The sequence below is a fragment of the Bos mutus genome, chromosome 15 (assembly GCF_027580195.1).
Source record: "Bos mutus isolate GX-2022 chromosome 15, NWIPB_WYAK_1.1, whole genome shotgun sequence".
Classification (NCBI taxonomy): domain Eukaryota; kingdom Metazoa; phylum Chordata; class Mammalia; order Artiodactyla; family Bovidae; genus Bos; species Bos mutus.
Genome location: NC_091631.1, coordinates 46,214,839 through 46,336,734, shown reverse-complemented (window position 1 = coordinate 46,336,734; position 121,896 = coordinate 46,214,839). Strand labels below are relative to the sequence as shown.

General features: G+C 41.6%; 3 protein-coding genes and 1 pseudogene across 3 annotated transcripts; 2 read left to right on the top strand and 2 right to left on the bottom strand.

Moving 5' to 3' along the window:
• The first annotated feature begins 10,892 nt into the window (after nt 1–10,892).
• Nucleotides 10,893–92,719, top strand: JHY (junctional cadherin complex regulator). The gene is given in 10 exon segments (XM_070383201.1): nt 10,893–11,022; nt 13,517–13,935; nt 38,676–39,174; nt 39,176–39,193; nt 59,608–59,721; nt 68,777–69,438; nt 74,826–75,120; nt 88,054–88,134; nt 88,903–89,031; nt 91,191–92,719. Coding segments are annotated over 9 exon segments (2,322 nt in total). The 5' UTR covers nt 10,893–11,022; nt 13,517–13,609; the 3' UTR covers nt 91,389–92,719.
• Nucleotides 58,522–59,428, bottom strand: LOC102275517 (AN1-type zinc finger protein 6 pseudogene; annotated as a pseudogene).
• Nucleotides 92,720–94,141: 1,422 nt separating the features above from the next.
• Nucleotides 94,142–94,978, top strand: LOC102276080 (small ribosomal subunit protein uS3). The gene has a single exon (XM_070383200.1). It carries the CDS (start codon nt 94,175–94,177, stop codon nt 94,904–94,906), a length of 732 nt encoding a protein of 243 aa, XP_070239301.1. The 5' UTR covers nt 94,142–94,174; the 3' UTR covers nt 94,907–94,978.
• An 11,594-nt stretch (nt 94,979–106,572) lies between these two features.
• On the bottom strand, nt 106,573–110,384 carry BSX (brain specific homeobox). The gene is made up of 3 exons (XM_070383199.1): nt 109,990–110,384; nt 107,834–108,030; nt 106,573–106,812 (listed from the first exon to the last, which is right to left on the bottom strand). Exons 1-3 carry the CDS (start codon nt 110,249–110,251, stop codon nt 106,573–106,575), a joined length of 699 nt encoding a protein of 232 aa, XP_070239300.1. The 5' UTR covers nt 110,252–110,384.
• Nucleotides 110,385–121,896: the final 11,512 nt, after the last annotated feature.

Below are 121,896 nucleotides of genomic sequence, written 5' to 3'. Positions count from 1 at the left end.
AGCGCTATAGGGATGTAACGTACAACTTGATAAATATAACTAACACTGCTATATGAAAAGTTCTAAATCCTAAGAGGTCTTATCACAGCGGAAAAATATTTTTGTTTCTTTAACTGTATATCTATATGAGATGATGGATGTTCACTAAACTCATCATGATAATCATTTCATGGTACATGTAAGTCAAATCATTAAGCGATACACCTTAAATTCATACACTGCTATATGTCAGTTATATCTCAATAAAGCTAGAAGGATCAAAACTGCCTAAGAGAATAGGGGAAAAAGAAAGAAAACATATGTCCACATAAAAACTTGTACCTGAACACTGCTATATCTAAAATGGATAATCAACAAGGACCTACTGTATAGCACAGGGAGCTATTCAGACCTACTGTGTAGCTCTCTCCCAGCCTGGATGGGAGGGGAGTTCAGGGCAGAATGAACACATGTACAGTGTGTGGCTGAGTCCCTTTGCTGTTCACCTGAAACTATCACAACATTGTTAACAGGCTATCCCAATACAAAATTAAAAGTTTAAAAAAAAACAAAACTTGTACCCGAATGTTCATAGCAGCATTATTCATAATCGTGAAAAGGTGGGAACAACCCAATGACTATCAACTGATTAATGAATGAGTAAGACATAGTATATTTATACAGTGGCAATAAAAAGGAATGAAGTACTGATACGTGCTACAATATGGGTGAACCTTGAAAATATTATGCAATAAAAAAAGCCAAGCACACAAACACAAATTCTATGATTCCATTTACATGAAATGTCCAGAAAAGGCAAACCCATAGAGACAGAAAGCAGTTAGTGGTTGGCAATGGCTGACACGAGGGCAGGGAATGAGGAACGGCTGCTTTGGGAGAGGTATTCTGGAATTAAACAGTTGTGATGATCGCCCAGCTTTATGAATACACTAAAAACTACTGAACTGTGTGCTTTAAAGGGGTGAATTGTGCAATGTGTGAATTATATCTCAATAAAGCTGTCATTTTAAAAAATCACTTTGTAGAACTTGTTTGGATCCTGATTTTACCGATTAAAGAAAGACACATGGAAGACAGTCTGGAAATTCTGAACACGACTTAGTGTAAAATGATATGAAAGAGTTGGTAATTTTATTTCAGATGTGACAGTGCCACTGTGGTAGTTTAAAAATTGTCTCATATGCATTCTAAGTACTTATGGATAAAACTGTATAGCAGCTTGGATTTACTTTTAAACAATGCATTGGGAGTACAGAACAGTATGCGTAGAAACAAGATCACTCACAGACTGATCTTTGTTGAAGCTGAATGAAGGTTACTTATGAGTTCATTATACCTTTCTCTCTACTGTTGTATGTTCTTAAACTGCCATAATAAAAATGCCTTAAAATTATTTTTAGACAAGCAAACCAAGGAAACAAAACAGAAGAAGAAAAGCAATCATCACTTGTTAATCTGTATTCCTAAAAACCGTTCTATGGGATCATCTTGTTCCTAAAGCTTTTGATGCCAGCAGGCAGAATTCACCCCCACACACACCCTCGGGCTTGCCCAGCTCTAACTAGTTCTCCTAGAACATTGTTAGCATTCTCTGCACATCTGCCTGTTGAATTGCATTGTCTGTATAAACATATATTTATCACAACTTCACTCCTCTAGAATTCTCAAGACGGGTTATTCTAAACAAGCAAGTTTTTCTGGATGATTGAGAGTTTATCCCTTGAAATTTAAAACATTCTAATATTTTTAGATAAAAATCTTTGTAAAATATATTGCATGACTTTTACCTTTCTAGTAGTAAACTGGCCTGTTCTTTACGGGTTTTTTAAATTAATCATTATGAAAATTAATCATGCTTACTGTAGTACTGGGATTCCACAGAGGGTTTTCAGCTATACAGTGGCTTGTTGCCTACACCAAAGGACCCCCAGGTGGCTCTGGGTCTTTCTGAACATCTCTTATGTCACTCATGTTCCTTCACTTCCTGGTATTGTCCTTTCTGTCCTCAGAGTGCCGTCTCTCCCCATTCGTAATTTATTACTTTGAATTTAACATGTAAGTGAAGGAACAAGACACTTTGATTTGTTAGAATTACAGAGTAACCACACTTTCCAGCTATGTGCTCAGTTGACTCAATGGACATGAATTTGAGCAGACTCTGGACAGGGAAGCCTGGCATCCTGCAGTCTGTGGGGTTGCAAACAGTCCAACCCGACTTAGTGACTGAACAACAACAACAATCTATTTTAATAATTTTTTGACCTGTTTTTCTCATTCTTCTTTTTCAGTTAGTTCAGCATCAGATTGCCAGCTTAATTCTGAACAGATGATACATGCAAAAGCACTTTGCAAATCCTGGGAAATTGCTAATCATACATAAATTATCATCGTTATTTCCATGAAAGTCGCTCAGTTGTGTCTGACTCCTTGCGACCCCATGGGCTGTAGACTGCCAGGCTCCTCTGTCCATAGAATTCTCCAGGCAAGAATACTGGAGTGGGTAGCCGTTCCCTTCTCCAGGGGATCTTCCTGACCCAGGAGTCAAACCGGAATCTCCTCCATTGTTGATGGATTCTTTACCATCTGAGCTACCAGGGAAGCAGGAGATAAAAACGATACACTCTACGGCTTTATTTTGTTCATATGCTTCCACCTTATAATCCTTAAGAATTCTGAAGAACACTGTATCACTGTTCTGCTTATTAATTCACTGTCTCTCAGCTTCAAACATACTCATGTACTTGGCTGTCATGCTGGGTTAGCCTCTGCAAACCTTTTACCTTGGCCAGTCGCTCCTTGTTAGGCTCTGCCAGTAGAGGGCAGTAGAGAGACACTACACTTCCCCAGCGTCCTCTACCTCTCAGAATCATCCCGAGGTTTCTTCACCCACACAGCTCAGCCTGTTTCAGTAGCCGCAGCTGGTGCAAGTTTTCCCACTGCTCCCAGAACCAGCTTCAAACGCCTCTTAAAGACACCAACACTCATCAGCTTGGGATCTCCTCCTTCTCCCAGCTCTGGCCCCTTCCTTCCAGCTTCCAGGCGATCATTACAAATTCTTCCCTGTGTTCTCACAGAAATAGGGGTGGTGGTTGATTCCTGTACCTACTGTTCCAAGGACACCTGGGTTCCTTTTTGCTACTTTTCAGTTAATAAATCTTCATGTTAAATTATTTCCATTAAAATTACTGCTGTTGGGCTTCCCTGGTGGCTCAGTGGTAAAGAATCCACCTGCTAATGCAAGAGATCTGCATATCTGAGGTTATTGCTATTTTTCCCGGCACTCTTGATTCCAGCTTGGCTTCTTCCAGCCCAGCATTTCTCATGATGTACTCTGCATAGAAGTTAAATAAGCAGGGTGACAATATACAGCCTTGGCGTACTCCTTTTCCTATTTGGAACCAGTCTGTTGTTCCATGTCCAGTTTTAACTGTTACTTCCTGACCTGCATATAGCTTTCTCAAGAGGCAGATCAGGTGGTCTGGTATTCCCATCTCTTTCAGAATTTTCCACAGTTTATTGTGATCCACACAGTCAAAGGCTTTGGCATAGTCAATAAAGCAGAAATAGATGTTTTTCTGGAACTCTCTTGCTTTTCACATGATCCAGCGGATGTTGGCAATTTGATCTCTGGTTCTTCTGCCTTTTCTAAAACCAGCTTGAACATCTGGAAGTTCACGGTTCACATACTGCTGAAGCCTGGCTTGAAGAATTTTGAGCATTACTTTACTAGCGTGTGAGATGAGTACAATTGTGCGGTAGTTTGAGCATTCTTTGGCATTGCCTTTCTTTGGGATTAGAATGAAGACTGACCTTTTCCACTCCTGTGGCCGCTGCTGAGTTTTCCAAATTTGCTGGCATACTGACTGCAGCACTTTCAAAGCATCATCTTTCAGGACCTGGAACAGCTCAACTGGGATTCCATCACCTCCACTAGCTTTGTTCGTAATGATGATTTCTAAGGCCCACTTGACTTCACATTCCAGGATGTCTGGCTCTAGGTCAGTGATCACACCATCATGATTATCTGGGTCGTGAAGATCTTTTTTGTACAGTTCTTCTGTGTATTCTTGCCACCTCTTCTTAATATCTTCTGCTTCTGTTAGGTCCATACCATTTCTGTCCTTTATCAAGCCCATCTTTGCATGAAATGTTCCCTTGGTATCTCTAATTTTCTTGAAGAGATCTCTAGTTTTTCCCATTCTGTTGTTTTCCTCTATTTCTTTCCGTTGATCGCTGAGGGAGGCTTTCTTATCTCTCCTTGCTATTCTTTGGAACTCTGCATTCAGATGCTTATATCTTTCCTTTTCTCCTTTGCCTTTCACTTCTCTTCTTTTCAAAGCTATTTGTAAGGCCTCCTCAGACAGCCATTTGCTTTTTTACATTTCTTTTCCATGGGGATGGTCTTGATCCCTGTCTCCTGTACAATGTTACGAACCTCCATCCATAGTTCATCAGGCACTCTATCTATCAGATCTAGGCCCTTAAATCTATTTCTCACTTCCACTGTATAATCATAAGGGATTTGATTTAGGTCATACCTGAATGGTCTAGTGGTTTTCCTTACTTTCTTCAATTTAAGTCTGAATTTGGTAATAAGGAGTTCATCATCTGAGCCACAATCAGTTCCTGGTCTTGTTTTTGCTGACTGTATAGAGCTTCTCCATCTTTGGCTGCAAAGAATACAATCAATCTGGTTTTGGTGTTGACCATCTGGTGATGTCCATGTATAGAGTCTTCTCTTGTGTTGTTGGAAGAGGGTGTTTGCTATGACCAGTGCGTTCTCTTGGCAAAACTCTATTAGTCTTTGCCCTGCTTCATTCCATATTCCAAGGCCAAATTTGCCTGTTACTCCAGGTGTGTCTTGACTTCCTACTTTTGCATTCCAGTCCCCTATAATGAAAAGGACATCTTTTTTGGGTGTTAGTTCTAAAAGCTCTTGTAGGTCTTCTAGAACCATTCAACTTCAGCTTCTTCAGCATTTGTGGTTGGGGCATAGGCTTGGATCACTGTGATATTGAATGGTTTGCCTTGGAAACGAACAGAGATCATTCTGTCATTTTTGAGATTGCATCCAAGTACTTCATTTCAGACTCTTTTGTTGACCATGATGGCTGCTCCATTTCTCCTAAGGGATTCCTGCCCACAGTAGTAGATATAATGGTCATCTGAGTTAAGTTCACCCATTCCAGTCCCATTTTAGTTCGCTGATTCCTAGAATGTTGACATTCACTCTTGCCATCTCTTGTTTGACCACTTCCAATTTGCCTTGATTCATGGACCTAACATTCCAGGTCCCATTACTTCATGGGAAATAGATGGGGAAACAGTGGAAACAGTGTCAGACTTTATTTTTTTTGAGCTCCAAAATCACTGCAGATGGTGACTGCAGCCATGAAATTAAAAGACGCTTACTCCTTGGAAGGAAATTTATGGTCAACCTAGATAGCATATTCAAAAGCAGAGACATTACTTTGCCAACAAAGGTCTGCCTAGTCAAGGCTATGGTTTTTCCAGTGGTCATGTATGGATATGAGAGTTGGACTGTGAAGAAAGCTGAGTGCTGAAAAATTGATGCTTTTGAATGGTGGTGTTGGAGAAGACTCTTGAGAGTCCCTTGGACTGCAAGGAGATCCAACCAGTCCATTCTAAAGGAGATCAGTCCTTGGTGTTCATTGGAAGGACTGATGCTAAAGCTGAAACTCCAGTACGTTGGCCACCTCATGCAAAGAGTTGACTCACTGGAAAAGACCCTGATGCTGGGAGGGATTGGGGGCAGGAGGAGAAGGGGACGACAGAGGATGAGATGGCTGGATGGCATCACCGACTCGATGGACATGAGTTTGAGTAAACTCCGGGAGATGATGATGGACAGGGAGGCATGGCGTGCTGCGATTCATGGGGTCACAAAGAGTCGGACACGACTGAGCAACTGAACTGAACTGAATGGAAGAGATGCAAGTTTGACCCTTGGGTCAGGAAGATCCCCTGGAGGAGGAAATAGCAACCCACTCCAGTATTCTTGCCTGGCAAATCCCATGGACAGAGGAGCCTGGCGGGCTACAGCTACACAACTTAGCAACTAAATCACCACCGATATCAACTCTATAATATGCTGGACAGGACTATCCTTGTGGTCCAGTGGTTAAGAATACTCCTACCACTGCAGGGGACACAGGTTCAATCCCTGGTCTGGGAAGATCCCACATGCTGTGAGGCAACTAAACCCCTGCGCTACAACTGCTGAGCCCATGCTCTAGAGCCTGTGCTCATGAACAAGAGAAGCCACCACATCAAAACCAAGAGTAGTGCCCACCGACTGCAACCAGAGAAAGCTTGCACACAACAACAAAGACCCAGCACGACCAAAAATAAAACTAAAAGTTTTAAATGCTGGACAGAATAACACCAATGCTTTCAGCAACCTTGCTTTCATTTCTTCAAGTAACATTGAGGTCCTATTGTATACTCATTCCCTGCTGTCAAAAACATTTTGTTTTTAATCTAACTCTAATACAAAGCTGGATGGCATCACTGACTCAATGGACGTGAATCTGAGTGAGCTCCAGAAGTTGGTGATGGACAGGGAGGCCTGGCGTGCTGTGATTCATGGGGTCGCAAAGAGTCGGACACGACTGAGCAACTGAACTGAACTGAATATAAAGCAGAATAAAAAGCAGCAAAATTGAGTACTCAAGATATTTTCCAACACTCTGTGTTTGCTATCATTAATGACACCACTGTAGAAGAATTTTCACATCTTTGAAGATAGTTAATCAAATCTCTTTTTGGGTTTAACACTATTTTAATATGAATACAATCCCCAATCCTTCTTTACTCTTCTTCAAAAATTTTTAATAGTGAAACATTCTACATACACATAAATGTACAGCTTAATAAATTGCTATAAAATGAACATCTATGTAGCTAGCATTAAGTAAGGAAATATAATCTCAAATTGGCAAAATGGTTGTCTGAGGAGACCTTATAAATAGCTGAGAAAAGAGGAGAAGCAAAAGGTAAAGGAGAAAAGGAAAGATATGCCCATCTGAATGCAGAGTTCTGAAGAACAGCAAGGAGAGGTAAGAAAACCTTTTTAAGTGAACAATGCAAAGAAATAGAGAAACCATACTTAATATTTTGTAATAACCTATAATGGAAAATAATCTAAAAGAGAATATAAATATCTAGACATATGGAGATGTATAGATGTATACAAATATATATGATATATATATAACTGAATCACTTTGCTGTACACTTGAAAGTAACACAATATTGTAAATCAACTAAACTTCAAACTAATTCATTAAAAAAATGCCCCTGTGGAGGGGTTCTCTAGTGGTCCAATAGTTAAGAATCCACCTTGCAATGCAAGGGACACAGGTTCGATCCCTGGGCTGAGACGATCCCACGTGCTGCAGAACAACTAGGCCCGTGTGCCATAACTACTGAGCTGGCAGCACTCTAGAGCCTGAGAGCCGAGACTTCTAAAGCCTGTGCGTCTAGAGCCTGTGCTCTACCAAGAGAAGCCTGCACACCAACAGAGTAGCCCCCACTCGCAGCAACTAGAGAATGCCCGTGTGCAGCAACGAAGACCCACCACAGCCAAAAAGTAAATAAACAAATCTTTTTTAAATGCTACTGTTAAAAATATATATATTTCCAAATCAGTCAGGGGCCTCTTTGTCAGCTCCATCTATATTTATCTCAATAAAATACAAGAAAGTGGGAGGAAGGAAAAAAGGAGTACATCAAGGCTGTATATTGTCACCCTGTTCATTTAACTTATATGCAGAGTACATCATGAGAAACGCTGGACTGGAAGAAACACAAGCTGGAATCAAGATTGCCGGGAGAAATATCAATAACCTCAAAATGCAGATGAGTGAAGAGGAACTAAAAAGCCTCTTGATGAAAGTGAAAGTGGAGAGTGAAAAAGTTGGCTTAAAGCTCAACATTCAGAAAACGAAGATCATGGCATCCGGTCCTGTCACTTCATGGCAAATAGATGGGGAAACAGTGGAAACAATGTCAGACTTTATTTTTTTGAGCTCCAAAATCACTGCAGATGTTGATTGCAGCCATGAAATTAAAAGACGCTTACTCCTTGGAAGGAAAGTTATGACCAACCTAGATAGCATGTTCAAAAGCAGAGACATTACTTTGCCAACAAAGATTCATCTAGTCAAGGCTATGGTTTTTCCTGTGGTCATGTATGGATGTGAGAGTTGGAATGTGAAGAAAGCTGAGCGCCGAAGAATTGATGCTTTTGAACTGTGGTGTTGGAGAAGACTCTTGAGAGTCCCTTGGACTGCAAGGAGATCCAGCCAGTCCATTCTGAAGGAGATCAGCCCTGGGATTTCTTTGGAAGGAATGATGCTAAAGCTGAAACTCCAGTACTTTGGCCACCTAATGAGAAGAGTTGACTCATTGGAAAAGACTCCGATGCTGGGAGGGATTGGGGGCAGGAGGAGAAGGGGACGACAGAGGATGAGATGGCTGGATGGCATCACTGACTCGATGGACGTGAGTCTGAGTGAACTCCGGGAGTTGGTAATGGACAGGGAAGCCTGGCGTGCTGCGTTTCATGGGGTCGCAAAGAGTTGGACACGACTGAGCGACTGATCTGATCTGATCTGATCTGAATGCAATTTGACGAGCAAATAATAAATCACTGTTGAACTAAAAGTCAAAGGTGACAGGAAATAGATATTTTTTAAAATAATAATAGCATCAACCACAAGCATATGAAACAAAATTAGGATGTAGCTTTTATCTTGTCAACCATACATTCCTAAGTCATAATCAAATCAAACAAATCAAGCAGTGTTGTAGGGTTCAATTATTTTACCATAATAAAGGTTATATTTCCCTTGTCAAAAAATCTAACTCTAATAAAAAGCAGAATAAAAATAGCAAAATTGAGTACTAATGATGTTTTCCAATTCTCTGTGTTTCCTATCATTAATGAGGCAACTGGTATTGAAGAACTGAAGAATTTTTGTATCTTTGAAGACAGTTATCCAAATCTATTTGAGGTTTTAATTCTGTGTTAATATGAATATAATTCCCACCACTTCCTTTCTTTACTCATCTTTGAAGATTTTTTAAATAGTGAAATATTCTATACACACATAAGTGTATAGCTTAATGAATTGTTCTAAAATGAATATCTACGTAACCAGCATTAAAAGTCAGAAAATACAATCTCAAAGGCACTCTATCCCCAAATCCCCACACTGCCCTGCCCACCAGAACTGACCACAATCCTAAATTTATGAGATTCACTTTTTTTATATAGTTTTCTCCACTAAGTATCCCTGGAGAAGGAAATGGCAATCCACTCCAGTATTCTTGCCTGGAAAATTCCATGAACGGAGGAGCCTCGTGGGCTACAGTCCATGGGGTCACAAAGAGTTGGACACTTTCTTTTTCCACTAAGTATGTATCCATAACCATAATGCAGTTCAATTTTGCCTTTTAAAACTATTTATGTGCAAAATCATACAATGTATTGGGGTGTTTTTTTAACTCAATATTGTATTTTAATATGCCTCTGTTTTATTGCATGCAGATGTATTTCATTAATTTTTGCTATTGTATAGTATGTCAGTATATGAAATCAGTTCAGTCGCTCAGTCATATCCAACTCTTTGTCACCCCATGGACTGCAGCACACCAGGCCTTCCTGTCCATCACCAACTCCCGGAGTTTACTCAAATTCATGTCCATTGAGTCGGTGATGCCATCCAACCATCTCATCCTCTGTTGTTCCCTTCTCCTCCCGCCTTCAATCTTTCCCAGAATCAGGGTCTTTTCAAATGAGTCAGTTTTTCACATCAGGTGGCCAAAGTATTGGAGTTTCAGCTTCAATATCAGTCCTTCCAATGAATATTCAAGACTGATTTCCTTTAGGATGGACTGCTTGGATCTCCTTGCTGTCCAAGGGACTCTCAAGAATCTTCATTAACACCACCGTTCAAAAGCATCAATTCTTTGGTGTTCAGCTTTCTTCACAATCCAACTCTCACATCATACATGACTCCTGGAAAAACCACAGCTTTGACTAGACAGACCTTTTTTTGGCAAAGTAATGTCTCTGCTTTTTAATATGCTGTCTAGGTTGGTCATAACTTTTCTTCCAAGGAGCAAGTATCTTTTAATTTCATGGCTGCAGTCACCATCTGCAGTGATTTGGGAAATACTACAATTAAATTAACTATTCTATTGTTGATGGATATTTCAGTTATTTCCAGTTTGGGTACACATAAGCATACGCAGGTGGGAGGTAAACACCTAAAATGTGAAATTGCTGAATCACAGGGTACACATCCAAGCTAATGTGTAGCCATTTTCCAAAGTATCTACACGAACTCACACTCCCGTCTGAAGTATATGTGGGATCTTTGCCAAATCATCCTCCCCAACCCTGGACGCTGTCAAGTATTAAAATGTTTGCCCACATGGTGAGTGTGGCCGGTATCCACAGTGGCTTTACTTTATCCTCTTCTGATTATTAACCTTTTCCATCCACAACATATAATTATTGGCCACTGGATTTCTTCTGTGAAATTTCTGTCCAAGTCATCTGCCCATTTTTAAATTGGATTCTTTGCTTTCTTAATTTGTAGTTCTTTACATACTCCCTTCCCACTCGGTGGCCTGTCTTTCCTTGATTTTCAACTTTGGAAAAGCCAGTATGGACTGCGAGCGGCTTCATTGGGAGTTTCCGGGATCCTGGGAGCTGTGCCCTAGACGCGGTCATCACAACCCGTCCCACCCTCTCCACCTGGACCGACTAGATCTGGCACTGTGTAACGGGGGATGCCGGGATGGATAGCACAGGCCCCGCCCTCTCGCTGAGGCTCCGCCCACAGCCGGGCGGCCAGAGTCGCGCGCGGGGCTGGCTCTGTTGGCCCCGGTCTCCAGGGCAGCACTGGGAGACGCAGGGCGGGACCGGGAGGCGCCAGCACTGAGGATGCGGGGCCTCCAGGGTCGCGGCAGCCAGGAACACCCGGCAAGGTGACAGGCGGTTGCCTCCCAAACAGGGTGTGCAGTGTGCCCGAGCAGGGATTGGGGGTGGACGGTGGGACCGGGGATGGGGATAGGAGAAAACCTCTCAAGGAAAGTGATCCAAGTGGGGAGAAAAGGGAGCCCACAGGCGGGAGCACTTGGGACCCAGACAGGAAGGACAGACGGTGGCCGAGCAGGGACGGAGCCCAGGGGCCGGTGGTCGGGATCTAGGAAGACTTTGGCGCCCAGACTCCCAGAACAGCCCTGACCTGGGTTGATCAGGCCGGTCCGGGCCATCAGACCCACCGGATAACCCATCACTTCCTGGGCCTTAAAACGCCGCTGGCTGCCGAGTCTTGTCCATCAGAGAATAGGTGGAGGGAGGAAATAAATGCCACGCCCCCTTGGGCAGCTTAGGACTTGTTCCAAAACAGGGTAACTTTTCCTCTGCACTCATCTTGGTGGATGAACCCTTGAAGGAGGGCTACATTTCACCTACAGAAGGAAGTGTGTTCCTCCCAATACTAATGTAATGGGCTGGGCCCAAGGATCTTGACGGGACCCCTTGGGAACGAGGGGTTTCTTGGTGCCTCTAGTCTTGTTTACTTAGGAGATACGTCAGCCGGTCTTTGTCTGAAATTTCAGTGAAAAACTTTGTCCAGTAGGGAGCCACATTCACTGCATTTAGAAGTCCCACTTTCTAATTTATTTCAGCCATCAGCTTTTCCTTTTTTAATCCCATGCTTTTATAAAATCACACCTCCACAGATGACCCAACTTGGATGGTATCTGGCTTTGCTCTCTTCATTATCTCCCAAACATCAACAACAAAAATCGTATCTTTTCCTATGAACATTTTTAATTAACTCTAAGAAACCCTAGTCTATGTCATTTAAGAAACTAAGAGAAATTGAAGGGACTGAATTATTTCATGAAGCAACAGTTCCAAATTGAAATACAATGACTATTTCAAGCTTTTTAAGATCCCAAGTACAGTGACTTGAACTCTTAAAGATGTATTATTACAAACTGTTTTGGTTAAAATGTGTTAGTATTTGAGGGATTTGCTGCTTTCTAAAAATATCCTAAAAGCGAAGGTTGATCCATTTATCAAAATTAATTATTTTTTAAATAAGGCAATTAATACGAACAGTTTGACAAATAATATGTTAGTCTACCAAGAGGGGGGAACTTTAAGTTAAAAAGAAAACCATAGATATTTAAATATCATATGTATTTCAATATGAATGTTACCTTTGGTCTCTTTTGTTTGTTACGGTGCTTTCCTCCAAGGAGTTACCGATGTTCCATAGAAGCGTTAGCAACAAGGTCAACTAGGACTAAAAAGAAGGTCGTGTTATTTAATTAAAGAAAGGATTTGCCAAAAGAACAGGAGTAGACCATTAAAAGAAATTTTACAGTAATCTCTGATCAGAAAGGTTGTTTCTGTTATCTGACCTACAGGGGGGAAAAATGGCATAAAGGCAGTGAGATAGAAGACAGAGCAAACAGAAATGCCAGCTAGAGATGAAAGGAAGCACAATCCAAAAACATCATTTCCTTTCAATCGTATCTGAACTCAAAGCACCCTTTCCGTAAACCATCTCATGGGTCTTTATGACAGCCCTCTGAGACAGGGAGGGCTCACTTGGAATCATACTCTTAAGCGAGTTAGAAGGGACCCCAGCTGTATTCAGGCCAATCTTCCACCCAGCCAACATTCCCCAGGACAGCATCCCTTTCAGGTCCACGTGGATACCCAGCCTCTGCTATGAATCACTGAATGGCAGAATTCACAAGGCCATCAAATCTTTTGTTGAACAGTTTTGATCGTTATCATGGGGTTTTTATTAATACTGAGCTGAAGTTGATCTCCATGTTACATCCACCTAAATTACGTATTCCTACCTGGTAGCAACCTGGACATCAAAAAGTCTTTCAAATGAAAAGTCAGCCAGTATAGGTCTAGTAACAAACTAGTTTCCATCATCTTTTCAGTTCCAACTGTGGAAACCATACTGTCTCCCCCTCCTTTATTTTCCAAAAGGCAGACCCTTGAACCTGTTTTACTCTGTCTGTAAATACTACTGAACACGGCATATATATATATATATATATATATATATATATATATATATATATATAAGTGCCCTGGGTATTGGAAATAAGGCATTGAAGTACTATCCGTAATTACCCATTTGGCTTTGTCCAATCTTATCTGTAACAGGCTCTTGGAAGCTAGAGAAAGGATTCCAGTCATTTGATTTCCTCAAAAAAGCTGCATTTGATTATTCAGACTGTTTATGAGCTCTGCAGCAGAAGTGTTCCTGTAGATGGAAAAACACAATAGTTTTTCTGATAGACCTTTCTCATACTTACAAAAGGGTGCATACAAAAGCCTGCAGATAATATAATGAGGTTCTCTTACTTATTTAATTTTTTGATTAATATTGGAATTAGAGATTTTAATTGTCACAGAATAACATAAATATAATTTTTTTAGGCAAATGCTTTTGTGAACCACAACTTTAAATATCCAGCCAGCTGCTGCCATCCACAAGAGAGAATCCCTGTTCATTTTTGTATTTTTCTCAAGATGAGTCATAGTAAATTCATTCCCAAGGTGTGTATTCAATCTCCTGTTCATCACACCAACTTAAAGGTCCAGTCCACAGAGCCATCTTTTAAGAAAGAAGACTTACATTTGATTTCAAAAGACTTTTTGGAATCTGACTCAGAAAGCCCCACTCAAAAGATCAAGTCCCAGTCTGACCTTGAAGACCAAATTCAGGACAACGACATGGAGCCTGACAGCCTAGAGGAGGAGAACTTGAGTGAGACGGAAGAGGAAGCAAGCAGAAAAGCAGCTCAGAGGGCCAAGAAGGAAAACCTCCACACCCAAGATGCTGCTGCAATTAACAGGTAAGAAATTGGCTTGTGTAAGAAACAGTGGGTTCTGAGATGCATAATTATTGGTACTGTCCCAAGTGAAAGTAAGGACAGGCTCTTGTTTTGGGATTTTTTTTTTATAGTGGATACAATTGATTTACAATGTTGTATTACTTTCAGGTATGCAAAGTGATTCAGTTATAGGTATACATATATCTAATTCTTTTTTCATTCTTGTCCCATTCTTTTCTTTTTTCAGTATTACCGAATATTGAGTAGAACTCCCTATACTATACAGTAGGTCCCTGTTTATTATCTGTTTTATTTATAGTAGTGTGTACATGTTAATTGCAAACTCTTCGTTTATCCCTCCCCCTGAACAACCTTTCCCCTTTGGCAACCAGAAGTTCATTTTCTAAGTCTATGAGTCTGTTTCTGAACAGGCTCTTGTAACGAGCTCCTTTGTGATGTGTGTGAGACAGATCTCCGAGAAGTTAAGGACAGCTTAGAGCCAAGATTTTTGATGAGAATAGTTATTAACGATAAGGACATTTGTATTTCTTATGGTCCTTACTTCCTGTCCATATTCAAAGGTGCTACGACCTCACCTTGGAGAAATCCCAGAAAGCCTAATCTAGAAAAGTGCCATGATCGTGGACTCAGATGTTCTTGAGTGGGTCGAGGCAATGGTGTTTAGTGTATAATTTGAAATAAGTCCCTTTTAGTCTTCTGCAGCTCATGTTTTCTCTCCTGTGAAATGAGCCAGCCTGCTTCTCTCACAAGATTGCCATCACGTCAGTGAAGTACATTGTTGGGGGGAACTTGAGACCTCTACCTGATCCAGGAGAGGTCTACCTTCCTGGGCTTATATAATCCCAGAGATTTAATTTCTTTAATCATTAGTATTTAGGGTGTATTCACTTTATGCTAGAAGCTACCAAAACATCTAAGAAGATATTAAATGAGTGCAATATTATTCAGTTTTAGTGAAAATATAAGTGACACACTACAGTATTGAAGTTCAAAGCCATTGATTAGAAAGGGATCTTGAGATGGTGGTGAGTTACAAAGCATCTGAAGCAGACCAAGTGGTTTCAGATTCTGCCACCGACTAGTTGTGTGACCTTGGCCAAGCCCATTTAAACTCTCTGTGCCTCAGCTCCTCATCAGTAAAAATGGGATAATAATAGTAGTTATCTCACAGTTTATTGTAAGGCTAAAATCAGTGTGTGTGTGCGTTTCATATATATATATATATATATATATATATAGTGCTTCAAACAGTGACTCTTAATAAGTTATGTATGTGTTAGATTAAAAAAAAAAAAACAAACACTCTTCTACCATGTTTCCCCCCCATAAAACCAAAGCTGAAGGGTTGAGGAGGAGCAATGATATAAAGTCAGAAGTAGGGCTTAATTTTGTTAGCCAACTAATAAGAGTGCATGGGATTGTAGAAAATAATGCCTTACCTTATTCTCTTAAGTTTAAGGAAATAATTTTTATAAATGTGCAGTATAAACTGCTTTTATTTTTTTGAGTTGGAATATAGCTGCTTTACCATGTTGTATTAGTTTCTGCTGTACAACAAAGTGAATCAGCTATGTATACATATATCCCCTCCCTCCTGGACCCTCTTTGTGTTAGATGTTTTTTAACTTAGAGCTAAAGTAAATTGAGGAAAGTTTATTGGAAGGCTTAGAACTTGGGCAGGCAGGGTTTTGGAAACCAGGCAAGATTTTGGGAAAAAAGAACAGAATTAACATGAGTGTGTGTGGCCCATTGAGCCCCATTTGATGACAGAGGATGTTTTTTGAATGTAGGGAAATTAGAGGAGGAGCCTGCTTACAAGGGCCTTTGTGGTTACCACCAGCCCATGCCACAGATATGACATTGAACACAGAACTCAAATGATGTTTCCCAAGAGTACACTCCTGGCACAGGCTTTCATGGGAGCCAGAATGAGAGCCCAGCCCTATGTCTTTCCCCCCTTTCTTCTTTCCTTCTTTCTCTTTCACTGAAGATACCAAGTTGAATCAAGCTCGTCTGCTTCTTAGGGGCTGTTGGAGTAGAGTAAGTCCCCTATATACGAACCTTCAAGTCATGAACTTTCAAAGATATGAACATATTATAAACTCTAACAGTACAGTGCTATAAAGGCAATTTTGTTAGTTGGGTACTGAGGGTAGCTTTGTTAGACTTACAAATATATTGGACTTAACTGATCTTAACTGACTTAACCATCTTGGAATGGAACTCATTCGTATATAGGAGACTTACTGACAAGTGATAAATGCTATAACTGAGGTGCAGCCACAGAGTTAGGGGGTAAAAGAGGCTTCAGTTCAGTTCAGTTGCTCAGTCATGTCCGACTCTTTGCGACCCCATGAATCGCAGCACACCAGGCCTCCCTGTCCATCACCAACTCCCAGAGTTCACTCAGACTCACGTCCATTGAGTCAGTGATTCCATCCAGCCATCTCATCCTCTGTCGTCCCCTTCTCCTCCTGCCCCCAATCCCTCCCAGCATCAGAGTCTTTTCCAATGAGTCAACTCTTCGCATGAGGTGGCCAAAGTACTGGAGTTTCAGCTTTAGCATCTTTCCTTCCAAAGAAATCCCAGGGCTGATCTCCTTCAGAATGGACTGGTTGGATCTCCTTGCGGTCCAAGGGACTCTCAAGAGTCTTCTCCAACACCAGAGTTCAAGAGGCTTAGGAAGGCTTTAACCAGCTCTCCGCTCCTGACTGAACGGGGTTGGATATACCCAGAGGAAAAAACATAGGTTCTTGGGAGGACAATAAGATGAAGCAGTATTCAAGGAAGATTATTCTGCAAGCTGGTGCATTATGAATTAGACGGTAAAAACACAGTAAAGAGACCACCAGATGGTAGTAATTATAATGACAACAGTAATAGTAACATCATCTCTTTTGAAAGGCCATTGTAACTTCACTCAATTCTTCATTGCAATCCCACAAGAAAGTGCTGCTATTCCCATTTTACAGGTCAGGAAAATGAAGCTGACAGAGATGAAGTCACCTAACATCAGAGTGCTTTGTTACTGATGTTGAGGGTTTCTTTTTTTTTTTTTTTAATACTTTGTTTATTTATTTACTTTGGCCATGCTGTGCAGCCTGCAGGATCTTAGTTCCCCAACCGGGGATCGAACCTGGGCCACAGCAGTGAAAGCGCCAAGTCCTAACCACTGGAACACCAGGGAATTCCCTGAGGTTTTTAATTAAGAAAAAATTCTAACCCATAGAAAAGTACAGAGAAAAATACCATCTCACCCTTACTGCCATATTTCAGATATATTTTTTAAAACAAAATGTTGAAGATAGTTTCCTTGTTCCTCTTCTCACACCTGTCTTCCTCCTCAGAGATAACCAACGCATACTTTTCTTCCGACCTTGCCGCGCAGCCCGTGGGATCTCAGTTTCCTGATCAGGGACAAGACCCTCATGGTGGAAGCGTGGAGTCTTAACCACTGGACCACCAGGGAAGTTCCAACCAATACATACTCTTATATGAGTATATTTCCTTCATAGCAAGTTTTAATTCATTTCCTTCACAGCTAATGAGTGGAGACATACGTATATAAAGAATTGCTAGGACTTGGTGACAATTTAGAACTGGGGTTGGAAAGAACAAGAGAAGGCAAAGATTACTTTAAGGTTCTGACAACAAAAGCATTGTCAGAATACTTGTCCTGAGCCCAATCCCTGTGCCAGACACTTGACATATATCATCTTATTTAATCCTTTTGGCAGCCCCAACAGGTGGACACTATCATGATCCCATCTTAGAGACTGCAAATAAGGCTTACAGAAGCTGGTTACTTATTTCACCAGGGGCGTGGTAGAGCAGCAAACTCCTGCAGTCTGACTCTATGCTTTAAACCATGTTTCTATTGTAGCACTAATCTAAGAGAGTCATAGTTTCCTAGGAAATAAATGGTAGTTTTATTTATAGAAACAGGGCATCAGAAAGGATAGGTATTCTTGTCTGTACTTTTACGAGGAAGAAACCAAGGCAAGGATCCATTATGTGACCTCATTTCCCCTATGTTGAGTTTTTCCTCTTAGAACAGTTTTCAGAGACCTGACTTTAACCTTGCTTTTTACCCAAGGACAATGTAAATACTATTCAATGTATTTTTTAAATTTATTTCTTTATTGGAGGATAATTGCTTTACCAGAATTTTGTTGTTTTCTGTCAAACCTCAACATGAATCAGCCACAGGTATACATACATCCCCTCCCTTTTGAACCTCCCTCCCAACTCCCTCCCCCTCCCACCCCTCTAGGTGGATAGAGCCCGTTTGAGTTTCCTGAGTCATACAGCAAATTCCCATTGGCTATCTATTTTACATATGGTAATGTTATTCTTTCCATACATCTCACCCTCTCCTCCCCTCTCCCCATGTCCATAAGTCTATTCTCTAAGTCTGTTCTCCATTGCTGCCCTATAAATAAATTCCCTGGTACCATTTTTCTAGATTATGTATATATGCATTAGAATACAATATTTATCTTTCTGACTCACTTCACTCTGTATAATAGGTTCTAGGTTCATCCACCTTATCAGAACCGACTCAAATGCATTCCTTTTTATGGCGAGTAATATTCCATTGTGTATATGTACCACAACTTCTTTATCCACTTATCTGTCGATGGACATCTAGGTTGCTTCCAGGTTGCTTCCATGTTCTAGCTACAGTAAATGGTTCTGCAATGAACAATGGGATACATGTGTCTGTTTCAGTTTTGGTTTCCTCAGGGTATATGCCTAGAAGTGGGATTGCTGGGTCCTATGGTGGTTTTATTCCTAGTTTTGTAAGGAATCTCCATACCGTCTTCCACAGTGGCTGTATCAATTTACATTCCCACCAACAGTGCAAGAGCGTTCCCTTTTCTCCACACTCTCTCCAGCATTTATTGTTTGTAGACTTTTTGATGATGGCCATTCAGACTGGTGTGAGGTGGTATCTCATTGTAGTTTTGATTTGCATTTCTCTAATAATGAGCGATATTGAGCATCTTTTCATGTGTTTGTTAGCCATCTGTATGTCTTCTTTGGAGAAATGTCTATTTAGGTCTTTTCCCCCACTTTTTGATCAGGTTGTTTTTCTGTCATTGAGTTGTATGAGCTGCTTGTATATTTTGGAAATTAATCCTTTGTCAGTTGTTTCATTTGCTATTATTTTCTCCCATTCTGAGGGTTGTCTTTTCACCTTGCTTATAGTTTCCTTTGCTGTGCAAAAGCTTTTAAATTTAATCAGATCCCACTTGTTTACTTTTGTTTTTATTTCCATTACTCTAGGAGGTGGGTCATAGAGGATCTTGCTTAGATTTATGTCATCAAATGTTCTGCTTATGTTTTCTTCTAAGAGTTTTATAGTTTATGGTCTTACATTTAGATCTTTAATCCATTTTGAGTTCATCTTTGGGTATGGTGTTAGGAAGTGTTCTAATTTCATTATTTTACATGTGGCTATCTAGTTTTCCCAGAACCATTTATTGAAGAGGCTATCTGTGCCCCATTGTATATTCTTGCCTCCTTTGTCAAAAATAAGGTACCCATAGGTGCAAGGGTTTATTTCTGGGCTTTCTGTCTTGTTCCATTGGTCTATATTTCTGTTTTTGCACCAGAACCATACTGTCTTGATGACTGTAGCTTTGTAGTATAATCTGAAATCAGGAAGGTTGATTCCTCCAGCTCAATGCTTCTTTCTCAAGACTGCTTTGGCTATTTGGGGTCTTTTGTGTTTCCATAAATTGTGAAATATTTTGTTCTAGTTCTGTGAAAAATGTCATTGGTAATTTGATAAGGATTGCACTGAATCTGTAGATTGGATTTGGTAGGATACTCGTTTTCACAATATTGATTCTTCCTACCCAGGAACATGGAATATCTCTCCATCTGTTTATGTCATCTTTGATTTTTTTCATCAGTGTCTTATAATTTTCTGTATACAGTCCTTTTGTCTCCTTAGGTAAGTCTATTCCTAGATATTTAATTCTTTCTGTTGCAATGGTGAATAGGATTGATTCCTTAATTTCTCTGATTTTTCATTGTTAGTAAATAGAAATGCAAGTGATTTCTGTGTATTGATTTTGTATCCTGCAACTTTGCTAAATTCACTGATTAGCTCTAGTAATTTTCTGATAACTATCTTTAGGGTTTTCTATGTACAGTATCATGTCACCTGCAAACAGTGAGAGCTTTACTTCTTTTCCGATCTGGATTCCTTTTACTTTTCTTCTCTGACTGCTGTAGCTAGGACTTCCAGAACTATGTTGAAAAATAGCAGTGAAAGTGTATACCCTTGTCTTGTTCCTGATCTTAGGGGGAATGCGTTCAATTTACACCATTGAGAATAATGTTTGCTGAAGGTTTATCATACATGGCCTTTACTATTTTGAGGTAGGTTCCTTCTATGCCCATTTTTTGAAGAGTTTTAATCATAATGGGTGCTGAATTTTATCAAAGGCTTTTTCTGCATCTATTGAGATGATCATATGGTTTTTCTTTCAATTTGTTAATATGGTTGACTTGCATATATTGAAGAATCCTTACATTCCTGGAATAAATCCAACTTATTCATGGTGTATGAGCTTTTTGATGTGTTGCTGAATTCTGTTTGCTAAAATTTTTGTTGAGGATTTTTGCATCTATGTTCATCAGTGATATTGGCCTGTTCAGTTCAGTTGCTCAGTCGTGTCCGACTCTTTGCGACCCCGTGAATCGCAGCACGCCAGGCCTCCCTGTCCATCACCAACTCCTGGAGTTCACACAGACTCACGTCCATCGAGTCAGTGATGCCATCCAGCCATCTCATCCTCTGACGTCCCCTTCTCCTCCTGCCCCCAGTCCCTCCCAGCATCAGAGTCTTTTCCAATGAGTCAACTCTTCGCATGAGGCGGCCAAAGTACTGGAGTTTCAGCTTCAGCATCATTCCCTCCAAAGAAATCCCAGGGCTGATCTCCTTCAGAATGGACTGGCTGGATCTCCTTGCAGTCCAAGGGACTCTCAAGAGTCTTCCCCAACACCACAGTTCAAAAGCATCAATTCTTCGGCACTCAGCCTTCTTCACAGTCCAACTCTCACATCCAGACATGACCACAGGAAAAACCATAGCCTTGACTAGACGGACCTTTGCTGGCAAAGTAATCTCTCTGCTTTTGAATACGCTATCTAGGTTGGTCATAACTTTCCTTCCAAGGAGTAAGTGTCTTTTAATTTCATGGCTACAGTCACCATCTGCAGTGATTTTGGAGCCCAAAAAAATAAAGTCTGACACTGTTTCCACTGTTTCCCCATCTATTTCCCATGAAGTGATAGGACCAGATGCCACGATCTTCATTTTCTGAATGTTGAGCTTTAAGCCAACTTTTTCACTCTCCTCTTTCACTTTCATCTAGAGGCTTTTGAGTTCCTCTTCACTTTCTGCCATAAGGGTGGTGTCATCTGCATATCTGAGGTTATTGATATTTCTCCCGGCAATCTTGATTCCAGCTTGTGCTTCTTCCAGCCCAGCGTTTCTCATGATGTACTCTGCATAGAAGTTAAATAAGCATTGTGACAATATACAGCCTTGACGTACTCCTTTTCCTATTTGGAACCAGTCTGTTGTTCCATGTCCAGTTCTAACTGTTGCTTCCTGACCTGCACACAGATTTTCCTTTTTTTATGTTATCTTTGTCTGTTTTTGTTATCAGGGTGATGGTGGCCTCGTAGAATGAGTTTGGAAGTATTTCTTCCTCTGCAATTTTTTGAAAGAGTTCTAGAAGGATAGGCATTAGCTCTTCTCTAAATGTTTGATAGAATTCTCCTGTGAAGCCATCTGGTCCTGGGCTTTTGTTTTGGGGGAGATTTTTGATCACAGCTTCAATTTCAGCCCTTATAACTGGGTTGTTTATAATTTCTATTTCTTCCTGGTTCAGTCTTGGAAGATTGAACTTTTCTAAGAATCCGTTCATTTCTTTCAGGTTATCCATTTTATTGCCATAGAGTTGTTCATAATAGTCTCTTATAATCCTTTGTATTTCTTCATTGTCTATTGTAACCTCTCCTTCTTCATTTCTAATCTTGTTGATTTGATTCTTTTCTGTTTTTTTCTTGATGACTCTGGCTAAATAAAGGCTTGTCAATTTTGTTTATCTTCTCAAAGAACCAGCTTTTAGTTTTATCAATCTTTACTATTGTTTCTTTCATTTCTTTTTCATCTATTTCTGCTCAGATCTTTATGATTTCTTTCCTTCTACTAATTTTGGGGTTTTTCTGTCCTTCTTTTTTCAGTTGTTTTGAGTGTAAAGTTAGGTTGTCTATTCAATGTTTTTCTTGTTTCTTAAGGTAGGATTGTATTGCTATAAACTTCCCTCTTAGAACTGCTTTTGCTGCATCCCGTTGGTTTTGAGTTGTCATGTTTTCATTGTCATTTGTTTCTAGAAATTTTCTGATTTCCCTTTTGATTTCTTCAGTAACCTGTTGGTTATTTGGGAACATGTTGTTTAATCTCCATGTCTTTGTGTTTCTTACAGTTTTTTTCTTGTAATTGATATATAGTCTCATACCATTGTGGTTGGAGAAGATCCTTGATATGATTTCAATTTTCTTAAATTTACTGAGGTCTGATTTGTGACCCAAGATGTGGTCTATCATGGAGAATGTTCCATGTACACTTGAGAAGATGTATTCTTCTGCATTTAGATGGAATGTCCGGAAGATATCCTTCTCATCTAATGTATCATTTATGACTTGTGTTTCCTTATTAATTTTCTGTTTGATGATCTGTCCATTGGTGTGAGTGGGGTGTTAAAGTCTCCTACTATTATTGTGTTACTGTCAATTTCTCCTTTTATGTCTGTTAGTGTTTATCTTATGTATTGAGGTGCTCTTATGTTGGGTGCACAGATATTTACAATTGTTATGTCTTCCTCTTGGATTGATCCCTTGATCATTATGTAGTGTCCTTCCTTATCTCTTGTAATATTCTTTAAGGTCTATTTTGTCTGATATGAGAATTGCTACTCCAGCTTTTTTTTCCTCACCATTTTCATGGAATATATTTTTCCATCCTCTCACTTTCAGCCTATATGTGTCTTGAGGTCTGAAGTGGGTTTCTTGTAGACAGCATATATATGGGTCTTATTTTTGTATCCATTCAGCCAGTATGTGTCTTTTGGTTGGAGCATTTAATCCATTTACATTTAAAGTAATTATTGATATATATGTTCCTATTGCCATTTTCTTAATTGTTTGGGGTTGATTTTGTAGATCTTTTTTCTTCTCTTGTATTTCTTAACTATACAAGTCCTTTTAACATTGTTGTAAAGCTGGTTTGGTGGTACTGAATTCTCTTAACTTTTGCTTGTCTGAAAACCTTTTTATTTCTCCATCAATTTTGAATGAGATCCTTGCTGGGTACAGTAATCTTGATTGTAGATTTTTCCCTTTCAGTACTTTAAGTATATCCTGCCATTCCCTTATGGCCTGAAGAGCTGAAAGACCAGCTGTTAAGCGTATGGGGTTTCCCTTGTATGGGGTTTTCCCTTGCTGCTTTTAATATTCTTTCTTTGTGTTTAGTCTTTATTAGTTTAATTAGTATGTGTCTTGGTGTTTCTTCTTGGGTTTATCCTGTATGGGACTCTTTTTGCCTCTTAGACTTGATTGACTATTTCCTTTTCCATATTGGGGAAATTTTCAACTATAATCTCTTCAAAAACTTTCTCATACTCTTTTTTTCCTGGGACCCCTATAATTTGAATGCTGGTGCGTTTGATATTGTCCCAGAGGTCTCTGAGACTGTCCTCAGTTCTTTTCATTCTTTTTACTTTATTCTGCTCTTCAGAAGTTGTTTCTACCATTTTATCTTCCAGCTCACTGATTCATTCTTCTGCTTCAGATATTCTGCTAGTGATTCCTTCCAGAGTATTTTTGATTTCAGTAATTGTGTTGTTTGTCTCTGTATGTTTATTCTTTAATTCTTCTAGGTCCTTGTTAATTGATTCTTGCATTTTCTCCATTTTGTTTTCAAGGTTTTTGACCATCTTTACTATCATTATTCTGAATTCTTTTTCAGGTAGTTTGCCTATTCCCTCTTCATTTATTTGGACTTCTGTATTTCCAGTTTGTTTCTTCATTTGTGTAGTATTTCTCTACCTTTTCATTATTTTTTTTTAAACTTATTGTGTTTGAGGTCTCCTTTTCCCGGGGTTCAAGGTTGAATTCTTTCTTCCTTTTGATTTCTGCCCTCCTAAGGTTGCTCCAGTGGTTTGTGCAAGCTTCATATAGGGTGAGATTTGTGCTGTTTTTGTTTGTTTGTTTGTTTTTCCTCTGATGGGCAAGGCTGAGTGAGGTGGTAATCCTGTCTGCTGACTGAGTAGGTATTTTTGTTTTGTTTGTTGTTTAGATGAGGCGCCCTGCACAGGGTGCTACTGGTGGTTGGGTGATGCCAGGTCTTGTATTCAAGCGGTTTCCTTTGTGTGAGTTCTCATAGCATAGGAACCTGGAATGTCAGGTCCATGAATCAAGGCAAATTGGAAGTGGTCAAACAAGAGATGGCAAGAGTGAACATCGACATTCTAGGAATAAGCAACCTAAAATGGACTGGAATGGGTGAATTTAACTCAGGTGACCATTATATCTACTACTGCGGGCAGGAATCCCTTAGGAGAAATGGAACAGCCATCATGGTCAACAAAAGAGTCCGAAATGAAGTACTTGGATGCAATCTCAAAAACAAAAGAATGATCTCTGTTTGTTTCCAAGGCAAACCATTCAATATCACAGTAATCCAAGTCTATGCCCCAACCAGTAAGGCTGAAGAAGCTGAACGGTTCTATGAAGACCTACAAGACCCTTTAGAACTAACACCCAAAAAAGATGTCCTTCTCATTATAGGGGACTAGAATGCAAAAATAGGAAGTCAAGAAATACCTGGAGTAACAGGAAAATTTGGCCTTGGAATATGGAATGAAGCAGGGCAAAGACTAATAGAGTTTTGCCAAGAAAATGCACTGGTCATAACAAACACCCTCTTCCAACAACACAAGAGAAGACTCTACACATGGACATTACCAGATGGTCAACACTGAAATCAGATTGATTATATTCTTTGCAGCCAAAGATGGAGAAGCTCTACACAGTCAACAAAAACAAGACCGGGTGCTGACTGTGGCTCAGATCATGAACTCCTTATTGCCAAATTGAGACTTAAATTGAAGAAAGTAGGGAAAACCACTAGACCATTCAGGTATGACCTAAATCAAATCCCTTATGATTATACAGTGGAAGTGAGAAATAGATTTAAGGGACTAGATCTGATAGATAGATTGCCTGATGAACTATGGACGGAGGTTTGTACATTGTACAGGAGACAGGGATCAAGACCATCCCCATGGAAAAGAAATGCAAAAAAGCAAAATGGCTGTCTGAGGAGGCCTTACAAATAACTGTGAAAAGAAGAGAAGCAAAAAGCAAAGGAGAAAAGGAAAGATATAAGCATCTGAATGCAAGGTTCCAAAGAATAGCAAGGAGAGATAAGAAAGCCTTCCTCAGCAATCAATGCAAATAAACAGAGGAAAACAATAGAATGGGAAAGACTAGAGACCTCTTCAAGAAAATTAGGGATACCAAGGGAACACTTCATGCAAAGATGGGCTCTGTAAAGGACAGAAATGGTATGGACCTAACAGAAGCAGAAGATATTAAGAAGAGGTGGCAAGAATACACAGAAGAACTGTACAAAAAGATCTTCATGACCAAGATAATCACGATGGTGTGATCACTCACCTAGAGCCAGACATCCTGGAATGTGAAGTCAAGTGGGCCTTAGAAAGCATCACTACGAACAAAGCTAGTGGAGGTGATGGAATTCCAGGTGAGCTATTTCAAATCCTGAAAGATGATGCTGTGAAAGTGCTGCACTCAATATGCCAGCAAATTTGGAAAACTCAGCACTGGCCACAGGACTAGAAAAGGTAAGTTTTCATTCCAATCCCAAAGAAAGGCAATGCCAAAGAATGCTCAAACTACTGCACAATTGCACTCATCTCACACGCTAGTAAAGTAATGCTCAAAATTCTTCAAGCCAGGTTCAGCAATACATGAACCGTGAACTTCCAGATGTTCAAGCTGGTTTTAGAAAAAGCAGAGGAACCAGAGATCAAATTGCCAACATCTGCTGAATCATGGAAAAAGCAAGAGAGTCCAGAAAAACACCTATTTCTGCTTTATTGTCTATGCCAAAGCCTTTGACTGTGTGGATCACAATAAACTGTGGAAAATTCTGAAAGAGATGGGAATACCAGACCACCTGACCTGTCTCTTGAGAAACCTATATGCAGGTCAGGAAGCAACAGTTAGAACTGGACATGGAACAACAGACTGGTTCCAAATAGGAAAAGGAGTACGTCAAGGCTGTATATTGTTACACTGCTTATTTAACTTCTATGCAGAGTACATCATGAGAAACGCTGGGCTGGAAGAAACAGAAGCTGGAATCAAGATTGCCGAGAGAAATATCAATGACCTCAGATATGCAGATGACACCACCCTTATGGCAGAAAGTGAAGAGGAACTCAAAAGCCTCTTGATGAAAGTGAAAGAGGAGAGTGAAAAAGTTGGCTTAAAGCTCAACATTCAGAAAATGAAGATCATGGCATCTGGTCCCATCACTTCATGGGAAATAGATGGGGAAACAGTGGAAACAGTGTCAGACTTTATTTTTTTGGGCTCCAAAATCACTGCAGATGGTGACTGCAGCCTTGAAATTAAAGGGCGCTTACTCCTTGGAAGGAAAGTTATGACCAACCTAGATAGCATATTGAAAAGGAGAGAGATTACTTTGCCAGCAAAGGTCCGTCTAGTCAAGGCTATGGTTTTTCCAGTGGTCATGTCTGGATGTGAGAGTCGGACTGTGAAGAAAGCTGAGCGCCAAAGAATTGATGCTTTTGAACTGTGGTGTTGGAGAAGACTCTTGAGAGTCCCTTGGACTGCAAGGAGATCCAGCCAGTCCATTCTGAAGGAGATCAGCCCTGGGATTTCTTTGGAGGGAATGATGCTGAAGCTGAAACTCCAGTACTTTGGCCACCTCATGCGAAGAGTTGACTCATTGGAAAAGACTCTGATGCTGGGAGGGACTGGGGGCAGGAGGAGAAGGGGACGTCAGAGGATGAAATGGTTGGATGGCATCACCGACTCAATGGACATGAGTCTGGGTGAACTCCAGGAGTTGGTGATGGACAGGGAGGCCTGGTGTGCTGCGATTCATGGGGTCGCAAAAAGTCGGACACAACTGAGTGACTGAACTGACTGAGGGTTAGTTCTCTGGTAGTCTAGAGTCTTGGAGTCAGTATTCCCACTGTAAAGGCTCAGAGCTTGATCTCCTGTGTCACAAAGTAATTTAGTGGAAGAGATGAAATGGGCACCCAGCTCTCAATTTTCAATCCAGTGATCGATTTCACTACACAGGATCCCCTTAGAAGAGCCATTGGTTCTCTATTTTTTTCAGAGCACTGGAGGAAGAGACAGTCACCACTAAAGAGTAAGAAGAAAAGTAACAATTTCACAAATCCATAGTAGCCGGAAGAATGTGACACTTTTATACTCCAAGGGAGCCCCAAAAACATCAATGTATTTTTAAATAAAGAATAATATAAAGTCAAAAGCATGGTTAGGGCCTTGGTCTTCTGATTCACAGATCCTAAAATGGTGGTATTTTCCTTAGACTGATTTGTCTTGGAAACATTAATGAAAGACTATAATCCCCAGGATTAGAGTGGGTTATGGCCCTGGTAGTTGTTTGGCTGTGCAATGCTTCATACATTGACTGGAGAACCAGTTCTCCACTACAAAGGAAAACACAACCAAAGCATTTAGTCAAGTAGTGCCTCAAGAATATCATCCAGGGACTTCCCTGATAGTCCAGTGGCTAAGATTTTGCACTCCAATGCAGGGGGCCCAGGTTCAACCCCTGATCAGGGAACTAGAGCCAACATGCCGCAACTGAGAGATCCTGCAACTAAGGCCCCAGCATAGCCAAACAAAAATGTTTTTAAAAGCCTTAAAAAAATGTCATCCAGTTGAGCATTTCCTTACTGGCCCCTTTCTCTGTTCATCTTGGAAACTTTTCCTAGGTGTATCGTTGCTTGTATCTGAGTAGTTTATGAGTCGAGAAACAGACAAATTGATCACAGGCTCTCAATATGAAATTCAAGAGTGCTTTCATTTCTGGCAGGTAGATGGCATTCTGGGAACTGTAGTTCAAAATAATTAGTCAAAGCCTTGCCTTAAAACCAAGAAAAATCTCTTTCTTCTTGCTTTTATGGGCAACCATTTTAAAAGCTGCCTGCCAAGTCACTTGAGCTCTACTCTTGTGTTTTGATGTTACTAGAACCTCCTCAAAGCAATTACTCCCTTGTACCTCAGCAAAGCCAAGCCTCAGCTCAATGTATATGGATTAGAAAAACCTTTTACTTAATAGAAATTGGAGCAGCATTGACTGCAGTGAATGAATCAAGAGTAGAAAGAGGATCTTCACGTGATAATCCTTAAACCCCACTCCAGAACTAGCCTTATGACACTCGGCACTCAGGGAAAAGGAGATCAATGTAATTCCTAGAGCATTAGAAATAACCTCTTCAGCCCTGTGGCCCTCTGAAACCTCATATGATAAAAATAAAAAAATCAGAAAGCAGCAATACAGTAACTGGTATATGTGTTTGATAAGGTTTTATTTACAAAAATACCTCAATATAATTAGCTACTATTTGGAGGACCATTTGCTTGATATATACTATCTCATTTATCACAACAAGAGGCTCTTAGACAAATTTTGCAAATGGGGAACCAAGGCTCTGAAAGTTTTGTTAGGTGTATGTAGCTACTAAGTGGCCGAGCCAGAAATTGAGCTAAATGAACTGTCTTCCAACTCCAAAGTCTGTGTCTCCACTTGTATGTATCTGGATAGGTGATCAAGGACTGATCTAGTCAAGAACTCAGTTTTGCTCTCTATCAGAAATTAAAGCTGTAACAGCTTCAATATGGACCGAACTGAGGCCAGATTAAATATGCATGTACAGTGATAAATTTTAGTTGAGCAATACAAATCTATAACGGATCCTGTGTCCTCAGAACACAATAAATATTAATGGTATTTTACTTTTGGGCAGGAGGATCATTTGTTGTTGTTCAGTCACTCAGTCATGTCCAACTGTTTGTGACCCCATGGACTGCAGCACACCAGGCTTCCCTGTCCTTCACCACCTCCCAGAGCTTGCTCAGATTCACATCCATTGAGGGTCCATATGAACAGAATCACAGTAGCCTATATTCCCCAGCAACTCTCCTGGAAAACAGAATGTTTTCCTTCAGTGAAGGTTCTCTCATCACCTGGGAAGCAGAGCCCTCACCAAATATTCCCCATTCTGTCTAAAAGACCACCTTGTGCCAGAAAGTACTTGGTGGAAGACAGGTGCGGGAAAGTATTCTTAGTTAACTTGAATATTTAGAATTGACTGAAAGTAAGAAAAGGACTCAGGAATAATCATCTGCATTTTTGTGGTAGTATATAATTTTTCCTCTCAAAAGCTCTCACATATATATATATATGAAATATGTAGTATTTATATATAAATATGTAGTGTGTGTGTGTGTATACAGTTGATCCTTGAACAAAATGAATGTGAACTGAATGGGTTCACTTTGCATGAGGATTTTTTGTTAATAAATAGTACTACAGTAGTACAAAGCCCACAGCTGGTTGAATTACTGGATGTGGTACTGTGGATACAGAGGGTGGGTCCTGCCACTTGAGCATCCACAGAATTTGGTATTCTCAGCATGTCCTCATATATACCAGGGATGACTGTATGTTGTCTCCAATTAACAATACAAGAATCAAGTGAAGTACTGAATGGTGATTTTTAGGACTTAAATATTAGTATGGGATAAGCAAAACCAAAAATACATAGAGAGACTTAGTAAAAACCCAAACTCAGAATTTTAACTTCCCCCTCCAATTTCACACATAAGATATATTTGAGCTGATGAGAGATTACTTCCTCTCATAAGTGTCATAGAGATTTATTTTTCCCCCTCTGGGAGCATAAAGAAACTTGAGGCTAGGTGTAATATTCTAGTTTTATCAAGAACATTCTGAGAGCTTCCAGGCATCAACTTTCATTCCTGTTGGTTTCTAGCAACATTCTTCCATGTTAATTTATGTTGTCTTGATGAGATTTTCCATTTAAGGTCATTGGTTGGCCAGCCTCTTCAAATGCATTCTATTCTATACCCAAGGGCTTCCCAGGTGGCTCAGTAGTAAAGAATCTGCCTGCCAGTGCAGGAGATGCAAGAGACACAGGTTTGATCCCTGAGTGGGGAAGATCCTCCTGGAGAAGGAATTGGCAACCCACTCCCACTCCAGTATTCTTGCCTGGGAAATCCCATCCACAGAGGAGCCAGGCAGGCTACAGTCCATAGTGTTGCAAAGAGTCAGACATGACTGAGCATGCATGCACATATACCCAATCCTATGGGGTTCACACAGTATTTGGCGATAGCTACTAGCATGTTGGTTATTTATTTCTGATCACATGGGTATCATCATATCAAAGAAGTGACCTGGTGTCACAGGTATTGGTCACTGCTGTCTTATGTTCACTTGCTCACAAACTATGCAGCTGTCAAACCCTGATGCACTCCTCAGAGCAGGCATTGTGCCATCATGACAGACGAGCAGTCAGAGGAGGAAGTGAAGTGTGTGTGTGGGCATGAATTGTGTCTATTAGAGGCACAGTCCCCGCCAGAAATGCTAATGCTACCGTGACTCCTGGGGTTTTATTGCCCTCGGAGAGGACCATGAGTTCCTTTCCAGCTTATTTCCAAATGGGGATGCATTACTGTGTTAAAATAAGTAAATAAACAGTGAGTTCGAAACCTCACAATGTGTTATTGAATTTATATCACCTACAGTCCTGCCAGTCTATCAAGAGGAAGACTGTAACCAAGTAACTGAGCAGATAAGTTTAATTGACAACCTTCACTGTATTCATCTGTTTCTACTCCCTGACAAATTTGGTAATGTGGAAATCTTTGGTTACTAATTTTTTAATGTATTGAATTTAAAAATTTTCCCCAACCCCTATATACATTGGTGAATTTCCCATGATAGGCCCAATTCAGTTTTTAAAATGGTGGATTCTTAGAGCTGTTTGGTCTTTTAAAGATCAGCCTATCCCTTACTGTATTAATAAAAGGTGGAACCTGAGGCCTAGAGTGGATAAGAAACTTACCCAAATTCACATAACTGCTCAGTGGCAAAATCTGGATTAGGGCTCAGGTGTCAAGACCTTTCCAGTGCTCTTCCCATGACATCACAGCTACCTTGCAATTCCAATGCCATTGGTATCTGGCAGTTAAAATACAAGAGAGGACCTCCCTGGTGGTCCAGTGGTTAATATCTTGCTTTCCAATGCAAGGGATGCGGGTTCCATCTCTGGTCAGGGAGCTAAGATCCTACATGCCTCTTGGCAAAAAAAAAAAAATATATATATATATATATATATGAAACAGAAACAATATTGTAACAAATTCAATCTAGACTTTTAAAATGGTATGTGTGTGCTCAATTGTATGACTCTCTGCAATCCCATGGACTGTAGCCCACCAGGCTCCTCTGTCCATGGAATTTTCCAGGCAAGAATACTGGAGTGGATTTTCTTAAAAATGGTCCACATCAAAAAATATATATATTAAAAGAAAAAAGTCCAAGAAACTAGCACCTGGAAGTGCTGTCAGTCTGGGTCTCTGCCTTTTAGCCACTGTTTCTGGAGAATGAAAAGAACTCCCGAGCTTTCCACAGAAAATGTCTGGCAGGAGCATTGTACACTCTCACTGAAGGAGGGGAAGGAATTCTGTTTCTGAATATGTTCTGTGTCATCAGCATTTCCCTTGTGAGGATGCAGCCTTTGTTTCACATAAGATAATCTTAATGGAAACGAGGTACTGGAATTTCACGTTGCAATTACTAGCATGCCCTCTTAAGATAATTTATTTTAACTCAGAGATTGTCCATGAATCAACACTGGTACTAATAAGAAACTGGTGCAAATACTTGGTTATTTTGCAGCCAAAAGCTGTTGTCAAAAAAGGGAGATTTTGGTTGGAATTATCCAAACTGTATGACTGCAGTCAACAAAATTCACCAGATAACATAACAATCCAAGCCCTTCATTTGTGGATAGTCTTTGGCCTTTGGTTCATTAAACTACTTTTCTCCTATTAAAATGTTTAATTTTTTTTAGCAGAATAAATTCCTGCATTAGATGAAATTTTCTGGGTTGTAAATAGCCTTCCCAAAGGATTTCAATATACTTGTGGAACCTTTTTGTTTTGTACTTACAAAAGTGATTTTTTTGATCCTTTGGATTTATTTCATTTTATTTACTTAAAAGCTGTTGATAAAAAGATTAAGATGAGCACAGAATTCAGAAGTCCTTGGAAGCAATTGTCAGTTTTATTGCTCCTTAAAGAAGCATTAAAAACTGTACACTTAAACAGAAATTGAATTTGCTGTTCATATCCATAAAAGATTTAATGGCATATAAATTGGGAATAATTGTTCTGTTTAAAAGGATTAAATTAAACCTAAATCAATAATAACATGTGCAGTTTCAATTTAACTGCCTACTTAAAATAAAGTGGCAAAGAAATAACTGCTAAATGATTAATAGCAATGCTTTTATTCACCTCCTTGACAGGCAAAATGGCCAGTTATTGAATATTTTATTATGAGTGCAAAGGATGTTAATTGTACTAGAAACATGCTCTAATTTTAGTAATTTTTTGATTGAATACTAATCTGAACACGAAGCTGTTTGTCAAATGGAGATTTGATTTTATTTGGACTGAAGTTGTCACAGTCAGTGCTCGAATGTGGTCCATTAGAGACAGCAAATAGGATGGCATATGCCTAGGAGACCACCCTCCCCTTCCTCTCTGCATCCGTCTCTAACCTGGGCATCTGAAGGGCAGACCTGGCATCTGTTGTCTGAATGGCAACAAAGGCATTGTGTACTCATTGTCTAACCTCCCTATCCGCTGGGGAGAAAACAAGGTGTATGTTTTGTGTGCACATGATTACCGATGAAGGAGCACTTCACACTCATTGTGTTCCCAGTGTGTTGACCTAGACCACACAATACAAAGGAGCATCTCAGCACACAAGCTCAGAACAATGGGGTTCTTTAGTATCATGTTCTGTTTCAAGCATTAGATTTGTTTCCATGAAGTATTACAGCTTTTCACGCTCCTGAGTTTGCAAAACATAACCTCCCATTTGTCCCTACATATGGTTTCCATCAAAAGGAAGAGAAAGGGGCGTGTTTTAAGATAGTCATTGTAGGTGTACGCGGTACAGTGTAATTAAAGCTCTTAGAAGAGCCACATTTTCTGATTCTAATCTTGTAAATACACCTTACTAGAGTGTCTCTTCAAACGATTGGTTCAAAAATATCTTTCACAGCCAGAGCAACTCAGTGTGTCTGATTTGTTTCAAAACCTTCTGAATTTTCCAGGTTTCACTCAAAACACCTGTCTTTTCCAGGGTGTGTGATGCTACTTCTGTGGGCAGTGTCTGATGGCAATTTGTTGAGGCTAGAAATTATATCTCCTTCTGAAAGTCTAAAATAATTGAAATCTCCCGGTTTTATCTTCCTCATCATCTCTCAGCAGTGCCTAAAATTTCTCATCATGTGGAAACACAGACATTTCTTAATCCCATTTTCCTAAATCACAGTTGAAACAGAGTCTCCATGATGCCTAGTTCTTGGGAAAATATTTTTTTTCTAAGATAGTGTATTCACACTTTCAGGCCACTAAGGTGCCACTTAGTGCATCACGAGACAATGCTGTGTCCTGGAAATAACTTGGGCCTTAGGGAGAAAAGAAGCCCTTGAGATCCAATCAGCAGGAAGCACAGGACACACCAGTGCCGTGTCATGTGACAGAACACAACACACAGCCACAGACACCGTGACGGAGCTTGTCGGCACGCGCTTTCAGAGCAGACCCTTCCTGGGACCCTCCTTACTTTGTGCCAAGAACATAGTTCCAGGGACTGCCCCAGTGGTCCAGTGACTAGAATCGGCCTTGCAATGCAGGGATGCAGGTTTGATCCCTAGTCAAGGAACTAAGACCCCACGTGCTGCAGGGCAACTAAGCCCTCAGGCCACAACTAGAGAAAAGCCCGCGTGCCACAGCGAAGATCCCGTGTGCCACAACTATGACCCAACACAACCAAATAAATATTTTTTAGAAAGCAAACACAGAAAATAAGAAAATTATATTTTAAAAAAGAACATAGTTCTCAGCATATATATGTATACAAATGTGCTTAATACTCTCAATGACTATGAAGTAGGTACCATTATCTTTTTTTAGGTAGGTACTATTCGCATCCTCATTTTATTGATGAGGAAACTGAAGCACAGAGAAGTACAATAACTTGCCCACACTCCCACGGTAACTGGCAGTACGAGGAATTCAGTGCAGGCAATCTGATCGCAGAAGGCAATGGCACCCCACTCCAGTACTCTTGCCTGGAAAATCCCATGGACGGAGGAGCCTGGTGGGCTGCTGTCTATGGAGTCGCTGGGAGTCGGACACGACTGAGCGACTTCACTTTCACTTTTCACTTTCATGCATTGGAGAAGGAAATGGCAACGCACTCCAGTGTTCTTGCCTGGAGAATCCCAGGGACGGGGGAGTCTGGTGGGCTGCCGTCTATGGGGTCGCACAGAGTCGGACATGACTGAAGTGACTTAGCAATCTGATCCTCACTCTCCAAACCTCAGTTTCTTCATCTATTAAACGGGCATAATGGTGACACCTCCCCATAGGGTTGCTCTGAGGTTAAAAATGGAGATTCATTATAAGCATTCCCTAGATCAGCACACCTGGAGAAGGCAATGGCACCCCACTCCAGTACTCTTGCCTGGCAAATCCCATGGACGGAGCGACCTGGTAGGCTGCAGTCCATGGGGTCGCTCAGATTCGGACATGACTGAGCGACTTCACTTTCACTTTTCACTTTCATGCATTGGAGAAGGAAATGGCAACCCACTCCAGTGTTCTTGCCTGAGAATCCCAGGGACGGGGGAGCCTGGTAGGCTGCCGTCTATGGGGTCACACAGAGTCGGACACGACTGAAGCGACTTAGCATTAGATCAGCACACCATAATATGTTCTATCTTCCCAAAGCCAGCACTCTACAACCCACCCTAGGAAAGCAGTGGGGCGGTGGGCCCCAATAAGATGTGTCACTTTAAAAGAATTTGTCTTTTAATTTATTTTTGTGTCGTCATTGCTGCTCGGGCTTTTCTCTAGTTGTGGATAGCAGGGACATGCTCTAGTTGCGGTGCTTATGCGTCTATTTGCAGTGGCTCCTCTGGTTGTGTAGCACACGCTCTAGGCTCACGTGCCTCAGTGGTTGCAGCCCATGGGCTCAGGAGTTGCTGCGTCCAGGCTCTAGAGCACAGGCTCAGCAGTTGTGGTCATGGGCTGAGTTGCTCCACAGCATGTGGGATCTTCCTGGACTAGAGACTGAACCCATATCTCCTGCATTGGCAGGCTGATTACCACTGAGCCACCAGAGAGGCCCAGATGTATCACTTTTAAGGTTGCCAAGCCCTGCTTTAAACAGCGCAAAGAAGAAGGCTACCTGTTCTAAAACTTTCCCCCCAAAACCATACATAAGCCGTAGATAACCGTAGATAAGCCCTTTGAACACCACATCACTGTGCCTATCCAAATATATCTGTCTTACCTTGTTCTCTAATTGAGTGATTTTGCTAAATTAAATCCAAACTTTCAAGTTAATGGAGTTAAGCCATACCCTTCATGGAATTTACAAAGCCCTGCAAAATCTCACCTCGGCTTAACCCTGACCTTCACTCCTCAACCATCCCCACTCCTACCCTCCACTTTATCCATGCAAAATTTGTCCTTTGAAAGCCCCATGTTCTCTCACCCCTCTGTTCCTTTTTACAAGTTGTTTCCTCAGCCTGGCTTAGACTCTCTGCCCTTCTTAGCCTTCGGTATCAGCTAAGCCATCAATGCCTTCAGAAAGCTCCCCTTTCTCCCAAGATGGGACTGGATGTCCCTCCTGAGTCCTGATTGGCCCTGTTCTCCTGCTCGGTGCACTCATGACTCCAGTTGTAAATCGCTCATCTCCTGGTCTGTATCCCCAACTGAGCTCACCATCATCTCCCCCTAACTTGTGTGGGGATGTGCAGTCGTGTCCGACTCTTTGTAAACCCATGGACTATAGACCACCAGGCTCCTCTGTCCATGGAATTTTCCAGGCAAGAATACTAAAGTGACTTGTCATTTCCTATTCCAGAGGATCTTACCGACCCAGGGATCGAACATCTCCTGCATTGACAGGCGTGTTCTTGACCACTAGCACCACCTCCCCCTAACTCAGTACATGCTCAGTAAACATCTATAGAATCACTGAACAAGCAAATGCATGAGGAAGGTTAAATTCTGTTGAATCAAGTGAATGAATGAATGAGGAGAGTTAAACTCACATTTTCCTTTGAATATATCATAGATATGGGGAAAATGGCACATTTCTTCATTTAAAAAAATACTTTCTATCTTTATTTACTTGAAGATGTACTTTCATCTTTTCTTCCCCATCTAAACAACCATTGCTGAACCTTATACTTGATGCAGCACAAAATAAGCCCTAAAGTCATTCACTTGTTTGGTCCAAAGAAAACAGCTTTTCTGCATGTTTAAATACTAATTTACTACTGTTGGGCTTTTTTAAAAAATATAAATATCTAATGCTCAGTTATTGATTCAGGCATCACTTTTTACCTCTTCTGTCCATAGCACAGGGCAGAGGTTAGGGAAAGGAAGGCCAGCCCTGCTGCCCAGGACCTGACCTAGGTGAGGAGATACAGTTGCCATGGTGAACAGTGAACTAAGCACAAATACAGCACATGAATTTAGCTACATTGTCTCATCTGGATTGTATGCAATCTTGAGAAATAAACAGAACAAATATAACTGATCCCTAACTTAGGGATGAGAGAAACCGGCTCAGAGATGACATGGTCTACCAGCTGAGGCACAGACAGGTAGTGACGGACCCAGGACTTGAGCCCAGGTCTGTCTAGTCCCAAGTCCAGATTATGCCCTGCTGGACCAACCCCTGCCCCTGGGACAGTAGGGGACATCGCACAGAGAGACCTCCTCAAAGCCCCAGAGGCAGGTAGCCCTGTGGAGGTTCAGGAGTGACGAGTCACACGGTTTGATGTCAGTTTCCTGACTATCATGGACCATCCATCCAGGCCCTTTGCTGGAGGAGAATATCATTTTTCTTCCCTCAGTGGAAAAGGCAGAGCAGTCCGTCCCAATAAGTTTTCCATCTTAACATGTGAAGTACAGATTCAGAGTGATGAGGGGAACTCCCCGCAGTCCAGTGGGTTAGGACTGGGTCTTACACCAGTGTGGCCCACACTCAGTCCTGAATCGGGGAACTGACATCCCGTCCAGCAAGCCTTGTATCATGGTTTAAAAAAAAAAAAAAAACACTAAAAATTCAAAGTGACAATTTAGCAAGATATGGAAGTTGGGGCTTTCTGCTCTAGTTTCTGCTTTACATCAAATCAAAGAAATCTAGGTTCACATTAAGAAGACTAAATTAGCATTAGGGGCCCCATTAGTTTGTTTACCCAGCATAAAATTATGTCCTCTGTAAACGGGAATATCAAATAGCATAAAAAGCCCAGATGATTTACATTTTCTTTTTGATTAGAGGATTGCATCTACTGTACTCAAGGAAAATCTCTCCCATTTAGCTTTTGAAGATCAAAGAGGCCATTAAATATGCCCATATTACCAGCATTTTTTTTCCTTTTTGATTAAGACTAGGAGGTGCTTTACAAATTGAGATCGTCATAGGGAAAAAGGGAGGACTTGATTTGGGGTCATATGTACTGATTATGGACCCATTCATATGGACCAGGCAGGACCCTATGCTTAACCTTTTATTCATATAGGGCTTTTCTACACCTTAAAACACATGCTGACCTGTCTACTGAGTTTTGTGTACACAGACCTGACCCAGAGAATATGAGCTGAGAGCTTTCAGAGGCATTGTCTGATCCCAAATGTGAAGGATCTTCCCGTAGCATATTTGAAAAAAAAGACAAAATGAAGTGATGAATAAAAATCACTGATTCAGGAGGATGAACCTCTGTAGGTGTTCAGTTGGCATAAATCCTGCTTTTCTCCCACAAAGATGCAGACTGAGTCGTTGTCCAGGCAACGGTCGAATTTTCCTTCCTTGATAAACAGCTAAATGTGTATATCACCAGCTAAGTGTGAAATCCATTTTATCTGCAGCAGCTTATTACTTATGCAACTTATGGTGTGTCTAAGTAATAGCATTCCTCGCACCAAGATGATTTCGCTGGCTTAATGTTACAGACATTGGTTTTCCAGCATTTAGAAATGAACCATCCCCCTTTTTTATTCCATATTTCAATGAACTTAGATAATGATGACTTTTTGCCCTTATGTGTAGTGTGTAGGCCTGGTCTGAGCCTGAGATGTGTCTTTCACATGTTACATAGTAAAAAGGAAAATTGTAAGAGAAAGATGGAGATTGATGTCGAGTAAGATGGTCAGCTGAAGAGAATGACTAATCTGTTTGGATGAAGGACTTGACATTTCTTTTCTGCTCTGGGCAGCCGACAACCCACAGAAGACAAATACTCACACCTCCGATACGATCCAAACTGGAAGAGTAAGAAAGAGGAGGGAAAGTTGTTGCCTGTAGAAGCGTTGCCGGAGTCTGTGGACAGCTCTACAGAAAATCTGACTCTGAACCCACTCTACCCTTCCAAGGAGCCTTCAATGGACCTCTCAGGGGGGAAAGGTGAACAGAAGAGCCCACGGAGCACAGCCTCCTTACTTGGGAGTGAATTCGTAAGCCCGAACTACGAGCTCAGCACCCACCGCACTGAGCCATTTTCCGTGCTGAGTGACAGCGACCCTGAGGAAAAGTCCAGCAACCTCTCTCGGTACTTGAAGAGTTCAAGTTCACGCAGCGAGGCATTCCTGCCAGGATCACGCGGCCCTCGGCGAAGGAAGTCCAAACAATATTTTGTGGAAAAGAACAAGCTGACTTTGGGATTACCCACTCCAAGAATGGACTCTTATCTTCAACTTCACAATAAAAAAAGGGGGGAAAGGTCACCTAGAACAGGTACGTAGCGACTTCTTAAAAATCTCTTCCGGGCACTCGACTGGCATTTGCCTCTGTTTGAAACAGCTGGGTATCACTTCCTTTGGGGTGGCGATGTCATTGTAAGCACCCGGCTGAGCAAAACAAACACCCTGTACCTTGCCCCTCTTTGAAGAATTGGGGGGATTATTCCACAAATTCTTAAAAGCAAAATAGAAGTCATTAATGGCTTACAGTGCTGTAATTCAATTATTAGACCCAAAATGTTTCCATCCAAGGAACCATAGGTTTTTTTTTTTTTTAACTATAAACTCCATTAGATAAAATACAGAGCTGAGGGTTTGATTCTCTGTGTTGGCTGCCTTTGTTCCCACAAAAGCACTGGTCTTCAATCCTATTAAATCCCTCTAGTACATTGGCGGTGACATGACATACTCATTATCAGTAACAGCCACTGACAGAAGTGATTCTTAGCTCAGATTCTGTGTGTATGTGTGTGTATACATATATGTATGTGTGTGTGTATGTATATATATATATGTGTGTGTGGAGAAGGAAATGGCAATCCACTCCAGTATTCTTGCCTAGAGAATCCTGTGGACAGAGGAGCCTGGTGGGCTGCTGTCCATAGGGTCGCATAGAGTCGGACACAACTGAAGCGACTTCGCATGCATGCATGGGAGAAGAAAATGGCATCCCACTCCAGTATTCTTGCCTGGAGAATCCCAGGGATGGAGGAGCCTGGTGGTCTGCCATCTATGGGGTCTCACAGAGTCCGCCACAACTGAAGCGACTTCAGTTCAGTTCAGTTGCTCAGTCGTGTCCGATTCTGTGCGACCCCATGAATCGCTGCACGCCAGGCCTCCCTGTCCATCACCAAGTCCCAGAGTTTCCCCAAACCCGTGTCCATCAAGTCGGTGATGCCATCTAGCCATCTCATCCTCTGTCGTCCCCTTCTCCTCCTGCCCTCAATCTTTCCCAGCATCAGGGTCTTTTCAAATGAGTCAGCTCTTCGCATGAGGTGGCCAAAGTACTGGAGTTTCAGCTTTAGCATCAGTCCTTCCAATGAGCACCCAGGACTGAAGCGACTTGGCAGCATATATATATATATGTGTGTGTGTGTGTGTGTGTGTGTGTGTGTATATATATAGGGTGGTAGTGCAAGGATGGCAGGGTACAACATGGGTATTTTTTTTATTATTATTATCCAGGTGATTCTATTATCTTTCCAACTCCCATTGATAATCACTGTTACTGTCTTTCAACCTGTGCAAATGATGTGATCTGATTATAAACTTTAGTCTCTCTGTCTATAAAACTGGAATAATATTACGTCCCCTCCCTTTCTCATCTGATCATTTTGAGGGTTTATTCTACCCCAGATGATGAATTCAAGACATATTGGAGCCAGTAAACTTAGCTCTATTTCATGGATGCACATAAAGCTCACATCAGCCCACCTCCTAGGGGACATGTTTGTGGACATGGAGAATAGAATGGCTGGATCAGTGCATCCACCACCCTTACTGGGGAAACAGCTTGAAATTCATCACCCAACAATGTGGGATCATTTTCAAACATGAAGGAGAGGTTGTTATATTAAATAGGGATGCCCTTGGGGCTTTCTAGGTGGTGCTAGTGGTAAAGAATCTGCCTGCCAATGCAGGAGACGCCAGTTTGATCCCTGGGTGAGGAAAATCCCCTGGAGTAGTAAATGGCAACCCACTCCAGTGGGTTCTTGCCTGGAAAATTCCATAGACAGAGGAGCCTGGAGGGTTATAGTCCATGGGGCCAAGGGGAGTCAGACATGACTCAGCCACTAAGCGTGTGCACACACACATATGCACAAATACAGGGATGCTTTTCGACCTATTCAAATTCAAACTGGCATTATTTAGGGTACTCTGACCTGTTCTAACCTGTATTTTCTGAAGGAACAAGGGAAAGTGAACATTTGTGGTTTTTTCTTAACTGAGGAAACTCTGTCTATGGTCTTAAAAGATTATGTCATATCCTTGCCTTCGTAACTGAAAATAAAACAAAGGAGTGGACATGTATTTTTAGTTGATTATCAAAACACTTAGCTGACTTCAAACAGAATTTTCAACATTTTTACTCAGTTCTAGTTGTGAATGTACTTTTCCATGAAACTTATGTGACATTTTAAATTTTGCTTGGTCACTCATTTTAAAATACAAATAAATTCTGTGAAAGCTGTTTATGGTCAATAGTTTCTCCTAGACTAAGGCAATATTTTTCCTTTATTTTTAAATGCATTCTCAAAAGAGAAAAGGCAAATAGTGAGGCAAAAAAGAATTAGTTATATCTCCAATAATAAAACTGAGAAAAGGTTTATTATAAGCTCCTTAACTGATTTCTTAATTGCTAATTTTTCTTAATAGTTATACCTTAATTTACAAACAATATCAGGGTGTGTTGATTGTCACTGAGTCAATAGCATAATTTTCTTCCATTATGCCCAGGAGGAAACTTTAAAGCAGTTCAGCTTTGCCCAGTCTTTAAACTCTCGAATTATTCTGTGAAATGGCCATGGATCTTTTCCTCCACTTTCTCCAGATTCAAATGTCTAAAGGCTGATTGTTAATTGTATTCAAAACTGTTTCTGCACCGTTTTCCAACATACATTTCCTTCATTTTACTCCAATTCGTTAAAAAAAAAAGATGCAAACTAGTTTGACCTAATAATGATATACAATAATAGGTGTAACTTGTTTTTTGAATTATAGTCAGTAGCATAGAATGATGTGTTCAAGTCATTATTTATGTATGAAGTATGTGCAGGTCTTTCTGCCAGTACAGATTATATATTCCCTGATGGGCAGGAACTATGCTTTGTACTTTTTTTTTTTAAGACCTTTATTTTCTTTTTTTGGATGTAGATAATTTTTAAAGTCTTCACTGAATTTGTTACAGTACTGTTTTTGTTTTATGATTTGGTTTTTTGGCCACAAGGCATGTGGTTCTTAGCTCACCAAGCAGGGATCAAACCTGCACCCGCAGCATTGGAAGGTAAAGTCTTAACCACTGGACCAGCAGGGAAGTCCCTGTACTTATCTTTAAATCTTCTAGCCTAACATACTATCATGGCTCAGTACATATATGGGAAATAAAAAATGTCCATCTTCTGTCACCTCCAAACTTTATTCTCTTTACTGTGATTTGAAGTTTATGTGGGAGAAATGGTATTTCTAGGACAGTGGTTTGAAATCCTGGCTGGATTCAGTTGTGGGGGGTGGTGGAGAGAATGTGATCCTCACTACCCAGACCAGTTTACATATCTGAATGAGATCCTGAGCATCAGTATTTTTTAAAAAGACCCTCAGTGGTCCCACTCCAGTGTTCTTGCCTGGAGAATCTCAGGGACGGTGGAGCCTGATAGGCTGCCGTCCATGGGGTCGCACAGAGTCGGACACGACTGAAGCGACTTAGCAGCAGCAGCAGCAGCAGTAGTTCTAACATGAAGCCAGGCTTGAGAAGCATTGTTCCACACTAGAGCAGTGGTTCTCAACCTTGGCTCCACATTGCAATCACCTGGAAAAGGACAAGCATCTTGGTTCCTGAGCCTGCAGCAACTGAAATTCTAATTTCGCTTTTCTAATTTCACAATTCTAGTTCTAAATTCTAATGCTTCACTTTGGAAGCATTGTGGAGCTTCCAAAGCTTGCCAAGTGACCCTAGTATCTCAGCAAGACTGAGAGTCGATGACCTAGAGCAGTGATTCACAAATATCAGGTGTATCACAGTCATCCAGTTGTTGTTGAGTTGCTCAGTTGTGTCCAGCTCTTTGTGACCCCGTGGACTGCAGCACACCAGGCTTCCCCATCCTTCACTATTTCCCAGAGTTTGCTCAAACTCACGTCCACTGAGTTGTGTTGCCACCCAAACATCTCGTCCTCTGTTTCCCCTTGTCCTCTTCTTGTCCTTCCTTGCCTCCTCTAGAATCATCTAGAGAGCTTGTTCAAGCAGCTTGCGGGACTAACCCAGGGATTCCTGATCCATTAGAGGTAGGGTGGGGCCCAAGGTTTGAATTTTTCTACATAGTTGCAGAGTCCACCATTTCTGCTATCAGGCCCACACTTTAAGAACCACTGATCTTCTTTCCTGCAAACTTCAAGGTATTTATGAACCCCCTTAGGGCGTGTTTAAATATAGATTTTGATCCAGTAGGTCTAGAGTAAGACTCAAGAGTCTGCATTCCTATCAGACTCCCAGGTGATGCCAAGGGTGCTGGCCCCTGGATGACCCAGAAAGAACATAAAGGGCTTTCCAGAAACCTACAGTCATGACTGTGTGAGTCCTTGCTCACTGGCCCTTGATGTTTGCAACGGCTGAGGATGTGCGGTAAGAAGTTGGGGTGGCAGGTTTGGAGGCTGTTTTAGATCAAGCAGCATCTGTTTCGAAGGTTTTCATATTTGGAAATCTGTTTTTCCCTACTCATTTCTTTGAAAGAGATAATAAACGTCTTACAACTAGAAATATTGAAAGGATAAATGATCTCTGTTGTTTAGTGAATGAATAAATGTCAATTACCACTACACAGCCAAAAAAACTCATCATTTTGTTGCAAGTCTCTATGCCCAGTGAATCAGACAGGGTCTTAAGCAGTGTATTGTTATTTGGGAAGATTTGAAATTAAGTCTAAGAAGTTCACAACACAACATCCCAGTAAAAATGTCAACCCATTAAAAAAAAAAAGTTGAAAAGGTTAATTATTAAGTTCACATAAGAAACAGGCAAGAATAATAACACAAGCTCTGGAAATTAATGGCAAAAGCCATCACAATATTGTAAAGTAATTATACAATTAAAATAAAATTTTTTAAAAGAGTCGTGAAAGAATGTAGCCCCACTAGATAACAGAGTATACATAAACCCTCAATAATCAAATAATAAAGTTTTGTTTAATGCATTTACAGACACATAGAATAGAAAGTCTAGAATTAGGACCAAATTAGTGTGAGAATATATGATCTGACATAATTATTTGATAAAGGCAAGACCTCAAATCTGTGACGAAATGATGAGTTCTCCAAGAAGACAACTGGATAGACATTTGGGAAAAAATTAAGTTGTATACATACCCCATATCATATAACAAGATAAATCCCAAGTGGGTCAAATATTTAATTTTTAGAAATTAAACCATTGTATACACATGGCTGATTTATACTGTAGTACAGCAGAAACTAACACAACATTGTAAAGAAAGTATACTCTAAAAAAAAAAAATTAAACCATAAAATACTAGAGGGAAAACAAGAAAATTCTCATATAACTTTGAAATTATTCAAAATCCAGAATCTACAAAACATAGATAAATTTGACTACACTTCCCCCTTGAGCAACATGGGTTTGATCGCACAGGTCCACTTACTTGTGGTTTTTTAAAAATAAATAAATACTACAGTACTCCACAATGTTTAGTTGGTTGAATTCAGAGCTACAGAACTGAAGATATGGAGGGCTGACTATAAAGTTATACATGGATTTTCTGGAGGGTCAGTACCCCTAACCCTCACTTTGTACAAGGGTAAACTGTATATAAATATCAAAAGCTTCTGCAAGAAAGAAAAGCATAAGAAAATCAAGATACAAAGAACTAGAAAAATATGTCCAATTCATGTCACAAAGTAATAGCTCTAATATGTAAAGAGCTCCTAGAAGTCAATAAGAAAGAGACCAACAGACAGTATCTTTTGTGAATATAAAAATTTATAAAATATAGGAATATATAGTTCACAGAAAAATTAATACATGTGGCTATTAAACATATGAAAACATATCCAACTTTGGTCATTTAGGAGAAATGCAAATTAATACTATATTGGGATTCCATTTTTCATCTATAATTAAACCAATAAAATTCCCAATTTTTTATTAACCTCTGGACAAAAAAAGTACAGTCGAGCTGGTGAGAGAATAAATTGGACTAACTAGTATGGAGGACAAATTGCTAATATCCACTTAAAATACAAATACTACACACACTCCTGAGAAAGCAACGCATAATGGCCAAGAATACAGGCTTTCAAGCCACGTTGGTTAACACTGCCACCTGCTAGCTGTCTGACCTTGGGCAGGCTGTGCAGCCTCTCTATGCCTTAGTTTTCCTCATCTTTAAAATGGGGATAATAATAGCACCTTCTTTCCTCAAAGGATTATTAAAAAGATTAAGTAAATTAATATATGGAGAGTGCTTAACTTGATGCCTGGCTTATAGTAAATGCTCTATAAGTGTTAGTAATTATTATTTTTTAAATTTGACCCAACATCTTCCTCTCCCAGGACTGTATCCTTGTTATATGTGTTTTGAAATAACCCTGTATAAAATCATTCATTTCATCCTTACTTCTAATAGCAAAAGATTGGAAGGTACCCAGATGTCTATTATTTGGAAAATCTGTAATAAACTATGGTACGTCCATATACCAGAGCATCCTATAGCTTTAAAAAAAAAAAAAAAATGTTCCCCATGAACCGTTATGGACAACCTATCAAGATTTATTATTACTAAGACAGAAGTTAAAGTTGTAGAAAAGTGTATATAGTGCAAAAAAAGTGGGAAGGAATAAAAATATACATATTTTCTTGATATGTTTTTAAAATAGTGAGAAAGAATACATAGGTGGTTAATTGTAGAGGATGGGGCAGAAGTAGAGTGGGAGCATAATTCTTCACTTCATGCCTTTACATATGTCTTACTTTTGAACCATGCTTACGTGGTTGCAATATCTAGTGTTTTGTGGGAACCCTGGTAACTTTATACTCCCTGATTGCTCAGGGTCACCTAAATTGCACTTCTGCTTGAAAATAATGGCTCAGAGTAGAACCACTGATTTTTTTAATTTGATTTCTCCATGACCTTTTCACCATTTTTCATAGATCTGTTTATCTTACATTAAAAAGCACTGGAAAAATCACCTTTAGAATGCATTATGAGATCTCAGTCACATGATGTGCAAGACAAGGAATTGATATAAAAACCAACACACGCTAGAGGGCACCTAAGTATCACAGTCAGCCAATACTTCGCTAGTGAATATTCAGTGCTTGCTTTTATTCAAGACTTGTTTAGTAGCCAGAGGTATTTGTCTGAAACTCACTAGAATTAAGTCAATTTATGATCTACCATTAAAGGAAATTGTCTCTTGAAAAGTGAGCTACCTTTCTATCTTGATTCTAAAGTGTGACTTTGAAGACTGATGAAGGTGAAATTTATTATGGGCTCAGAAAACAGCAGGAAGTGCTTTATACATATTATTCTGTCTTTCCCTTATAATTTCTTCAAGAAATTACAGATACTTTGCAGTGTGCATATAGAAAGGTTATTCCATTACCTATGGCCTTCAAAACAATATAAGGTCCCTACATAGAATCCACTACCCATTCTGAGCACCAGCACATCTTTGAGGCTGTTGCTGAGGCAGCAGGTCACTCAACCAAACGTATCTTTATTGAGTACCAGCTGTATGCTAAGTACTCTCCTCAGTGCTAGTGCTATCACAGGAAATAAGAGATGTAGAGTCCAGTCTTCAGGAAACTTACATCCAATCACCTGATGAGAAACATCTAACAAAATAATTTTGGGTAGGATTCAATACCTCAAAGGATATTGAATCAACTTTCTTTAATAAAGGTATAACTGGGATGTTTAAAGAGGTGCTTAGGGAAACTTTCACTTTCTGAGAAGATATGGTTTGAGACGTGAATGGGTAAGAAAGAGAAGCCCTGGGTAAAGCCCTGGGCAAAGAGCTTTGGTTGGTCCCAGCCTTGGAAGGGGCTACACAATATAGTGGGAAAGGGGATGAAACCAAAACAGAACACTGGTTTGGGAGTCAGACTATCACAGGTTAGATGCTGGCTCTTCAATGTACTAGGTCGTACCATTAACTAGACATTTGAGCAAGTGACTCTTTAAACCTTAGCTTCTTCACCTGTCATAGGGGGTTCATTTCTGCCTTGGAGGGCTACTGGAAGAATGTATACAAAGCTCCTGACACATGGCAGACACTCAGTGAAGGGAAGCTGTTATTAAACGGGTCATTCCTTAAGTCATGAGAAAGGAAAGGAATCCACCCTGAAACCAGGTCCTTCTAAACGGCTTTTTTTTTTTCAGGCTACAGTGTCTGAAAATGAAAAGCATATGACTTCAGGTAGAGTAAGAACAAAATGTTGCCAAAAGGATCACATCTGTAGACCTTAGCTTCCTAGGTGGTACTAGTGGTAAAAAAAAAAACCCACCTGCCAACGCAGGAGATGCAGTGAGGTTTGATCCCTGGGTCAGGAAGGTCTCCTGGAGAAGGAAAAGGCAACCCACTCCAGTATTCCTGCCTGGAGAATCCCATGGTAAGAGGAGCCCGGCAAGCAACAGTCCACAGAAGCACACAGAGTCAGACACGACTGAATGGACTTAGCACGCACACAGACTCTAGAAGCCCATTCTATGATGTGACTCCCAAAAGACTGTCCACTAACCAGGCTGTCTCCTGAAGGTCCCCCCATCAATCAAACACTGCCCCGGGGATTACAGGACCCTATAGTCTTGTACTCATTGGCAATATTTCTTTAAGAAGTTGCATTTGGCCTCAGTTAATGTTTCAGATATTTACACTTGGTGACAAGGAACTTAGTGAATATTTGACACTTTGGTCTCGAAGTGCAACTTCATATCACAGCTCTTGAAAATCTAACTTCTCCACTGCAGTCACAAGTGTTCTTCTTGGATACAAATCTGATCATATCAACCAGCTGCTTAATGAGGGTCCCTGTTAATTTCAAGATAAGAGTCAAACCCTCAGAGTGGTACTCGAGGCCCTTTGTGAGCTGGCCCCTTCTGCCAGTTTAGCCTCATCCTTTGTCACTCCTCCCCTGCATCCTATGCCCCAGCCGTACTCTGGGAACTCACGACTCCCTGAACCCAGCATTTCCCCTGGCCCTCGGTCCAGGCTGATGAATTACCCTTCCCTGTCCTGTTTCCTTGGGAAAATCTCACCCTCCATTTTGAGATTCAGCCCAAACTCATCCTTGAACACCCACCATAAAACCCCTGACACCATGCGGCACTATTTAATGTTTGTGTCTGTATGTCTTTACATGACTCTGAGCTCCTGAAGGCAAGGACTGGCTCATCTCTGAATTCCTAGAGCATGGCATACAGTAAGCACTTTCTACATCTTTTATGAAGGAATGTAATTTTTAAATACTTGAGGGGAGGTGGTTCAGGTTTTTATCACTCTCAAGTGAAAAAAATTTTCACAACTGAGGAGTTCATGCTTCTGACTTAAATAATGGAATTTGGCACTGAAAGACCACATTTGAGCGCCATTATTATTACAGCCAGTTATTACCTTTGGTAAATTAAGTCTTGAATGTTTACCTTCTTCTACAGATCCAGTTATTTAGATGGCCAAATAAGATGTTATATGTGAATGCTCTGCATAATTATATAGGCTTATATAAATGTTACATTTATTACTGAATGTTTGTTCTGAATTTAGTCCCCTGTTGGATAAAATTAATATCTAATTGATATAATGATCTCCTTTTCTGTGGTTTTGAATATCATGGTTTAAGAAATCTTTGGTTGTCTATAAAATTAAACTTCTATTTAAATTATGATCATCTTTTTCTAATTATATTTGGTCAGAAACACAGAATGCTTTTTTATAGAATTCTTCCAGTTTGGTGGTGTTTTTGAGTCCTACGTCTCATACTGACAAAAAAAATATTCTTCTATAGAGTAGGTACTTTGTGTATGTTCATTGATAGATTTTTTTTTTAATTTGCCCTATGCAACCACAACAAGAGCACTTACATATAACAGCATAATTTAAATTGAACCTTATGGTTTTTCAATACAAGACGTTTCTTAAGGCATCTTTCTTGTATGCGCTAGTCAGCACTTATTTGTCTGATCTATAGAATGACACTTCATTAATTCAGCATTACTGAGGAGGGACCCATGAAGAGACAACTTTCCTCATAACTGAAGCATGCCCTTTCAAAAACCAGAACTTTAACAGAATGAATCATGTCTAAGGATAACTTTGAAAAAAACGTGTCTGGACTATTTGCAGGAATAGAGATGCAGACATAGAAAACAGACATGTGGACACCAAAGGGGCAGGAGGAGGGTGGGAAGAACTGAGAAAGCAGCGCTGACATATATACACTGCTGCTGCTGCTGAGTCGCTTCAGTCGTGTCCGACTCTGTGCAACCCCATAGACGGCAGCCCACCAGGCTCCTCTGTCCATGGGATTCTCCAGGCAAGAACACTGGAGTGGGTTGCCATTTCCTCCTCCAATGCATGAAAGTGAAAAGTGAAAGTGAAGTCGCTCAGTCGTGCCCGACTCTTAGCGACCCCATGGACTACCATGTGTAAATTGGCCAGCTCGTGGGGCGCTGGTACATAGCACAGGGGACTCATTGAAGTACTCTCTGATGACCTAGAGGAGTGGAATGGGGTGGGAGGTTCAAGAGAGAGGAGATATGTGTACACATATAGCTGATTCGCTTTGCAGTACAACAGAAATTGAAACAATAGTGTGAAGCAGTTGTCCTCTAATTAAAAAGAAATAATGTGATAATGTGAGAATAATGGAGAATGTGATAATTCTGTGCTCTCTTACCCAGGCCACAGTGCCCTGTTCTGCAGTAAAGTCGAGAGCCATGGTGATGGGCACCATCCTTTGCCTCTTTGCCAGATGCCATGTTTCTGTGGTCATTTTTGCCACTCTCAGAGTACATCCTCTTTAGGAGCTTCTGGCCAAGCAGGAAGCAGACATGTAAACAGGACCAAGTGATAACTACTGTCCTAGAGACACATGTGGCCCCAAAAGAACCCAGAAAAAAAATGCCCAGGTCTGTCTGGAGAAGTCAGAGGGGGCTTCATGGAAGAGGCAGTCATTGAACTGAGTCTTTAAGGAGAAGAAGGTAACACCGAGAAGGCAATGGCACCCCACTCCAGTACTCTTGCCTGGAAAATCCCAAGGACGGAGGAGCCTGGTAGGCTGCAGTCCATGCGGTCGCTAAGAGTCGGACATGACTGAGCAACTTCACTTTCACTTTTCACTTTCATGCATTGGAGAAGGAAATGGCAACCCACTCCAGTGTTCTTGCCTGGAGAATCCCAGGGACGGGGGAGCCTGGTGGGCTGCCGTCTATGGGGTCGCACAGAGTCGGACACGACTGAAGTGACTTAGCAGCAGCAGCAGCAGAAGGTAACAGGCGGAGGTGGGCAGCAAAGAGACCTCAGGCAAAGGGAGCACGTGGGGTGCTAAGAAGGTGCGAGAGGACACTGCTAAGTGGAGACCTGCGAGTATAGGAGGAACCACTATGGTGCTGGGCAGGAACTGGCAGTCCATCAAGTCAAGTGGTTAAAGCAGTAGGACAAATGACGTAAAATATCTCACTTTCACTCTGCTACTGATAAGTCACTTCAGTCGTGTCCGACTCTGTGCGACCCCATAGACGGCAGCCCACCAGGCTCCCCCGTCCCTGGGATTCTCCAGGCAAGGACACTGGGGTGGGTTGCCATTTCCTTCTCCAACTTTCACTCTAAGTATATAAATATACATTAACTCACGAATTTATTTTTTCCCCACTAAGGGGCCTAGTGCGTATTCTATGGACTGGAGTTTTGCGACATCTTTCTCACATCAGTTTGAAAGATCTATGGTTTCCACTTCCGATTTCTTGAAAGCAAAGTATTAATAAAAACTTAGCAAGTGCTGAGAAACAATCTAAGAACATAACCTTTTTAGATTTTTGTGACTGTGTCCCCTAGTCTCTTACACACACAGACACACACCTCACCTGGTTGTGATATTGGGTCATTCTAAATTATTCAACTCAGTCTTTGTGAAAACAGCTCTCTGTTCACACTCAGATTTCTCCAGATTATCTGATCTTTAAATCAAATTCATAATTTTAACAACATATACAATAGGAATAAACAAGTAAAAGACTCTTGGTAAACACGTAACTCAACTAGTGGAAACAGACATATCAAGGCATAATATGAGTGTTTGCCTATGGGCTTAAGTTAGGCTGTCTTAAGAAAGGACTGGAGAGTGTTACTTAATCAAGTGAGTTAGTGGAGGAGGAGGACTAGATTGTATTGTGGATGACTGGATTGTGAGGATGGAGGTCCATATTTAGGCTAGAGAAATGGGCATGGGCCTTTCACGTGGGCCCTTAGGTGCCATTTTAAAGGAAGAACTGTCAGAATATGGTCCCTGACCAGCAGCATCAGGACCATTAGAATTGCAAACTGGGAACTCAGAAATGCAAAGTCTCAGGCCCCAGCCCAGATCTCCCAAACTGGAAACACCAGGGTGAGGCCTTTACATCTGTGTTTTTGTTTTGGTTTAGGGGCTGTTTTGGCTGTGCCGTGAGGTACGTGGGATCTTAGTTCCCTGATCAGGGATCGAACCCGTACCCTGGCAGTGAAGGTACTGGGTTGTAACCACTGGACCACCAGGGAATTCCCTACATCTGTGTTTGGTTTTTTTTTTTAAAGGTTTATTTATTTGGCTGCATCAGGTCTTTGTTATGGCAGGCCAGCTTAGATGCTCTGTGTCATGTGGGGTCTTAGGTCCCTGACAAGGGATCGAACCCAAGTCCTCTGCTTTGCAAGGAAGATTCTTAACCACTGCACCACTAGGGAAGTCCCTACATCTGTGTTTTAACAAGCCCTCCAAGTGATTCTGACATGTGCTCAAGTTTAAGAACTATCGTGCTGAAGAGTTAGGCCTTTCCTTTATGTGACATGGAATCACCAAAGGGTTTTAGTCACAGAGCAATCTGAATCCTGTGACGGTCCAGAGGTCACACTTACATATCCTTAGCTGTGTTATAGGGAGTTCAGGTTGCTAATCAACCCTCGCTTACGTTTCATGCCACATTCCTAAAAATCTCTTTCACATTCTTGAAAATGGTTGTTGGCGTCATTCATTTGCATACAATTATTAAGAGATTCTTACGTGCCAGGCTTTATCCAAAGTGCTTGGATATATCAGTGAACAAAACTGACAAAAATAAGGGCCAACTTCCTATTAGGAGGAGGCAGACAATAGACAAAATAGATAATCAGCGTATTAGCAGGTGATGTAAGTGGTGAGGAGAGACAGGAAGCAGAGCAGGGACAGGGAATGCTGGGGGTGGGGGTCACCATTGTAGACAGGTCACGGAGGCAGGAGAGCAGAGCTTTCTTGGGAGAGGAAACAGCAAATGCAAAGCGCTGAAGAGAGGAAGGGCTAACGGGCCTGGAGCCAAGCCAGCAAGGGAAAGGACAGACAGGGGATCCTAGCTTCTACCTTGTATCGCTGACAGCCGCCACCTGGCTTTAATCGAAAACCACAAATCTAGGCAGAGAAACAATAGATTAGATGTGTTCTGATGTAAATGGAGCAACCAGTGAGCAATGTAGATGAATCTTCTCACTCAGTAACGTTTACTGAGCACGTATGTGCCAGGCACATCCAGCGTCACCACATAGCTCATGGGAGTAGTGCCCCTGCAACCCTACAGCCCGGCACAGAGTCCCTCCTTTTCCTGCCCTCGTGGGACTTAACATCTAGAGGCAAGGCAAACATAACGACCAGGGTGAAACTTGTCACACACAGAAAAGGACAGAACACTAAGACGGTGGTACATCTGTTATAACCTCCTAGGGGTATCAGGGAAGGCTTCCTGGAGGAAGTTATATTTTGGCCAAGAGTAGACCAGTGAATGGGATTGGTCAGAGTAGGTAAAGTGAAGAGTTTCCAGGCCAAGAATGGCGTGTGCATGGACCCAGAGCATGTGGCCCAACAACAGACCTGAAAACATACAGTCTAACGAGAGCAGGAGGAACTAAAGAGGCAGAAAACAAAGAGGAAGTAAAGAGCCTCTGATGAGCGTGAAAGAGGAGAATGAAAACGTTAGCTTAAAATGCAACATTCAAAAAACAAAGATCATGGTTCCATCACTTCATGGCAAATAGAAGGGGGAAAAGTGGAAGCAGTGACAAATTTTATTTTCTTGGGCTCCAAAATCACTGCAGATGGTGACTGCAGCCATGAAATTAAAAGATGATTGCTCCTTGGAAAGAAAGCTATGACAAACATAGACCGCATATAAATAAGCAGGGATATCACTTTGCTGACAAAAGTCTGCTATGGTTTTTCCAGTAGTCATGTATGGATATGAGAGTTGGACCACAAAGAAGGCTGAAGAATTGATGCTTTTGAACTGTGGTGCTGGAGAAGACTCCTGAGTGTCCCCTGGACAGCAAGGAGATCAAACCAGTCAATCCTAAAGGAAATCAATCCTTAATATTCATTGGAAGGACTGATCCTGAAACTGAAGCTCCAATATTCCGGCCACCTGATGCAAAGACCTGACTCACTGGAAAAGATCCTGATGCTTGGAAAGTTTGAGGGCAGGAGGAGAAGGGGATGACAGAGGATGAGATGGTTGGATGGCATCACCAACTTGATGGACATGAGTTTGAGCAAACTCTGGGAGATAGTGAAGGACAGGGAAGCCTGGTGTGCTGCAGTCCAGTGGGTCACAGAGTCGGACACGACTTAGTGACTAAACAACAACAATGAGAGCAGGGAGGAGAGGCTGAGTATAGAGGATGTGGGAGCTTATAAACCTTTTAAAGGTTAAGGGCAAAGGAAGTGCACTGAAGGCTCTTTAAGTAGGTGACTGGCATAATTCATGTAGGGTTGTAAGAAGCTCAAGAGTCTTATACAGAAATTTAATGTAAAAATAATATATTCGGAGATCTCAGTGTCATCAGTTTCTGAGTAGATGCATGCTAAATACATTATGAAGTGATCTATAGCAGCAGTCCCCAACCTTTTTGGCACCAGGGATTGGTTTCGTGGAAGACAGTTTTTCCAGAGACCGAGGGTGGTGGATGATTTCAGGATGATTCAAGCATTACATTTATTGTGCACTTTATGTCTATTATTATTACATCAGCTCCACCACAGATCCCGGAGGTTGGGGACTCCCTGTTCTATAGGATAGAGAAAGTGGCCAGCGGCAGAGCCAAAACATTTCAGGTGTTTTGTCTCTAAATAGCTGAATAATTATTACAAACGCCCAGATAACTCAAACTTCAAACAACTGTACTAAATACCCTTGTCGGAGCCCAACAGCCTGACGTCCCTGCCCTTCTGCCAGCCACAGAAGATATGTAATACAGGCAGCAGCAGTGCTGACCTTAGCAGGTCCAAACCGACACAGAGCAGTACGGATTAGAAACAGGACAAGTTAACACTGCACATCACTCATCAGCCAAGTTCACAAACAGACGCACGCTCAGTCCACTGATTACGCTCCTAAGGGAGGGATTCAATAACAGATGTGCTGGAATGATGCTAAGCAAACAGCAACTTTGGAAAAATAGGACCCTCTGGCCGATTTTAATCTGGATATATGCTTGTCATATATCATAAATACCATCAAGGAATGAGAATAACAGGGAACCTAATAAATTCACACGAGACTCCCCCACAATAACTAAACACAAGGTTATTAACAGAATATAACGGAAAGGGGAAAAAAGGACGCAAACCTTCAGTGACTGCAGGACCTCACAGTGATACTGTATTTAAACATGTTTCAGTGAATGTCTCTGTGGGTACACGCGGATCCACATAGGGCTCTCGGTAAAGCATCAACTTGTTTTGTGGTGCCGATTCCCTAAGAACCTGATGAGTTTCTTTGAGACAGAAGTAGCCAGCCCAATCTAGCTCAGCTGTACTCAATCTGAGTTGCTCTCCTACATACAAACCCTCACTTCAAAGCCAGGAACATAATGTACAATTTTTTAATGGCTCTAGACCCAGGCACTCAGGCGCTCTGCTCTGCGCCTTACCTCAGTGTAAACACCTAATCAAGATTGCCCGAGCTTCAACAATAGCAGCCAAATGCAATTCGAGAACCACAGGCCTTTGAAGTCCTCCCAGCAAAGGCCGGTTTTCTAGTCCGGGATAATGACATGGCATGATTGCTGTCTTTGTTGTATCTTTTCAGTAGAGAAGCAATTATAGGTCCCAATTTAACAGAATAGACATTACACAGCTTATGATGCTCAAAATGCAATTTCATTTGATCATTTTCTCGATTTGATTGGTATTAATAGAATGGCTCACCAAGGGGAAAAAAAAAGAAATAGCTAGCAGAGGTTGTGTCCCATTCCACTTTCAAAGAGATAATGTAGAAGTATGCTTTATCCACCCGGAGACTCACTGGGGGGATTCACACACCGAGTTCTACCAAAACAGCCTGTGGATGGAAATACTGTACATCTTACATTCTCTGGGGAAGGCAGTGTAGGACAATGCCTGTATATTTTTTCATCTATAAACTTTTTATCAGAGCTCCATTAAGGGACCCCATGGTTGTTTACCAAATAATATCACCAGTGAAAAACCAAATTAACGAAGTCCCCTTTACAAAAGCTAGGGCATCAAATCTCCTCGTGGCAGATCTAGGAATAAACCCAGCTTCTCCCAGGCTCCAGCTTGTCCAAGACATTGCGTGTTTGAGATTGAAAACAGGATTATTTCCTCGCCTGCTTAGGCAGCCTATTTTAGATTCCACCCCGCCCCCCCGCCCTGTCCCGACTGTCATTTCTCCTCCCTGACAGAGTTGATCTCTCTTTCAAATGAGTTGTGTTTCTGTTTCACATCACTGGCAGTAAGGGATTGAAGCCTTGGAGAAAACAATGACAAAAGTTGCAAAATCTTAATACTTTTATTGTCATCCCGGGTTTCTGGAAACAGTGAAGGGCTGAGAGATTGAAACACGAGAAAGCGGCTCCTGACCTTGAGCTCTATTATAGCATTTTAACTCCAAACTTCCCATCTTAGCACAAGTTCAACTGTTGCATGGTATCCTGAAGTTTTCCACTTGCACAGTAGGTAATTACTCAAAACCAATTGATTACTTCCATTTGTAATAAAAAAACAAAAACTCCATGATCCAACAGTACATTGTGTTCCTGTGTTAGCAGTGAGAATTCAAACATGAAAAAGGTTTTACTTTCATTTTTTTCCCTTTTTACAGATCAACCTTTTAAACATTGAAACTTTCACACGATTTGAGTTGGGCAGTTGTGATCAGGAGGCATTCAGATAGAGGGCTGCACCCCAAACAAACAAAAAACAAATTGTCTTTCTTGTGCCAGAGAAGCTACCCTGAATAAGGAGTGAGGTTATCATCACTGTCAAACGCTTTGTTGTTCATTCGCTCGGTCATGTCTGACTCTCTGCGACCCCACGGACTGCAGCACACCAGGCTCCCCTGTCCTTCATCTCCCAGTACTTACTCAAACTCATGTCCATTGAGTCAGTGATGCCTGCTTACTAGTTAATATTTAACAAGTATTTTTGCCTTTCTGCACTGAATACTAGTCTGCTTGTGTAAGTATGAAGTAAAAGTCAGCCACACAGGGAGAATTTAAATGCAACCATGCAGATCCTAAACCCCAATGCACTTTCTGAAAGACAGATTGAGTTATTCTGTGTTATTTCAAAGGGCAGAGGGATAGAAATTACAAACATATCACTGCTCTTATAAAGAACAGCCTAATAGAATCTGGGCTTCCCTGGTGGCTCTGACAGTAAAGAATCTGCCTGCAATTTGGGAGACCCGGGTTCGACCCCTGGATTGAGACAATCCCCTGGAGAAGGAAATGGCTTTCCACTCCAGTATTCTTACCTGGGGAATTCCATGGACAGGGGAGCCTGGCGGGCTACAGTCCATGGGGTGGCAAAGGGCCAGACACGACTGAGTGACTAACACTTTCATTCATAGCAGTTAGGTTTCTTGAAGATGGAAAAGATTGTTCATCATTAATGAAACAGAGATTCAGAGATCTCACATTTTATTACTCCAGCGGGTGGTTGGAAGGACTGGATCTCCCACAGCAAGGGACTATTCACAAGCCACCTTACTCTGCCTTCCTCTCTCCATCTATACAAATACTGACAAGCAGATTCTCCCGCCTGTCGAAGGGGCATGTGATTAGGCAGTGAGGGGAGGAAGGTCGACCAGGGATGCATGGAAACACCAGAGGGTGTGCTGGGTTATCTTCAGAATCTCTGCCACCTTTAAGATTGTGGAACTTTAAGTCTGTTCTCTGAAATGCTACCCAGTGGCTAGAATTCCATATAGTGCAAAGACAACCTAATTTCTCGACTTAAAACAGGTAGCTAGGGGCTTTCCCTGGTGGCTCAGTGGTAAGGAATCTGCCTGCAATTCAAGAGCCACAGGAGACCTGGGTTCAATCCCTGGGTCGGGAAGATCCCCTGGAAGAAGGCATGGCAACCCACTCCAGTGTTTTGTTTTGTTTTTTCCTTTTTATGGTTTTCCTTTTTATTTAATCAAAGACAGTGGATAAATATAAATACAGCTAATTACTTCAGATCATTCTTTATAGTGTATACACACAGGCCAAGGAACATAATCTTAAAAGAAACCTTCAGTCAGCAATGAAATTTGTACAGCTTTCCCTTCCCTCGCTCAAAAAAATTTAAAAACACACAGACTTAGAATTGCATCCCTGGTGGCTCAGATGGTAAAGTGTCTGCCTGCAATGCGGGAGACCTGGGTTCAATCCCTGGGTCGGGAAGATCCCCTGGAGAAGGAAATGGCAATCCACTCCAGTATTCCTGCCTGGAAAATTCCATGGATGGAGGAGCCTGGTAGGTTACAGTCCATGGGATCTCAAAGAGTCAGACACAACTGAGCAACTTCACTAAAATTGTATCATCACACGCTCTCCTGTGACAAATGATCCAGACATAAATACTAGGTACAAAGAAACTATATGCTAACATATGTATAACCTTTGTCAGTGAAAATCAGAAGCAGCCATAATGATTAATATATATTCAGTTACTGATAACTAGCTGTGCCCTAAAGGGCATTATCAAGACAGAAATTGTGCTGCAGAGAAAAGCTATACACAATGAGAAAATAAACTGCAAGATTAAAGCATGCATGTTTAATACTGGGGAAAATCACAGCCCTCCAAAATTTCTCCACATTTCTTATAAAAGTCCTCTGCACTCAACTAAAATTAAAATGATCTTAAAAGGATAATATTCGCAGAGTTTACTTAAGTCGTTTCAGCCACAGAAACTGCACTGGAAACAAATGTTCAGAGTAATTTTCAAAACAAAAACAAAAATCTATTCTTTGATGACATTCATGATTAAAGGTCTATGCAAGATACATTGTTCTACGTTCCCAAGGACTAGGGGAAAAAAACCTCGTCAGTTTTTAGTTTGCAGATAATCAAAGGATTTTGTATCCCAGCAGTTCAAATCTTCTGGATCTTTTCACCAACAAGTACTGGATTTTCTTTTCTGATTTTCTCAGCAGCCATCAGTCTTTAATTGTAAGAGCAGTTGTGTACATCTGAGTAATGGTGTACACTGCAGTAAACATTTCCACCTGGCATTCAAACCAAGTCCCACTTTCTTCCTGCACATGAAACAGAGATTCTTTTTCTGTTTTGGTTTTTCAAGAGACTTGGTTTTCTCTTCAGACGGCTGCTATGCTGTTTCTGATACTGCAGTTTGCAGGTCATCTGTTTCCAGTATTGCTTTGTCCATATTTGTACTGTCCACTTGGGGAAGACACTACAGATTCTGATAAAAGTGACTGATGTGATACAGGGCTTGGCTACATGGACGAAGATGTAGAGTCTAGCGCTGACTGAGCTTCTGGGACACTGCCATCTGTGCTCTGGGCTGGTAAAGACTCAGACAGACTAGAGACAGAAGGTACAGGGGGGCTTATTCTACCATCACTATTCTGAACTACTATTTGAAGATGTTCTTTATTGCGCACTGAACACATGCCATTCGTACTAGGGTTTCCATAAAATCTGCAGCCAGCAGAACAAAGCACAGGCACTTGGCTGTGATTAGTTTCTTAAGCCACGTTCCCCTGTTGCCCACCTGGTGACGGCTCGCTCTGCCTGACACGCTGCCCGCTGCCGCTGATAGCCACCTCTGAATGGGGACAGGTGAGGCCGCCGAACCCTGCTCACTCCAGGCCCACTGCCACTGGCCCCTCGCTACTCCAGTGTTCTTGCCTGGAGAATTCCATGGACAGAGGAGCCTAGTGGGCTACAGTCCATAGGGTGGCAGAAGAGTAGGACATGACTTAGCGACTAAACAACACAACAAAATTTGACTTCAAAACACCAATTCTCACATCATCCCTACAAGAGAAAACATTGTTTATTCCTATTTTCCTTGGGAATAATCCGGGTACCTAAGCTACCTGAGATGAATGATTGAAATGAACCATAGGTAAAACGTAACACTGCAGGACCTCTTTCGAGAGTACAGACTAAAATGAATCCAGTTAACACGCTGTCTGTGTTTTACCCCTGCAGATCTCCTACCCCGTCAGAGTAACTGACAAGACGTCTATTCAGAATGCCAGAGAGACTGGAAATGTCGCTATAGACCCTGAAGACAAATGGCATCAAAGAGCCCAACAGCTAAAGGTCACTTGCTAGATTGAATTTTAAGTGTGTTTCAAGAGTTACTGCTGGATCTAAGTGATGGTCTGTGGCTGACATCTTATCACTTAAGGGTTTATTCTTATGCCTGAGAATAGTTACCTACCTTCTGATGGGTAAGACGACTTCTGCCCAGATGGGCCATTACTTGCTCAGACAGCCAACCCTACCCACTTTCCCAAAGTTCTCCTTCCTAGAGGAAAATCATTACATCACTCTGCAGATATTCAGAGGAATGGCCTGGAAACAATACGGCAGGTCCAAAACACTGTCCGATCCTATACTGTTCCCAAGTCTGTTTCCTGGGGACTTCCCTGGCGGTCTAGTGATTAAGATTCCATGCTTCCATTGCAGGGGGCCTGGGTTTGATCCCTGGTCAGGAAATAAGGTCCCACATGCCACACAGCATGGCAAGATTAAAAAAAAAAAAAAAAAAACAGGTCTATTTCCTTTTGGAGTTATCAGTCACATAGTATCCCTATGTGATGGCGGGGGGAGGGGCACAGTCCTTAAAAATGGATGGGAAACCCCAGAGCCTCAATAAACCTTCACTGGCATAACATGACAGCCTATTACCTAGTAATTTAGCATGATGACATCCCTTTGAGGGCCATGGGTTTACTACTTTGAAATCACAATGTTGTTTCAGGGAAGATTTTCACAAAACTGTCCTCACTGACTGTTTTTCTAGAAGAATCAAGAAAAGGTCTAGCAGCTGATTTCTTCTTGAACCAGTATATAGCGTTATGTGTAGTAGTGATTCTTGGACCTCCCTGGTAGCTCAGACAGTAAAGAAGCCACCTACAATGCAGAAGACCCCAGTTCGATCCCTGGGTTGGGAAGATCTCCTGGAGAAGGGAATGGCAACCCACTCTAGTATTCTTGCCCGGGAAACCTGATGGACAGAGGAGTCTGGCAGGCTACAGTCCATTGGGTGGGAAAGAGTCAGACACGACTAAGCAACAAACGTTTTCAGAAGGAGAAGCCCTTTGAAATCACCCAGCCTACAGAGCCTGTTGACATCATTAGTTAGAATCATGTTCAAAGGAAAAGCAATAATAAGAATAAAGCGCATTCCTGGGACTTCCCTGGTGATACAGTGGTTAAGACTCTGTGCTTTCAATGTAGGGGGCATGGGTTCAATCCCTGGTCAGGGAACTACGATCCCACGTGTTAGGTAATGCAGGGGTGGAGGGGTGGGGGGGTGGAGGGGTGGGGGGGTGGGAGGCGGGAAGAAGAAGAAAGCTCATTCCAGTTTCAGAAACATTAGAGAAGAGGGACAGCTCAAATCATCTTTTTTTTTTTTTTTTCCCCACCACAGTGGCCTCCAGGCTACTTTCAGAGTTGCAGAAAAAGAAATGAACTACAAGGGCCATCCCAGCTGCAAAATGCTATGAATCTAAGATCCTTTATCTCTAGTTAACTTAAATTACTATGGAAAACACACTTGAAGCATGTAAGATTCTCACAACCTCTAGTTTTCACACTTGTCACTATGAAAAATTGGAGGCATCTCAGCCAATGATAAAAGAATCAAGGTAAAATTGGGGTGCTTGATGCATGGCATGACCCTAGGCAGAGACAACAAAAAACTTTGTAAGAAAAAAATCAGAAGAAAGCTGTTTCATCTCTGAGTGCCCTAGACTTACTTGGTTCTAACCCACTCCTGAGTGAAGACAGTAAGAAGAGAAACATCTAAAGATTGTTGGACCCAGAAAGATGGCTACACAGAGCGGCCCAAGGAATGTTTCCCTTTATTTAGAAAGGATTTCCTAGCTGCCCGCTGCACCCAACACGCTGACTGGATACTCAATGTACAAACCTCCAGGCTGCCTTCCTTATTTTTTTCCCTTTGGCCCCACAGCATATGGGATCTTAGTACCCCGACCAGGGACTGAACCCATGCACCATGAATTCAGACTGCAGTGTCTTAACCACTGGGCTGCCAGAAAGGTCCCCAGGATGCCTGCCTTTCTTCTCTCCAATTACCCAGCTCCACTGCCTTTGCTCTGGTTCCCCTCCTCCTGCCTCTCCCACCGCATCCTGTCATGCCTGTGGTCAGGACCACTCCTCCAGGGTTTACCCCGTTTGACCTTTGTCCCATTAGCTGCTGTCTGTGTTTCTTTTGTACCAGCTACTCTCTAAGTTCCTTGATAATTCCCGTAATTTTGTATGAATTTTTCTTTCCACTTCCTAGGACATTGCTTTGCCCAAAGCTGATACTTGATATTTAATGGTGTACTCAGTCACTCAGTCGTATATCACTCTTTGCCATCCTGTGGACTGTAGCCCACCAGGCTCCCCTGTCCATGGGATTTTCCAGGCAAGAATACCGGAGTGGGTTGCTATTTCCTTCTCCAGGGGATCTTCCTGACCCAGGGATCGAACCCACATCACTTGCGTCTCCCGCATTGGCAGGTGGATCTCTTACCACTGTGCCACCCAGGAAGCCCAGTGGTGGATTAGAAAACCATTTATAGGTCATTTACTGAATCTTAAGTGAAAATGGGCCTCATTTGAAATCTGTTTCTTAAAAGGTGACTTTCAAAGAATCTACACATCCTTTAATAAACATACTCTAACCATGAACAACTCTTACTATCATAGAGATACCTCTATATGAAATCAAAATAATTCAGACAATAAATAATTATTGAATACCTACTATGTTCCAACCAGCAGCTTTTAGGTGCCTGGCCCCAAAGATATAGGTTTTTTAAAACTCTTCAGAAAAAAATAGAAATAAAACTTAACAAAAGACCCTTTTAAAAATGGTTCCTACCCTTAAGGAGCTCAAAACAGTTATGTAGTCATCAGAATTCAGTGATATGAAAGTCAGCATAAAATGCAGTATAACTAAAAGAGCACCTAATTCTGCCCTAAAAAGATGGGAAAAACCTCTCGAAAAGGCATGGCATCTAAGCTGACCCTGGAAAGTGAAAGTGAAACTGAAAGTGAAGTCCAACTTTTTGTGACCCCATGGACTGTAGCCTACCAGGCTCCTCTGTCCGTGGGATTTTCCAGGCAAGAGTACTGGACTGGATTGCCATTTCCTTCTCCAGGGGAACTTCCCAACCCAGGGATTGAACCCGGGTCTCCCGCATTGTAGACAGACGCTTTACCCTCTGAGCCATGCCAAGCAGACAGATGAGAGCAGAGGAATGAAAGTGGGGGGAGTCTAGTCTGCCCTGAGAGTTTTGCCTGGAGTTCAGTGACTAAAGGGGAAAGGTGTGAGGAGGGGACAGAGGCTGGGCAGGCTAGCCGGGGGCCAGGAAAGGCTCTCTATGTCAATTAAAAGATTTTTGGCAACTAAACACTTGTGCCACAACTACTGAGCCTGTGCTCCTGAGCCCAGGAGCTGCAGCTACTGACGCCTGAACTTCTACAGCCTGTGCTTCTCAGCAAGAGAAGCCACCACAGTGAGAAGCCTGTGCACCTGTGCCACGAAAAGGGAGGAATGTATCCAACTCACAGATGCAAGTCTCAAATGATTCAGACCAACTAAGTGATGATGGGACCAGCAATAACAGTTTAAATGACAGAATGTGTATTTGTGTGTCTGTCTACATATGGACAGTGAGTGACCCACAGAGAGAGAGAATGATGAAACGTGCCAAAATGTTAAAAAGTGAATCAGTGAAGATATCTAGGAGTTCTCTGTGCTATTCTTGCCATTTTTTTCTGTAAGTTTGAAATAATAGTGTAAGTGTGAAAAAACAGAAAATTAAAGAAAGTGGTACCATAGGATTTAGCAACTAAGAGGTGGTTGGTGGCCTGAGCAGAGCAGTTTCCCTGGGGCGGTGAGAGTAAGGGTCCACGTGCAGTGTACAGGGGTCAGGATGACAGCGGGGAAGATGAAGACCAACCTGCAGTTTAAGATGCTTGGCGATGGATTACAAGATGAGATGTTTGGGGATTTTTTTGTTTGTTTTTTAATTTTTACTGGAGTAGTTGCTTTTTCAATATTATAGACAACTTTGCCGACAAAGGTCCGTATAGTCAAAGCTCTGGCTTTTCCAGTAGTCACGTACAGATGTGAGAGTCGGACCATAAAGAAGGCTTAGCACTGAAGAATTGATTCTTTTGAATTATGGTGCCGGAGAAGACTCTTGAGAGTCCCTTGGACTACAAGATCAAACCAGTCAATCCTAAAGAATCAACCCTGAATATTCATTGGTAGGACTGATGCTGAAGCTCCAGTACTCTGGCCACCTGTTACGAAGAGCTGACTCATCGGAAAAGACACTGATGCTGGGAAAGATTGAAGGCAAAAGGAGAAGAGGGCAGCAGAGGATGAAACGTTTAGGTAACATCACCAACTCAATGGACATGTCTGAGCAAACTCTGGGAGATAGTGAAGGGCCAGGAAGCCTGGTGTGCTACAGTCCATGGGGTCGCAGAGTCGGGCTTGACTTAGTGACTGACCAACAACAATAGTTACTGTACAATGTTGTGTTAGCTCCTGCTGCACAGCAAAGTGAATCAGCTATTGTGTACATGTATCCCCTTCTTGGGGGGATTTCCTCCCCATTTAGGTTACCCCAGAGCACGGAGTAGAGTTCCCTGTGCTATACAGTAGGTTCTCAAAAAGAATCATCTGTTTTCTAGATAGTAGTATATGCGTCAATCCCAATTTATCCCCCACTCCCACTGAAGAGATGAAGTTTAACCAGAGAATGAGGTCAAGTAAGGAATTGTTTCTTTTTTTTTTTTTTCTTTCTTAATAGAAGAGCTTTAAACATTTACTTGCTTGCTTCCCTGGTGGCTTTACAAGGTCTTTACCAGATGGTAAAGAATATGCCCACAATTCAGGAGACCTGGGTTTGATTCCTGGGTTGGGAAGGTCCCCTGAAGAAGGGAATGGCTACCCACTCCAGTATTCTTGCATGGAGAATTCCATGTACAGAGGAGCCTGGCAGGCTATAGTCTATGGGGTTGCAAAGAGCTGGACACAACTGAGTGACTAACACTTTCACATGCTAGAAAGGATAAGAAACTAGAGATATAGGAACAGAAAAAGAAAGGTGATATGCTGGAAACAAGGTCCCTGAGACCATTTAAGCCTGTGTATTTTCACTTTAAAAATGAGATGGTCATTCTCATTATTTTCTGTATAAGGCCTTACCCATGCTTGACATCTTTATCTCGAGTAATCCATCGTCCTTTACCTGTCCATGAGGTTCTATCACCCTGAATTGTTTTGTGCTCTCCTGTGAATCTTTTCCAGATCCCATTTCTGTTGTGTACTCAGAAATGTACAGAATACTTAGCCAAGAGTCGGAGCCCAGGGGGCCAGTGTAAGAGGGCACACTTTCACCTGCAGAAGAACCTTCCCAGGAGAGAAGCATGTGGTCAAAAGGAAAAGACGAACGTTCCCCGGTTAAGGAAGGCTTCAAAGGGATGAAATAGGATGTTTTCCTTCTTCTCTCTAAAATAAAATAACTCTTGCCTCTCTAGATAAGAAATGACGGTGTGAAAGATATGTAGCATCTTTGACTTGTTAATGTCAAAGTTCTCGTAATCCCACCCTAAGTTATCTTTCCACCTTTCCAAAGAGCTATTCATCGGGTTTTGCCTCCAATGCTTTCAGCAGAACTATGATGCATTTATTCACCCAAACACAAAAAATTAGAGCCAGTTAATGTCTTCTCTAAATTTTATTAATATTATTGGATGGAATGTATAACCCAGACTCAAAGAATATGTGTTTTGTTGTTAAGAAACACAGCACACTTGGAGAACAGATGTAGAGAATGGACCTGTGGCCACAGTGGGGGAAGGAGAGGGTGGAACAAATTGAGAAAGTAGCACTGACATTTACAGACTACCCTGTGTAAAGCAGATAGCTAGTGGGAAGCTACTACAGAGCACAGGGAGCCCAGCCTGGTGCTCTGTGATGACCGAGAGGGGCAGGATGAGGGGTGGGTGGGAGGGAGGCGACATACATATGTATAGTTATGATTGATTTGCGATGTTGTACAGCAGAAACCAACACAACATTGTAAAGCAATTATCCTCCAATTAAAAATAAAATAATAAAAAGACAACACAAACTTCAGAGCTAATCTTGGAGTCCAGGCATAGCCCTCAGGACTCTAGGGTTGATCAGGGTGGTTGAGAATAAGAATGGCTTTTGTTTTAAAGCAGATGAACATTCCGCTTTTGCTGAGATCGAAGTGTGCATTCTCCCCTCTGCTTATGTCATGTAAACCGGAAAGTCATGAAAAAGAGTCAGCTGCTGCCCTTCTCAGGGTTGGTGGCAAACTTCCCTTGGTTGGCACAATACGGAGGAGCATTAAAAACTGAGTACAGATCTTACTAAGAAGCTATCATCCTAGCATCAGGCATCAGGAGACTCTGGTGCTAATGTCCCAGCTACAGGACTCTGCTCTGTGTGTGCTGGAAAAACCTACTGCCATTAAGCAGTTATTCTGAGTGCATGTAGTCTGGACTGATTGTGAGTGTTGCTAACAAAAGAATCCCAGGGAGAGGGGGATGCAGTAGAGGATTTCAGTGCTGATGGAGATTAAATAGCCTGAGAATGGCTTTGTATATTAACTTCAGGGAACTCAGGTCTTGCCCTAAAGAGTGACACCTGATGCCTCAATTGTAGGTAATACATCTTTAGTAAACCTCAGATTTCAAGTAGGCTGCTCGGAAGGTGAGACAAATCACATCCAGCCCATAAATGTCTTTCTTTACGGAGACTGAAATGCCATCCCTGGGTACTCACATTTACGTGAATAGCAGATTTAACACTTGAGACAATTGAAGTTTCTCACGAAATGATGAGTCCTTGGCCTTGTTGACAAAGCGCCCCGTGAAGAGCACTGCTGTCGTCTGAATTGTCAGCAGAAAAGGTATAACGTGATTAAGACCAAGTGGTAAGCCAAGACTTCGGGTCTGGTACTCATTGGTGGAATGACTTCGGGTCATTTCTCATTGGTGGAAATGAGAGAGAGAACTGGACCAAGCACAATCAGATGGTAGCAGAAGAAGAACTCCTGGTCACTTATTTTTCCAGCAGTTAAAAAGCTGAACAAACATGGATGGACCTAGAGATTAGCATACTAAGTGAAGTCAGGAAGACAGATACCATCTGATACCAGTCACATGTGGAATTTAAAATATGTCACAAATGAACTAATCTATGAAACAGAAACAGACTCACAGACACAGAGAACAGACTTGAGGTTGCCAAGAGGGAGGAGGAGTGGAGGGATGGCTGGGGAATCTGGGATTAGCAGATGCAAACTGTCATAGATAGGGTGGATAAACAGCAAGGTCTTACACTGTCTAGTACAGGTAACTATATTCTTGTGATAAACCAGAATGGAAAAGGATATTTAAAAGCATGTATATATGTATATGAGTCATTTTGCTGTACAGCAGAAATTGACACAACATTAAAAGTCAACAAAAAAGGCTAAACAAATACTGAAAAGAATAACATCAGCATCAGTAAATACCTATAGATCATCGCAAAAGTGGATCTTTCTTGACCTTCAAGAACAGTGATAATAGCCATAAAAAGAGCCACTGTGTTTCATGAACACACCTGTAAGAGTGTAAAATAATTTTCTTCTGGATGCATTACAAGCAAGGATGTTCTTAGGCTGTGCACTAGCAGAGCTTTCTTGCCCACATTGTGTCCACGCAGCTCAGTATACTGCATGGAAGGAAGGACCCTTTCAATTGAAATACAGAGAAGGAAGTTTTTCTTTTTTGGACACTGCAGGTAAAAACTTTAAGGAGCTAATCAGAACAATCTTCTAGAAAGTTCAAAATCTAAGGAGAACGTACTCTAAATTTCAAATTATAAGTCACTCTTACATGAAAATCTGATATGAGAATATTATATATTACTATTTTAAATTCAAAAATCTCAACCTTATTATAATGAGATATCATGAGAAATAGAATGGCACTAAATGATATTATACAAGAGTAGTATTACACAGTAGTAGTATGTTTTACAGGAGTCTTGGCAATTATATCAAAAAAGTGAAATATCCCTAAAACAATTTGAGCAAAAACATGATTTATTCATTTCAAGGTTTTTTTTTCTTGAACAATCTGTGTAACTTGCACTTTTTCGATTAACCTTGCAGAGATACAGGCCACAGAGGCTTTTTATATGTGTGTTCAGATGGGAAGAAATATGTTGCAGTTGCACAGCACATGGGGGCATATGGTTCTCTGACTGTTTTCAGTAAGCATATAATCATTCTTTCCAGAGGCCTCTTAACTCAGCTAGTTTTTCACAGAGTAATGAGTGCTTTATTCCTTGGGAAATATGTCTAAATGGCTTAGTGCAATATAGTTACATAGTGTATCTATTATACCAGGAGTACATTGTGTTGTTACAAGACTTTGGAAAGCATAAAGACTGTTCTGAAATTGAAATATTTCCCCCAGATGTTTGATTGCCTAAGTACAGGCTATATTAAGGAACAGAAGCAAAACAACCCTTGTGGTTTCACAGATGTCCCATCACCATGCAGACTCTTTTATAATCCTCTGAATAAAATCTAATTTGTTTCATCTGGTGAAGAGGTCATTTCTGGCTTCTGACCTATATGACTAAGATCTGATAATGTGAATTGTATTTCATACTAAACTTGTATTTAGTGGGTAAAGTAAATCGTTGATGTTCTTTCTGGTTGAGATTTTTAATATTTTTCTTAGTTAAGACAAATGTGCGTATTTTGATGCTGATTTGCACTTCCTCTGTATGCAGCTCTTTAGAGAAAAAGCTGCTTTCTCCCCCTATGTGGTAATACTTCATTTTACAACATTTTAAGTCAAAGACTTGCCCTTAATATAATGCCCTTTCTAAGCTATTTTTTTTCTAGAAATTGCCAAGAGGAAGCGCTCAGCTAATCACCCTCTCGTTACCTGAAATGAGGAAAGCCCCCTGTGTTCTCTTTATCTCCTTTCAATCCCATGATCACCTTTCTAGAAGTCTCAAAACTCCCAGTTTGAGAAACACTAAAATTTTTGTCTTTTAACTTTACATTAACAAAAAATATCTTTTTAGGATTACCAGGAACACTGGTCTCAATATGAACATGAAAAGTCAAGCAATGGACCCAGAGGTCAATCTTCGGAAACAACCAATGGCCAGCAACCTTCCAGAAAACCAGCCAAGCACAAGATTCAAAAACAGCGTAAACACCGGCATGGCCCAAAGTCTTTGGTGACTGAAGAGCTGGTTGTCAGTCAAGGAAACCAGAATAACACTCCCAGACATCAGCAAAACCCAAATAAGCCTATTGATACTGAAGTAACACAGGAAACAGTTGTGATTATGAATGCCACCAACGATGATTTACAATACTCAAGTGTACTGAGAAGCCAGGATCCCACAGTAACCACCAATCAATTTGCTCCACTATACCAGGTTTCTGACAAAGTATTCTATAAAAATCCTGCCAGGTATTACCCAGTGATGAACGCTAATAGAGAAAGAGGACACAACGGCCAAGAAGAGAAAAGGTTTTCCTACCAGCAGCTACACATCGACACTCTATCCGATATGCACTTGAACTACCTTCATGAACTTAACAAGAAACACCCATCTGGTAGCCAGAAAGGCTCTCAGTCTGTTTCTAACATAAACAGGCAAGCATCAACCGAAAAGAAGAAGCAACCCCAACTGGCTTATACAGAGACAAAGTATAAGAACTTAGAAATATTATGGTAAGAATTCCCTGTTCTCAGGTGGTTTTCTGGAGAAATGAGAGGCTAGAAGAGGGAGGGATGGGATGCTGGACAGAGGGGTGGGTTCATGACAGTGGTCAGGCAAGAGGAGAAATTCACCTAACCGCGTCCTTGGCTCTGGCCTTCTACCTAAAATAGTCCACTTTTCATGTATTTATTTTCTTCTTCCCTGTCTCTAGCTTTTCCACTGTAGTTAAACCAGAGACTAGCGGGGAGAAGGACAGAGGGACCCTATCAAAAAAGATACAGTTAAAAAAAAAAGATACAGTATATCTTGAGAACTGCAAGTAATATTTGGAGGAAACAAATTATCTCCAACCCTGTAATGGTCAATCTTAAGAAAATAATCTAAAATGCAGAAAAAAATTATGTATGTGCAAAAATATCACCATTTACAGAAATGACAATAATTGAATAAAGAAATGTTTAAGTAAATTATATTAAATATCATGGAATTATTTAAATGGGCTTCCTTGGTAGCTCAGACTGTAAAGATTTCACCTTCATTTTCCTCTGGGGAAGGGAATAGCTACCCACTCCAGTATTCTTGCCTGGAGAATCCCATGCACAGAGGAGCCTCGCATGCTACAGTCCATGGGGTTGCAAAGAGTCAGACATGACTTAGTGACTGAAGAACAATACACCCTTTAAAATTATGCTTCTATAGGGAGAAAATGTTGTTATTGTTGTTTAGCTGCTAAGTCATGTCTGACTCTTGGCGACCCCCATGGACTATGGCCCACCAGGCTTCTCTGTTCATGGGATTCTCCAGGCAAGAATACTGGAGTGGGCAGCCATTTCCTCCTCCAGGGGATCTTCCCCACTCAGGGATCAAACTCTTATCTCCTGCATTGCCAGGTGGATTCTTTACCACTGAGTCACCTGGGAAGTCCTTATAGAGAGAAAATGGTGAGGTACAAAATTTTACCTAAAAGAGTATGAGCTTCACATATGTGTTAAAATGTACACAGAAGATGGAAAATCATCCAAAACATCAATAATGTTTTCCTCTGGCAAAAGAGTTTGGGATTATTTTTAATTTCTTCTTTATATATTCTGAGCTGTCCAAATTCCCTACAATGTATATGCATTACTTCTGTAGTTAGAGAAATGAAAAGTTATTTTTAAAATCAAGGGGGATTTCTTGATGTCATTCAATCAAATGTATTTATTACACGCCTGATACAACTGAATATAGGACTGAAATGTTATAGAAGATACAAAAGTAGTATGATGCATGGGAACCCTCAAGGAGCTTATTTTCAAAGTAGAGAGACAATTTTAACACGTATGAATTAATCAGCAGACATTTCAGTGCTCCACTTGGAGGTGTGGAATGTACATTTAACAAGATTTAGAATTCACTTCCTAGAAGAGATAGTGATAGATAGATAGCAGGCATTTTTGTCTTTTTTTTCCTGACTTTAGAGGGAGTGCTTCTAACATTTTGCCATTAAAAATATTTAATTTTTAGTACTTAGGGAGATATAGAGGAAACGTCCTATTTTTTTGCAAAAATCTATCATAAATAGATGCTTAATGTTATCATATACTTTTTCTGCATCAATTGAAATTTTTTCTCCTTTAATTCTTTAATGTGGCTAAATGTATTAACAGATTTTCTACCCTTCCACCAACCTTTTACTCCTAGGACAATCCCACCTTGTCATACTATTTTAATAAACTGCTTGATTTGATTTGTTAATGCTATTTAGGATTTAACATTCACATGTAGGAAGTGAGACTGGCTTAAAATTCTCCAATCTGTCACTGGCCTTGTCTGGATGTGTTATCAATTATACTAAGATTATACCAGCCTTAGAATAATTCCCTCATTTCACATCCTCTGGGATACACAATTGGAACTGTCCCTTGAAAGTTACATAGAATTTTTCAGTAAATCTATTTAGTTCACATGTGTTTTTTTGTTTGGCCTTTCTTTTGTTGTTGTTTGTGGGCAGATTTTAAACTTTAGACTACTTATATTTTTTGTGATACTCAAATCTTATTTCCACTATCTTAATTTGTCCTAACCACCCTACTTTTTTCTCATATCATCTTTAAAAAAAAAATATTATCTATTAAACTGATAGAACTTTATTACCTTTCCCCTCTACTGATTTAGAAATGCATATTTTCTTTCTATTCTTTTTTTTTAACTTACATACTTAACTAGTCTAGTGTTAAATTAATATTTCTATTATCCTGCAGACACGTTCAAAATCATTGGATTGTTCTAATCCAGTCACCCTTTGTGTCATACATACTCTTCTCATTCAGCATCTTATATCTCCTAATTGCTGTTTTATCATTGTTGGATAGAGTCCATGCTGTTTTAGATTTAACTGATTGTTTGTTAATGTCTTTGCTTTCCATCTTTCTCCCATTTCACTCTTCCTTCTTCAAGTAGATCCTTCAGTTCTTTCAGCAAGTACATTTCACTGGTAAACTTACCTGAAATTCCTTTACTTTATTCTCTTAAATTACTGTTTAACTCGGTAAAGAATTACACTCTTTGAAAAACACTGTTTCTCTATTTCCTGGCTTCTGTATTTCTTTGAAAAGACTTTTATCAATGTATTTATCATTCTTTTTGTCTTTTATTCTCTTGTTGGTTTTGCGGTCTCTCCTTTGCTTTTTGTGTTTTCAAGCTTCACTATGACATATTTAGTTTGAAATTTATAATCTTGCTTGTGACTTTTCTGGGCTTCCTAAATCTGAAGGTTCATCTTTTTCATAAATTCTGGAAAATCATCACACATCTTCCCTTTGAATAGTATGTCTCCCAAATTTGCTCTATTTTCCCTTCAGGAACACACAATAGATATATATTTGATCCTCTTATTCTGGACTCCATGTTTTTTTAACTGTTTCTTATTTCCCATCTCATATCTCTCTGTGCTTCTTTCTGAGAAATTTCCTGTTTATAAGTCTCTGGCTGTGTCCAATATGGTCTTTAACGTGTCCATTGGTTGTAAATTTCAGTGATGGTGCTTTTCATGTGTAGAACTTCTATATGGTTCTGATTAAAACCTTCCTGTTGCTTTTTCAGAATATATCTCTCAGAGTTTTTATTTCTTATTTCATGTCTTTAATCATTATACACATGCTTGCTTACAAATGCTTTCTAATATTCAGTTATCCTAAATTCTTAGAAATCTACTACTGCTTTGTATGTGAGTTTGCATGTGTGTCTGGACTCTCTTATTTGGTAGGTTATTTCCTTACATGTTCTAAAATTTTGGATTGTGAACTTATGTGTAACCACCTTATCTGTAGACACCTAGGCAGGTTTGGGTGGGGATGTATCCTTCCAGAGAACTTTTATTTCATACTCTTTTCCACTGTAATTTATTACAGGATACTGAATATAGTCACCTATGATATACAATGCTGTTTATACATTCTGTATACAATAGTTTGGGCCTTCCCTAGTGGCTTAGATGGTAAAGAACCTGCCTGGAATATGGGAGACCCAGGTTCAATCCCTGAGTTGGGAAGATCCCCTGGAGAAGGAAATGGCAACCGTCTCCAGCATTGTTGCTATGGACAGAGGACCCTGGCAGGCTACAGTTCATGGGGTTGCAAAGAGTCAGACATGACTGAGTACAACTAACACATATAATAGTTTGCATCTGCTAGTCCCAAACTCCCAGTCCAAGCCTCCCCCCACCCCTTGGCAACCACAAGTCTGTCCTCTCTGTCTGTGGGTCTGTTCCTGTTTCATAGATAAGTTCATTTGTGTCGTATTTTAGATTCCACATATAAGTGATATGGTATTTGTCTCTCTCTTTCTGACTTACTTCATTTAGTATGATAACCTCCAGGTCCATCCATGTAGCTGCAAATGGCATTCTTTCATTCTTTTCCATGGCTGAGTAATATTCCATTGTGTGTATGCACCATACCTTATTTATCTGTTGATGGGCATTTAGGTTGTTTCCATGTCTTGGCTACTGTAAATACTGCTTCTATAAACATAGGGATGCATAGTTATCTTTTCAAATTATACTTTTGTCTGGAGATATGCCCAGGAGTGGAATTGCTGTGTCATATGGCAACTTTATATTCAGTTTTTTGAGCAATCTCTGTACTGTTCTCCATAGTGGCTGTACCAATGTACATTCCCACCAACAGTGTAGGAGGCTTCCCTTTTCTCCACACCCTCTCCAGCCTTTCTTATTTGTAGACTTTTTAATGATGGCCTTTCTGACTGATGTAAGGTAGTGGCTCATTGTCGTTTTGATTTGCATTTTTCCAGAGAACTTTAGTATCTGCTTCTGCCACCTACAGAGGTATCCTTCCTCCAGTATCATTTTTATGTTAATTTCTTGGTGTTGGTGTTCCATGGTTATGTAGGTAAGGTAAATTTGAACCCCAAATATTGCCCCAAATTCCCAGGGAATTTTTTTCCCCCCTAGTTCAGAGCCTAGACAAAGATAGTGTTGCTCTGTTGTTTCTCAAGGCTGGTGAATGAGTTTTTTACTAATCTGCCTTTTTATTGAGGCTGTATCTCTTCAGGGTTTCCCTGGTGGCTCAGATAGTAAAAAATCTGCCTGCAATGCAGGAGACCTGGGTTCGAGCCCTTGGTCGCAAAGATCCCCTGGAGAATGGGATCTTCAAGGGTAAGAGCCTTAGTGTAGGTATCTCACTTCTGATTCCCTGCCCCACACAAGGCCAAGGTCTGACATATCTAACCCCAGTGTTAAATGGTAAAATGCAAGCACTTAGGTTCAAAATCCCCTCCAAGAGAGCTATAGCTTCAGCTCATCCAAAATCTGCTTTAGTTTTAGTTCCTGTTTAGTTTGTGGTCTTTGAAGATTCCCCATCTCTCTTACAAATTATACAATTAAAAGGATATTTATTTAATTTAATACACCACATCCAGGTATTTTGTGGTGGGAAGGCCTTTGATTTTTCAGAATGGTGTTGTTTCCATTCTGAATGCAGTAAATGAAAGTTCTAAGTAAGAGCTAGAATATCCTAAAGAAAAAAATAGGACAATATGGATAATAATATAATTATGAAAAGATTAAACTAAAGGACATTAATTTGATTGTCATGCATGTTAAGTCCAGTCCACTTCAGTCAAGTCCTACCCTTTGCAACCCCATGGACTATAGCCCACCAGGCTCCTCTGTCCATGGGATTCTCCAAGCAAGAATACCGGACTGGGTTGCCACTTCCTCCTCCAGGGGATCTTCCCAATCCAAGGATGGAACCTGTGTCTCTTATGTCTCCTGCATTGGCGGTGGGTTCTTTGGGAGTGGTAAATACAGTAAATCAATGGTTCATGAAGACTTTTATGCTAAGTCTTATGTATCTACATTTTAACAGATTTGTGCTTTTTTTGTTTTTCCTTTAAGGAAATTCCATTCCTCCTCTGAGGAACAACCTGCTAAGGCTTCCCCAGATTCCCGGCTCTCCCAGATAATGGAGCAGCATCAGCAAGCCCTGCTGCAGCTGACAGAGGTGCAGCCCCACGAAGGGGCCTCACCCGGCCTCACCCTTCCACCCATACTGCCAAGGGTGGAGAGTGAATCTCAACTCAGTTCAGAGAGAAGCCAAAGAAACCAAGTGAAAATCAGCCGCAGCAATTCTGAAAGCTATCTGTTTCAACTGGAAAAGGGGAAAAAGCATAGGAAAATAAGCAGCATTAAGGTAATAACAGCATCTTACTTAACCTTCCATTTTGATAATACGCATGGTCCTTGACTTTCATTCCCCTTATCATAGGCCTGGAATAGGGATGCTCCTCTTCCTCCTCTTTCTCTTCTTCCTGCCCCAGTCCCCTAAGAACTCTTCCCTTGACCCTCATCTCAACCTCAGCTCCTGCAGTGAACACCCAGGACAGCCAATGACTGCACTTTTCTTCTGAAATGTTTGCTTTACTGAGTTCTGTGTTTACTATAACTCGATACTATCTATAAGATTCATCATGGGGTGCGGGGTGGGGTGGGAGCGGGGTTCAAGAGGGAGGGGACATATGTATACCTTTGGCTGATTATGTTGATGTATGGCAGAGACCAATATAACACTGTAAAGCAATTAGCCTCCAATGAAAATATTTTTAAAACAACAAAAACATTCACCATCATTAGCACCTTTGTGCACTGAAGTCTTCCCCATCGGGTCTGCTTTGCTAAATAAAGGAAATGGGGGTGGGAGGCAAAAAAGGAAGGTTTCCAGGAAGAAATGAAGGAGTCTTTTTATGTCCTTTATGTTTCTCCACTGTTCCAAATAAAAACTCCTCAGGAGAGACCACTTGTTTTCTAGTGTCAAATAGTAAGGGAAAAAGCTGGAAAATGCTTTAAGGGGCAACAGGGAAAGACCTGGTTGGAAGATGGGCCCTCCCAGGAACAGACTCTGAAATGGAGATTTATGAGCTGGAGCCCTCCTCCAGAACCACCCCTGGGAGGGAGGGAGCAGGCAGGGCCAGGTGAGGGAGAGGCGGCAGCTTTGAGGCTGAAAGTGGAAGCTTCAGCCAAGCCCAGGAGGGTTCTGAAGCTGGGATGGCCCTTCAGAGGCAAGGCACCAGCTGTTCCCTGTCACGGATCAGCCACTGGCTGTTGCCCGTCTGTGGGGAAGGGTAGTAACTTTGGGCACGGCTCCTGTGGGCTACTACTTTGTTACTTTGGTAGTAACTTTGGGCTACTCCATCTGGGTGAGGGCAGTTCTCAGGGAGGGACTCGACTGTGAGCCACGGAACACGACACTCAGCAGCTGGGGGCACAAGAGTCTGGGTCCAGGGGAGCGTCCACTCTCAGGCAGATTTAGGGAGCCATCCTCAGTTCAACTCAACACATAGGTTGAGGACATATGTGTCCTTCCAGGACCCGGAGTCAGGTGCTGGGGGATGTATAGTGAATGAGCAGCAGGAGTGGACAATTACCTGGAACTGGGGAAGGCATGCAGGCACGTGGCTTCAGTATCATATTGAAATAAAAAAGAGAGATGCAGGGTGAACACGGAGCACCAAGGGGGCACACATCCCCACCTGGGGGTCATGCAGAGTTTCACAGGTGATCGTGAGTTGTCTCAGAGGACGTTCATGAATTAACAGAAGAAGAAAGATTGAAAGCATTTCAGGCAGAGGGACCAGCGTGAGCAAATATTCTGAAGCGTGCGAGAACACAAAGCATGCTGGGAACTGAAGCAATTCAAGGCTGCTGTCACTCAAACTGGGGCTTCCTTGGTGGCTCAGACGGTAAAGAAGTGGGCATGGCAACTCATTCCAGAATTGTTGCCTGGAGAATCCTATGGACAGAGGAGCCTGGCAGGCTACAGTCCATGGAGTTGCAGAGAGTCAGACACAACTGAGCGACTAAGCACAGCACAGTCCCTCAAAACTAGGAGGCCTGAATGTTCAGAGATGACAGTGGAGAAATAGGTGAGGGAGTTGAGGGGGTTGGGTAGGTCTGCCAGTATCTTGCTTGTCATTGGTGGAAGAAGGGCTCTAATCTCTAGGCTGGAGGGTAGAGGTGCGGGTTGGCGGGAGGCACTGAAGAATTTTAACCACAATTAGCTTAGTCTTTTTATTTTATGGGATTAACATTGACCTTTATTTTCTGTTTGTAATTGTTCATATTTTCTGATTTTTTTTTTTTGAACTGAGCATGCATTACTTTTATAACCAGAAGGTTAATAAAACAACTGAAAAGAAGAGATGAGACAAAAAGGGCTAGGGTGAAAAATTGGGGTATAGTCACAAGACATCAAAAGATATGAATGAAAAGTTTCATGTCAAAGACATTCAAATAAGGTGACAGTTTTAATTAGAATGGTTTGCATCCTTAGCATTTCTTGAGTTCAGAGGGAAGAAATACTTTTCAATGAAGTATTACTTCATTGAAATTGAAAAGAAATACTTTTCAATAAAGGTCTCTGTAAAAACCAGGCTTTCATTTATTCTTTCTCTATTGCTTATGTTTTTCTGTCCTCCATTTATTATTAACCAGTTATATTTCCCAAGTAACTATTCTATTACTAGTCCTGCTTCAGATATGTTAATCAGATTCAATATCAGGAACAGGGATAATATGCTTTACAGTCAAATATGAGGAATTTCAGTCATGGGTGGTTAATTGAGGGCTTTATTTCTCTTCTGTTTTATTGTGCTTTTGATGATGTTATTGCTCATTAGTCTGTTTTCTGGTGTGTGGATAAGTGAAAAGATACAGACACAAAATTAAGTGTCAGTTCAGTCACATACTGATCAAATGAGGGTCTTGCAAAGAAATTACAGTACGTCCCCTGACACGTTAGCTGCTCATTTTTGGCCAGAATGTGTATGTGTTCATCAGATGATTTATGGATTAACAGATAGCTAGTGGTTTAAATGGCTCTTTCCCCTTAGTCAGCAGTTTACATAGAAACACTAAAGCATGTGATGACAAAACTGCAGGTGGTTTTCTGGTTAGCAGTAATCAGATTTAGAACCTTATTCTTAGCCTCTGTAGTAGAGAGCTAGATCCTACTAACATTCCTTTTTATTTTTATTATTTACTTTTTTAATTTAATTGGAGGCTAATTACTTTACAATATTGTGGTGGTTTCTGCCATACATTCACATGAATCAGCCATGGGTGTACATGTGTTCCCCATCCTGAACCCCACTCCCACCTCCCTCCCCATCCCATCCCTCAGGGTCATCCCAGTGTACCAGCCGTGAGCACTCTGTCTCATGCATTGAACCTGGACTGGTGATCTGTTTCACATATGATAATATACATGTTTCAATGCTATTCTCTCAAAATATCCCACCCTTACCTTCTCCCACAGAGTCCAAAAGTCTGTTTTTTACATCTGTGTCTCTTTTGCTGTCTCACATATAGGATCATCGTTACCATCTTTCTAAATTCCATATATACGTATTAATATACTGTATTGGTGTTTTTCTTTCTGACCTACTTCACTCTGTATATTAGGCTCCAGTTTCATCCACCTCATTAAAATTGATTCAAATACATTCTTTTTAATAGCTGAATAATATTGTATATATGTACCACAGCTTTCTTATCCATTCGTCTGCCAGTGGACATCTAGGTTGCTTCCATGTCCTGGCTATTGTAAACAGTGCTGTGCTAAGCATTGGGGTACACGTATTCTTTCAGTTCTAGTTTCCTTGGTGTGTATGCTTGGCAGTGGGACTGCTGGGTCGTAAGGCAGTTCTATTTCCAGTTTTTTAAGGAATCTCCACACTGTTCTCCATAGTGGCTGTTCTAGTTTGCATTCCCACCAACAGTTTAAGAGGGTTCCCTTTTCTCCGCACCCTCTCCAGCATTTATTGTTTGTAGACTTTTTGATAACAGCCATTCTGACCAATGTGAGATGGTACCTCATTGTGGTTTTGATCTGCATTTCTCTGATAATGAATGATGTTGATCATCTTTTCATGTGCTTGTTAGCCATCTGATGTCTTCTTTGGAGAAATGTTTGTTTAGTTCTTTGGCCCATTTTTTGATTGGGTCATTTATTTTTCTGGAATTGAGCTGCAGGAGTTGCTCGTATATTTTTGAGATTAGTTGTTTGTCATTTGCTTCATATGCTATTATTTTCTCCCATTCTGAAGGCTGTCTTTTCACCTTGCTTAGAGTTTCCTTCGTTGTGCAAAAGCTTTTAAGTTTAATTAGGTCCCATTTGTTTATTTTTGCTTTTATTTCCATTACTCTGGGAGGAGGGTCATAGAGGATCCTGCTATGATTTACATCAAAGAGTGTTTTGCCTATGTTTCCCTCTAGGAGTTTTATAGTTTCTGGTCTTACGTTTAGACCTTTAATCCATTTTGAGTTTATTTTTGTGTATAGTGTTAGAAAGTGTTCTAGTTTCATTCTTTTACAAGTGGTTGACCAGTTTTCCCAGCACCACTTGTTAAAGAGATTGTCTTTTCTCCATTGTATATTCTTGCCTCCTTTGTCAAAGATAAGGGGTCTATATGTACGTGGGTTTATCTCTGGGCTTTCTATTTTGTTCCACTGATCTATGTTTCTGTCTTTGTGCCAGTACCATACTGTCTTGATGACTGTAGCTTTATAGCATAGCCTGAAGTCACGCAGGTTGATTCCTCCAGTTCCATTCTTCTTTCTCAAGATTGCTTTGGCTAGTCAAGGTTTTTTGTATTTCTATACAAATTTTGAAATTATTTGTTCTAGTTCTGTGAAAAATACTGTTGGTAGCTTGATAGGGATTTCATTGAATCTATAGATTCCTTTGGGTAGTATACTCATTTTCACTATATTGATTCTTCCAATCCATGAACATGGTATATTTTTCCATCTATTTGTGTCCTCTTTGATTTCTTTTATCAGTGTTTTATAGTTTTCTATATATATAGGTCTTTTGTTTCTTTAGGTAGCTTTATTCCTAAGTATTTTATTCTTTTCGTTGCAATGGTGAGTGGAATTGTTTCCCTAATTTCTCTTCCTGTTTTCTCATTGTTAGTGTATAGGAATGCAAGGGATTTCTGTATGTTAATTTTATATCCTGCAACTTTACTATATTCAGCTTAGCCTTTTTAGAAAGACTGTTCTGGCTATGTCGTGCAGAGCACACCAGGAATAGGGGGTCGTGAGCTAAAAGCTCATGTGGGAGCCTCAGAAAAAAAGGAAAGGGTGACCTTAAAGAGAACAAGGGAAAGTGAACTAGAATGACAGTTCTATATTACAGAGAAGGAAAGGAAGACTGGCTTGCTGTGTCCTCCTAAGAGAGGACCTCAGAGGTTGATGGACATGAAACACCTCAGCCCACTGCCACAGCCCCCACCCAAGAGCCCACACAGCCCAGGTCTTCAGCTTGCTCACAACCCGGGGTCCTTACCACCACCCCTTCCTATACCCCCACCCAAGGGCTCCTTGAGCTCCTTGTCTGACCTTCCCTCACATCCTCTGTCCTAATTCTTGCCCAGGCCATGGAGACCACTACCAGTTGTTTGGAGCTGGGATAATCCCCAGTTTTACTGTATTAAGAAGAAATGTGTTCCTGGGACCATCAGTAACTTATTTTTCCACCAAAATATCATTATATGCTTAGGTTACATTACAGTTAGGTTCTGAGGTACAATTAGTACTGTTTTCAAGTACTTCATAAACAGAAAAGAGTTTGTACACTGGACTAGGAAGCCAGACACCATGTGTATTATTACTTCTATGGGGAAATGTATTCAGAGCTTAGGAACCAGCACATTCTCAAGATGAGGATGTCCTGTCCCTCTAGAATTTATGAGTTATCAGGGCCTAAGAAAGAGTTCAAACACACCACTTTGGATGAGAACTTTCTGGGTTAGGGTTCCTACCAACTGTGGATTATTTTAGCTCAATTTCTAGTGAGCAGAGATCAGTGGAAGTCACACACTTGGCCATTTCTAAATTTCCATCACCTAATCTCTGCATAACTTGGCAAGTTATTAATTCACCTGAGCCCCTAGTTCCCCATTTGTGCAATTAGAGTTGTTATTTTGGTAGATTTCATTTGACAGTTAAATGAAATACCATATTAAAACCTTAGCTTGTTATTGTTGTTTTAGTCACTAAGTCATGTTCAACCCCATGGACTGTAGCCTGCCAGGCTCCTCTGTCCATGGGATTCTCCAGGCAAGAATACTGGAGTGGGTTGCCATTTCCTCCTCCAGGGAATCTTCCTGACCCAGGGATCAAACCCCTGTCTCCTGCATCTCCTACACTTGCAGATGGATTCTTTACCACTGAGCCACCAAGGAAACCCCAAAACCTTAGCTTAGTACCTAGTGAAGAATAGATGCAACTAGATGTTCATTTCCCTTCCCTTCCTTCTCCTCCTGTAGTCTGAATTTGCATTCTACCTGGGAGGGTAGAGGATAGGCCCAGGTAATGGTGGGTATCACCAGACATCTAAGATCTGGAAGAGAGGGAAGAGGAAGAAAGAGAACTTCCACTTACTGCTTCCCAAGCCCTCTTTAAACTTGGGAAATCCCTCTCCTCCTGCTCTCTCTAGGGGATGTTACAATCTTCTTGTGACCATTTTCTCCATCCAAGACCTTCAGCCTACATCCGACAAAGAAGCAGTCTTTGTCCGGAGAGCCATTCCAGAAGCTACAATGATTGAGAACCAAGCTATTTGTATAGGACAGCAGGTAGCCGGGCCCCAGACACAGGGACTCATTACCCAGATCAGGCCCATTTCCCAGTCAAAACAAATCTCTTGGTCTCCAAGGGAATTGACTTGAATCACAGTAAAAATCTGAGGATTTGTCAAGATAATAGGCCTGAGCACCGTCCCTCTTCTCCTGGCAGTTGTATTGTGACTGATTTATGAATACTCAGCATTGTCCATGCCACTGAATCCAGACGTCAGGCAGTGAGAGATTAACCCAGCGCAAGGGATGACAAACAGTATAAGAATATCCACTGCGACCTGCACAGAATAACTGCCTAAGGAGTTCTCTGACAGCTGTGCAGAGCTGAGCCATAGTAATTAACTCGTGTGTTTGTTGTCACAGACAATCTGGGTATTGCTGCTCGACTGCTTCTAAGAAGAGGTTTATTTGGATTAAATTTAGTAACCGCAGAGCAAATTTCCTTCCCTTGCTGTTCCCCAGTATTGGAGACATTGTTTTCTATCCCATCACTAAGTAACTCTCTCACCCTTACACATCTGAGGAATGTTCTGGGGGAAAGTCCTGCAGTGTCCCCCCACATCGGGGCATGACCTCTCAGAGTTGACACAAGTCCTCCCGGGGACAGTTGATGTCATTTTCAGCTCAGGCAGCTCTTGCCCCAAGTTTACAGTAAAAGTCCGTCTTCTAGCTTGAAAAGCATGATGGATGGCTGGCAGAAACCTTCCACCAGGAAATCCTATGCCGAACTCTGCCAAAGTCATGACCCATGGACACCAGTTCCGAGGGGCAGGTCTGGCCTGGTCAGTCATCAACTAGAGCCAGAGTTGGCTAATGTCAGCCCATGGGCATCTCACACAAAGACTAGCGGTGAACCCCACTGGAAATTTGTTGAAAACATGCTTTTATTTTCCTCATGTTTGGAGACCTAATGAGACTATATTGTTGATGTAATTTTAAAAAATTTGAGGGCATTACGCTGTCGTGACCCTTTGGTCTTGTAACAGCCAAAGAGAGGTAAATCAAAGTAAATTCTAGGGATTATTTGCTCATGACAGCCTTTTGAAGAGACAGAAAGTAGATTAGTGGTTGCCTAGGGCTGGAGGGAGAGAGGGGAGGGGAGTGATTGCTAATGGGTATGGGGTCTCTTTTTAGGATAATGAAAATGTTTTAAAACTGGATTGTGGTGACTCTTGCACAGCTTGATAGCTACACTAAAAACTACTGACTTGTACAACTTCAAATGGGTGAATGTGGTGGTGTGTGAATTTTATCTCAATAAAGCTGTTAAAAAGATTTTTGATGGAAAGGGATCAAACAAAATTATAGCACTGAGAATCAATCAAGATTACTTGAGGCTAACAAGTGAATCCAGGATTTTTCATTGCCGGTCACCCAGAACAAACTCTGTCAGGAGCCCTGGAGCTCCCTTGAGAAATGTCCCTTCTTATTTTCGCTGGCAGCAGCTCAGCCTGTCAAGGGATCAGTGGCGTTTGGAGATGCCCCTTTCCGTCCACACTCTCTCTTTCGCGTCAGTCTGAGTACTGGACCCTCAGTTCTGTCTTCCTGTGACCGCCATGACGTCCAATCCAGGTGATATTAAGAACTTGGACGGGGCAGCAATAAGCAATTACTCATGCTTCACAATCTGTCTTTTGTGAATCAGTGGGATGATTAAGGCTAAGCTGCTTCAGACTAAGGCTGTGATTTCTAGGCACTAATCATTTCTTTCTCTCAGTTTTGGACAAATTGGATTTGTGACTTGGACATGAGTGGGTTCCCTCTTTTTTCATCTTTGATTTACTTTGGCAAATAGATATGCTGAAAACAATGGCACAGGTGGCATAGGCCAGGTAAAGAACAAATCCGCAGTTGCCAAGAATAGGATATCTGAGCTCATTTACCTATAACAAATCAGCAGAGGTTTTAAAATGTAATAATACTCAGTGTCATCAAGATCTGCACAAAAGGAGCATTCTTCTGCCTCCTCAACGGAAGTGTTCATGAATGGCCCTGAATACGTTCACAATTCTGTTTCAATAATCTCACTTCTCTTCAGAGAAGCGAAGAAATAATTCAGAAGTGAGAAGAGAAGAAATACTTGTGAAGAAATAATGAGTGGCCTACAAACAGTGCTCATCCCTGTGTGCATGTGCATGCGTGTGTCAGTCGCTCAGTTGTGTCCGACTCTGTGAACCCATGGACTGTAGCCCACCAGACTCCTCTGTCCAAGGGATTTTCCAGGCAAGAGCACTGAAGTGGGTTGCCATTTCCTTCTCCAGGGGATGTTCCCAACCCAGGGATCTAACCCACGTTTCCTGCATTGCAGGTGGACTCTTACTGTCTGAGCCACCAGGGAAGTCCCCTCAGTTTTCAGATATTATAAAAAATTCTGTTGTTGGGGAGGAAATTGAGGCACACTGACCCCCTACCCCAGGCTTCTATTTGCCAGTCCAACATCTAGCATACACCCTCCTACTCTCCACCCCCAGCAGAATCAGCTGCACACAGACAGCCTTTTCCCGGGGGCAGGGTCTCAGGAGCCCATCTGGTGGCCTGTTCTGGGGGAGGCTGGCCAGGGTCAAGGGCTGTGGGTGGGGGAGCAGGAGGAGGGGTGTGGTTGGAGGAGCAGCTGCTGTGTGTGTGCATGGGGGGCAGTCAGTGCTGAATAGGGGACCCCAGCTGGGGTTCCACAATGATCTATACAGTCTATGGAATTCTCCAGGCCAGAATACTGCAGTGGGTAGCCTTTCCCTCCTCTAGGGGATCTTCCCAACCCAGGGATCAAACCCAGGTCTCCCACACGGCAGGCAGATTTTTTACCAGCTGAGTCACAAGGGAGGCCTGTGCTCATCCCTAGGACACCTTAAATGTTCAACATTTGGAGAAAGCACTAAATAATTCAACTACAAAGAGACAATAGCATGTTAAACACAGAAAATATTCAGTGGCAGGGAAATACAGTGTCATGCTAACCTCAGTGAAAAATAAAATAATTTGTAGCATAGGGACAATTTTAGAAAAGTAGGAGCAAACACATCTAAGGGCAGGAAGCAGCTGTAGTGGTTTTTCTGGGTGATGACTCCATTCTCTTGTAGGAGATTTATGATTTTTAAGTGGCTTCAATGAACACTGTTTCTTCTATATACTTAACATTATTAATGTTCTAGTCATTTTAGTCCAAAGCCTTCTTTGACCCTGATGCTGGGAAAGATTGAGGGCAGGAGGAGAAGGGGGCAACAGAGGATGAGATGGTTGGATGGCATCACAGATTCAGCAGACATGAGTTTGAGTAAACTCTGGGAGAAGTGAAGGACAGGGAAGCCTGGTGTGCTGCCATCCATAGGGGTCGCAAAAAGTTGGACACAACTGAGCAACTGAACAACAACAAAGCCTTCTTTAAGAAAGGATCTTCTTTGATCTTTTAGGATTAGATGCACTGAAAGAGTTTTGACTATAAATGTCATTATATAATATAATGTTATATTAACATTCTAATAAGGCAAATACTATTTACAGAACTTTCATCCTTGCAGTGTAGAACTATTGCCTAAATGGCACATGACTTTGGCCCTTTGAAGCCCCAAGATGCACTACAAAAATTCTGTAGGACCATAGAAATATTGCCTTCAGCTACAAGCCATAGAATTGCTATTTACAACAACTCAAAAAATTATTGAGTTCATGCTTCTTACATATAGTTAATTCACAAGTAGGTGGTTGCACTGGTGGTTCCAGAGCTCAAAACATCAGAACCAGTATTTATGATTCTCTTGTTCTTTTTTCCCTTTCCTGGCCTTGAGACTGCTGTTAGCTCCAGAAATTACATCCACGTTCAAGACAAGATCAAGGGAAAGGGGATGCACCCTCTAGCTCACACCTCAAAGCCCAGAGCTCAGTGCTGGGATCTGGGGAAAAGAGAATTTGGCTCTAAGCCTGGGAAATAGCAATGGAGAAGCTAAGTGATCTGACCTCCAGGTAGTCAGTCAATAGTCCCTGTGAGTAGTAACAGTTGATCCATGTGTATATGTAAATTCACTGTTAAGATCTGAGAATTATATGCAGTAACTATATGACGAAATGTTCCATTTTTAAAGTCTCTTGACTATCTCTGCCAAATTCTCTCTTAGGAAAGAACACATTAGGTATAGTGTATATACCCACTCCAGTATTCTTGGGCTTCCCTTGTGGTAAATGTGGGAGATCTCGGTTCAATCCCTGGGTTGGAAAGATCCCCTGGACAAGGGAAAAGCTACCCACTCCAGTATTCTGGTCTGGAGAATTCCATGGACTGTATAATCCATGGGGCCACAGAGTCAGACTTGACTGAGCTACTTTCGCTTTCACTTTTCAATAATTAACAGGAACTTTCAACATTTAGAAAAATGCCTTGTCATTAGCATATAAATAGGTGGTACCATGTACAGTTCAGAACTGCCACCTCCACGGTATGGCTGTTTATTCTAAGCACCAATTTCGATGTGCCCCAAGATCATTACTGTCACCCAAACCATATCTTTGGCATCATCCTTCCTACCCTTCCCAGGTGGCACTAGTGGTAAAGAACCTGCCTGCCAGTGCAGGAGATGTTAGGAGACGGGGCTCAATCCCTGGCTTTGGACGATCCCCTGGAGGAGGGCATGGCAACCCACTCCAGTATTGTTGCCTCTGGAGAGTCCCAAGGACAGAAGAGTCTGAGGGGCTACAGTCCATAGAGTTGCAAAGAGTTGGACATGACTCAAGTGACTTAGCACGCATGCACCCTTCCCAAGGAAGACAACCAAAGGAGCTCACAAATTAAAGGACATGGTTTACCACAAGGGCATCTGCTGCAAATAACAAGTCAGATTTCCCATCAAAAGCAGGAATTTGGGGAAAATCTCAATCTATCCCACAATCAGGAACACCTTAGTATTTTTCCTGCCTACTACTGTGCTCGTGTCATAATTTAATAATTAAATGGCCTTGTTTTGTATCATCCCTTTAAATATGCAGTGGTGATAATAGTTATCTTATAAAATTACCTGTGAAGTGAAGTGAAGTGAAAGTTGCTCAGTTGTGTCCGACTCTTTGTGATCCCATGGACTATACAGCCCATGGAATTCTCCAGGCCAGAATACTGGAGTGGGTAGTCTTTCCCTTCTCCAGGGGATCTTCACAACCCAGGTCTCCTGCATTGCAGGCGGATTTTTTAACAGCTGAGACACAAGGGAATCAAAATTACCCGTACCCTTCAACATATCCAGAATCACACTGAATACAATGAATTTCTCAGTGGGTCTTCCTTAGACTCTTAAGCTTTACATGTTTCCGTTCTTTTGAATTTTAACATCAGACAGGGCACTCTGCCTTTGAAGCAGTGTGCTTACCTGAGTCATTTATTGATAGATAGCCTCTTCCAGGGAGATCATTTGGTTCAGTGAATGGTACAAAACTAGACACACTTGTCATAGTAGCAGCAAAGTAGGAATGTGTCTGTCATGTGAATGTGTCTGTCATGTTAAAAATATTAATAACAAATCTACCATATGACCCAGCAACCCCATTACCGATCATGTACCCTGAGGAAACCATAACTGAAAAAGACACATGTACCCCAATGTTCAAAGCAGCACTGTTTACAATAGCCAGGACACAGAAGCAACCTAAATGTCCATCGACAGATGAATAGATAAGGATGATGTGGTACACATACACAATGGAATATTACTCAGCCATAAAAAAGAATGAATTTGAGCCAGTTCTAGTGAGGTGGATGAACCTAGAGCCTATTATACAGAGTGAAGTCAGAAGGAGAAAAACAAATATAGTGTATTAACACATATATATGGAATCTAGAAAAATTATGTTGACGAACCTATTTTCAGGGAAGGAATGGAGACACGGATGTAGAGAATGGATATGTGGACACAGTGAGGGAGAGAGAGAGTGGCATCCACATATATATACTATCAGGTATAAGATGGATAGCTGGTGAGGAGTTGCTATGCAGCACAGGAAGCCCAGTCTGGTGCTCTGTGATGACCTGGAGGGATGGGATGAGGGGAGAAGAGGAAGGCTAGAGAGGGAAGGAATGTATTTATAATTAGGGTTGATTCCCATTGTTGTATGGCAGAAACCAACACAACATCGTAAAAAAGTGTTTAAATATTTAAACTAAAAAAATAGGGGGAAAAGTTTTTAAAAAAGTTAATAACAAAGCAGCACTTTACTCACTTGAAATTTTTTATTTATAATTTTCAGAATTTCAGTGTTTTTTATTGCAGAAGTGGAAAAGTCCACACACGTCAGCCCAGCAGCTACAAACTACCGAGGACACTGTTATCAATGACAGCCATTAATATGGAAGAACTGTCAGGACACACCCACTGCCCCGAGGTCCACACAGGCCACCATTCTTCACTTCGCCTCTCCCCTTTCTCACGTGGCTGTGACAACTCGGAAGGGGCGGAGGGGGGAACATACAAGTCTCTAAAAGAAACTCTCTCTTTGATTGTATTTTCAAGAGCTCCAAGCTGAAAGGTTATCAGAACAGAGACGTGAAACTTGGAGGCCTGGGACCTGACCTGGAGTCCATCAGAGACAAAGTGAGTGGGAGGCACCTACAGCATTTCCAGGCTCAGATCTGCCCTTTGTCTTCCAGCAGAACTGTAGAGAGAGACCCCCAGAACCAAGTTCTAATTCAAACATCTCGCTCTGAATAGAGACCCCTCTGAAATAGCACTGGTATTAATAATAAGCCCCGGGCACTCCTTCTACCATGAAATAAAATTACTCAGCCAACGTTGTTTTATGTATCCAGCTTTTAAGTTAGTTTTAAAGGCCCAAGCAGAAAAGTGGGCACATGCCCATGAAAAGAGATGTGTGTGTTATGTGGTTGTTGGGCTTTCCCAATAGAGTTATCTTTATAATACTGAAGAGTGGCTACAGAGAAGACACTCAGGGTAAGAGTTTCCCCCATGAAAAGTGCATCCACTTTATTCTCTTTCCTCTAGTGAAAGGAGATCTTCATTTAATGTGTTTTAACTGCAGTTGCACTCAAGGCATAACAAGAGAGCAGAGTTCAAAGTTGGACGCAAGAATGAAAATAAATTGGGTAAATGCAACAAAGCAGAGGCTGGATGTGATTTAGCCCCTGTTAAAGGAACACTGGGTGTATTAGTCCCTCCTTGAGAGAGAATGATTTCTAGGAGAAACATTAATTTAACCATTTCACTGCTGTCACACGTGGTAATCCCATTTCCCCTGTGCTAATGACACTGTATGCCCAGCTCACCAAAATTAGTGTCACTTGAAAGAGAACAGAGCGATCTAGCAGGACCTGTGAGTCACTCTCCCTGCGCTTCTCTGAACAGATGCAGAAATTAATACAGCAAAAGGAATATGCTAAACAAGTGAAGGAATACAACATGAAGGCACTATCCATCCCCTCAAAGCCACAAACAGCAATTACTGAAAATAAATCTGCTGTCCCGCGGCAGAAGGTAAGAAACTCACCAAGGCAGTTCTCTGTTCAATTAGAATTAAAAGGAAATCTGTGTGACCTCATGACTTAAATTCCCCACATCTTTTGAACACAGAGGATGTTTTAGCTACTACCATTCCTGCAGCACCCCATCATTCACAGATATCGATGTAAAAGTGATATACCCACATATGCTGCTGGAAGGTTAGAGTCTTTTTCCCCTGAGGGTCACTATCATTTTTAGTCCTCCATGTGTTCTCCTCCTAGTATTTCAAGTTTGTCACACAAGAATTGAATGCTTAGGTGGTTTTCTTTCTAAAAGAAACTAGTAATCCTGATTAACCATCAATTTCCTTTTCTACCACTAAATAAGTTTTAAGAAATTAGCATCTTCTTGCCATCTCTGGGTTGCTGGTGTCAGAGGAAAGTCCTTGATTGTTTCAAGTTCACTCCCTACATTTTTCCTAAGGGATGGTACAACAGGTATAGGTTCCTCTACCTAAGAAAATACTTTGGCCACTTGATGCAGAGTTGACTCATTGGAAAAGACCTTGATGCTGGGAAAGGTTGAGGGCAGGAGGAGGAGGATGAGATGGTTGGATGGAATCACTGATTCAATGGACATGAGTTTGAGCAGACTCTGGGAGATAGTGAAGGACACGGAGGCCTGGTGTGCTGCAGTCCATGGGGTCGCAAAGAGTCAGACATGACTGAGCGACTGAACAACAACCCAAGAAAAATGATTTCATAAAATACAGAATGTTCTCCCTCTCAGAAGTCATCCAACTCTAAGTTGTGATGTGAATGAAATACATTCTATGGGGACACCGAGCTTTGCAGTGCAAGTCTCTGCCTCAGTCCCAGCAAGGACATGGGACCCTTTGCATGAGGGACAAGTGACCCTTTGGTGCTTTTAGGTATTTGTACTTCGTGTTCTCTTTCACAGACTCTCATATTTTCTATCTATTGCCTTTCTTCCTCAGACCTTGAAGACCTCAGTCCTCTTGATTGAGTTTCCATGGTGCCACTTTTTCTTTTTTCTCCAAACCGTTATTTTTTTCATGAAAAATTCAAGGCAGCAAGTCTATAATTAGAAATTCCAACAGAAGTCACCTACACACACAGAGAAGTCTGGAGTTTTCTGTTTGGGGAATTTTACCCCTTCCAGAACTTACATATATTGTATCTATCCCCATTTCAGCTCTCAGGAAACTCTTAGTAAAATGTAAAACTAGGGAGGGGAGATAAATTAGGAGTTTGGGATTAACATATACACCCTTCTACATATGAAATAGATAAACAACAAGGAGCTACTATATAGCACAGGGAACTATATTCAGTATCTTGTAATAACCCATAATGGGGAAGAATCTGAAAAAGTGTGTGTGTGCGTGTGTGTGTGCGTGTATATATGTATATATATATAAACAGAATCACTTTGCTATATACCTGAAACTAAAATAACATTGTAAATTAACTATAATTCAATTTTTTAATTTTAAAAAAGTATTAAAACATATAAAGGCAGATTTAGAAATCATATTTAGTGATCTCATTTTTATTGTAATGCCTTTCAGAACAGCCCTGAATAAAAGACTGCCTTTTTTCAGTATCCAGGTTTCTATAGGTATACTAAAAAAAAAAAAGAAAAAAGAATTTTCAACCTCTAAAGAATACTTGCTAGAGGTCTAAGAGCCAGAAACAAGAATAGTTGGTATAATAATGGAGGCTCAATTTTATCTCAACTACAGTGATGTCTTTGGTCTCAAGCTATAACAAGTCCTCTTTGGATGGAAAGGTCTGTTAATATCGCCTTAATAGAGGTTTGGTTTTAATAAGACTGCCAGAAGCTAAACAGATCAAACACATAAGAAATCTATTTTCAAGCACTTTAATAAAGCTCAGTTTTATAAAGAAAACATCCAAAGGCACAACTGTATGTATCAGTCTTCAACTCTTTTTCTTCCACAGCATTTTGTTACATGGTTTATTTTATTTAATCTGTGTGTTATATTGCATTATTTGTATTTTCCATTTGGTCTCCATTTCCACCTATGTCTTAGTATATTACCTGTAGCAATAGTCTTCATTTATATTATCAATAAACCTTTTCTAAGACTAGATTTAAGGAATCCAGGGCTCCCTTCCCATCTCAAATAAACTTTTATATGCTTTTAGGCTTTGGAATATGCTAAGACCATCCCCAAACCCAAACCTTCAAATCTGAGTGATCAAGCCTCAAAAGAAAAGAAAACTCCAACCCATGCTGGAAAAGAAGACACCTTACCTGAAATCTCACTGCTGGAAGTGCTGCAGAACAGACACGAAAGGGAAAAACAGGCCGTGGCTGCTTTTAAAGTCCTTCACATTGTATAGACAACATATGTGTTGGAGACCAGAGACACTCGGGGAATGGACATGGAGGAGAGAAACTCCAACTTTAACTGCTCTGCATTAAGTGATGACCTCACGTCATCATGTAACTGCAATCCATGTTTGCTTTGTATAGGATTTAAAATATGGAGCCCTAATTACAATGCGGTGCCATATTTTACTTTTCAGGAAGAAAAACTATTTTAATTATTTATTTTCAAAATCAGTTAAAACTGGGGCTGAATAAGAACTAGGGAATAAAACCTTCTAGTTTTCTATCAGCTCTTCGAATTTCTAAAATGATGGCTACCCTTTCTCAGCATAATGAAACTCTTGAAGTTACCCAGAAATAAATGTATCTACTTGTGTTTATTTCTCATTTTTCTGATAAGAAAAAAAAAAAAAGTATGAACACTTCAGTTTCTGTTGCAAAGAACTCAAATGGGACTAAACACAGGTAAATTTTGAGATGTCGTTTCCAAAATATTTCTAACATCTCTCAATATTTTAAAGGATAAAATCTTTTAAATGAAAGTGCTTCAGATGTGCTCACTCAAGTAAAACCAATCTCAATGCTGTTCTAACAGAGCATCAAGACATTAATCAGAAATCTACCAAGGCCAGGAACACTCAAGTTAGGCAACTCTGAGATACTTTTTCTCAAAGCTACTTACTCAAGTCTATAAATGCGCTGACCATCTTGCCATCACAAAGATCTTAAAATATCCTCAGGTGTTTGCTTTCACATAAAAACACTGGGTAAGACAAAAACATCCCACTGTGTACTACTGAATGTCAATATTCATAAATATTTTTTTACTTTTTAAAAAACCTTTTGAAACTCAATACACACTGTAAAATTCCCAGGTCTTAATTTACTGGAGGATTTAATTTTTCTGACTTGCTTGTACTAGGTGGGCATTGCATTCTTAGATGGCTATATCTAGAAATGGACACATTTAACAATAGTACAGTATGGTGTTAATCACTCAGTCATGTCCATCTCTGCAACCCCATGGGCTGCAGCCCACCAAGCTCCTCTGTCCATGAAATTCTCCAGGCAAATCTGTTTCTCTCTACAGGTGGCGTAAGGACTAGCTTTGGAGATTTATTCCTATGTTGTATACATCTACATATACTACAACATGGTAGAAAGACTGTACAAAATTTAATTTCCTACTGGAAATAGAATTGAAGGTCTGGAATGATAACAAGTATCTGAAGATAAACAGTAGGTTGGAGCACCCTGGTTCAGTAGTATTGGGGAAATCAGAGCATATATGAGGAGTTAGTTCAGGAAAATCATAGCCCAAGCTCCTCCTAAAATGTATTTATAAAAGAAGCAGACCCTTCAGGTTACATGTTCAAAGATTTTTCTAAAAACATGAACTAGAATGATTATTTTTTTAAATTTAAACTTGCTCTGGAAGATAAAGGAAATAATGCATATAAAGACATTTCCATATTTCCATATGTAAAGGGACAGGGTAAGTTATTTAAATGTTCCATTTCTATTAAATTGTCTTAAAGGAATTTAGAGCTTGGAAGGGGTTTATCTTGTTCAAGTGTCGATTTTTCGGAAGAGGCAATGATGATCAAGAAAGGGTGTGCCTCTGAAACCCTTCAGTCCTACAGTGGGAGAGCAGGCAGGTCTAAACTCCAGTCTTTGAACAGCCAGGGCGGCATTGTTGGATTGATTGATTGTGATAAGAGAGAGCCCTTGTTTCTCTGTGTGAGCAAAGAGGAATTAGCTATATATTTCAATTTGGGATGTGAACTTCCACCATTAAGTTCCATTTTTAGAAATATGCATTATTATCTATCTTGCCTTTTTAACATGCACAATCTGGCAACTTCATTACTAAAGTTGTAAGAGACGTCTACAATACAACTCAAATATTGACCAATAAATGAGATGCTATTACAGTTTTTTTTTTTCCCCAGAACATTTAAAAACCTCCCCTAACCATTTCTCTCAGCCTAAGCATTAAATCCTTCAGTCATGTTCACACACATCAGTGCCATTTAGAACCCACACTCCACTGAAGCAGGCTCAATGAATCAGTTGATACCAACATTTCCCAGAGACTGTACATCCAAGGCAAGGCTTTACCATCCACTAAGTATGACCCTGCTGCTGCTAAGTCACTTCAGTCGTGTCTGACTCTGTGTGACCCCATAGACGGCAACCCACCAGGCTCCCCCATCCCTGGGATTCTCCAGGCAAGAACACTGCAGTGGGTTGCCATTTCCTTCTCCAATGCATGAAAGTGAAAAGTGAAAGTGAAGTCGCTCAGTCCTGTCCGACTCTCAGCGACCCCATGGACTGCAGCCCTCCAGGCTCCTCCGTCCATGGGATTTTCCAGGCAAGAGTACTGGAGTGGGGTGCCACTGCCTTCTCCAAAGTACGACCCTAGTACAATTAAAATTCTTTGTACACAGGGGCTTCCCTGGTGGCTCAGTGGTAAAGAATCCGCCTGCCAATGCAGAAGAAATGATTTCAGGAAGACCTCACATACCCCAGAGTAATTAAGCCTATGCAAATAAGCAACAACTATTGAGCCTGTGCTCTAGAGCCTGTGTGCCCCAACTACTGAAGCCTGCGTGTCTAAAGCCCACGCTCCCCAAGAAGAGAAGCCACTGCAATGAGAAGCTCACACACCACAACGAGAGAGCAGCCCCCACTCTCTGCAACTAGACAAAAGCCTGCACAGCAACAAAAGACCCAGCACAGCCACAAATAACTTTTTAAAAATGGGCCTTTCCTTTCGGCAGCTCGCGGCGGCAAGATGGCCGTGCAAATTTCCAAAAAGAGGAAGTTTGTCGCTGATGGCATCTTCAAAGCTGAACTGAACGAGTTTCTCACTCGGGAGCTGGCTGAAGATGGGTACTCTGGAGTTGAGGTCCGAGTTACACCAACCAGGACAGAAATCATTATCTTGGCCACCAGGACACAGAATGTACTTGGTGAGAAGGGCCGGCGGATCCGGGAATTGACTGCTGTGGTTCAGAAGAGATTTGGCTTCCCTGAAGGCAGTGTAGAGCTTTATGCTGAAAAGGTAGCCACAAGAGGACTGTGTGCCATTGCCCAGGCAGAGTCTCTGCGTTACAAACTCCTAGGAGGCCTTGCTGTGCGGAGGGCCTGCTATGGTGTGCTGCGGTTCATCATGGAGAGTGGGGCCAAAGGCTGCGAGGTCGTGGTGTCTGGGAAACTTCGAGGACAGAGGGCTAAATCCATGAAATTTGTGGATGGCCTCATGATCCACAGTGGGGACCCTGTTAACTACTATGTGGACACCGCCGTGCGCCATGTGCTGCTCAGACAGGGTGTGCTGGGCATCAAGGTAAAGATCATGCTGCCTTGGGACCCGACTGGTAAGATTGGCCCTAAGAAGCCTCTGCCTGATCACGTGAGCATTGTGGAACCCAAAGATGAAATACTGCCCACCACCCCCATCTCTGAACAGAAGGGTGGGAAGCCAGAGCCGCCTGCCATGCCCCAGCCGGTACCCACAGCATAATAGGTCTCCTTGGCCGCTGGATCTGGAATCTGAATGTTGCTCTGCAAAGACCTTTAATAAAATCTTTTTAAAGGAAACAAAAATAAAAAATAAAAATGGGACGCTTGCTTTTTTAAAAAGTTCTTTGTACCCAAATACTCAAAGTGACAGGTAGCATCTAAAATGACTTTAGCTAAAAAAAAAAAAAAAAAAAAAGAACATATTTGCTGAAAGTTTGGGGGTTGAAATCAAAGAATAGCTCAAAGTAGGCTTCCTCTGACCCCAAGTCATCCCACAACCATAAGATCCAGCAGAACGTCTCTAACGTCTAAGCAGGATGTCATGACACTAGCACAGGACAGAGATTCCGCAAGAACAGTGGGTGATGAACACTTGTTGGCTCCTCTCAAGAAAACTGTACTAATAACACTGATCTTCTATAGACCCAATCGGATCAGTCATCAATTTTTACAGTATTTCTGTTTCAGATATTTAGGAAATAAAAAGAACCTGCCTATCAGAGGACACGAAACTATAAACCTGAGTGATAAAATGATGGAGGGCCTGGATTTGACCAGATGTTAGATAAGCCACTGAAAGATCTAGTGTCTAATCCGCCTAATCTCTATGCTGCTGCTGTGAGCTGGTATAAATAAAGGACCTTTAAATCATGAATGTTCTCTTATTATAGCTCCTTTTGTGATGTTTTTCCATCTTGAGTTTCCAACAAGAGCATCCTCCTAGAGGGAGCTTTTGGACAAGTAGCTGAATTTAATGACAGCTGTCTTCATGATATTGTTCTGTATGGTAAGGAGTCTCCTGGGAGTTATCTAGAAACCAACTCAAGAAAAGACAATATTGAGGAATAAAATAAAAGGTAAGCGTAGCAAAAGCACCGAAGTCTAATGGTTCCAATCGGGGCCTTATTATTGGTTAATGAATCATTGTCAAAACATCACAGCAAACATGAGCATGCACAGCCTACTCTAGTGAGAAAACGACTCTTCATCCCAACAGTTATTAGCTGGGAGTTGTTTGAAAACACATCCAGTAATTAGAACAACACTGGAGCTAATTGAGAACTTTGAGTTGATAGCAAATAGTCTATAATATCAGACAGGATAAATTCAGGGGGGGATTCTTTTTTAACTACTGATTGAAAAATTGCATAAAAAATGAATTGAATTTGGGTGACAGCCTGCACATATCAGGACAAGTTTAACTAATTCTAAGATGTGCTTCCAAACATATATTACTATTAGATTAGAAGTTGCACTTGAAAACATAAAGTTCTTAAGGAAAAGTTAAGGTTGCTTTCCTAAACATGCCTTTTTAAAGATTATCTTTTCCTATCAAGAATAAACCTTGAATGTCAGAGATGGTGAAGGCCAGGGAGCCTGGCGTGCTGCAGTCCATGGGGTCACAAAGAATCGGGCACCAACTTAACGACTGAACAACAATAATACATATTTCATCTAACTCTCAAGTATTCTACAGGAGGACTATAGGACTTATCCCTAATGCTAACTACATTTTCATAACTTCTATTCCTAATGGGTAAAAACAGAAAGACAAAAAGATACAGGAGTGCTCCATTTACTTAGCTCTTTTCCTAGTGAAAAAGGATTTGAAACAATAGCATGAGGTGATGTTTTTTCATTATTGCAGATTTTGTTTATCCAATGTCTCACTCCCATTCTATATCCTTGATTATAAGAAATTTTTTACATTGTCAGACAAAATTTCTGTACTATAAAGGCAAAAAAAGGAGAAATACGTACTCTAATAAAATGTTCACTTAGATATTCATTCCACTTTTTAAAGCATATGGAAGTAGGATCTCAGAGTAACTAAAAATCTGATATTCAGAACCGTCCCCTCAACCCACAGCCTCCAGACTAAGTACAGTATTTGTTTCTACTCCCCCTCACACTTCATTAAGCAAAACCACATATCTTTCTCACAAAGGTACTGAGAAAACACAAAATGTCTCCATTTCCCAGGCAAACATCCATCCAATGGAAAGCAAAAGGGCTTGGATAGCAGATTTTTCTTTCATTCATCAATTTACTCATTCTTTCGTCTGTTCATTTCATTTCCCCATCTGTCTTAAAGATTCCCATTCTTCATGTTTTGTTACTTGATTTTGATTTAGTGAAACAGCTGGAAAGTTGAGGCTTTCCCAAAAGGTTATGAAAATATCACAGTGTGAGATGCAATAAGATGCAAAGTGCACAGATTTTTCAGCTCTCTCCACCACGTAATATAGGGCCTCTTTGGGTAAAATGAAGAGAAGAAAAAAGAATTTGGCGGCAAGGTTTATCTCCCCTGCTGCCTCTCTACTGCCTTTTCATTGTACCCTTGCAAACCCGAGCCATGTAAGTAATTAATTTTCAATAAGCTGAATGAATGATCTTCCACCATTAAGCAACTCTAACAGGTCGAGAGGATTACAATGATGTGACTATCTCAGGCAAATATATTTAGTGACGCCCTGGAAATATCTGATAAGATGTCAGAAATTTTCTTTAATGAGCTCAGAGAGACCCAACCGGATTTGGAGGCTGCCAGACTGGCTTTTCAGAGCACCTCTTGTCGCTGGAGTCCCAAGCGTTTGCAAGAGATGCTTAAACTGTAGGTATCCTAAGGGCACAAATTTGACAGTGGGAGAAATAACCTTCAGAAATTTAAAATCCACCAAGTATACCTGTTATCCTTTGAGAAGCTGTTTATACAGGAGAAGGAAGAAGAAAATGAATGTCCAGTGAGTAAAATCCCTGTAGATATCTACACTAAATAATTTGGGCTCCAAATGGACTCTTTCCTCTGTGGCAAATTTGCCTCCTAAATTAATCCTTACACTTTCTTTTTTGCCATCCAGACAATGATCGAAATCACTCTCATGAAACCTGATTGGCCTTACCCCGGATCTCCAACCCGTCACCTGGCAGCAATGTCTTTTCCCATTTCCCCTGCTTCCACACAATGGTGACACTTTGAAGCAGTACCAAGGATGCCGTCTCTACTTAAAATTGATAATCTAGCATACAAACCTCAAGCACCCATTTTTAATGAAACCTTTAGATGAATATCAAAGAACTATTTGCCATGTCTAATGTTTTAATTAGATTATATTCTCAATTTAACCCATTAAACCTCCTTTGATGATCCCCATATTTAGTGTTTAGCCTCAGATGCACGAGGTAATGAATACTGGACCTTTTGATTTAATGAGAATTTCGGCTCTTCCAGCCTGCGCCTCTTTGTATACCTTTTATTTTGCCAGCTATAGAATTCAGTTAATTGAAGGGGTCTCCTACCATCACACATTAAGGAGTATAAATTAGCATGTCCATTCTGATTGGAAAATGCAAGCAGACAGTTTTGCTTTGATCTGAGGACTGAGCTGAAGAAGGCAGCAGCCCTCTGAAAACGAGCTGATGGCCTTGTTATCAGGGCAAAATGTAGATGCGTCCGTGTGTCACAAAACACTTAATGTCTTAATTGATCACCTTCCAATTCTCCCTGTCCTGTGTGCAGCATTCTCTTTGTGAGCCTGTGCGCGCATGTGTGCGCACATGTATTTGTGTGTCTGTGGCTCTGTTTTGCTGTCTCTATTTATCTTTTCCGTTTCTCTGTTCAGAGATCAGGGACCCAGGTTTCAAATTAATCCGAAACCAAGAAAAATGAAATAACAAATCCTTTCACCTTGAAATTTCTAAGAATACCCTGTAAAACTATTCAGGACCTTTCACAGGCAAAGATTCTTAAGGACTAACTAACTTCCAGTACTTTCAAATGGGTAGATCCCAAGCCATTGGTACTACATTACTGAATATGAGGTAAGAGGGGATATTCTGTACTTTGGCAACGAAGTCAACCTTTTAGTCTGTTGTAATGATAATGCTACTCCTGAATTTAACAAATTCAGTTACATAAAAGAAACATCAAGATAAAAGATCAGTACCTCCATTGTAAAAGCCAGAATAAACAAACATTAAATTCAAATTATGAGAAATCTGGATAAATACCGTAGATTGAACATACACACACGTGCCCATGTGCATATCTGTTTCACTCCTTTGGCAAGCTCCCACTAAAATCACAGTAACAGCTTTTTGTTTTTTAATGGCATAAACATATAAGAACAGGGAGAACGGGAAGAGGGATACCAGTAGCAACTTCTGTAAAACTAGAAAAGGGATGAATAGATTGTAAAATAATAATACTACTTAAAAGCCTCAAAAAATAAGAAATCGTAACCAAGCAATGGGGAAATCCAAGAATCAATCTGATTTACACTACAGAATGCCCCCAAATGCTCAGGAACTGATGAGGTCAATTACCACTGGAAGTAGTGGGGAAAGGGGGTGGGGTGAAATGAAGGACGACTGACCCTCCACCACCCCAGTAAAAGGCTGCTGGACCCTCTGCAGAGGGTAGGACAGTGTCTCAGGAGTGAGAAAGGACTTGCTCTTAGGAGGCACCATCCCAAGAACAGGGTCAACAGTGAGCACAGGTGTTCTAAATACACAGACCTCTGCTCCTCCTTTGCCACTAGGCTCCCAGAAAGTTAGGCCTTCATCCTACAAGCAGAGATTTGGAAATTCTTCTCTGGGAATCTGACCAGCCCAGCAGAAAAGAGCTAAAGATTCTGACCTCAGAGGTTCTCCAAGTGAAGGAGTCAACCATGTTATCCTACAGGAGAGCTCACAGCTAGCAGGTCTCACTAGGTATTCAGAGCTTCCTATCAGCTTTCTGTCTCTCCTACTTAAATATGAGCAGACAATCAAGGTTTTCCAAATATCTGAGGATATTATATGGCTACTGCTAAATATTACTAGATATTATACTACTAAAAAGGAGAGGGAAATTAAAGAGATCTTGAGAGTTAGAAAAAGGATAGCTGAAATTAAAAATTCAAAGGTTATAAAGTAAAACTGAAGAATTTTTTTCAAAAAGCAGAGCAAAAAAGGCAAAAATATAGAAAAGTAGGAAAGGAATAAGTTTAGAGGATAAATTTGGAAGGTTGAAAAAAATCAAAATAATAGGAGTTCCATAAAGAACAAATATAGAAAAAAAAGAGAGAAATCATCAAAAAATTAATTCAAGAAATTTTCCCATAATTGAAAAAAAAGAGTTTTCATATTGAAAGGGCCTATTGAGCATCTGAAAAAGTGTGTGAAAACAGACCTCCAACACAGGCATATCACTGTAAAATTTCAGCACACTGGCTCCAAAGAGAGGACCCTACAAGTTTCCCAAGAGGAAAACAAATGAATAAATAAGACAGGATATATCAAGAATCAAAATGGCATTAGACTTCACAGCAGCAACTGGAAGCCAAAACACGATTGAATTCAAAATTATTCAAACGTATTCAAAATGATTTCCAATTGAGAATTCTATACTTACCCAAAATACTAAGAAACTAGAATAAAGATGTTTTTACACAAGAATGATCTCAAAACATTGACCTTTCACTACCAACCAGGAAGCTGGAGGAGCCTGTGCTCCACCAAAATAGAGTAAACCAAGAATGAGGAAGAAAGAGGAAACAAGAGTGAAGTGAAAGGCAGCCATGGGATAAAGGGGAAGAAAGATGCATTGACACAGAATTCAGGGTGGACAGGCTAGAGGCTGTGGGAGAGCCTGGTTCAGGAAAATGAAATGTTAAGAATACACGCACAGGGACTTCCCTGCTGGCCCAGTGTTTAGGACTCTACGCTTCCACCGCAGGGATGCAAGTTTGATCCCTGTACTGGAGTCACAGGCAATTCTTTCTCTCTTAAGAGGGTTCCCAAGAATTTGAATTCTAACTTCCCTCTTTACAGAGCATCATGTCTGTTACTAAGGAAGATAACAGAAACCTGGGACAGAAGGGGGCTGGGCTAGGTAAGGGGGAGGAAAAGGAGCATTCTGGATAAAGCATCCCCAGCGACACTTTCTATTTCATCCAGGCTGTCTGATCCTCTCAGTCCACACATGAGGTCAACAACAGAAATTAAGATGAAGTTATAAAAAAACAATTCCTTGGAAAGAGACATAAAATCCCCTTTTTAATGATGGTGCTGGCACACAAAACTAATACTGACCTTTTGGTACCATATTGCTACAGCCGATGTCCTCTGCAGTTTAGTATCAAAGACCAAACTGATACCTTCAATGTATGTTGTAGTTCAGTCGCCAAGTGGTGTCCAGCTCTTCAAGACCCCCATAGACTACAGCATGCCAGGCCTCCCTGTCCTCAGATGTATGTTGTAATTCATCATCTTTCTCTAGCATGTTTCTTCCAAGATACCACAGTATGTATTTTTATAACTGTTATCTCACATCCCCTCCCATTCTCAACTGATTTACAGGGTACTCTCCCCGTTTTTCAGATACCAAGTAAGAAAAATTTTTAGCAAAGTAATAATTTACAGATGCCAAGTGATCATTAGCAAAAGAAATGATTAGAATTGAAGTCTCTAAGCCATCTAGCTAGTGGCCAAATCAGCTATGGTTCCACAATAATACAAAGAGTAATAAGAGAAAACTGGAACCGCTGAGAAAGATTGAAGGCAAAAGTAGAAGGGAGCGGCAGAGGATGAGATGGTAAGACAGCATCACTGACTCAGTGGGCATATATCTGAGCAAACCCTGGGAGACAGTGGAGGACAGAGGAGCCTGAAATGCTGCAGTCCATGGAGTCGCAGAGAGTCAGACACAACTTGGCAACTGAGCAACAACAAAAATGAAATCACGGAGGGAAGGTTCTCCAGTGTACACACAGGGAATTCTGCGAGAAGGAGAAATGTGTCTTTGGGAGGCAGGATTAAAACTAGAAAATACAACAGAGAGAATCTGAAGAGAAAACATAAACATCCTTCCAAATTTTTATCTCCTAAATATTTACTGGAATGTTCTCTGAACTCTACATGTATTAATTCTATAATTTACCAAATTAATAGCCTGTGTGACATGAGGCAAGTCAGTCTCTCTCAGTTGCTTTGTCTGCAATTAAAGGAGATTTAGGCCAAAATTTTTAGAAAACTATGGGGATTTGAAGCAGCTTAGTGTTCTTGCCTGGAGAATCCCAGGGACGGGGAGCCTGGTGGACTGCCATCTATGGGGTCGCACAGAATCGGACATGACTGAAGCAACATAGCAGCAGCAGCAGACATATCTAGCTCATCCTACTGGACACACAAACATCTTCTAAAACATCCCACCCAGCAAATTGTTATTCCCCTGTGGCTTGGAGAAAAAACAGGCTAAGGGACTCAGTACCTCCTAGGAATGTCAATTTAAGTTTCAGATTGCTCTTAATTAGGTGTACCATAAATTGATCTAAGAATCTGCTAGATAATTTCCAGCTATTTTTTAAAAATTTTACATCTAAAATTACTATGCAAAATCCTTTCCTCCACATAATAGAATGATAATAACCCCTCTGCCACTTTTATCACAATATGAATTAGTGGTAAGGTATAATTAAAATTGACTTCTAGTCTTAATTCCACCACTGTCTATTTGACATTGGCCCGTAATTTGTTATATCTGGATTTTAATGTCTTCCTTTATAAAATGAAGGACTTAGATTTTGTCAAATGTCTCTTGTAATACGGACAATTCCTTCCTAATCATATTTTTGTCTTTAACTCACAGGAACATCACTTAGTTTTCACTTACTTTTTAGAGTGAGGTTCTGGGACTTCTTTAATGAATAAATGAATATCCTTTTCTTCTTTTTCTTGTTTTTGTTAACTCTTCTATTTATTTAGAGTGTACGAACTAAAATCTTATTCTTAGTAAGATGACAAATAATTTTAAATGTTTTGCCTGCCAGCTTCTGATCACACTTTTCTAGTGAAAAGTATTTAGTGTTTTGTGGATTTAGCCTGTTCAACTGATGGTCAACACAATACCTGTCTTACAGAAGTTACTCAAATATTGTTCCAAGATCTACTTCCCTGGAACCACCCAATGGCTCTGGTTCTGCCCACTCCAGCAGAGCAGACTAGACATGCCCTCGTGATGTGTAATCCCTCTGCAGCCACTGAAACACAACTAACACAGCCTTTCCCAACCCTCCCCAAAGCTTTGCTTCTCCAAGCTAAAAAGTTCACATTTCTTTGTTTCCTATATCTTTTACTATCTAGGTTCCTGTATTCATTCCTGGATGAATTTAACCTTTGTCAATATCCTCTTTAAAATGTGATGTCAAGAACATAACATAAATATAATATATTTCATTAGTTTTGCACACACACTGAGCCCAATTCAAGACCAGGAAGTTATTGATTCAATTAAATATGTTTATTGCACGTTTCTCTTAGCACCAGAAAGCATTCTGCTTGCTCTGTGCCTTCATACCTCTTTATCTCTAGTTATCAAATCCATCGATAAAAGCCAGTCCTCTGTCTTTTGAAGTGGTGTCATGGATTTCAATTAATCACTTCTTAGTGCCACTATGAGCTAATACTAGGCTAAGTGACGTATTGTCAATTTCTTGCGTTCTTATGTCATATGAGTAGAAATATTATTGAGTCCCTCTCTGAGAGGCTATAAAATGCTGTCCATCAGAAACAACATTGAGAACAAATACCGAACAAATTATTTACTATATTTAGGATTACAAGTAGGATGACTTGTCCACCAGGGCTATTTTAAGATGGTTTTGACCCTTCAGAACCAGATCTGTGTATATCTCTCTTTAATATATCATAATGAGCGTGGTTTTGTCAGATCTTCACCACCAAGTGAAACTGAGTTGAAGCAAAAGCCTGCGTAATTCAGACAAAATATCTTTTCAGCCTATGGAGGCTTTGATCAGTATTGAAGGCCCAAAACGAAAAGCACTACCATGTTACATTAAATTGAGACTAAATTGTGTCTATCCTCTACCATCATCACTAACTCGCTGTATATAAAAAAGGGGGAAAAAGAAAAAGGAAAGAAAATCTAGGAGAACTTTGCTATTGAATTGTTTGCATCAATTTCAGGGAATACTGTCTGATGTGGAAATGGTGCCACAGGTTCTGCTGGTGCTGCAGGTCTGAGCTTTTCCCTTCCCAACTAACCCACCCATTGAGGGAAAGCCACAGAGGGAGACCCGGATGAGGCAAAGTGAACATCTTCTTGTGTTGATGCTCATGAATGAAAGACACAGCTACTTCCTAGCTCCAGGATTCATTCTGCCTCCAGTCAAGCAATGTTGTGCCTATGCTAACAGTGTTTCCTATTGATCTGTCTTTTCAAGGCAAAAAGTTTTTAAAATGTAGCTAATCTGTTACTCTTAGAGCCAAAATAACCCCTGCCATCTTCTTGTGAAGACAAGAGAAGAAAGAAAGAAATGTTTGGTGCTTTGGGGTTTGTGTTAACCATCTAATTTTTTTAAATTTCCCCCTAAACACAGTATTTCTACTCGCTTCAAAGATTCTCCCCCAAAACCCCTCTTAGTAGTTGCTCTTCCTGGGATTAGAAGAATTTGAGATTTATTTCCCCTTGTGTAATAAATAGGATCTACTTTCTCTTCCCAGTTACCAAGAACATTCTTATTCACAAATTGCTTTCTTTCTATAAACAAGTCTTCCTTAAAGCATTTGTCAAAAACTTGCTTAAAATGGTACCGTCATTATCTGAACAGGGAGAGAGAGAGGAGGAATCTGAACCTAGACTTGCATTTGTAGCACATCTACAAGATCTAAATAAATGAGAGGGGTGTCCTTACGAAGTGTTAGAAGCAAAATGCCAACCAATGCATTGTTATCGGAAGAAAAAGTGTTTGAGGCAAAGAAGTGATCAAGGAGTCAGAAGAGATTTTCTGTCCTGCTTTGGCGCCTAGCTAGTCCTGATTTCATGAGTAAATCCTTCAACCTTGCCAAGCCTCAATTTCCTTATTTATGAATGGAAAAACAATCCCTTCTTGCCAAGACTCACTGATTGTTAACTGATAAAGAGCATTTGGAAAATCCAGATAGTATATACAATGCTTGTGTTTTTAAAGCAATAGTTTTGCTCCTAAATAATATAGACTGGATAAAGGTCTCACTCTGATACTTATCTCTGCTTAAGTTAGTATTTCCCCAAACAAGCTTACTTAAAAAAAAAAAGTCTGCTGCTACATTCATAGAATCATAGAACTTAGACCCAGAAGGATCTTTACGGTTCATCCTCTTATTAGAGAAATAGGGAGCCAAAAAGTGTAATTAAATGGAACCCAAGGTCATAGAGCTGTAATTCATGTAATTAACGTTAGTCATTAGGACCCAAGAGTCAGGACTCGACATAGCCTCTTTTCCAGGTTTCCTGGGCTCTTTTACCTAAATACACAACCAGAACGAAAGGAAGGTAGGAAACTGAGGTCGCCTCTGGCACGGGTGCTATATCTGATAAGTGTACTGGGTATGTAGTGTCGTCACACAATTCATTTAGCACAATTTCAAACTCCTAGTATCAAGAGACCGCTGTCCTTTCAGCATTTGAGAGTCAAAAATACCATCTGCAGAGACCTTTTTCATGTAGGTGGAACCCGAGACTATTAAACGATTCAAAACAGAAAAATCGGCGTTGGGGAGATGGGAATCTGTTAAGTAAAAGTTATTAGCCCTGCTCAGTCCTGCCGAGGACAGGAAATTGCCCAGGGCTGAGCGGAGGGGGCGTGCGCGCAGGAGGTCGCGGTAACAAACGATTCCCGGAAACTCGTGTTCGTTCCCAGTTTTGCCCGGCGAGCCCTTTATTATCTACAGAGAGTGCAAACCCGGGAAAAGAATAGGAGACCTCCCAGGGGAAAGGAAAGGGGAGCGACGGGCAGGGCCAACCCGATTCCTGCCCCCACCTCAAAAGTCCCCAAAAAAGAGACAGGCACGCCTGGTAGGGGATGCGCATTCTCCTTTAGGCTTCATCTTGCTAAGATTCCCTAAAATGCAATGAGAACGAGCATTTCCATATAGAACCCGAGAGACACTCAGTTTTAAAATATCAATAGCCGGCGGGGTGTGGAAGAGTTGCGGGGCAGGCGCGCAACAAGGTGGGGAGCCGGAATTGCTCGATGGGTTTTCTCCGCCCAAGTTTCTCGCCTCCCAGTACGGGGGCCGGAGTCACCAGAGTGAAGACCGCGGGGGCCTAGGGGACCACAAGCTCAAAAAGGGTTCTGGGTGCAGAACCAAGAGATCTTGAGAACCTTGGAGAGAGAGGATGGAAGCGCCGCCCTGAGAAGAGGAGGGAGTCGGGGGAGAGTGGGAGCGTGGCGGCGAGCAGCGCGAGAGTCTGTCCCGGAGTGGATGTGAGCGGAACACCCGGTCCCTTACCTGCAGCCCATCGGTCTGCCCAAGGAAAGGCAAGGGGTCCGGTGGAGAGGCCGCAGCGCCTGGACAACGAGCGGGGAAAGGTGGCTGAGGGCGAGGGCCGAGGGGTCTGCAGTCGCGGCAGGGAAGAGGTTCCCGCACCGAATTAGGGCGCCGAGAGCCCAAGCTCCCGTGGGCGCTGCCGAAGGCGCGGGACGCGCGGACAAGCGAAGCAGGCGCACTCTCGCCCCGGCGGCGCGGGCTCTGGCGGGCGGGTGGGCGGGGGAAGGGGGCGGGAGGCCGGGCGCACCGGCCCGCACGGGTTGGAGGGCTAACAGGTGTGTAGCATTTGTGTTCCCGAAGCCGATCTCCCAGGCCCGCCCCGCCGCGTCCTCCCCGCCTCTACGGCCCCGCGGCTCAGAGCACGTGCGGCCCTGAGCCCAGCTCCGCCTCGTCCCCAATGTCCACCTCGTCCTCCGGCTCAGTCAGCACGAAGGAGCCGGCAGGCAGGCCCAGCCGAGCCTCGGCGGGTGCGGCCTCGGGGCCGCGGGGGCTGCCCTCGGGGCTCTCGGGCCCATCAGGCGCTTTGGGTTCATCTTGACTTTTCCTCAGCTGCTTTTTATGCTTCATCCGCCGGTTCTGGAACCACGTTTTCACCTGATTCCGGGGAGAAAGACAGAAAAGCACGTCATTCCTTCAGACTCAGCGAAGATAAAAGCGATTGCTGGGGTTTAAGAAAATAGACTTCAACCCACTGACGAATTATCCAGAAGCCATTGACTGTCTCACCCTTGGGTTAGGTCACACCTGAACGGCTCACAAGTTGTCGTCTTAGCTTGAATGGGAACCAGATATCCTAGAGCTCTCAGAAGTAATTGCCCCAAAATAACAACGAGGCTCAATATGGTGTGCTTAGTACATACTAATACTGCTATTAATTAGAACCTCTAACAGTAAGTGCTGCGTGGGTGAGCTTCCTTTCCGTTCAACTCACGTTTCTCTGACTGTGACATCTAAATACCTTGTCCAGCAAGACTCCTGGACAGGAAGAGAAGAGAAGCAGACTTGCTGCTTCTCATCAGAGAGAAAAATCACTGGGGCCTGGCAGGCCTGCGCTTTCACAGCAAGTTGGGTTTCAGAGAACAGAGGAGAGGGAGTGGAGCCAGGCGTTTTGAGGTTGCAGGTGAAAAGCATCTGGAAGAAAATGAAAACAATTCTCCCACTCAGGACAGGGAAATAGGAAGAAGGCTCATATTTGTGCATGTGTGTGAGAGTGTGTTAGGGAGAGGGTGGATATGAAGACTTGCGGCTGTGAGAAACATTAAGGGGGGGGGGATCCTTATGTGGACTTCTCTCGGGTCAAGAACCCTCTTTATTTCTTATTGATTTGCCTCTGACCCGGGCTACTGCCCTGATGGGAAAGGAGTGGGGGAAGGCGCAGAAATGGTAGTCCTCAAACAGGACATGATCATCGGAATCATTCGAGGGGGTTTTCCTCCGTGTCCGGAACCCGCTCGAGAGATTTTGCTTCAGTGACTCAGACAAGAGATTGGAAGTGTCGGTAGTCTTCCTACGGGTCTTTGGAGAAGTCTAGAATAAAGCGGGAGCTCTGCGGCCCGCCCAGAGGCGTTAGGGAGAGGAGCGAGCGGAGAAGGGGCCTCCCCCTCCTCCGGCCCACCTGCGTCTCCGACAGGCTGAGGGCCGTGGCCAGCTCCACCCGCTCCGGCGTGGACAGGTAGCGCTGGATCTCGAATCTCTTCTCCAGGCCCGAGAGCTGCGAGTCCGAGAAAACTGTGCGAGCTTTGCGGCGGCGGCAGTGCTTCCCCGGCAGCTCCGGGTGCTGGGGGTGCGGGAACAGCGCGGGGACCGGCACCCCTGCGGAGAGAAGAGCGGTCAAGTGGGCAGAGAGCGCCCGCCCCACTCCCACCCTAGTTCCCCGGCTGCCCCTCCGCCTCGCGCCCCCACCGGTCCCGCCCCACGTCCCCAAAGCTTCTCCTAGGAATCGCAGGGCAGGGGAGAACAAATTGCAAGAATAGCGCTTGGAGATCTTTATCAGACAGGCCATTTATAAATACAAACAGTAAACAGTAAGTAAAACGGAAAAGAAAATTATCAAATAGATCCGGAGGTCTTTGAAAATGTCCTCTTGGAGAAAAACTTCTGGTCGCGCCTACCAAAATATTCTTGCAAACGTCGAGTGGTCCAGCAGCTATTTCTCCCCACCCGCCCCCACCCGATCCTTCCAGTCTTCTCTGGACACTCAGTGACAATCAGTGATGTCCTGGGGCTGATGGAAGCAGTGAATGTGATCCTGCTTCACAACCTTACTTAAAAAGCACCTTTCTCTTCACTGAGCCGCCCCGGTTCTCCCGCCTGCAACCAAAGGGAATAGACCAACAGTCAGATGCAAGTAAAACTCCTGAGCGAAAACGGAGCAGTAATTTCCGTCTCGCACGTTTCCTGTCAGTTTCGGGGAAGCGCTGGGGACCCCTCTCTGATCTGGTTCTCATTCTTTTTCTCGTTCTTTCCCTCCAACCCCACGCAGAAGAATTGAAGCGCCTTGCCTCGGGACACTTCTTGAGTCTTTCCTGACCCTCGCAGGCTTCACCGTGTCTGAGACGCGCCAAGCGGACCAGCCGCCACAGACATCAATATTGACTGATTCCAGAGAGAAAAAGCAGAAACAGAAAACAAGTAGTTCCTGTTTCTCGGGCTTTGTCCACTATTTTCTATTTGCGGGGAACATGGGTGCAGCGATAAGAGCTGTCTCCGGCCCGTGGTGAAGCAAAAACCAAAAGGCGAGCTCGGACACAAGTTTTAAAATTGCCCCTCCAACCCAGTGCCCCTAAGTCTGGGTTTTACCGCTTCACAAACGCTTTAACTTTTGTCGTGGATTCCAGCGCCCACATTTCACAGACTGTCTCCCGTCTTTCCAGACCCCACCCCGACCGGGATTGTTTTTCCCGCTACGCTCTGCATCTGGACTCAACGAATCAACGAATTCGGGCTGTAATGAAGAGGCCGGAAAAGAAAGTGTGAATGTGGCCTTTCGGAGAGAAGCAGAAAAAAAACTGGGTATTTCCCCCACATATCCCTGTCCCAGCCAGACTTTGCTGGTCTCTGCTCTTTGCCATGCCTCGGAAATCAAATTACTTTGGCTGGGGCTCCAGAGACGCCAGCAACTGGGGCAGGGGAGGGCAGCCCAGCCCTAGACTGTGAATTAAATGATGGATGTTGGAAGTGAAGAGGGTTAACGAACAGCCTCCTCTCTCTCTCTTTTTTCTTACCTTTTCTCCCTTATTCAGGCCAGTCCAAACCTTCAGTCCTTACAATATCCCAAACCCTCCTTTACTTCTAAACCCCTGAAGTATCTGCGAATGCTCAGCACCTGGAAGGAGAGAGCTGGCCCCACTGGAGACTTTTGAGCTTCTGGGCTGAAAAGTTGAGTTCCCTTCCATGGGGTGGGATAGTCAGGGGTCCCCCTCAGAGTGAAAGAGATAGCGATGGGGACAGAGATGGACCAAAGTGACCAAGACCAAGAAAAAGGAAACCGAACACTGTGCATCAAGAATATCACCCAAACCTACAGCCACTTCTTGGCTAGGCATGTTTCCTTCATAATAAAAAGTACAGTTACCACCCTGGGTTGGCATGCCTCAAGGGAGCTCCCTGTGTTCTCAGCTGTATCCCCAACATTCTTTCCCTGTTACTTAGAGAAGGAGGCCACCAAGCCAGGCCCAGGCAGCTCTGGCCTTTCCTCCGCTCCATCACAGGCTCAGAGTCTGCTGGAAGACCTGTTCTTGCTCCCCATTCCATGAGACCCCTGTTACTTACCCGAGGTGGTGAGGAAATAAGGGTGGTGGTGGTCTCCCTTATGTAGTGGGTGATGGGGGTGAGGAGCCAGGAGGGTGGGTGTGGGCATGAGTGGGTAGCCATAGTCTAGCAGAGGCACCCGGGAGGCCAGAGTGCTGGTGAAATGGTCAGGGGCCACCTCTCTCAGCGGCTTGGGCTTGTGTAGCAGGATATCCTCGATGAAGAAGGACGTGGGCCTCTGAGATGATGCCGGGTGTAGAGGGGAGGTGAAGTTGAGATTCATCTTGAACCGAGCGCCTGCCACAGGGCGAGGGCCGGGGACGAAGTGTAGGAAGCAGGCGGCGTCTCACCACGCCTGGTCGAGAGCCAGCCACCCTCGAGCTCGGATCCCTGATGCTCTCTTCTCGGCCTCGGGCTACCCCCGGAGCTGGAGAGGCGAGAAGATAAGCTCCTGGGTAGACTGGGTCTACGTGTAGGAGAATTGGCAGCTTGGAGAGGGGAGCCGGGAGAGCCAATGGCAAGGCTGCCAGAGGCAGAGGGGAGGGTGCGGTGGGCTCGGGGCGGAGCGGGGCGGGGCGGGGAGCTGTCCGCGGTGCTGAATGCGACCGGCCAGGCCCGGAAAGAGTGAAGCAGAGAGAACTGGATTCTTGCTCTTGCCAGGTTTCTGGACCTCGATTTCTGCCTGGCCACTGCAGGAGCTGCCTAGCTCCCAGTCGTCTTTAAAGAAAGCGAAAGAGAAAAGGTCTCTACCGTCGGACAAACTCCTCTTTAGAGAGCAGAGGGCATTTAAAGGGCCCTGAAGCAACAGGAATAAAGTATGTACTTCAGCTTTGGGGTCTGGGCACTTTAGAACAATGGTTGCAGAAGGGGAAGAGAAGTGAGGAGAGAGCCTATACCTGCTGACCCAACTTAAGTTGATGGCTAAGGGATGACTGGATTGTGGAGGTAAATAAATGATCAAAACATTATTTACCTCAGTTTTAGAGGGTGGTGTGAGGAAAGTTATATCTACATTAGTCAAGTAATCTGATCTGTATAAATATGTCCAGAACTACCTCTTAATGCCAGCCTCCTCCTCCTCTCAAATTTCCACTACTTTCTCATTCCACTCACATGACTTGCAATTCCTACTATACCATCACTTGTCAACCAACCCTAGCCTGCAAAATAATTGTACTGTGTTTTTGTCTCCCATTCCCTTTTGCAACCTTTCTTTTCATTTTCCTCCCTCCCAATCTTTTGGGGTTTTTTTTTTTTTTTTTTTTTTTTTCTGTTTGTCTTTTTCTAAACTGTCACATTTATTTCCCTGGAGTCAATTTGCTAAAATTAAGGTGATCATCTACAACACAGCAGGGGTAATTTCAGCTCACATCTCCGAAAATTGCTCTAATTATTGATGTTAAACTCAGGGAAATTAAAAGAAGCCACTTCTCTTCCATCTCTCCATTTTTAAGCTCTAATTTGTTGAAATCTAGTCATCATCACAATTCCAATCACTACTGCTAATAGTAAAAGTGTTTTAATAGAGACTGAGTCCACACAACCCATGCTATTAGATAATTAGAGGAGGTGTTAGAAAGCCAAGTGCTAATCCTTGGGCGCACGGGTAGGATTTCCATCTGATCTAGCAGGTAGAACAAATTAATTACCAGAATCAATTAGGCCCCAAACTACAGCACTCCAAGAAGTGGGAGCGTCGTATTCCATACGGATGAACTGGTAAATGGTAAATAGATGAGGAGAGTGAGAGGAAGGAGAAAGAAGGGGGAAATAACTTTAAAATAAGATCTTGGAAAGTAAGCCTCTAAATGAAGTCAGAACTCATGTCCTGGAGCCTGAACTATGATCTTTTTAAAGTTTATAATGGTAAGAACTGAAAACCCCAAACAGGTGGTCTCAGAGAGGGAATACAGCAGACTTCTGGGAGTCAATGCTTGGTCTTAGCTCTGGTCCAGAGGAAGACAAATTCGTGAAGAGGTGGTGGGGGTGACAGTCCACACTTGATGCACATCTACCAGCTCCCAGTGAGAGCTGAGGCATCTTGTCTACTGAGACTCTAGAGGCAGAGTGGCCATTGAGGGAATGGCGCATATACAAACAGCAGTAGCCACTGTAAAGAGCCTTTGGGTCTGCACACCTACACTGCATCCCTACACGGAGCAGACTCACATCCACCCTTGAGGGTGAGATTTCAGCTTCACCTGGGGGCGGGGACTAACTTCAGCCTCAGAAACGACAAGATTTCTGAAAGTCTTGGGAGTAGGGGCAGTAAAACACTCTGTTGGATAGCAGTTACCTTGGAGCCAAGGTGCTGCAAACCCTGTCTCAGAATTCAACCTTACACCTCTCCTGGGATGTTTGCATGATCCAAAGAGGGAAGGGAGAGGGCGAGGTACACAGCCTGCTCAGTCCTTACTGCCTCCTTACTTTATATACTTTTATTTCATACTCCCTGTTCTCCCTCCAAGCTAAGGCTATCTCCCCAGGCCCTGCCCACGCTCCCCTCTCTCTACTGCTCACACCGGACCCGCCTGCCCAAGAGCTCAGCCCCATGGAGAAGCGCTTGAAGGCCTTTTCCCCAGGAGTCCAGCCCTCCCTCCTCTGCCTCCGCAGAACCTGGGAACCTGGGAAATGACAGATGGAGGGAGGAAACTGGACAGCTCTGAGAAAGGGCAGGACCTCCAAGACTGCCGAAGTTTTCCTTGCCTTTCCCCTTTCAGCAGTGCTGGGAAGCAAAGCTCTGTGGCTGAGAGAGTGGACCCACTGTCCACACTAATGCAGGCCCCTGGAGGCTCAGAGGTAGAAATTGGGGATCGGAAGTGGAGGCCGAGAGAGGGATTTCTCCATCATCACCCCTTTCCATTAAGGATACACCTTTCTCCCAGGGTGCTCAGGTAATCTCAGCTGGGACCCCACTAGGGGCTGTAGGGCCTGAGTCCAGTATGAGGGCAGGCTGTCCTGGCAGGGCTTGTCCCACGAAAGTTCCTTTTTTCTCTTAGATAGAGTTATTACAACCCAGACTCTTGGAAAATCGGGAGGTGAAGAAAGCTGACAAGTTTCTCTGTGATGCTGGGGCTCTGGTCTGACCCATCCTACTTCCCAGGTTGGGTGAAGGAGGCCCCCTGAGGTGCCCAGCCCCTTCTTGAGATTAAATTTTGGGGTAAGGCTCAGGGTGGGCTTCCCAGGTGACTCAATGGTAAAGAATCCGCCTTCCAATGCAAGAGACACAGATTCAACCCCTAGGTGGGAAAGATCCCCTGGAGAAGGGAATGGCCACCCACTCCAGCATTCTTACCTGGAGAATTCCATGGACAGAGGAGCCTGATAGGCTACAGTCCATGGGGTTGTCAAAGAATCGGATAGGGCTGAGCGACTGAGCCTGCCTGCATGATGAAGGCTCAGGTCTGAAGGAAGAGGCATTCCAGAGTCAACAGGCTTCCCTCTCCCCTCCTCTCCCACCAGTCTACCTAAGGAGAAAAGTAGTCATATAGTTACATAGCTTGCAAGTTGGCCCTTAAAAGCAGAGATATTTCACTGCCTACATTATCTCCAAAGTCCAGACCAGCATCATCTAATTAAAGTATAATGCAAACCACATAAGTAATTTAAAATTTTCTATCAGTCACATTTGAAAAGTAGAAAGAGAGAGGTAAAATAGTAATGTATTTCATTTAACCCCAATATATAAAAAATATTATTCAACATGTAATCAGTATGGGTATCATTGAGGTTTTTTGCATTCCTTTCTTTATACTAAATCTTCAAAATCCAGGGTGTATTTTATACTTGGTGCACATCTCTGTTCACAGTTCAGACTAGCCACATTTCAGATGCTCACTAAACACATATGGCTAGTGGTTACCTACTGAACAGTGCACGCTTAGTTAATTGCCGTAATTCCTTTTGCCCTTTTCCAATGTAGGTATTCACAAACAGGAAATGGAAAGAAGCTGTTGAAGCCAGCCTCCAACATTCTCAATGCTTGCCTTTCATCCATCTATGATATTCTATTATTGTGAGCATTCATTGAGCATCTACTGTCTGAGAGGGTACTCCCTACCCATCTTTGCAAGCTTTCCCCAAGCCTTAGGAGATTAAAGAAATGCATTCACATTACATTTATTTTTTTATTCTCTTTTGACCAAAATTGATCTACCCAGAGTCAGCAGGCTGTAATTGTATGCCAGGCTGACACATACATTCAGATCCTATTTACTATCTGAGCAAAAAAATAAAGATCAAAAAAATCCCCGCCCCACCCCCCCTCAACCCACAAGACCTGATCAAGCTCCTGTTTATGGCTTCAGCTGAAGAATTATTAATCTAAAGAGAGAGAATGCATGTTTCTCAGGGAGCTAATAATTAAAAAATCCTTCTCTCTTTCATGTCAGCCTCATCTAAGACTGTCATCTGAACTGAGACTTGGTTTCCCGAAAAGATAACCCTACTGATGATCAAAGGAAGAGACTGGTTCCATTAGTCAAGATGCCTATACCGTGGCCTTCAAAATAGAGAGAAACGTATTTTAGAAGGATCTGAGTAACACACTTTACTCATAACATTTTGTATTATATTGCTTGTTGTCTGTTTCAACTTACCTTCTATCTGAGTACTTTATTTTAAGCACTACCAAAGTGGATGACATGCCGAGAAAAAGAACAAGAATCACCGAATGCTTCCTGCAAATGTATCTTCAAATAATGCTTTTACACTGAAAATTAGGATGTGAACTCTTATGAGAACACACTCAAGGATAGGGTATTTAAATCATAGTATTCCTAACCTAAGGAGAAATAACTCTATCCAGTTTGCTCATTGAGGATAAAATCTGAACAGTTAAAAACTTCCATTTCTCTTTTGAAGTTTTCTGTGCTGACTTTGGCCTCTCAATTCAAAACAAGCTTCACAAAGTGACAGGAAAAAAAAAAAACCTGACGTTAAAGGTTTGAAATGTGAGCGATTACACATCATTTTTTAATCCTCTAAGAAGTATATAGTAGAATAAGAATGAGGTTTGAATAAGTTTCTTATTAGTATTCCACCATTTTCTCATCAAAACCCCAAAAGACATCAAGACCCCAAAACTAAGTATATTACCAGAGGGGGAAAAAACCTAATAAGCTTACAAAATGCCTTTTAAGTATTCTTTTCTTCCATTCTAAACCATTTAAATTCTATGTCAGATTTAAAACTTAGCACCTACTAGCACAATGTACTTTAAACAACAATACAAAATTAGTATGCATAGTTTCAAAAATAATGAGTTGTTACCATAATACTTACTATGTGATTTTCTAATATCAGAGATTATAAGATCCTTTCAAGCTCTATCACTGGGTACAGAAATTTGTAAACATTTTCCAAAAGGACTATGTTCATAGAACTAAATATTGAGTATGTTTTTTTTAAATGCTGGATTGTTTATATTTTTTTGAGAATATTGTTCATGAAGCAAACTGATTTTTATTCTTTAAACTCTCATTAAGAATGCAATCAAGTTAGGTGGACCAAAAACATGGGAGGTACAAATGTCGCTGTAAGAGAACAATATTGGGTTTGTCCTCCAATAACCAACACAGTACATAATCTTCAAAGAAAACAGGAGGAAAAGTACCGGGGAAGTTTTTTAAAACTTAAAATAGGAAAAATCATTCTGTGTATAACATAAAAATTTGGAAGTCACAGAATAAAACATTGATAAAAATTAATTTTTAAAAATTCTGCATGACAAAAATTATCATAAGCAAAGGAAAAAGACAAGAAACTGGGAGAAAGTATTTGCAATTTGTATCCCAGACACAAGGATAATTTCTTATATATAAAAAGCTCCTACAAATCAATTTTAAAAAATCAAGAGCACCATTTAAGGGCTTTCCCTGGTGGCCCAGTGGTAAGAACTCCACCTTTCCAGTGCTGGAGCCCCGGGTTTTGATCCCGGTCAGGGAACTGGATCCTCCATGCTAGGATGAGGAGTTCACATGCTGCAACCAAAGACCAGGCATGCTCCAACTAAGACCCAGCACAACCAATTTACCATTTATAAATAAATAAATAAAAATAAATATTGTTTTTAAAAAAGAGTACAATTTAAAAACGGGCATAGGATAGAAAGAGATCACCTAAAAGAAAATATAAATAAATGGCTGTCAAGCATTTTAAAAGATGCTAATAATGATAACTACCAAAAATAAGACTAAGGAAAGAGAACAGTGAGACATTAACCTGTTGAATAAAAAAAATTTAAAAATCTAATTACTCATTCTGTTGGCAAGGCTGTGCAGGAAAGAATCACTCTCATATATTGATGCAAAGAATGCAAATTTGTACAATCTCTATGGAGAACAACTTAGTAATATATGTCAAAATTACAAATGCACATTGAAATTTATCCAACAGATATGATTTGCGCAGCACGACTAAATTATACAAACCCAGAACAAAAGGAACTCCAGGAGGTATTAGCATTAGTTGCCTTCAGGGATTGAGGTGCCAGGGACTTCATGGGAAGTAGGTTTCTCCCTAAACGCCCTTTTGAATTTTTTCTGTAAGAATCATATGAATGTAATATTTACTCAAAAATAATTTTAAGATTAAAATATAAAAGAAAAAAAAGTTATTATACTTCAACCCCAGAATGTTCCAGTCAAAATTCACTCTATTATTTTTATTATGATTTTAGCTTTTCTCTGTAAGTTACTGGACCCAAATTAGTACACTGTTGTGTTTAATTGATATTTGCCTATAAGGGACTTTAAACTTTAATTCCTTAGTAAAAGTTCTTCAAGTCTTTATTGTCATATAAAATATGTGATTTCAAAAAGTTGATCACACACTTCACTTTCATCCAGAAATTAAGAATAATATGGAGTTAGTCACTTCAAGTCTTTGAAGAATGCTTTTTAACTATTTCAATGATGACATTATGGATCATGAGGTGAATTTCTTGCATTTATATTATTTACCATACATTTGGCTCTGCCTTCTCATTTGAGTATCACAGCTCTTCCTTTTCACATACTAAGAAATGGAAGATCACGTAGGCAGAGCCGCTCAGCTTTGTACACCAGGACTTGAACTCAGGTTTATCTGACCCCAGGGTCCATACTCTGTTCATTGCAACCACATTACTATGGACAAGCAAAACAATAATAGATGCTGCCTGTTTCCCATCTGGAATGGAACTTGAAACTACTGCCCTAGATTTAAGAGGACAGTCTCCCCAGTTCTTCTCATTGGAGGATTATAAATCCTCCAATTTATAACTTTATAAAATTTATAAAATTCATATCATGACCTGTAATAACCAGAACTTCAAATAACAGGTTGTTGTAAAGTTTTAACTTTGCAATATGAATACACACACACGCACGCTTCAAGATGATGAGAGCAGTATACATTGCCAGTTGAAAATCGAGCAAGGTTAGAGTCAAGCAGACTAAGAGTAGAGATCTGGCTCCATCACCTTTCCATACTAGCTGTATGATAATGGACATTTTGTTTAATTCCTCTAAGCCCTATTGTTCTCAGTAGTAAAATCGAGACTATTTAAGGTAATATATATGTGTCAATTATATCTCAAATTTTGGGGGGATTGGGGGTATACCACTCAGCTTGCAGGATCTTAGTTCCCTGACCAGGGATCCAACCAGAGCCCTGGAAGTAAAAGCACCAAGTCCTAACCACTGGACTGCCAGGGAATTTCTTGTATCTAAAATATTAAAAGATAATATATGTAATGCATTTTGCTCAGTGCTTAGCAAGCATTAACACAGTTAATGCTTAGTAAGTGGCCCTGCTACTGGTGCTTCTGCTGGTGATAGAGATGGAGCTGATGGTGGTGGTAGTGGTGTTGGTGGCCCAACTAACTGATAAAAGCAAGCCCAAATGATCAATATCACAGACACGAGGGATTAATGAATCTGACACCATGTTGCTACACGAAGGCAGGCTTATATAATTGCAGAAAGAGTTTTTTGTCAAGAAAAAAAAAAAGAATATACTGAGAAGGTGGAGTCATCTCTTGGATCCAAGTAGGGAATAGCTATTTAGCTCTAGAAGATACTTTGAAGATGATTTTAAGAAAGATGACAACTTCTTATTGGATGGCTGCATTATTCATGTTCCCTACTTTCCCCCAGACAGAGTTCAAAAACATTAATTTAGAAAATAATATCAAGGACTTCCCTGAAGGTCCAGTGGTTAAGAATCTGCCTTACAAAGCAGGGGACATTGATCTGCTTCCACTTTTTCCTCATCTGTTTGCCATGAAGTGATGGGACTGGATGCCAAGATCTTAGTTTTTTGAATTTTGAGTTTTAAGCCAGCTTTTTCACTCTCCTCTTTTGTACTCTGAGGTCTTAGCCTCACAAAACTTGATTATTAAAACTTGCTTCCATCTATCTCTTTCAGGAAGGTTCATCCATATCACCTCCCATCTACATAGAAAATTTCCATCCAAATCTAGATCCAGTTCATACCCTTGTCCCTGAGAAAACTATCCCTGTCCACAGCACTTAGTCACCATAGTATTAGCAGATGTTCCACTCACTGTGCTTTTAGAATAGGCTAATTACAACATTGATATGTTTTATCTCTTTACATGGCCATGTTCTGTTTCTCCAACTAGACTATGTGTTATTTTTTCTATAGGAAAAATATTCAAATCATTCAAGGTGAAAAACCATAAAAGTTATGAAGTGAAAAATCTTCCCATCCCACTCTTCCAACTTTAAGAGGCTTAGTTACTCTATCTGCAAAGTGGGAATAATGTCACTTACCTCAGAGACCCACTGTAGGACTATTTTATGAGGACAATATGCAAAAGATCTTTCAAAGCTGTCCAGCAGCATGAAAATGCTAATTATTATTAAGGATAATAGATTAGAGCACTTACTCTCTGATAGCATTGTGTTGTTGTTGTTTAGTTGCTAAGTTCCCCCCAGACTGTAGTGCACCAGGCTCCTCTGTCCATGGGATTTTCCAGGCAAGAGTACTGGAGTGGATCGCCATTTCCTCCTCCAGGGGATCTTCCCCACCCAGGGATCGAACCCCAGTCTCCTGCACTGCAGATGATCTCCTGCATCACAGGCAGGTTCTTTACTACTGAGCCACAACAGAAGCCCAACAAATGTTTATTAGTCACTTTCTGTGGACGTCCGCCATGATAGTAGTAGCTTGTGAAGTCAAAGTTGCTCAATCGTGTCTGACTCTTCGAGGCCCCATGGACTATACAATCCATGAAATTCTCCAGGCAAGAATACGGGAGTGGGTAGACTATCCCTTCTCCAAAGGATCTTCCCGACCCAGGAATTGAACCGAGTCTCCTGCATAGCAGGCGGATTCTTTACTAACTAACCTATCAGGGAAGCCCAGCAGTAGCTTGCTGCTGCTGCTGCTAAGTTGCTTCAGTCGTGTCCGACTCTGTGTGACCCCATAGACGGCAGCCCACCAGGCTCCCCCGTCCCTGGGATTCTCCAGGCAAGAACACTGGAATGGGTTGCCATTTCCTTCTACAATGCATGAAATTGAAAAGTGAAAGTGAAGACACTCAGTCGTGTCTGACTCTTAGGGACCCCATGGACTGCAGCCTACCAGGCTCCTCTGTCCATGGGATTTTCCAGGCAAGAGTACTGGAGTGGGGTGCCATTGCCCTCTCTGAGCAGTAGCTTAGAAAATGTAAATACAACATCATCTGCTTTTAAGACTTTCAAACCTCATGATATTGGCATGATGTTAAATGCTAATAGTCTCTGTGTCCCTCTTCTGTCACTCCCTCCAATCCTTTCTTCACTAGCCAATGTGATGATTCAAAAGTACAAATCTGATTGTTAGTCCATGCTTAAAATCCTTTGGCAGTAGGTTAAGTTACCCTCTCTGCCAGGAACATTCATTGCTCTTGCCACTTCTCATTCTGGCGCTGGCTTCCAGTTTTCAGCTAAAACAAATCACTTCCTCCTGGAAGCCTTCCCCTGATGCCCCCAGGTGGATTAGGTGCCCTGCCCTTGTGCTACCATACTTCTGACATCATCATAGTTTTCTCACTACATTGCAACTGCCTCTTTAATCATTTGTCTCCCTCTCTAGGGGCTTCCCTTGTGGCTCAGTCAGTAAAGAATCTGCCTGCAATGCAGGAGATCGCCTGTAATGCAGGAGACCCCGGTTCAATTCCTGGGTCAGGAAGATCCCCTGGAGAAGGAAATGGCAACCCGCTCCAGTATTCTTGCCTGGGAAATCCCATGGACCCCAGGGAAGCCTGGTGGGCTACAGTCCCTGGAGTCGCAAAGAGTCAGACACCACTTAGCGACTAAACCACCATCACTCCCTCTCTCAACTGTAAACTCCACAGAAAGGAGGACCAATGATCTTTCAAGCATCGAGTTCAATGTCTGGCACATAGTAAGGTCTCAACTATTGAGTAAGTGAATAAATAAGAGCATACGTGAAAGAAGAGCCATTCAGATGATCAAGCCTGGAAGATTTTTCTTGGCTTGGGAAAGAAGTGTTTTCCACTGCGTATAAAATGGCATGAAAGTCAATCAACGCCTGGTCACCTTTCCAATTCACTATCAAATGGGGCAGAGAGCCGACCTGGCAATCAGATAATAAGCTATGGGGAGGGCGGTGGTTGCTATGACAACCTGTAAGCTTATTAAATACCACAAATCTCTGGTGCAAGAAGGGGCTGGTGGTTTGTAGATTCAAGGAGGTTCAAGATCTGCAGGCTCCAACCACCTGATCCAAATAGTTCATCATGTTTTTTAGAATTCTAGGTTGGTAGAAACTTAGAGATTTCTTTTTATTTCTAGTTATGTCCTGCAGCATGTGGGAATCTTAGTTCCCCAACTAGGGGTCAAACCATCACCCCCCGCACTGGAAGCACAGAGTCTTAACAGATAGACTGCCAAGAAGTCCCAGATTTCTTCTTTTTGTAGTCCTGGTTTTACACATCAGTTCCAGAGAAGGTAAGTGATTTGCCCAAAGTCACACAGCAAACTGTTGGCCGAGCTGAGGCTAGGAAACCTGAGTCTCTCCACATCCAGTGAAGTGTTAGTGTTTCATGACTCCCAAAGTTGTTGAGCCCTTTGACCAATGTATCAGTCACAGGAGGGTATACAGAATTTCTCATTAAGTTTTTTATTCTCTCAAAACCAATCACTTTTTGAATTGTTACCATATCAGTTACACAACTAGGTGCTGCAGGAAACAGGAAACTTTCTAATGCAAGGTTCTTGGCCCTCATTTGCTGGGAAATGGGGAAACTGATTTTTTTTTTTTTTTTTATGACACCAAAGTACCACCCCACAGATTACTTGCTGTCTACAGACAAGGAACTATAACTCTATATTGGTGCAATCAGGCGGTCAACTCTTCAATTCAGTGATCAATTTTAACATCCCTAATGGTGGGACAACTAGACATTACCTGTGTCCTTGCTGTGATGTCCTGCCAAATGCTTAACCTGAATTCAACCAGGTTTAGATCCGACTTTAAGTTTCAGAAAATACAAAAGGACCCAAAGGTAAGCTAAACCATACTGCATAGAAGAAGTGAGATAAATCCAGGTGATTCAGCATTCCATGGGACAATTCCCCATTTCCTTCAACAAAACAATGCCATGAGGAAAATAAAAATAAAATGAGTACTGAAAACTTAAGACACAAACACGATGTGTGGTCCTTGATTAGATCCTGCTTTGAACATACCAAGCACAAAAAACTCTTTTAGAATAATGGAAAAAGGTAACTAAGTCTTGGAGACCAGGGCAGGGAAGAAGAAATAAATATGACAAAAGGCTAATGACCAGTAAAATTTAGTGAGCAATATATGGAAATTCCTTATAGTTTTCTTTGTTCTAGTTGTTGAAAATTTCCATAATAAAAAGAAAGAAGAGCAAAAATACCATTCAACCATAAAAAGAAAGTTAGACAA

Coding starts and splice junctions, on each gene's coding strand:
- BSX (XM_070383199.1), bottom strand. CDS start 110,251: ATGAATCTCAACTTCACCTCCCCTCTACACCCGGCATCATCTCAGAGG. Junction 108,031..109,989: donor TTATTTCCTCACCACCTCGG/GTAAGTAACAGG, acceptor TTCTCTCCGCAG/GGGTGCCGGTCCCCGCGCTG. Junction 106,813..107,833: donor TCAGCCTGTCGGAGACGCAG/GTGGGCCGGAGG, acceptor CCCCGGAATCAG/GTGAAAACGTGGTTCCAGAA.
- LOC102276080 (XM_070383200.1), top strand. CDS start 94,175: ATGGCCGTGCAAATTTCCAAAAAGAGGAAGTTTGTCGCTGATGGCATC.